The sequence below is a fragment of the Adiantum capillus-veneris genome, chromosome 20 (genome assembly GCF_014529385.1).
Source record: "Adiantum capillus-veneris isolate H3 chromosome 20, ASM1452938v2, whole genome shotgun sequence".
In the NCBI taxonomy this organism is placed as follows: Eukaryota; Viridiplantae; Streptophyta; class Polypodiopsida; order Polypodiales; family Pteridaceae; genus Adiantum; species Adiantum capillus-veneris.
In genome coordinates, this window is record NC_140950.1 from 8,836,829 (window position 1) to 8,981,007 (window position 144,179).

At 44.4% G+C, this 144,179-nt stretch overlaps 1 protein-coding gene and 1 pseudogene across 2 annotated transcripts; both read left to right on the top strand.

Moving 5' to 3' along the window:
- The first annotated feature begins 15,042 nt into the window (after positions 1–15,042).
- LOC147432061 (tail-anchored protein insertion receptor WRB-like protein) lies at positions 15,043–105,621 on the top strand. 2 transcript variants are annotated; one of them, XM_086491877.1, is made up of 6 exons: positions 15,050–15,243; positions 64,578–64,648; positions 64,735–64,805; positions 104,624–104,705; positions 104,797–104,849; positions 104,943–105,621. In XM_086491877.1, exons 1-6 carry the CDS (start codon positions 15,086–15,088, stop codon positions 105,012–105,014), a joined length of 507 nt encoding a protein of 168 aa, XP_086348003.1. In that variant the 5' UTR covers positions 15,050–15,085; the 3' UTR covers positions 105,015–105,621. The 2 variants fall into 2 exon arrangements, with proteins under 2 accessions (XP_086348004.1, XP_086348003.1); XM_086491878.1 differs by lacking the exons at positions 104,624–104,705; positions 104,797–104,849; positions 104,943–105,621 and adding an exon at positions 103,095–103,588 and having other exon boundaries at positions 15,043–15,243.
- On the top strand, positions 25,658–30,836 carry LOC147432062 (uncharacterized; annotated as a pseudogene).
- Positions 105,622–144,179: the final 38,558 nt, after the last annotated feature.

Genomic DNA, 144,179 nt, shown 5'->3' on the forward strand with positions numbered 1-144,179 from the left:
GTGCCTTCTCCTTAGCCATTTTGTCTTTCATTACATCTTTCCTCTTGTATGATGCAAGAAGTCAATGTATCCAATGACCTTTAATAGCTTCAAACACCTACTACTTGAAAGTAGTAGGTGTTTGAAGCTATTAAAAACAACAACCTAAACACACACAGGAAACTTGGCATCCAAAAGTACCACCCTAACTCTTGTACTCATCACAAGCAAGAAGAGAGCAAAAATGCAGCATTATCCTATCAAACTAGCGACCGTTCTTTTTGGCATTTTTGGAGACCATCACCTTCAACCCACATGATCTATGCACCTCTAGGCATCATTAACCCTACCACTCATGCCCCATTAATTTTCATCTATTGTGAAGCTCACCGAGCCTCACTACATATGGCCGCCATGAGAGAGAGAGAGAGAGAGAGAGAGAGAGAGAGAGAGAGAGAGAGAGAGAGAGAGAGAGAGAGAGAGAGAGAGAGAGAGAGAGAGAGAGAGAGTACTCTAGTATGTAGGTTTAGATAGATATTGCTAAATGTGTACTAAAAGCATGCTTTGTTAGAATAGGAATATCAGCCATATTCCACACAAAGTTAAGTGGGAGCACAACCTTGAAGTAAATGTTTGCAACAACCAAAGCGTGAGAGTATTGTAGGGAGAGTATGGCTAGATTTCCCACCTCTAAGTAGGTCCAACGGATAAAGGAATCTACCATTCTCCACCTTAGATAGGGGTTAAGGGTTCTGCGAAAGTTGGAAGGGCGTCCAACATGGCCAAATACAACAATCTCCAACTCTCAAAACTCTTGGCAAAGGTTTCAGGATGTGTTGATGCAATAACCATGCACTTTCCTAGTAATCTCCATAGAGAACTTCCCCTCACAGGTGTGACCATAAGTTGTCCGACAATAGGCCCACATTGGGTTGGTTGCCTCATACCTAATGTTGCTAGCGGTATAGATCTACTTGGGAACCATCCTTTGCACACGTGCTCCCTAGCTCTAGTCCCACATTGAGTGAAAGGGTATTTATGCACTGCAACTAAATGCTAATGCCTAGTTCTACACCTCACATAGGGGTAAAGGGTCTTGTGGAAGTTGGAAGGGCATTCAGCATGGACAAATACAACACCCTCCAAGCCTCAAAATTCTTGGCAAAAGTTTTTGGATGTGTCAATGCAATAAGATTGCACCTTAAGATCATATTAGGTATTTTGGTAGAAATCCCGCATATTTTGTTACCATATACATGTGCTAGTGATGTGTGTGAACACACTAGGACCGCGGGGGCATTTTTTCCCTCTTTAGGAGGTTTTTCCCCCCGAGCATTGTATATACGCCCATCACTCTAGGGCTATCTATCTTTCCATTGCATACTAAGAAACACACTCTCTATTGTGTGCCTTGAGCTTTTTTCATCTTCTCCAAGCTGTGTGCGTTTCTCTGCAACCCTAATTCCAACAATTGGTATCAGACCAGGTTACGTCCTCCCAGGCTTAGTCGCCAGCTGTTCCAGTACACGCCTGCTCACTTTCTCCAATTACAGTGAGGTTTGGCGAGCGTTCGTAGGTCGACAACTATTTTGGGACATCTTGTAGAGCTTAGTCTGCTCATATTTTTTATTTGGGCTCATTTCGGCCTTCGTTTCCACTTCAGGCAGGTCTGCACAGGTTATTTCGTCATTTTGTGCAGAATTTTTGTCAGTGCCATTTTCTGCATAACAGGTGTCTTACAGTCTACTACAATTTGTGCTATATAGCACGTGTTGTTCCCACTTCGTTTCTTTTCTTTTCGGGCAGTTTTCACATCAGATGCAACATTTACCATGGCTGACAACAACATAAATGTGTTCAAGATGTTTGTTGCTGAGGACAGGTTGGATGGGGACAATTACCCTATGTGGGCTTACATGATGCAACATGTTCTTGTGTCAAAGGGCGTCTAGAATATTGTGCAGAGCATTGATGTACGTCCTGGTTCTGAGGATGCAGGCGATGTTGAGGATGTTGCAGGTCTTGCTACAAGGATTGCTGCTACTAGAGTTGTTCTGCCTACAGTAGAACAATCTCGTTGGGATGTAAAGGATGCGCAGGCTCATGCATTGATTGCGTTGTCTGTGAAGTGCACCATTGTTCCTCACATTCGTTCAACAAAATTTGCAAAACAGTCTTGGGATATATTGGTTGGTCTTTATGCAAGTCGCAATGAGGCTAAAATTGCTTTGTTGCGTAAAGAGCTGGAGTCGAAGATTATGCATGAGGAAGATGATATGGACACTTTCCTTGCTAGTGTCAAGGATATCAATGAGCAACTTATTTCTGCAGGTGAAGTCATTTCAGACAGTTCCCTTGTGTAGACTGTTCTTGATGCCTTACCAGATTCTTACCAGACTTTTGCTAGTACTTGGAGACTTATGACCTACGGAAATCCAAAAGTTGTCAAGTTTGATGCATTATGCACATTGTTGTTGCAAGAGTCACTTTCTAGAAAAAACAGGACTAGACAGCGTGCAGTTGAATAGGCTTTTATTGCTTCTCAAAGAAAGGGTGGTAACAGCAATACAGCCACTTCTTATGGTTCTTCTGCGAGTGGCAAAACTTATGTTCCCAATGCTTCTGCTGGCAGCACTTCGTCTGGCATGTATGGTGATAAGGGCAAAAAGAAGACGTGTTGCCATTATTGTAAAGCTAATGATCACTTGATCAAGTCGTGTCCTAAGTTGAAGGCCAAAGAGGCTAAGAAGAAAGAGGGTGGTTCCACTGCAAATGCTGGTTTCACTACAAATGCAACCATTGTTGAGTTTTTTGTGAAAGGAGACTGTGTTGCTGATGTTGATGCAGAATGGGCTTTTAGTGCAGAGTGCACTTACAATCCTGTTGTCCATGATGCATGCTTGTTAGTTGCTACATATTCACATGTGTGGTATTTCCACAGTCGTGCTACAAAGAACATTACCTCACACCGTGAATTGTTTACCTCTCTCGAGTCTGTCCCTCATGGGAATTCAGTCACTTGTGCCAACAATGCGTCTTATCCGGTTCAGGGAGTTGGAAAGATTGTGCTTACTGCTGCAAATGGCAGTTCCTTCACACTTGTTGATGCACTTTATGTACCTGGGATCAAGAAGAATCTCTTGTCTGTATCCGCACTTGCTAGACTTGGACTTGTAGTCAAATTTGTGGATGATAGATGTACAGTTCATGATCTCAGTTTTGGTGATGAAATTGTTGTATCTGGCCTTTTGTGCTGTGGGCTGTATAAGCTCACTTTGTATGACAAGCGTGGAATTTTTTTTGCAAATGCTATTGCAGATTCAAGGGCTATTTCAGATGCAAAACTTTGGCATGCACGTTTTGGTCATCTGAATTTTGCCAGTTTGTTGCGTTTGCAGAAATCTGATATGGTTGCTTCTTTGCCGCCTCTTGAAGCACCTGTCAAAACAAACTCCGTCGTTGGGCAATTACCTTTACTTCGTGACTTTCATTGATGATTACTCCAGGCATGCATGGGTATTTCCACTTAAAGCGAAGTCCGAAGTTTTTATGTGCTTCAAACAATTTCTGGCTATGGCTGAAAATGTCTCGAAATGTACTATGGACACCCTCCGTTCCGATCGAGGGGGGGAGTATATGTCTCATGAATTTAATGCATTTCTGGCTGGTAGTGGGATAAAATACCAATGTACAATGCCTTATACACCTCAGCAAAATGGTGTTGCTGAGAGGAAAAACAGGTCACTGACAGAAATGGCACGATGTATGGTCAAAAGTCAAGCTTTGCCGCATTCTTTTTGGCTTGAGGCCATCATGTGTGCCACTTACGTACTTAACATGTGTCCTACGAAAGCTTTGCAATCTATTACTCTATATGAAGAATGGCATGATAGAAAGCCTTCTATTGAGCACATGCGTGTTTTTGGCTGTTTGGCATATGCTTTGGTGCCACAAACACAGCACAAAAAATTGGATGATAAGGTTGTCAAATGTATTTTTGTGGTCATAGTGCTGAAAGCAAAGGTTACATGTTATATCATCCGCAAACAAAGCATATTCTGGTTTCACGGGATGTAGTGTTTGTGGAAGATTCTGTTCAGCCCTTGCTCTGATGTACTAGAGACAGTAATGTAAGCTCACAGGACATTTATGACACTTTGTTGCCTCTTTTTAGTGGTGGAAATATGATTGTAAGTTCCAATGAGGCAAATGTATAGCCTATGGGTGTTTCTGAAATGTTACAGATCAGCCTATTACTGATGCAGATGTACATGATGTACTTGATGAGGAAAGGGCTAAAAAGCAGGCTAGAGGTATGCCAAAATGGCTGGTGCACACTTTGCGTGACAGTAAATTGGATGCACCTTTGTCTAGTTGTACTCGTTCAGGCTCTCGCCGTGCATCTTATGCATCATATTGTTATCCTGTGGCTGTGTCTAGCTTACATGATGTTGAGGAGCCTCTGTCTTTTGATGAAGCACAAAATTCAAAAAATTGGATGGCTGGCATGCAATCAGAATATGATGCACTTATAGAAAATGACACATGGACTTTATCGCCTCCTAGCAAAAAGGCCATTGGTACAAAGTGGGTTTACAAGTTGAAACGCAAGCCGGATGGTGAGATCGATCTCCATAAGGCTCGACTTGTTGCAAAGGGTTATGCACAGCAAAAAGGCATAGATTATGAAGAGACCTTTGCTCCCACTTGTCGTATGACTACTGTGGGGTTTCTATGTGCATTGGCAGCTCTTTTTAGTTGGGATGTACATCAATCAGACATTGTTACTGCTTTCTTGAATGGTGACATATTTGAGGAAGTTTATGTAACGCAACCTCGCAGTTTTGTCATAAAAGGACAAGAGGACAAAATGTTCAGATGTAAGAAGGCTTTGTATGGGTTGAAGCAATATCCTCGTGCTTGGTATGAGAAAGCTGACACTCATTTGGTTAAACGAAGCTTTCATAACAGTCCAACAGAAAGCACATTGTATGTAAAGCGTGAGGGTGATGTACTTCTCATTGTGGTTCTTTATGTCGATGATTTGCTGATCATTGGACCAAATGAGAGACATATTGCTGAATTTAAGGCTGATTTGAATGCTACTTTCAAGATGAAAGATTTGGGGCTGTTGCATCATTACTTGGGTATACAGTTTAAGCAGTGTGATGGTGGTATTGCCTTGTGTCAGAAAAGTTACATAGAGACATTGCTATGTAAGTTTGGACTTGAGATTGCAAACCTATTGCCACTCCCATGGAAACACGTTTTAAGTTGAGTCTACATGATGCTGGCGGTGCTGCTGATGTCACTCTTTATCAAATTGTTGTTGGCTGCCTCATTTATGTATGCAACATGAGGCTGGATATTCAGTTTGCAATCTCACAGGTCAGCAGATTTATGCATAGCCCAGGGTCTAAGCATTGGCAGGCTGTCAAGAGGATTTTCCGCTACCTTAGTGGAACTTTACATCTTGGCTTGTTTTATCCAAGGGGGGATCATTTCCGCCAGACTTACATGTTTTTTCGGACTGAGACTGGGCTGGTTGTTTTGACACGTGAGTGTCCACAAGTGGTTTTTGTTTCATGCTTGGCAGTTCATGTATATCATGGTTGAGCAAGAAGCAACCTACTGTGGCCAATTCGAGTTGTGAGGCTGAGTACAGGGCAATTTTCACAGCTACGGTTGAGTGTGTATGGCTCAGACGCCTTATGGCTAATTTGGGTGTTGGACAGGACACTGCCAACACTATCTACACTGACAGTCAGAGCGCATTGGAAGTTGCGAGGAACCCAATTTTTCATGCTCGCACAAAGCACATTGAGGTGCATTACCACTATGTCAGGGAGAGGCTCTCTGCAGGAGAGATCAGCTTGGCTTATGCACCAACATAGGACAACCTTGCAGATGTTTTCACAAAGGCATTGTCTCGTGAGAAGCTTGAAGCTTTCCGCAAAGCTTTGGGCTTACTCCCCTTTGTGGACTGATCATGTCCTCAAGGCATGGAACTTCCCTTTACTCATGTGCCAGCTCTCGTTCACCGCATCCCTCCAGGGGGGATTTGTTACCATATACATGTGGTAGTGATGTGTGTGAACACACTAGGACCGCCGGGGCATTTTTTCCCTCTTTAGGAGGTTTTTTCCCCCGAGCATTGTATATACGCCCATCACTCTAGGGCTATCTATCTTTCCATTGCATACTAAGAAACACACTCTCTATTGTGTGCCTTGAGCTTCCTTCGTCTTCTCCAAGCAGTGTGCGTTTCTCTGCAACCCTAATTCCAGCATATTTATGAGAATATCCAAATCAACCAAATTCGTGTAATTTGGGAATTTCCCACTTAAAGTGGGAAAAAAAGAGATAAGCTGTTGATGTATGGTTGGTAAAAGAGTGAAGTCTTATAGGATTGTGGTGTTGATAAACACCCTAAGTCAAGAGTATGCACAACACATGAATTTGAAGAAATACTATTGATTAAATAAAACAAAGAAAGGTACAACTAAAGACCATGTTTCAAAATTGACTATTATAATCACAATAGAAGTTGCACATAATCTAGTGAAAATTTGATACCATATCCAAACTTTGATCCAAGTGTGATTGGTGTGCATGATTGAGGCCTGCTTTGGCTTTTAGAGCATGCCTTTCTGGGATCTTAAGTTTAGAAAATGGTCCTTCTTTGCTGGGTCTCCATGACCAAAAAATTGCATCTATAGTTTTCCACACTTGTGGGTCCTTATAGTTGACAACCCAAAGACCTTTCCAACAGTTAGTGTAAGCTTGAGTATCTGTCATCCCACTCTTTCTCGTGCAAGGTTCCCAATATTGAATCAATTTTTTTTTGTAGTTTGGTGATGTAGGCTCATTATCAATGTTGGATAAAGCCGTTGCAAGCCAAACCGGATAGATTTCTGTGTCACTTGGAACTAGCATGACAAAGTCACCTTGGTGCACATCAGTCAATCATCCCTTGGTCTATCTCGTTGAGGACCACAAAAATGATCATTCAACTCTTCAAGGCCAAGGAATCTTTTTGCTTCTTGTTGTAAATTCATTGTAGTGCTTTGTAGGAGACAAGATTCTTGAGTTTTTAGCCAAAAATGTTCATACAAAACTCAAATGATCATTCAACTCTTCAAGGCCAAGGAATATTTTTGCTTCATGTTGTAAATTCATTGTAGTGCTTTGTAGGAGACAAGATTCTTGAGTTTTTGGAGTGACTCTTAGTGCTTGATCTGTGAGGGCACTTACTCTTTGAGTGTAACTAAGGTCTTAGCTTTAAGACTTAGGGGGTTTGTTTACACAAAAACTTTATGCCTAGTTAATTTTGAAGGGTCATATTGCATGTAGCAATTTTTGGATGTAAATGACATGCAGTTTGGCAATTCCTTGTTGTTCTACTGCTATTTTTTCGTTGTAGTTCGACTGTGATGGTGAATATACAGTGAATGCAACACTTTATTATCTTCATTATGGTGTTTCTCATTCATCTATATGTAGTTATGTGTTTTAATATGCAGTCTCTTGCCTTGTTTATCTATACACTGCATGATTCTTGTATTAATTATCTGTAAGGGTTGTGAGCCCCTAACACTTTGGCGATCCTGCAATTGGTTCGAATTCAACCTGAACCATATGGCAGTCAGGAACAAGGCAATCATTAATTATAGATAAACAAGGTAGTCTCCTGCCTTGTTTATCTATACACTGCATGATTCTTGTATTAATTATCTGTAAGGGCTGTGAGCCCCTAACACTTTGGCGATCTTGCAATTGGTTCGAATTCAACCTGAACCATATGGCAGTCAGGAATATAGAAGGGAACTAATATGCAAGTGGACATAGACCATCTGAGGCAATTCTCCAATTGGGTGACCCCGCAGGAAGAGTCTGAGGAATATGCAACCAAGTTCTTCAAGGATTTCTTCCAGAATTTGCCGACCATGAAAAATCCTAGTTGGATGGTTTTGAAAACCCCTCTTGCAACAAGCATTGACAAATCAGCAAATAGATATCGATTTTTGTTTTCCCCCGCTAGTTGTAGTAGCAAGTTCTCCGGTAGCTTTTGAAATGTTGACCTTAATTCCTCTTGTGAAGTTTCTAATGGTTGCACAATGGGCTCTTTTCCATCATACAAGTTGTGGTAGTCCAACAAAGCTTTCCTTAAGTTCAAAGCATGTAGTAGTGAAACACTGCTCCTTGGAAGTCCATTTGTTACTAGATCACCAAGAGGATGCTTATCTATCCTCTATAGGTTATGCAAACAATTAGAAATTGATCCAATTGTAAGATTTGGATCAACTGGCCACAAACCATTCAAGACAAAGTGTCCGTAATGAACTTCTCCATGTCCATGAGTTATCATACTATCAATGCCACCTGCAAATTGTATCCTGAATCCACACCCTTAGGAACAATACATAATCGAGGAATGGAAGTCTTCTTTTGATCCATCTTATCATGAGTTATACACACATATTTTTGTGGTTGAGTTCCATGCATAATATAAGCTCCTACAACTCTTTTGTTGTGCCATGGAAATTTCTCTCTCTCTAAAGAGAAGAGCTCTCCCTTCAAGAGAAGTTTTAGCTTCTAACCTTGCTTTGACTGAACTACAAATATTGCACTTAGAGAACTCACTTGTCTTTGTTAAAGTGATGTGGGTATTCTTTGTTCCAAATTCTACCGAAAGGAGATTGAGATAACTTCTTCTCACAGCCCATTTGGTCAAGTGTCATGTTGATTTTTCTAATAATATCTACTTGTTTGTACATTGATGGAATCACTAATTGCGTCTCTCTTGAGCCATCTAGAAGTGTTCTACTTCTATGTGGCATATTCTCAGAGTTGTTATCCACAACTCGTTTAGCAATGCTCTTGCTAATAAGGTGGGTGATTACTGCAAAGGCAATGAAGGAAATACCACCTTACCACTTGAGTACAAAGGAGTAAAGACTGTTGCAATATTAGATAGTGGGACAAGAATTGCCATGGCAACCAAGGGAATGTGAGGAAAATAGGGAAAGCTTTTTCTTAGGGAAACTCAAATGAAACTGCAATTAGCAGATGGATACATGAAGAGACCTATAGGAATATTAGAAAAAATCATTGTATCCTCGTGTGGCATTGAGTATGAGCACACCTTTGCCATAATCAATTTTGACAAAAGCAGCAACTTTGATATCATATTGGGCGGACCATTCATGCGTCAGCTCAAAATGGTACAAGACTAAGGCTGTGAATATATCTACTTAAGACACAAAGAGGTCACAACAAAAATCAATGTCAAGGATCATAGTTATAGAGATGTAGAATGAACCCCGGGGGAAGAATTACACTCCACAACTGCACAAGAAAACGAGATACTTTCTTGGTTGCAAAGCAAAGCGCATATTTGGATGTGCGGAGCTTCGGAGTGTGGAAGTCTTAGAAAGAAAGATTGCATCCTAGAGTGTTCAGTAGAAGATGAAGCTTACATTAAGGAACGATTTTCAGAGGATTTGTTTGAACCCTTTGGATGTGATCAAATATTGGTGACTTTTGATGTGTGTGTAAATGAGGAAACCATTGCCAAATTTTGCGACAAAGATGGCTATGACATAACTCCCTTATTTACAATAAAGGTGTTGAAGGAAGCTAATGAGGTTTGTGAGTGTGAAAGCAAAAAAGGTAAGATGGATGGCTACATCATTGAGCATGATTCCAAAGTGCAAACAAAGGAAGCAAAGCAACCACAAGAATATGTTATCATTGACATACCTGAGGAGTCAACAAAAACTGTTTCAAAGAAGTCAACTCCAAAAAAAGCACAAATGAAAGCAGGTGAAGGACAAAGTTTCTAAGTTCAACTTCAAATGTTCAACAAATGCAAGATTAAGAGAAGAACAAGAATAAAGAAGAAGATTGATTGTCTCCTACAAAAATCAAATTCAGCATATATGGAGAAACAAGACTCAACATCACATATTTAGCTGTGATAGATCCAAAAGTGACAAAGAATCTAATGGCTTATGGAATGTGAATCATGATGGGAAAGCCACCAATCAAGGAGCTAGAGGAAACAGTGTACAAAAGTTCAAATTTTTGATTCCTAGCTTCGGCGTGGAAGAAGCCGTACTCAAGCTGAGTACTGGGGAGTACAAGGATACTTTCCACGTAATCAACTCCCATCACATCAAAGAGAGTCTTGTCCTCACAAAAAGCTGGAGAAATATTTTCTTTTGACAACACCCAAAAGCTTCGACAACAACAATGGTAAGACTCCATGAAGCTTCTCAAATCCATGTGGAGAAGAAATCGCCAGCCATGGTGCAAAAAGGTAAAGCAAAGGTAAACACTGAAGTATATCAACCTCTCAAGTCGACTTTACCCTCAACGAGATTGCAACAAACTTCCTGTGAAGCCTCTACATCAGGAGCCAAACCATCGACAATGCAATGGAAACCGAAACAAAAAGTCTATCAACCAAAGTTTCCATCACATCAAAGCATTAGGAAGAAGTTGAAGAGAATCAGCCAAGTGTTAGTATCCAAAGAGAAAATCCAAGTCAAAGATCCAGTTTGGATACATGAAGCATAAGTTCAACCTCAACAACAGAAAGTGACAGGGTGGGTAGCATCAAATGAGTCAATCGCTGCTCACAGCTACTTCCAAGGAAATACTAATGTTTGGGCCAAAAAGCCTAAAGTAACAGCTTGAATGTACTCACCTCAAGAAATAAATTGTACAAGGAGTGAGCCAAGCTATCAACAGAATACAAACAACTCACGCAAGCGAAAGAACAACAACAAAAGGCAGAAGAAAAGACATTCCAAGCGAGCAACGCAAAAAGTATGGGTTTCGAAGACTTCAATGAAGCTACCCAACACAAACAGGTAAAGCGGCGGATGATTCCAGTTAAGCTACTTGAAGCACAAGGATTTTATGAAGGTAACACTCAAATATGGTTACCAAAAGTTGTAGCTCAATCTAGAACAACTAAGAGAAATCATGCAGCACAAGCTTCTGCCAAAAAGCAAGCAAAGACAACCAACAGACTCAAAAGCCAATTGCAACCAAGGCTGCTACAATCTCTAGATGGATACCTCGTCATCTACTCCAAAATCAAGGCTTCTACAATGGAAATTAGTAGGTCTGGCTACCGAAGCCTAGTGTCCATCAAATCATCAAGCAAAAGGAGCAAATGCAAAAGACGCTCACACAAGGACCAAAGACAAGGTGGGTTCCAAAATCACTCGTTGAAAATCAATCACAAAGAACCCACACCAATCGATAATTGATCTATATCAGTCCCTACTGGAGTTGAAGGACTTGTTTCACAAATCAATGTGAACATACGACAAGCAAGTCAAGAGGAGCCAAAGTATGCCAAGCTAATCGACAAAATGGTGGCGTCAATAGACCAACACAAGGAGAGAGGCCTAAATCTCCAAAACTTATGGAATTGGGTTTCTGGCTTTGAATAGGTAAGTCCAAGTCGCCATTAAACATACATGGCATAAAATTAAGAGTCGGACAGCTAAGCCACGAAATGAGCGAGACGTTAGTCCCAAATCTTCAAGTAATATTTTTTGTGATTTAAGTGTTTTAGCTATTCTAGGTACTGCTCAAGCTGAAAGAGTTGAGCAAAATTATGTTGTGTTGCTCATGTTGGTATAGGTGCCCATAAGAGTCAAAGTCTATGTAAATTATGTGTGGTGAAATGGAGGAGGAAGTCCAAAAGACACTCACACACTAAGCACAGTGAGGTATGAGTGGAGAAGCTTCTACAACGGAAACCCTTCTTGGAAACGTGGAAGCTATCGCGACGTCCTTTGATGTCACATGTGCTACATTTTTTCCTTGAAGCACCCATCACTCCATCTCTTTCACTGCATGCTTTTGTTTGAAAAATTTATCGTATGCATATAGAGTGTCCCATAATTGGCACTTGCATTAGACACTCTTCCTTTGTTTCTCACAAGCACTTACCTTTCATGATAGGTACTTCACGTTCCAATGCTCAATTCCAATAAGAGCGTATACCAAAGATACTTTTTTCCCACCGGCCTTTTCCCCTTTGGTCATCTAGGTTTTCAGGCCCTAATCTAGAGACACCCATTATCACACTCTAGTATATATTCCTCCTACATCAACAATAAGGAAATGGCTACCCAAGCCATTCGTCAAAGAGAGCAACAGCTGCAGGTCTCCATATGCTTATCAAGAGCATCTTTTATCTTCAAGGGCGACAACAAAGCTCCATAAAAAAATGGCAAGTTAAAGAATGGCCTACAATGATAAGCAATGACGACATCAACAAGAGATCTCTCAACAACAAAACATAAAGAAATCAACAGTGTTGAAGCTAGTTAAGTATTTCAAGTCACCCACAAAGGCAGACACATCAAGGGAGATTTTCATGGCCAAAAGTGGCACCAAAAAGAAGAATGAGCAACATATGCAAAATTCCCTCAACAATTGAAGTCCAACACACGCATAAAAAAGAACACAACAAATATGAAGAACTCAAGGAAGGGGGGAGCGTAATCCACGACAAAATACTACCAAGGTAAAGACCAACCTTCAAGAAAAATTTGAAGACAACCCTATGACAAGACTGCACATGGTCGTGTCAAGGGACGACACGAGTTAGGAAGGGGGGAATGTTAGCAGATTGACTGAAATGGGCGTCCACCTAGCCGAACATCACATTTGTATTCTATTAGTTTTTCGAGCTAGTGTAGTGATACTTTGTGTAAATCGTGATTCCAGAGTAGCAAGTCAATTCCCTGACTTGTAATTCTATCATGACATTTGTAAAGGTCCATGTGAACCGGCCAATGCCCATTTAGAATGCCCTAGATATAAAGGTCAATAACTATAATGCAAAAGGAGGCTTATCTTTGAGAAGAAGAAGGAGCTCTACAAAACGTACGCTCAAGCTACGATGCTGCTCCAACTTGTAATCAACTTTTCTAATGATTGGGTAATTAATTTTATTCTGAAACTTGCATTGTGTTCCTCTCTCTATGCTCTTTCGTTCAAGTGTAAGCATTGTTAGTTTTGTTGTGGTTCGCGACTACGCTTTTGTGAGCCTTAATTGCAGATTTGAGTGCTTAAATCACTGTTTTATGACGTTTTGACCATAAGAGAGTGTTCTTAGACCATAGGGCAAAGTTTCATGATAGTTTTGTTGCAGTTTTCAGGACCTTTTTCATGATGGATCGTTATTTTGGTACCTTGTCAAATTGTGACCAGAGTTTGTAGGATAGTGCCTCTAGGTGTCCTAGACCTCCTCCTAAAGTTTCATTGCATTTCGAGTCCGTTCGAGTGCCCAAATGGCGTGATGACCTAGAACCGTGAGAAAGGACATAGGCAGATTTCCCTGAGCCTTGAGTGATTGATTTGCTTGTAGAGTTGTTGCGTTAGTTTGTTAGGTTCACTTCTTGAGATTGACAACCTCAAAGAGTCTCCGTGCCCCATCCGAGTCACTTCCATGAGTATTGACATTATGTCAGTGCCAAATTGGTATCCTACAGACATCCATCGCGGCGATCCGCTAACAATACCTAAGGTTCCTTGGCAAGACTGTTGTAGATCTAAAGAAGTTGGAGGGATGGGCATTCTCAACATCCAACATCTTTCCATCAAATTGGCAAGTAAATGCATCTTGAGGGCTGCCTCTTCCACAGACTTTTGGGCAATTCTGATAAGGAAAAACATTCATCAATTCCATCTCAAGGATTACAAAGCCTGGACAGGGCTCTCTTTGGAAGAACTGCTGATTTCTAATGCTAATTTTACCCCAAAGGGGTCTGGACTTGTTTGTAGGTCCTGGAAAGCTTGGAACAATAGGAAATCCGGATGGTCTCCTCCAAAAGTTTGGGCAAACACTCTCTCCTTTTGGTTGCACAACTCCATTTGGTTTGGCTGGATGTCTAAAGCTAATAACTTACAGTTGTCTAGAAGGGCTCGTAAGTGCTTTAAAGCAGGACTGAGAAGGTGGAAGGACATTTACAAAGATGGGGTGTGGCTCTCAAAAGAGCAACTATTACTACATTTTTCAACTCTCAAGGATGTGTTGATTTGGTGTTGCTCAGAGAGTGCATACTAGGTAGGTTCAGTTGCAGAGTTGTTTTAAGGGACATCCTACTTCCCTTCTCAAAGTAAGCACTAACATTTATGTTCACAAAGGAGTAGCTAAGCTGATGGAGTCCACCTTGGTGGACAAGCTTAGCAGGAAGTGGAGACTAGCTTGGAATGAGAAGTAGTGGTCTTAGACCTTTTTTTTGTGTGTGGTATGTGGGCATACCCTGTGTCTATAAAGTAGAGCTGTGTCAGATGTGGCTTATTTCACACTAAGGGTTGTGGACAGGTGCCAAAGCTAAGCAAATTGGTATTTCTGATGGTATTTGCTAAAGGTGTAAAGTGCATGAAGAATCCTTGTTCCACTTGTTCATCAATTGTAAACACAACATTTTTTGCAAAGCTGAACCCCTCAAAACGTGTTCTATACACCCTTCTACGCTTACTTGGAGAGCTATTTTTTTGGGAGAATGCAATTTCATTGATGTCCTATTTGAAAGGGACTTTCTTATGGCATATTTGACTATAGAAAGAAACAAGGCAGTCTTTGGGTTTCCCATTTCTCTTCTTCTGCTATCCCCCTATCTCAAAGTTTTAGGAATGTCATGTCAAAGATTGAAAATTTGGTTCATGGTGCATCTTCAACTGATGTCAAGCTAATGCAAAATGTTTACAAGCCATTGTCAATTATTTCCACTGCTGTAACTCCCCTTGATGCAAGCTAATGCAAAAATGTTTGAGGTGGCAAAGATGGAGGCCTGCTATTTTGTCCTTCTATGCACCTTGGAGATTACAAGCCATTGTTATTATCTTTACTGTTGTAACTCCCCTTGATGTCCCCTTTTTGTTTTTATTTGGGCCATTCCTCTCATGGCCAGGAAAGCCATTGCCCCCAAGGGCAGGGGCTTTTTGTACTGTTTCATTTTATCTAATTTACTCTTCACTGTTCGATTTTTTTGTTTTGGTATAAAAGGTTGGCCCGGCCAAAACCGAGAACAACTTTTTTTCTTTTTTTAAAGTTAACAGCAGGAAGTTGATGGCTCCGATTGTGAGCTTGCTGTTGCTGTTGCTGGCTCATCTGGCTTCCCGTATGCTCGCTCTGTGCCTGCGAACGAAGAGGAAGCTCAGTCCAGCAGAACAACAGCTAGCTTCGGAAATCAAAGATCTGCTGCGTCAAGCAGGCTCACTCACCACGTAAGTATGTTTTGCGGCCTAGTTTTCAAGCTGTCAACGCTCCATGGGCACAAAATGTTGACTGCATGAAACTACGATGCTGACAAGAAAAACCGTTTGTAGCAAGGGATTTGGTAATACGCTTTGATTACAGTAGAAGTTTACTGCAATTCTAGTCTTCTGGTGAACACAATCTCAGAGATTGTGGGTAAAACTTGAAGCGACTCAACTTATGCATGGGCCATTGAAATATGTCATGGAAATGTGATAGGCCCTCTCCTTCCATTTGGGGACTCGTGTACAGTGTCTCCTTCTAGGTCGAGATTGGATAGATGAAATTGCTCAGCCTCCTCACAAGGAGACCAAGAGCCGCAGACCCATACAATTGGCTGTATGTTATTGGGGAACATTTGGTTGTCTATAGACTGATGTTTCTCATGTGGGTGGTCATCTTTCTCAAGGTTAGATGTATGCACATTTGTTGATTATTGATGTGAACATTGCTTTATGGTATACAAATGGGAGGATACTACAAGTGTGGTTGACTTGTTTTGATTAGATATGCAGTTGGAGATGTGGACCTTTTGCTGGTATAAATGCTACATTGTCCTTTGCTCACTTCTCACCCTTTATTCCCTGCTTGTGGAGGATTTGGGTGAAGATGAAAAAGGTCATGTTCTATTGTCTCAGGCAATTCAGGATGTTTGGTTAGTTCGACGAATCCAGCGACTCATTTGGCTGCATGTATTACTGCATCTTCTCAAGCTTGCAGAAAGGTGGCTGGGATGCGGCAGCGAGCTAGAGTGGGCACTCATGATGGGTTTGTGATGTGGGGGCAGTTGCATGGCTTTTGCAATTTCCGGTGTCACTTACTCTTTTCCAGGGTATCCGGTTTTCATGTGTAACATCTTTGGGATATAGATGGGGCATTCCACAAATGATTCAAAACATTGTATATCAGTCCGATTTTCATAAGAGAGATGCAGTTAATATTATGAATTGTAGTATCACATTATGGGCCATGTGGAAGGTTCATTGTGCTCACATTTCGTGCTCACAATCTTCATTGACATAGAATACATCGACAACTATTTGGATTGAGTTGTTGCATACTCTATGTAGCTAGTGGGATACTTTAGGGCAGTGGAGCAGCGTAGATACTCTTTCCTTAGGACATGGGCGAGATCTTGAGTCCTTTTCAGTTTGGATCAACGTAGCATCACATTGCATTAGCACCTCCTCAGGGGTTTACTCTGCATTTCTTCTATATGCCACCTTGATGTATCCATAGCGCATATCTTATACCTCCTGTCTTGTATGTCCTTTGGGTGATAGGCCATTGAACATGCCATTGAACATCCCTAGATTCGTTGACGTCATATTGTGTGCGACCATGGTACATTGGTACATGGTAGAGCGTGTGGATGACTCTAGAGATCAATGACTCTCTAGTTGGTGTGATCTATGCCCCTACTTCAACTCAGGAGAGAACTGAGTTTTGGCAATAGATTGTGAATGTATTGCCTACTGTGGATTCGTGGGTTGTTGGATGTGATTTCAACAATATAGAGACCTCTGAGGATTGGCGAGCCGTTCAACGACCTTCTCCCATTTGTAGCACCATGCAAGAGATGCTTGGGACAGATTCATTTTTGCAAATTTTGGTTGAGATGCCTAGCAGATCGAATCACACTACGCAATCTTTGTAGTTTTCGTGGGGTTTGAGGCGGCAGGTTGGTCATTTGCTAGAGGGACCGGATAAAGTTTACATTGGCGATTGGGCAACATCTCATAGTGGGACATGCATGATTTGGCTTGCTACAATGCTCTCTGATCATGCCCGTGTTTCTTTGTCACAAGTTTGTGACAAGGCATGCCCAATTGGAAGGACTAGCTGAGAGGAAAAGAGGTTAGAGTTAAAAACTCTTAACCCAAAAGATTTGTGGATCAGAAGATTTGGCCAAGAGAGCCTAGGGGGCTAGGGTTTTAAAAACCTAACGCCTACCAACTGGAAGACCACCGGCCAAGGGGCCTAAATCCTAAAAATACAAAAGCGTAAGCTGACTGGAGATTTTTGTAAATTGTGCTGACATGCTTAGGTGGCATGCCGTACGGAATTTCGTTAATTGCGTTAGCATCTTTTGGGCAAATTTGCGTGAAGTTTTTGGGAACAGATGCTTTTGGTGCCAAGTGCTTTTGGACAAAAGCTTTTGGGGCTCCGTGTTATGTGCAACGGAAGTGATTGATGGTGAATGCTCAGGATATGCGCTCAGTGCGTACTCAAGGTTCCTTTTACTTCATGAGAGAGATGGGCAATAGACTAGAGAGATAAGAGAATGATCATGTGAGTAAAGATTCTGTGAGTGAAAGTGAGAGAAGAAGACTTTAACACCATTTTCTTTAGATTGCACAAATGTTGATACAATGGATCTAGATGTTGAGATGCTCATGGGAACTTACAGTAGATGCTTGGATTTGTGAGGCTAAGGGTTGAAGCCTGGCACCGCTAGGGCTGATTTGGCTTGGATTTGCAAACTGACGATGAGGCTATACTGAAATCTGCAATCGATGATGAGGGATGGCTGAAAACCCAAAACGTTGGGCTGATCTGCTCTTGCAAGGAAGATCTGCAAGCATTAGTGGTGCTGGTGTAAAAAGGTTGAAGGGCTGAATCGAAGATGAAAAAACACAAAGGTCCTTATGGCAGAAACACCAGGGAATGCTTGTGTTGTTGATACTTGTAATGTAGGTATTGCTCCTCTGCTTGGAGAGGAGACCCTAGCTAATCAAGCTTGGGTCGAGCAATGTTAGACATCGAAACTACGAAACGCGTTTCGGCCGGGTGAAACGCAAAACGCTTGAAACGCCCAAAATGTTTTTAGCATGCAGGTAGCATGCAAGTGAAACGCCTAAAAAATTTGGGGGATTTTAACACTAGCCATAAGTGATGACAAGTGTGACCCCTTGCGACGTCGTAAATATTGTGGACGCACCCAATTTGGGGCTCAGTCTTGACTAGGCAGTTTTTCATTGCACGGGGTGCTGGCAGCTGCTAACGGGTATGTCCATTGTCAAGTGTTCTCTCTCTCTCTCTCTCTCTCTCAACACATAGTAGACAATCAATTGTGTGGAGAGAGAGAGAGAGAGAGAGAGAGAGAGAGAGAGAGAGAGCAACATTTTATTTTGATTCTTGAAATTAATGGTTTGAAAATTGAAAATTGACCATTAATGATTATAGTGGCGTTGCCAATTTGCAATTTTGCTGCATCATACATGTGTGTATGGTTTATCTGCACACAATGCACATTAGTACATCATACATGACAATTTCTCACATGTGTTATGTGTATCGCGATTCGCAGGGTTGAGACTCTTCATTTCCAACTATCATAAAGCTAGCTCTTGCAGGGTTGTATGTAAGCTCTGTGGGGATGTGCTTATAGGAGGTCTGACCCGCTTGAAAACCCATTACGCTTGGATCGAAAGCAAAGGGAGAGATGCGTGCAAATCTGTCACCGAAGAGTTATGGCTTGCTTTTGGGGGTGAGCAAACAAAGTACATTAGTATTGTCATGCCCTCTTTTGAACCCCCAATAGATGAAGAGGCCCTCTTAAAGAAAATTCAAGATAAAAAAGGTAAATTGGTTGCTCTTCATAATCCCAGGCGGCTGCTACTTCTAGTACTTCAGGAGCCTGGACTCCAAATATCCCTGCTACATCTAGTACTCCACGACCCTCAACTCCAAATGAAGTGGGACAACTTGGAGTAGGTACGTATATAAGAAGAGGGCTCGCACATCAGCACACTCTTCTACATTGCATGATGTTTGGGCTCCTGTAACAAACTTGGACACTCCAAGTCAAGAATCAACCGCGACAGCACCAAATAACCACTTCAAAACAATTCACAGATCACAATAGATTTGCACTGGCCCGGCGGAGTTCCGTGCCTAGAGATATTGGCCCCAAAGACTGGCGCCCCTTTCGGTATTTCTTTTTATATTAATCTATCATCAAAGTACAAAAGAGTGGTTAGGGTTTCACTCTCAGACTCTGCGTCCAGATGCTCTGTGAAGTGAGGCCCTCACCACTAATTTAAAGGTTACAAGGGATGCCCAAAAGCAGAGCCCCAAAAGCTTTTAAAATCAAAAGCATCAGTTCTCTCTCTCTCTTGAGAGTCTTTTCTCTTTTTTTTATAAAAAAAAAGCAAAAGCAAAATTCGCGTCGCTCATCATTTTCCAAAAAAAAAAATAAATTTTTTTAAAAAAAAATAAAATAAAAAAATAATCCGCCTCCGCGATTTCCGGAATTTAGGGTTTTTGGCAAAAATTAGGGTTTGCAGGAATTTTAGGGTTTCTGACAGAAATTAGGGTTTCTGTTGTCCGCCACGTCATCACTTTGTGACATACCCCCCTCTTGAAAGCATTGTAATCGACCGCGATTACGCCTGCAAAACCGACAAAGGCCATAAACCGTCTTAGCAGACACTGACTGTTAGTACCTACGTACTAGGAACACACATCTAGCACATGTACAAAATCGACAGTCACATCACACGACATCACAGGACATCACCAGACATCACAGGACATCACATGACATTCAACATTCATTCGGATCTTAGACCATGATTTATCGGCAATGTAGCTAGCAATCACATCTAGGTCCAATCGGGACCTCATCGATGTCCGATTGACTAACCCCTATTGCAACCATGTCTATTCGAGATCAATCAGACCAAAATGCTGCAGTCATTTCGTCTATCAGTTCCTGTACTCACAAGAAGTCAAGAACAAATCAGTATCATAATCAGGAATTCCATTTCATAAAGTCATCCAGCAGAATACTGTCAGCTCTCAATATCCCTGAAGCTCAAAGAGACATCAGTGACTTTAGTATCAAAATCGAGGCATCTGTTGACAAAGGAGTGGAGCGACTCCCCTCTTGTGCATCCCACTGCACCAGATCTTCGGCCAAGCTGAGTTTCTGGGTTCCGTTTGGAGTAGACTATGCTAAACCAAAACATCGAGGTAAAGTTTCACAATCCGAGGAGTATCTGCTAGGTCCTCCTCCTCCATCCACTTCGCATCAAATGCAGGAAAGTTCTTGAACTTAACCAAGAACCGCCTTCGGACTTTACCTTTCTTCGTATCATTATGTGCCAAAATCTGTTCAGGAACAAGGATCTCCTCGTTTTCTTCCACTTCGGGTTGCTCATCAGGCTCCCCATCATCAGGCACATCACCCTTAACAGGGTTCAAGAGACTCACATGCAATGCATTATGAATCCTCCAAGTATTTGGCAGGTCCAATCGGAAGGAGACATCATTTATCTTGTCAGTAATCTGGAAAGGTCCGTAGTATCACATACTAAGCTTTGGAAAAAGCCTCTCCTTTCCCTTTTTTTTTTCTTAGGCGTGCCTTCTCAAAAGTAAGAGCACCCAATCATCCTCCTTCAGTTTCCAGTCGCGACGATGGCGATCCGCTGCCTTTTTCTGTCGTTCTTGAGACTTCTGTAAAGTCTCGTGAACCTTGGCAAAAGCCGTATCCAAATCTCGCGAATATTCATCCGCTTCAAATTTCTAATCTTTCGTGCTCAGGAAGGATGGAACCTTCGCAGCAGTTTCAACAATCTCTCATGGCGTCTTCCCTGTCGAAGAGTGTATCGTGTTATTGTAGGCAAATTCCACCAAAGGTAAGTTCTTTTCCCATTGAGTCTTCTGATGCGAGATACAAGACTTCAATAAATCTAAAATCACTGAATTGGCAATCTCAAATTGCCCGTCAGTCTGCAAGTGGAACGATGACGAGAACTGCAACCGCGTCCCAATGTTCTCCCAAATTGCCTTCCAAAACAAACTCATAAATCTGGGGTCTCTGTCGGAGACAATCGTCTCAGGCGTGCCATGTATTCGGAAAATCATCGTGATCATTCTGTATTCTCGGGAGATAAAAAAAAATGAAATCCATTTCAATATTTTCCCAGGGGCGGGTGGGTGGGTATGGGTAAAGGCTGTAACAATCCCTGTGCCTTATGCCTGTCAAACTTGACCTTCTAGCATACCAAGCAACTGCGCACAAACTCTTCCACATCCTTCTTCAGTCTCCGCCAAAAGAAATCTCTCTCTACCCCTTTCATGGTGGTAGCAATGCTGCGGTGACCCGTAAAAGGTGGACAGTGGCAATCAGTCATAACCTTTTCCCTCAACGGCTGTGTAACGCACAACATAGTCTTTTTCATCAAGTAGCCTTCCCGAAGGGAGTATCCAGCTACTGTCTCCCCATCCCGTATCCGTGTGAAAATATCTGCAAAATCTGTATCTGTGGCACACTGATCGACCATATCCTCGAAGCTCCTATGATGTATCGCGGAAATAGCCAGAACCAACGGTTTCCGAGACAAAGCATCTGCCACCACATTCTTCTGTCCCTGCACATGGACAATCTGGAAGTGAAACTGTGACAAGATGTTCGCCCACCGCATCTGCTTTTCCGAAAGCTGCTTCTGTGACAAGAAGTAGCGCAAACTCTGATGGTCTGTAAAGACAATAAAATCCGCTCCGAGTAGGTAATGCCGCCACTGAGTAAGAGCATGGATAACCGCCAAAAGCTCTTTCTCATAAATCTGTGCTGTCATCTCCGGCCTAGAGAACAAACGGCTCTCGTAAGCTATGACATGGCCTTCTTGCATCAAGACCGCACCCAGACTACGACCACAAGCATCACAATATACTTCGAATGACTTCTGCAAGTCCGGCAAAGTCAAAATAGGTCCCGTAGTCAATTTCTCTTTCAATGTCTGAAAGGCAGTCACCTCTGTGGGTCCCCACGAAAAAGGTACTCCTTTCTGTGTCAAGATATGCGAAGGGGAAGCAACCTCTGCAAACTTTCGTATGAACCGCCTGTAGTACGAACATAGTCCCAAGAAGCTTCTAACTTCATGGACATTCTTCAAGTCGGGCCAATCACGGATAGTCTCTATCTTGACCGGATCCATTTGCACTCCTGCTGCTGACACAATGTGCCCCAAAAAGTGTATCTCTGGTAGGAAAAATTCACTTTTCTTTGCATTGATCACTAACTTGTGATCTCGTAATGCCTGAAAGACTTGAAGCAGATGATCTCTGTGTTCTGCCTCATTCTTGGAGAAAACAATGATGTCGTCAAAGAAAGTGCCAACAAATAGCCTGTACTCTCGAAAAATCCTGTCCATCATCCGGTTAAATGTCGCAGGAGCATTGGTTAAGCCAAAAGGCATCACCAAAAACTCAAATAACCCAAAAGTCGTCCGAAAAGCTGTCTTGTAGACATCTCCTGGCGCTATCCTGATCTGATGATATCCACTCTTCAAGTCAATCCTGCTAAAGCACGAGGATCCCTGTAACCTGTCGAGTATATCATCGATCCTAGGAATCGGAAATCTGTTCTTGATGGTGATTTCGTTGAGAGTGCTATAATCGATGCACATTCTCCAAGATCTGTCTTTCTTCAAAATCAACAACACTGGAGAGCAATACGGTGAAGTACTAAGCTGGACAAGACCCTTTTCCAAGAGGTCTTTCACTGAGTTCATAATCTTTTCATTCTGTACTCGGCTCACACAATAAGGTGGCCGATTCGGTGGTGTGCTTCCAGATATCAGATCAATGGTATGATCTTCAGGCCCTCTCAAAAGCAATCGGCATGAGCGTGGAGAAAAAAAAATCTTGGCGTTCTTTTCTTCAGGTCAAAACATATTCAATCTTTATCCATCGTTCAGTTCTCCCAAAAGAATGAGTAAGAAAACTGAAGTTCATCAAGTACAATCTCTAAGCCCTTCATTTATCAAAGTCGCTTTCTCGGCCCGGTAGTCAACCACGGCGTAGTTCTTGTGGTACCAAGGGATCCCGAGTAGAACGTCACTCGCGTGCCCTGAACACCCCTGTCATTGCAAACAAAGTTTGCCAATGCTCGGTGTAATGGCAACATCCCATCCGGGTGCCAGTCGAACTACCACCGCCAGTGGCGTCAGTCTGTCGGGCGCAGTTCCAAATCGAGCCGCCAATTCCAAGTGAAAAGAAGTTGGCCTTGGCTCCTTCAAAAGAGCTTCTTGATCCTTCACTTTGCCCCAAAAAAAAAACGGCAAAGTTTGTACTTTCATTCATTTGATTCGGTGCAAGTCCCACGCCATGTGGTACCAGTTCTGCTTTTCTATCTGCCTTTTCTGCCACATTCCTCAGCTGCTCTCTAACTCTCAGACCTGTCGTCGTCTTTATCATTCTGTTCTTTCTGTGCCTTATCAGGGCACTTTGCGGAAATATGTCCATGTTTCCCGCATCCAAAGCACTTCCCCTCTCTGATGAAGCGAGCTCTCTCCTCAGGAGTAAGCTTGGGTCGTGCATCCTTTTTTTTTCTCTGGGTTGCTCTTTTTCATTCTACTTTCATTCCCAGAAGTCTGTTTGGCTCGTTGTGTCATGGCCTCATCTGTGGGGTAGGTCAGACTGCCAGAGTGAATGGCAAAGCCCCGCTTCGCATGACTCATCAACTCCTGAATAGAAGCTGACTTCTGTTCCAAGCAGTGATCTCGGATCTCTGTAGGTAGACCCAAGGTAAACCGCTCAATTTGTTCTCTGAACGAGATCTTCTTGAATGAAGAGGCGGGTAGAAAAGAGCTCCATAATCTTTCACAATAAGAATTCACTGTATCGCTCTTGGTCATCCGGAGATGGTTCCAAGCAGCTCGTATATCTCGCTCAAACTCTTGAGTCAACCAAGAAGAAATAAAAAGCCTCTTGAATTTCAGCCATGTAACTGGCACAGTCTTGCTTAATAGAAGCGTGGACCACCAAGTACGAGCATTCCCCTCAGAGTAAGAGGCAGCTCTCCGAATCTTGGAGTGCTCTGAATAGCGTCCTCCCGCGAAAGCGATGTCAAACTGCTGTATAAGAGACAAAGCCTTCGAAGCATCTGAGTATCCTGAAAAGTATCAAACTTGATCGAGTGGCCACCTTCCTTAAACTCTCGGACTTTCTTGCTGTTATCTTCGAGAAAGTCATACTGGTTGGCTTTGTAAAAATTCTTCTTGTTCGCATAAAACTTTCCGTCATCGGAATCTGAGCTGTCTGTAGACGAGTCCTCAGTAGAACTGTCAGTCTTTGGGCGAGATGTAGCCTTCTTTGCCTTTTTCTTGCCCGTTCCGAAGCTTTGTGTCTTGCTTCGCTTTTTGCTTTTTTTCTGTCTTCTTCGCTCTAATCCGAGGAGCTAGAAGAACTGTCAGAAGAAGAAGAAGAAGAACTGGGTACTCCTTCAAATCGAACACACTTCTTCCGTTTCTTTGCTTTGTCGAATGTCGACTGACGACCCAAATATCCCGGGAAGTCAGTACCTTTGTTCTGCTTTTTGCCGTGCTTTTTGCCTTTCTTTTGCACGTCGAAAAGCTGAGCAATCCGTGCATCAACCACGTTCTCCAGTTCCTTCTCCGTATATTTCTTGGAGGTAGAAGGTTTCTTGAGAGCGGGTTTCGGGAGTGGTGTTGTGGTTCTCTGCCACTCCATCTGTACCTCTTTCAAAGAGGTCTGGTTCATATATTTTACCATCTTCGGGTCCTTGGCAAAATTGAGCATCATCTTTGTTGCATCGCCAATCAATTGACGACGCTCCATCTCTGTTTGCTCCGCCTGAGTAGGCCGAGGCGGGCCATACTCTCCGTCTGAATCTTCGTTGTGATCCCAGCCCGCATCTCCAGATGCAGAGGGAGTCGACTGATCATTGCCTGAAGCCATAGGTGCCACGGAAAAAAAATTCGGGGATCGGATTTCCCGTAGAAGAGAAATCGGCCGTGCTCTGATACCACTGTAACAAACTTGGACACTCCAAGTCAAGAATCAACCGCGACAGCACCAAATAACCACTTCAAAACAATTCACAGATCACAATAGATTTGCACTGGCCCGGCGGAGTTCCGTGCCTAGAGATATTGGCCCCAAAGACTGGCGCCCCTTTCGGTATTTCTTTTTATATTAATCTATCATCAAAGTACAAAAGAGTGGTTAGGGTTTCACTCTCAGACTCTGCGTCCAGATGCTCTGTGAAGTGAGGCCCTCACCACTAATTTAAAGGTTACAAGGGATGCCCAAAAGCAGAGCCCCAAAAGCTTTTAAAATCAAAAGCATCAGTTCTCTCTCTCTCTTGAGAGTCTTTTCTCTTTTTTTTATAAAAAAAAAAGCAAAAGCAAAATTCGCGTCGCTCATCATTTTCCAAAAAAAAAAATAAAATAAAAAAATAATCCGCCTCCGCGATTTCCGGAATTTAGGGTTTTTGGCAAAAATTAGGGTTTGCAGGAATTTTAGGGTTTCTGACAGAAATTAGGGTTTCTGTTGTCCGCCACGTCATTACTTTGTGACAGCTCCTAGCTTAAAGAAGGCGGTGGAGATTGCGGAGGAGCATTTTTTTTAACAATGCAACATTGCATTCCACGCTGCAACACAGGGGACTACAAAAGATTTGTGAATGTTGTCTCAGCCGCTGTAGCTGCGGGAGCGCCAATTACACCTGTCGGATCTGAGGCACTTCGCACTAGTAGATTGATACGTCAAGTAGACATGGTACATGAGTAATTACAGGGTCATAGAGAGTCTTAAGTAGTATATGGATGTACTATCATATCAGATGGTTGGAAAGATGTGCGAAAGCGTCACTTACTCAACATCCTCGTCTCTTGTTGTACCAGCACAACATTTTTGAGAGCCATTGATGTGTCAGGAGCTGGCATACGCATTACTGGTATGTTCCTTATTTTTATTTCTTGTCACTTTCGAAAATCAAAGCATAGAGCATCATAGTTCAAAGTGAAGTGCTTCTTACAAGATATGAATCCCAAATGTGCAGGAGAGCTTATTTTTCAACACATTCGAGATGCTATCGAGGAGGTTTGGCCACAACATGTAGTGCAAGTGGTAACAAACAATGCAAGCAATTGCAAGCTTATGGGTGAAATGGTCGAAGCAACATACCCACACATAGAATGGAGTCCGTGTGCAACACACTCCATTAATCTTATGATAGAAGATATTGGTGCACTACCATGGGTGACGACACTAGTTGATAAAGCTCTGAAGCTTATCAACTTCATTCATCAAAAATCATTTGCTCTAGGGTGGTTCACTGCCCATTGCAAATGGGCTCTCAAGAAGCCGACAAAGACCCGATTTTACCTTGTCTTGTGCCGGTGTGCTTCTCAGATGTTTCAAAATTAAGACTTATGTGAAGCTCAAATATTCATTGTTTTATGTATAGCCTGATGAATTGCAAAGATGACTTGCGCCGTATAATGGTAGATGAAAGGTGGTTAAATTAGCGAGAATCTACCACTCCTATTGCTATGGCGATCCTTGTTGGGGTGATTTGCGACAACACATTTTGGAGAGAGATTGATGGCCTTCAAGCTTCTCTCTAGCCGATAGTTAGCGTTTTATGCTTATGTGATAGTGAGGGATCCATCCTTGGTCTCCTCTACGAGTTTGACAAAGTTGAGGATAGCCATACGTGATTGCACATCATTGAGCTTAGACAGGTAAGGTTTTTGAAATATTTATCTTTCTTTCAAGTCTTAACTCTTATGACATTATGCATATCGTAGTTCACATGTGATTATGCGAACTTGTGACATGTAGGGTGAGCATTATGCTTCACATATTTGATGCAAGATGGAATTGGTTTCGTCGTCCTATACATTGTGTAGCCCACATATTACATCATGCTTGGAGAAGTGAGGCTCAAAGATCCGATCGTGTGCTCGACTGGATGGAATGAATACGTGGAGTGAATCTATCAAGACAATGGTCATGCACAGAATCGACTAGAAGAGGATCTTTTGGAGTATAGAGGTAAAGATTTGTAAAGTCTATAGGTATTGGGAAATTGCCAAAGATGTTGAAAACCAAGCACTTCTAGTTTCATGGTGGGAAAAATTTGGGGGTCTTACACCCGTGTAGTAGTCTTTGGCTTTGCGGGTCCTCTCCCAAGAGCTGAGCTCATCCGGTGCGGAGAGGCTATGGAGCATAATGGGGACATACACACAAAAGATTGAAAAAGGTGAGCTTCTCAATTAGAATTTAGCTTTGGTTATACGCTCTATGGTTCACAACTGTCTATGCATTTTGCCTAACTTGGTGTGTTTTAACTTTTCCGTAGGCTCAATACTCCCCAGCTTGATAGGTTGACATCTGTTAATGCCAATCTCCGGGTATTGGAGAAGGCGGGTGGATTGGATAGCGCAGGCCCTGTCAGTTGGCTACCAAAGCCCGTGGATCATCGACAAATTGTAGTTGAGGCAATTGATAGCTCACATCTTCAGCCTCATACACCTGAGGATGATGTGTATGATTTTATCCTTGAGGACATGATGAGGTTCTCACGACAGACTTGTTCGAACTTCGACTATGCGTCGCCTATGTGGGGAGCCCACGGTTGCTACTAGTGCTCAGCTTGAGAGAGCTACCCTAGCATGTAGGCCTAGACGCAGTGTTGTAGAGCTTACTTCTACACTAGGCGACTTACTCCGACTCCTTCAGAGTGTGAGAGTGATGAGGGGAGTCCTTCCGATGGTTCTCAGTAGTCTCTTTTTGAGTCTGGAGGAGCAACTCACTAGGGCTCAGATTTGCGTATTTTATCACGCTACTTTATCATTTTGTCATAGGACATCTTTTTTTGTGTATGCCGTATGGGCTTTGACTCCATCACTCCACATCTTTACTCTTTACTGTCTTGTGCTATGTAATCTGGCAAGTCTCGACAAGATTATGGTTTGGATTTCATCTTATTTACACGGAGATTTGACATATGTTCTCGTCATTCTATGTGCATTATGTTCACTATTCAGTCCATTGTTTTGTTTAGTTCTACTAGTACTGTTTGATGAATCTTAAGACTTGAATGTGCAAGTAGTTGTAAGTTGTAACTCCTTGTCACTTTGAAATTTGAATTTTGCTCACTTTTGAGTCTGTTCCACTAAATTATACAAATGTTTGATATCTTAGAAAGTAGAGTTAATGTCATTGATATTGGTCACATTACCATATATGATGATCTCTCTCTCTCTCTCTCTCACACACACACACACACACACACACACCACACACACACACAATCTCTCTCAAGAGTCTAGATTTGGCACAAATGTGTGCAAATGTGTATTGCACGGTGCACACCTATCATGTATATATGTAATACTATATAGCTCAAAATTGGCGTTTTGGTCATACATTTCACCAAAGCTCCTCTCTTTTCGGGGTGAAATGCCCTTGTGTCGGGGTGAAAGGTTTCGCGGTTACGCTGGTCTCAGATTGAGCCCCCATGACTTCATAAAAATGATGCTAATATGTGATTTTTTAATAAGTTGATGAACTACTAATAAGAGATGCTTCACATGCAATTATTACCTAGGCTTGGTACTAATGGTGCTATATGAGAACGCTCCCCAGTGTCTACACCTAGAGGACATTGGTTGTGCTCATGTGCAATCAGAGGGTATGCAGCTACTCTAAAGTGCCTAGACATGCACGTCCAACGTAAAGGCTTACAAGGGTGCCATAACACTTGCTAGGCTGTCCTAAACCCTAGAGAGAGGAGTTACAGCTTGTCCACATGCACATAGGGTTAGATATGCACGTGACACTCTGCTTTTGGGCATCCCTTGTACAATTTAAAAGAATCCAGATTGCCACTCTTCAAAGAACATCTGGATGCAGAGTCTCCAAGATAGACCCTTGGGGGGTTGTATCTTTGTGAAGCAATAATAAAGAAATACCGGAAGGGATGCAAGTCTCTTGGGCCAGTGCATCTAGGGACGAAACTGCGCCGTTTTGTGTGGACTCTTCTCTCTCTCTCTCTTATCTCTTTCTCTCTCTATTCTAGTTCAGTTCAGTTATTTGCAGCTCCTGTTCGTGTGTTGCTATTGATTTCTCACTTGGAGTGTCCAACATAGTTACAAGGAATGGCCATTTTCAAGTCCCCGTTCCCCGTTCCATCCCATTTTCCTGTTCCGGATCCTCGTAGCGTGTTTCAAACGTGAGTATTCGAAACAAGGAATGGCATTTCATGCATGCTGCAGTTCCCCGTTCCCTGTTCCCTGTTCCGATTTCCCGTTTCGGGTAACTATGGTGTCCAAGCTTGTAACAATGGTATCAGAGCTCAAACAATTCTTCTTCTATGGAGGATCCGATCCTTTCTGCAGCATATATGGGTTCTCATAGAGAATCCGATAGAGATGGCACTTCTCCGACTGTTAGTCTGCAGGGAACAAAGAAAATCGACGGAGATTCCAATGGGATTAAGACTTTTTTCGAGGAGTCAAGAGACTTTGGCAAATTTCCGTCAGGGAATCTTGATAGAGCAGGGTACAAACGTCAACTGCAGGTTGACGCGTGCATGAAAAGATTGATCAAGTACTCCAAGGACCTGAAATATGTGAATCTCTTGAACTTGACGCGTGCATGAAAAGATTGATGAAAAACTCCAAGGACCCAAAATATGTGAATCACTTGAAGAATTACCCGTTTGATGAGGTTCACTCCTAATGGCAAGAGGCTGTCCATTCTCCTCTCAAGTTGGTAATGAATCAGAAAGCAAAGCTGAGTGCAAAAATCAGAAACTATACTCGCTGAAAGAATTTGAGGAAGCTCTCAAAAAGAAGACAAATAGTTGATGAAAAGCCTAAAGCACTCTCGGAAGAAAAGAACATCAACAAATTTCTTTGGCTATCTGGGAAAAAAATCGACTTTCGAGGTGGCTTGAAGATTCAAGAAGCGTGTTCGTTTCGTAGAAGACCCAAATTTTTCTTCGTCTTCAGATAGTTCTACCACTTTGTCTTCCTCTAGTTCTAGTGAGGAGGAGAAGTGGAGGAAAAGCAAGAAAAGTAGATCCTTGCAAAAGTCTAGAAAGCACGAGAAGCAATCTAGTAGTTCAGAGAAGGAGATCTTGTCCTCTTTTGATAGTTCAGACAATGAGAAAAAGAACAAGAAGACCAAGGAGTTCAAGGATGGGGGTCAACGAGTCAAGTTTAACACGGTTTTAGGCTATCAAGACACCCATTGAGCCCTTGAATTCATACAGCAGTTTGACATCACCTTCTTGGGAGGTTGTTTCTTGGAACTCTCCAAGGTACGAAGGGATCTTATTTGAAAGGAAATGCACATATATGGTGGTCTACCCTGTTGTTGCACAATGAAGCACCTAGAAAGTGGCTAAAATTTAAAAGAGTTTTTACTTCACACCGAAGAATACGAAGAAGATGTCATCACGGCTTGGCATCATGTGAGAATGACACTTTGCATGACTATTGTCCTTGTTTCGGAGGATCACTTTGAAAGACCAGATTGAGCGGTTTTGTTGCGGACTACAGAAAGAGATTCGACGGTATTGCTTGAGGCAAAAGTCAAATCCATTCAAAAGCTTATGGAGCAAGCTAAGCAGGGTTTTGCTATGCATGTCAGCTCATTGACCTATTCTACGGAAAAGCCTATGTCCATCTCAAGTCTTCCAAAGGAAGCAGAATCAGAAGAAACCAGAGAACTAGGGGAATCAACTAATAGTTCATCAGAGAATTCCGAAGATTCAGATAGAGGTGCTAGTGGATAGGGGAGGCCAAAGGGGCTACCAACAGGTCACAGGGCACAAGAAAAGAACAGAGAGGTAAGCTATAATTTGGTCAAGGGCACTTCTTGGCTCTCGATGTGAAGTGCATGGGGGAGAAGAAAGTCACATATTTTCTTCAGTTTTGAGCTGGACCTTGAGGCTTTTGGATTATTACCAATGTTTATTACGAAAGTTACCAATGAATCTGCAGGTTGAATCTGGTGCGGTGTGGACTGCACAAGAGGGGAGCCACTCGACTACTTTGTCACATTACCTAGATTGAATGAAGTCACTAATTTCTCCTTGAGATTTTAGGATACTGATGGGGTGAATATATTATGCGGAATGACTTTACGAAAATTTATACATTGAATCGGAAATTTTCTAGATTGAATATGCTCTTTCATGTGTGTATTGTTAGATATGTGTTGGAAAGATGAAATGTCTGCAACAATTTGTCTGATGAAGGATTTGAACTTACTGCATCTAGACCATAGTTACCCGGAACGCGGAATGGGAACTGCGACGAGCCTCCCCGCAGAACGAGGGAACGGCAAGGGGTCCGGAACGGGAATGGCGCGGAACGGGAGGCATAAAAAACACCCAAATAATGCAATTTTTAGCGTTATGTGTTTGAATACAAGTAGTAGAGTCCTTTGACTCTAATACTCACAAAAAACATGATTTGAAGACCATTCCACCTTATTATGGCTTGATTGCATCGTGTGGTGATGGGCAGTTACAGTACATTCACAACAGACACAGTGCATGCTTGAGATAGAGAGCTTGAGAGAGGCTTCACTTCTTGAGACCAAGGGAGAGAGCTTGAAGCCTTGAAAGTTGAGGGCAAGCCCAAGAGAGAGAGCTTGAGAGCTTGAGGCCCGAGCGCGAGGGTAGAGCTTGAGAGCAAGGAAGAGAGAGAGAGAGCCTTGAGGCTTGTTGCATTTGTGAAGGAAAGGGGTATAAGGAAACACACACACCCAAAATCTGCCCCTTTATGCTTTCTTACCAATGTTGCCGTTACGGGACGTTCCGGCCCCGTTTCCCCCTGCCGTTCGAGTGATGCCTTGTCTGTCGGAACGCTGGGCCATTCCGGGCATTTGCAGCCGGTCGGAACGCCGTTCCGGCGTTCCAGGCCCTGGCAGGGGCGTTCCTCGGTAACTCTGATCTAGACATCTGTTAGAGATCATCAAGATCTGGGCGTGATGGCTAAGTGAATGAGAAGTGAATGTGATTCTAGTGCTGCAAGATTTCTATCGGGATGAGATGATTGGTTACCGTCGTGAGTGCATCAAGAGTTCCGAAAGGATGAGATGGCTACACAGCGATCTAGGTGCATCAAGAGTTTTGGACTAGATGAGATGGCTACATTGAATGATTGGATCACGGTGTTCAATGTGATGAACTAAGTGTATGATTTGTGAAATGCATGCTCTGTGAATGTACTATCTCGTGGAGATGGTCAGGGGCATGGTCTACTTGAAATGTGAAAAGAAAGGATATGAATATGATAGTATGAGATTTAGTAGATCAAGACATCCGTGAAAAGATCAACGTGGTCTGGATGTGATTGCTGAATAGCTCCAACGATCATTATTGTATTTTGGACCCTCGACAAGAATGAGACCTGATCGGTGGACTGATGTCTTTGTAGAAGTGCTATATTTGTGGAGTCTAGTGCGTGGGTACATTGAGTCAGTGTCTACTGAAAAAAGTTTTTGTCCTTTGATTGTTTTGCAGGCGTAATTGAGGGCGATTACAATTTTTTCAGGAAGGGGGAATTCCACACATTTGTGACGTGGTATACCCAATTGGAAGGACTTGCCGAGAGGGCCTAGGGGGTTAGGGTCTTAAAAACGTAACCCCTGCCAACTTGAAGACCACCAACCGAGGGGCCTAAACCATTAAAATACAAAAGTGTAAGCTGGCTGCAGATTTTCGTAAATTACGCTGACATGGTACATGGCAGGCTGTACGGAATTTTGCAAATTATGCTGGCAGCTTTTTTGATAGATTTGCGTGAAGTTTTTTGGGGGAAGATGCTTTTGGTGCCAAGTGCTTTTGGACCAGAGCTTTTGGGGCTCTGCTTTTGGGTATCCCTTGTACAATTTAAAAGAGTCGTGAGGGCCTCTCTTCAGGAACATCTGGACGTAGAGTCTTGGAGAGAGCTGGACTCTCGGGGAGTTGAACCTTTGTGAAGCAATAATAAAGAAATACTAGAAGAGGTGTAGTCTTTGGGGCAAGTGCATTTGGGGATGGAACTCCGCCGTTCTGAGTCGATTCTCCTCTTCTCTCTCTATTCAAGTTCAATTTAGTTATTTTTTCACATGTTGCTATTGATTGATTGCTCGGAGTGTCGAAGCCTTTGAGATTCGAGATTTCTCTATGTCTAGACGAGGACCGCGTATACCTGACTTGGTGTTACAGGATGCTTCATTGTCTCAGCCGATTCAGGATTTTGGGACACGCACTGGCTCTGCAGATTCCGCATCCCATTTGGCTACATGCATCACTGTCTCTTCCTAGGCTTGCAGACAAGCAATTGTAGAGAGGCGTCGAGGGCTGTTCCGTAGGCAACGTGAGTCACAAGACCGTTTAGGTTGCATACTATGGTAGCTCGAGGAGTTTCGAGGAGATGAGTTTTTGGGAGAACCCGAGGTTGACACCATAGACACTCTTAGTCTCTTTCAGACTAAGAAAACTGAATTCACCACCTATCATGCTTCGGTATCGACATGGATATCCAAAGCGGGTAGGATGAATAAGGGTTTCCCCATGGGACTTCTGTTAAGGCTTTACAAGATTCTACAAACAGGTTGCACACACATCGTGATGAGGTCCTTGACATAACTTTATATCATTTGTCTACTGCAGATCATCTGATTAATGATATTTTGCATGCCAAAGGAAAGGTTTTGTCTCATGTTCAACCTGTTGTAGCGCAGATAATGTGTCGTGCTCTCTACAGTGGGTGGTCCTCAGTGCAATGTGCGTGACAATCTCACTCAAACAAACTGAACAGAAAGGAAACATTAGACATCAACAGAGCTCACAAAGACACAATAGCAGACCAGAACATATGATTCGACTATCTGAAAGAGTGATACAGACTCTGGCGTGGCAGCACCCTCAGCTCCAGCCCAGGACTCACAGGTACAATGGGGGTATCGAGGCTCCGATGTGCAGGGATGGTGAAGATGTGCTCTGTGAATAGACTCACTCTAGACGACTACGTACAAGATAATCCAACTGGCCCAAACGACTACTCATATGTACAACCATAAAGAGCCACCAACGGCTCATAAATGTCCAGTCAGCTAAGTCTATCTCCAAACTGAGTGGTGGTGGTGACCTCGCCACGATGTCCACCAAACTGAGTGGTGGTGGTGACCTGGCCACGATGTCCACTAGACCACCGTCGGTACCTTGCCACGTGTCACTCCCCAGCGCAGAGGGTCCGTCCAGTGTGAACCAGACCAATTGTAACTAACTGTCCAACTGTCTGTCCGTCCTGTGAAGTGACACTGTAGCCTTGCTACAGGTTGCCCGCCACAAGACTGGTCACCGTCTCGGTGAGCCAAACACCTAAAAACTGCAAAAAGTAACCATATGTACAATGAAAGGAGTAGCAAGTAGTGCGGTCCTATCATCCAAGAGAAAGTGTCGTCGCCACTGCGGCACCAGAAGCCTCGACGTTTGGGGGAGCCATCAAATCGATCGTGTAACGCTACGGCTGCTGGACTATGTTCTGAACAAACTGGCTCCCTGTGGTTGGAGCAACCACCTGCTCCACAACGGATGGAAGCACCTATCCTGAAGTGTACTCAGGACGCCTAGTGACACAACCATGGCGGTGTGCACCAGCAACACCGTCACAACAAGGAATGCTCTGTGGTATTTGACCTTGAGACCCTGGTGAAGTATAGTACTGGACTGGGGGCTGCGTATACGATCCCAAGAATTGCTGAGAGGGACCTGCTGATGCTCCTGCATACCCTGTAGGTGTCTGGACCTGTGTCCCTGGCTGTGTGTACGATCCCAAGAATTGCTGAGTGAGACCTGCTGCTCCTGCATATGCTGCTCCTACATACCCATACCCTGCAGGAGTCTGTACCTGAGTCTGGACCTGTGTCCCTGGCCCAGTCCATCTGTATCCCACAAGAACCTGTGTGGATGTATTACCATACAAAAGCGTCTCTTGAAATCTTGATAGCTGTGCTCTTAGGTCGTCAATAATCTTTGACTTAATCTTCAATGCTTGTTGTAATGCGAAAATCGTAGCATCTCTATCCGAGAGGACTAGACCAGTTGGACCAGGCGAGAGGGGAACAATTGGACCAGGCTATAGGAGAACAGTGCAAGGCAAGGTCGGCGAAGCTCGACAAGGTAGGCGAAGCTAGATAAACCTAACTAGCTTCAAGATTTGCACCTCAAAGAGTGAGATTTCAGTTGAGATCCCATCGTGGTCGCCAAAATGAGAGCACCTGTAGCGCGGATAATGTGTCGTGCTCTCTACAGTGGTTGGTCTTCAGTGCAATGTGCGTGACAATCTCACTCAAACAAACTGAACAGAAAGGAAACAATAGACATCAACAGAGGTCACAAAGACACAACAGCAGACCAGAACATATGACTCGACTATCTCAAAGACTGATACAGACTCTGGCGTGGCAGCACCCTCAGCTCCAGCCCAGGACTCACAGGTACAATGGGGGTGTCGAGGCTCAGATGTGCAGGGATGGTGAAGATGTGCTCTGTGAATAGACTCACTCTAGACGACTACGTACAAGATAATCCAACTGGCCCAAACGACTACTCATATGTACAACCATAAAGAGCCACCAACGGCTCATAAATGTCCAGTCAGCTAAGTCTATCTCCAAACTGAGTGGTGGTGGTGACCTGGCCACAATGTCCACTAGACCACTGTCGGTACCGTGCCACGTCACTCCCCAGCGCAGAGGGTCCGTCCAGTGTGAACCAGACCAATTGTAACTAACTGTCCAACTGTCTGTCTGTCCTGTGAAGTGACACTGTAGCCCTGCTACACCTGTGGTTACAGAGGTTATCTACCACACTTTACTGGCCCCATTCTCTATTCAAGAGATGCATGGTGAGTGGTGGCCTCGATGGTGCATCTCGTCTTGGAGAGGATGCGTTGACTAGAGTGTTTTTCTTGCAGCTTTGGGATGTACTCACGCTTGTTATGCTTTCTGGCTTGTAGCACATATTTGACACATGTGTGATGCATGCCTCTATGTGTTCGGGACTCATTTCTCTTATATCGATAGGTGGAGATGCATCGTCCATTCGACAATGGAGACCAATCACTCTCATGTCTTCCGTGTATAAGATCTTTGCTCGCATGATTAGTCTGCTCTTGAAAATCTTTATGCTCGATCTCATCTATACTTCATAGACAGGTTTTGTACATGATCAATGTATTTTGGATAACATCTTCACATTCTAGGAGGTAGTTGAGTGGGCTTGTCAAAAAGACCAACCGATAGCTTTCATGCTTCTCGATTTTTTTGAGAAGGCTTATTGGAATGAGCTGGACACTTGATAGTTATTCTAGAGTTAGGCTCAGAATCAGATCTCAAATATTAGATCAGATGAAACCAACAAAATCAGACTTCACATGACTTAGTATCAAACTTCAGACATACAATTGGATTGAAATGAAAAGACTTTAGATTATGAGACATTGAATAAGACAACTGAGAATGTATTCAGATTCAGAGTGTAGTTCATGGTACAACTGATTGAGATTCAGATTGAGAACTCTGGAATCATTGACTAGAAAGTGAAAATGATACAAAGATCAACACTTAGTGCTCCTAAGCTCTCCAAGATACAAGAAGTCAAGAGTTTAGAGACAAGAACTAAGAGCTACGAGACAAGCAACTAAGAGACTCAAAATGAGATTAATGGGTCCTATTTATAGGCGTTGGTATTGGCTTCTGAATGGTTGGCACGGTGCGACAGTCTAGAACTGCGGCCTCCTAGTGTCCTCTGGTTATTGGCAGTGGCTTCGGAAAGCCTTAACTTGTAGATAGAGAGCCTCAACCTATAGAGGATTGGTCCCACTATAATTACTTATGATAGAGTAGATTGGGGTTTCTTGAAGTGAACTATAAAGAGGATGGGTTTCCGCTTGCAGTGGATCAGAGGGTATTTGCCTTACACCGTACTGCTTCCAACATTGTCACGATTAGAGGCCACATTGGACGACATTTTTTGTCACAAAGTGATGATGTGGCATGGCCAACTGGAAGAAAAATGGCCGAGTGGACAAGAAACACTAAGCGGACCACCTTAGAGAACTTATGGAGCACCGGCCAAGAGGCCTAAAACCCTAAAGACCAAAAACTTGAACTTTGGGAGAAAATTCTGTAAAATGCGCTAACATGCTGACGTGGTAGATCGTACGGATGCTGACGTCGCAGGACCGTACGGAAATTTTGCAATTTGCGCTGCAGGCTGGACGAATTTCCGTGATTTGCACTAGGTTGCTAATGTGGCAGTTTTTACGTGAGCTTTTGGATGAGTTGCTTTGGGGTTTAGTGCTTTTGAACCTGCTTGCTTTTGGGGCTTTGCTTTTGGGCATCCCTTGTACTGTTTATAAGAGCCCCTAGGACCTCACTCTACAAAGCATTTGGACGTAGAGTCTGAGAGTAGAGATCCCCCAGGAGTTGTACTTTGCAATGATCAATGATAAAGAAATATTGAAAGAAGCGCGAGTCTTTGGGGGCTCCTCGGCGCGGAACTTTGCCGTGCCGTGCCGTGTCGACTCTCTCTCTCTCTCTCTCTCTCTCTCTCTCTCTACTAAAGTTTAGTGATTTTGAAGTTTTTGTTTGTGTGTTGCTATTGATTTCTCGCTTGGAGTGGCCAAGTGTGTTACAGTGGTATCAGAGCTCAGAAAGATTCTTCTTCTACGGAGGATCCGATCTCTTTTGCAGCGCACAGGTTTTTGTGAAAGAATCCTCGTGTCCCGACCACGGACTTATTAGCCACTCCCACCCTTCGTCCGTTGCGCATCGGGCGCGCTCCCGTCTTCATCGCTTTGTCTTAAAGTGCATAAGACATAAAGAACCCAAGATTACACATGGGTTTTCGTGGAGAATCTGACAGATAACACCTCTCGATGGGCAGACAAAGAAAAGTTGCAATTCGGCGGGGGAATTGAAGAAAGGAATCAAGAATCGGGTAAATTTTTGGTAGGGAAGTTTGCTAGAGCGAAGTACAAACGTCAACTGTAGTTTGACACATGTGTGAAAAGATTGATGAAGTATTCCAGAGACCCGAGATTTGTGAAACACCTGAAGAATTACCCAACTAATGAGATTCACTCGAGATGGCGTCAGGCCATTGATTCTACTCTCAGGTCGGGAAGAAAGCTGAGAGGACAGACGAGTGCAAAAAACCGGAAGTGCTACTCACAAAAAGAGCTAGTCAGAGCTCTTGAAAGGCTTGAAGCACTCTCGGAAGAAGAGGAAATCGGTGGGTTTCCCTTTCCCCGGTTATTTGGGCCGGAAGTCGAGTTTCGAGGTGGCAAGCAGATCCAAGAAGCGTGCTCTGTTCGAGGATGACTCAAATTTTTCTTCGTCTTTAGAGAGTTCTGACAATTCGTCGTCCTCTAGCTCCAGAGAGGATGAGAAAAGACGGCAGAAACAGAGAAAAAGCAAGAACAACAAGAAAAGCAAATTTCTGAAAAAGTTTAGAAGGCATGACGGGCCATCTAGCAGTTTGGAGGAGGAGAGCTCGTCCTCTTCTGACAGTGAGCAGATGAGCAAGAAGGCCAAGGAGTTTCAAGGAAGGGGGTCACCTCGTCAGGTTTGAGATGTTTTCAAGCTACCAAGTCATCCTTCGAACTCTTGAGCTTGAGTTTGTACAACAAACTGGACATCGCCTTCTCAAGAGTTGGTTCACGGAACACTCCAAGGTGCGCAGGGCGCATTTTACTTGAAAGAAATTGCACAGACATGGTGGTCTACTGTGTTACGCAGAGAAACACCTGCGACGTGGGTAGACTTCAAGAGAATTTTCACGTCAACTTGGATATCAGACGAATATGAAAGAGATGTCATCTCAACTTGGCATCATTTGGTATCCCAAAACCTCTAGCAGTGGTCATCCAATAAGAAAGATATATTGGATGACCACTGCTAGAGGTTTTGGGATACTTATTTGCTAGTGTCTTCGTTTCAGAAGATTACTTTAAGAGACCAGATTGAGCGGTTTTTTTGTGGTTTGCCAAAAGAGATCCGAGAGCATTGTTTGTAACAGAAGTCTCACTCTATTCAGAGACTTATGGGACATGCTAAATAACGATTTTGGGATGCATGCCGGCTCATTGACTTATCCTATGGACCCAGACAATATCCATCTCATCAGGGCAAGAGTCTTCCAATAAAGAGAATAAATCAAAGGGGCCGGATGACTAATCATCACAGGATTCTGGAGCAGTACGAGTATCAAATGAAAGCGCATCCAAGGGTTCCGACGAACCAAGAGAACCTGATACAAGGTCATCAGAGGAGAACAAGGAAAATTATGAACCCAATGAAAGAGCTTCTAGGGAAGGGTCTCATTCCGCCCAATACATCACCTTATTGTTTGCCAGTGCTGTCGACTCTAAAGAAAGATGGATCTTGGAGAATGCGCATTGACTTTAGAGCTCTCGACAAAATCACCATCAAGAACAGATTCCCTATTCGAGGATCGATGATATACTAGACAGACTCATGATTCTACTTGCTTTAGCAGAATTGATATAAAGAGTGGTTATCGCTAGATCCGAATTGCTCCTGGGGAAGTCTATAAGACAACATCTAGGACGTCTTTTGGCTTGTACGAGTATTTAGTGATGCCTTTCGATCTCATGAATACTTCGACAATGTTTAACAGGATGATGGACAGGATTTTTAGAGAGTATAGGTCATTTGTGGGTACCTTTTTCGACTGCATCATTGTCTTCTCCAAGAGTGAGGTAGAGCAGAGACACCATGTGTTACAGGTTTTTCCAGGCACTGAGGCAACATCGGTTGATGGTGTATGGGTAGAAGAGCAAGTTTTTCTTAACCGAGATCCGCTTTTTGGGACACATTGTCTCTGCGGAGGGTGTCAGAATGGACCCGGCCTAGATGGAGACCATCAGAGATTGGCCCGATTTGAAAAATATCCAAAGCTTTTTTTGCTTTTACTACCGACGGTTCATTCGAAGATTTGTGGAGATTGCTTCTCCTTTACATGCTTTGACACAAAAAGGGGTTCCTTTCGCACAGGGGACCATCTAAGATTGCAACCTTCAAGAGTCTCAAGGAGAAGTTAACGATTGGCCCAGTATTGGCTTTGCCAGTCTTGCAAAAGCCATTTGAGGTACATTGGGGTCGCAGTCTGAGCTTATAAGAGCTGAACGTTTTCAGACCAGAACGTGTTGCACAGATTTATGAGAAGGAGCTTTTGGCAGTCATCCTCAGTGGCGACACTTTCTACTTGCAGCCAATTTGGCAGTGTTCACCGATCATTAGAGTTTGCGCTATTTCTTGTCTCCGAAACAGCTTTTGGACAAGCAGATGTGGTGGGAAAACACTTGGTCACAATTTCACTTTCAGATTGTGCATGATCAGGGACAGAAGAGTTTGGTGGCGGATGCACTGTCTCGTAAGCCTTGGGTTTTGGCTATTTCAGCAGTTCATCACCACAGCTTCAACGATATGATAGAGTAGTACGCAACAGATTTAGATTTTGGCGACATCTTTGTTCGACGACAGAGCGGGGAAGTAGCAAACGCAAGATGTAGGAAGAGGGGGCGATCAGCCCCCCATGACTACCATGAGCAGAAGACCCAATACACAATGATTAGATGATCTCTGTGAGATGAGAGATGTGGAAGTGGGTACCCCTTGGCTCCATAAATAGGTGCCCAAGGGGAGGTAGGGCAAGGCCTGATAAAAGTCCCCACGACCCAACAGAAAAATGATATATGGAAATATATGTGGGTGCCGGGACAAAATGAGCGGCCGGCCCCAAACTCGGGCGGCCGGACTAGGTACAACCTAGACTATGCGTGGCAGACATACTAGTTGTACATGTATGCCCTAGACCTGTGAAGCAGCAGAGTGGTGTAAGTCTAACACCCCCTTTCAACACCGGATGCTGAACAAACCGCATGAAGCCGAAGATGTGAGGCAAATGATGAACATGTCTGCTGCAATGTCCACTGAAGGACAAGACTCCGCGAGTGTAGCAGCAGTCTGGGGTGTCCCAACCTCCGAGAGATCTCCGTGGAAAGATGCCGTCACGAGCAGTGTAGCAAACTGCTGTACTCCGTCAATAATGTGTGAAGATACTGCGTGAAGGTCCCGAACTGAGTGTGAAAACAACTCCTTGTCGTAAAAGATGTCACAAGACAGGCACCACGTGCCAATAGAAAAGAACATTTCAAATAACAACTGAACTGAGAGAGAGAGAGAGAGAGAGAGAGAGAGAGAGAGAGAGAGAGAGAGAGAGAGAGACGACACGCCACGGAGTGGCGGAATTCCACCCTAGAGAGTATTGGCCCCAAACCTTGGCGCCCCTTTTGGTGTTCTTTATATTGCATCAACACAATACAAGCCGGTACTCCATACTCTGCACCTTCTCAAGGAAGCATGCCAAAGAATGAGCCATAGCCTCATATTTAAAGGCCCTTGGCCTAAAAAGCAGTTGCAGTGAAAAGCCTTCAAAAGTCAAAAGCTTCTGGTCCAAAAGCAATGCCGAAAAGTTGCCAGCGTAACTCACGGAAATCCGTATAGTTCTGCCACGTCAGCAGTTAGCGGAATTTCCGGAGGCTCCGTACAGCTGCCACACCATTAGTTTTTGGCGCAAGCCTTCGTGTGTGTGTGTGTGTGGGTCTTGCTTTATTTTAATTCCTTGATGTCTCTTGGGGCCCCATCGGATGGGGTCCCCATAAGCTGGTAGAACTTCTTCTTCTGTTACTTGTTCTTCTTAGGGTTTAGGCTCCTCGGCCGACATCTGTAAGTTGGCCCCATTCTTCAAGGCTTTGACACGTCAGCAGTTTGTGACGAGCCAATAGACCTGCAAGTGTCCTGCCCAATAGGATATGTGGTCTCTGTAATCAAACCGTCTGGAGAAAATGGAGAAGCCCAGGAACCATCTTGAGAATGCACGGAAGCCTGTCAATGCATGAACCTGCAACCCAATGTGGCTAGGTGGCTAAGCTGTGTAAAACTCCAGGAAGGCCAGATGTAGCAATCTGCACCGTAAACTCCTCCAAAACAAGGAAAGCCATACTAAACAGTCTGCACTGAAGAATCTACCATAAGCTACAACAATCACCGACAGACTGCATGGACCACCACTCGATGGTGTCCTGTCAGTAGGTAGGGTAATCCAAGGTGAGAGGAAAGCCAGACTTAGAAGTCTGCGCTATGAAGATCCTCTAAGACGAGGTAAGGCGAGACCAATCTGTCTGCACTATCTTGCCTATATCTCCTGCCTCCAATCCGTCGGTGTCAACCAAAACAGAATCCGCGCCAACAATGCCACCATACCGCAAGTCAGCGTGGTTCTCGATGTGAATGAGCTAGGAGTGGCCTACTGCCCAGGTGGAGGGATGAGTTTGCTGTAAGGTAACCGAGGGTGAGTGTAAGCAACTCTAAAGGTAGCAATCCAAATGTCAGGAGTGTAGAAGAGCAATTGCACTACCTGTCACAAACTGCTGACGTGTCAAAGCCTTGAAGAATGGAGCCAACTTACAAATGCCGGCCGAGGGGCCTAAACCCTAAGAAGAACAAGTAATAGAAAAAGAAGTCCTACCAACTTATGGGGACCCCGTCCGATGGGGCCCCAATTGACATAAAGGATTAAAATAAAGCAGGACCCACGTAGCAGTTGATGACGTGGCAATTTTTGAAAATTACGCTGACAGTGTTGACGTGGCAGGTTGTACGGATTTCCGCGTTTTTGCGTTGACTGTTGACGTGGTAGTTGTACGGATTTTCGTAAATTATGCTGGCAGCTTTTTGGTATTGCTTTTGGACCAGAAGCTTTTGAGTTTGAAGGCTTTTCATGTAAAACTGCTTTTGGGGCCTAGGGCCTTTAAATATGAGGCTAGGGCTCATTCTCTAGCATGCTTCCTGGAGAAGGTGCAGAGCGTGGAGTTTTGGCTTGTACTATGTTGATGCAATATAAAGAAATACCAAAAAGGGCGCCAAGGTTTGGGGCCAATACTCTTTGGGGTGGAATTCCGCCACTCCATGCCGCGTGTCGTCTCTCTCTTTCAGTTCAGTTGTTATTGAAGTGCTAAAAGTCTGTTCAGTTTGTTCTTTTCTATTGACACGTGGTGTCCGTCTTGTGACAGTGGTATCAGAGCATCAGTTGTGTGCTTTTTTGAAAGCATATCGGTCCTACCAAAGAGCAGACAAAGCAAACTTCGGGATTAATGGAATTTTATTTGAAGTATCTTCGAGGCCCGACCCTCGACTTATTAGCCACTCCCACCCTTCATACATCGCGCATCGGGCGCACTCCCGTCTTCACCGCTCTTGTCTTACAGGGCATAAGCCAAAAAGATCACTTGCAAAGAAGGATCCAAGATTTGTTTCGAGTCACTGTTTTTCTCAAAAACAGTGCCATGCACATGTTGATGTCTACAGCTACCAGTGTGATTGCTATCTCTTGGGACTACCATCGCCTCCAGAGGAACACTATCTGTCCAAGAGCTGATGGACGATACTGTGGTCGGCCACGACCTTATGGAAGGAATCTAACCCTAATTTTGGGTGCAAGTTTCAGGATGGAAAGTCAGTCGACTTTTCGAGCTCGATCGATGTCGAGATTGCTTTTAAGTTTGAATTTTGTTTGAGTTCTGTTTGAAAACTTGTTTGGTGATCCTGTTTGAAATTTGTTTGAAATGAATGGTTTTTGTTTTGAACCTGACTTGGTGCCGATTTGAAATGTTTGACTTTGGTTTTAATACTTTTTCATTGATTGGTGATTTAACTCCCGGGTGGAGAAGTGAGAAATCCTGTTTTGGTATTGTTTGAACCTCGAAACGACGCAGGCCGATGCCTGGGGAGCGTTCCGTTGTATGCTAGGAAACCTCCGGACGACACAGGCCGATGCCTGGGGAGCGTTTGGTTGTATGCTTGAATCTCCAAGCGACGCAGACTGCGGTCTGGGAAGCGTTTGGTTGTACAGTCTTCTGAGCTCATGGCCCGGAACTTTTTAGGTTATTTGCAGGGAGAGTGACGAGGCAGTGGTTGAGTAGCTTCATATCGCAGACCGTTTGTCTCGGGGGAGGGCTCAGCGGCATTGTTTGTTGTGTCTTGTAACATGCATATGTAAGCATTTGTGTTGCATTGTGATGTGCCAACCACTGGATATTCCTAATTGGATGAGATTGCCTGGGTATGTAATTTTAGTGCATCAAGACACTCGTGGAAGATCAACGTGGTCTAGGTGTGATGGCTAATTTTACCACGCCGGAATATCAAGAGTTCTGATCTGGACGAAAGGAGAAGCCAACTCCTTGATCAAAAGAACCGAAAGGAGAAGCTAACTCCTTAACAAAAAGAGCAAACTGATTGTCCCTCGGAAATTTTTGAGCTAACTTGAGTTGTTTTGCAGATATGCTGTAATCGCGGACAATTACTCTCTTTCAAGAAGGGGAGATGTCACAAACTGTTGACGTGTCAAAGCCCTGAAGAATGGAGCCAACTTACAGATGCCGGTCGAGGGGCCTAAACCCTAAGAAGAACAAGTAACAGAAGAAGTCCTACCAACTTATGGGGACCCCGTCCGATGGGGCCCCAAGTGACATAAGGATTAAAATAAAGCAGGACCCGCGTAAGCAGTTGATGACGTGGGAGTTTTTGAAAATTACGTTGATAGTGTTGACGTGGCAGGTTGTACGGATTTCCGCGTTTTGCGTTGATTGTTGACGTGGTAGCTTTACGGATTTCCGTAAATTACGCTGACAGCTTTTTGGCATTGCTTTTGGACTAGAAGCTTTTGAGTTTGAAGTCTTTTCATGTAAAACTGCTTTTGGGGCCTAGGGCCTTTAAATATGAGGCTAGGGCTCATTCTCTGGCATGCTTCCTGGAGAAGGTGCATAGCATGGAGTTCCGGCTTGTACTGTGTTGATGCAATATAAAGAAATACCGAAAGGAGCGCCAAGGTTTGGGGCCAATACTCTCTGGGGTGGAATTCCGCCACTCCGTGTTGCGTGTTGTCTCTCTTTTAGTTCAATTGTTATTGAAGTGCTAAAAGTCTGTTCAGTTTGTTCTTTTCTATTGGCACGTGGTGCCCGTCTTGTGACACTACCATCCAAGCCAAGCTCCGGGTGACTCTGGATGTAGTCGCGTAAGATGCTTGATCTCCCGCATCTTGCGGGTAAACTCTCCAAGAGAGTCCAAAGCACTGAAATCCCACTCCAGTCTATAGATCCAAGCAATGAACCTTTCCAAGAAAAGATCTAAGATCCTCTCCCTGAAGTCCATGTAGATGCTCCTGTGTAAGCAAATGATTTGACATGTCGAGGTCAAGTGGTAAGTGTGTGTCCACCCAAAATGGTGGTGTCTTCTCTGGGAATGTCGTGATCCCATATGCCGTGAGCATGGCCATATCTCGTGTAAACTCCTTCGATGAGTACATAGGTGTGTCCAAAGCAAACCACAAGACCAACCCCTTTGGAGTGTGCAACTTCCTAATGATGGCTGGAATGAATGGATGTCCCAAGGATCGTACGCTTGTAGATGATCAAGCCGATGTCGAAACTACTGTGTACTGCAGCCGTCACTGAGAGACCACACGGAACACCACCGGATGGTGTCCTGGCAGGTGGTAACTTCATCCTTTGTGAAAAACACAAGCCAAGAGGCTGCTGTCCACCCAAAAACGCAACTGCGAGGTGAAGAAAACGCTCCTGTCGAGCGATTTTCAGCATGCTCGTACGCTCCTTGCAGGGTCCGGAGCGGTGCAGAGGGTGTAGGGAAGGGTGGTGAATCACTATCACTGCCCCAGATGGGCTGAAAACAGAAAAAACATCAAGGGGTAATGGCTGAAATCTGATGAAGACGGAGAGGATACTCGCCGGCAATGCACCAGATGCAAAGCCGGGTAGGTGGTGGCGAGATCCGGGATTAAAAAAAAACTGAGCGCTGCCCTCCTGTTGCAAAAACGCAGGTCAATTTGCAGTCCAATTTTGCTGCACTTGTTGGCACCAAAAACCTTCTGTTTGCTGAAAAAACAAAGGCTTGATGGGTACCCTAGGTGCCCAACAACTTGTGGAAGGTGTCAATGACACAAAATGACCAATAAAACCGCCCAAAATGGGCTGAAAACCCAAAAACGCAGATGAAGGTAAAAAAGGCAAATGGATTTGGAGGGTTTTCCGCGACAAAGATGTCCAGAAATGGTAGCACTGGCAGCCAGCAGGTGATTGCAGATGGAGAAAGCAAAAACGCAGGTGAAAATTGGGGATTCCCGCAACAGAAACTGCTCCAGATGCCATCGCTTGCCTGGCTTTTGTTGATTGTTGGCTGATGTGATCCCGCCCTTGGGAGGAGAACCTGATGCGGAGATGCGCCCTCAATGCTGGCGACCGATACCATGTGAGTGCACGTGTGCAGAAGCGTGAGAGAGAGAGAGAGAGAGAGAGAGAGAGAGAGAGAGAGAGAGAGAGAGAGAGAGAGAAACGCAAGCTGTAGGAAGAGGGGGCGATCAACCCCCCATGACTACCATGAGCAGAAGACCCAATACACAATGATCAGATGATCTCTGTGAGATGAGAGATGTGGAAGTGGGTACCCCTGGCTCCATAAATAGGTGCCCAAGGGGAGGTAGGGCAAGGCCTGATAAAAATCCCCACGACCCAACAAAAAAATGATATATGGAAATATATGTGGGCGCCGGACAAAATGGGCGGCCAGCCCCATACTCGGGCGGCGGGACCAGGTACAACCTAGACTATGGGTGGCCAACCCAGAGACATACTAGCTGTACATGTATACCCTAGACCTGTGAAGCAGCAGCGTGGTGTATGTCTAACATTGCGGGCTATCCGCTCATGGAAGGCTATTTGACACAAGCGTTGATAAATAAGGTTTTGACAGAGTGCCAATGTCCATCTTTTCGGGTCATCGTGGCATAGAAACCACTAGTGACAGGTGTGCAACGGCTCTTCTATGGACCGAGGATCAAAAAGGATGTGGACGAGTTTGTTTGATTTGCCAACAGGTCAAGATTAACAGGCATAAGGCACCAGGTCTTTTGCAACCTTTACCGGTCACTAGCCAACCATGGGAAAGTATAGCAACGGATTTCATTTTTGATCTTCCCAAGACTCCAAGTGGGCATCATGACGTTTGAACTGTCAAAAACACAGTTAAGCCCGATCATTTGGCTAAATTGTTTGTTTCACAGATTTTCCAATTACATTGTAGGCCTGAGTCCATTGTTTCGGATAGCGATCCTCGATTCACTTGTTTGTTTTGGAGGGCAATTTGAGAGAAAATTGGCACGCGGTTACAGATCTCGATAGACGGGCAATCTGAGGTAGCCAATTCAGTAGTTTGGGAGTTGTTGAAGTCCTATATTTTGGATCAAAAGGCTCAGTGAGAAAAGTATTTGCGCGTGGTGCAGTTTGCCTACAACAAGACAGTGCATACAGGGAAGGCGGCATTTGAGATCATCGAGGGTGCTGAGAAGGTATTCTACTCACCCAGGATAAGATTTTTGAAGTAGATCAGTATGATCTAGATCTGGATAGTGCTTCGTGAGGCTCTTGAGAAGTCTCAAGCAAGGCATAAGAAGGCAGCGAACAAGCATCGACGCGACTTGCAGCTGAAGGAGAATGATTGGGTGCTTTTATGGTTTGTGAAGGTACACCTATGGAAACAGAAGGGTAAGAAGCGTCTTTTTCCAAAGCTAAGTATGCGATACTATGGCCCTTTCCAGATTCAAGAGAACATCAATGATTTCTCATTCAGATTGAAGTTACTGGTTACTTGGAAGATTCACACTGCATTTCACGTGAGTCTATTGAAAACCTTTTAAAGGTGAGGTGTCAGTGGATAGGGAGCCTGAAGAGCAACCTCAAGTGGAAAAGAACGAGGAGATTCTCGTTCCGGAATAGATATTGGCTCACAAAGAAAGGAAAGTGAAAGATAAAGTGAACGACGGTTTTTAGTCAAGAACTATCCGGCATTGGATGCGAAGTGGATGGAGGAGGACCTAGCAGATACTCCTCAGATACTAAAACTTTACCTTCAGGTTTTTGGTCTAGCTTCGACTATTCCAAGAGTTCCCGATGATCAGCGGGTTGAAACTTGAATCTGGTGCAACCGGGAACTGCACAAGAGGGGAGTTACTCCGCGTCTTTGTCACAGATTACCTAGATGGAATAAAGTCACCGACTTCCTTTGGATTTCAGGGATACCGATGGGGCTGATAGTATTCTGCTTGATGACTTTATGAAAGAAGTACTTTGAACTGGGAATTCCCTAAATGAATCTGTTACATGTGCTCTTTCATGTGAGTAGTGTTTGAGTGCATGTTTGAAAGACGAAATGACTGCAGCATTTTCGGTCTTGTTTTCCGGAGAGATGAGTGGAAGTGATAGTAACAAAATTTAGTCAATTGAGACATCTGGGAAGATCAATGACAGATCTAGATGTGATTGCTAAATACGTTGCCGATTGATCATGATTCTCATCCAAGATCTCGATGGAAGTAGTGATGTGAATGTGATTTGAATGTTTAGTGATTGTCGTCTTTGTGCGAGTGCTGGATATGTGTTGTCTAGTGCGTCAGTACTTAGAGTCAGTGTCTAATGAACTAGTTTCTGGCTTATGTCGGTTTTGCAAGTGTAATCGAGGGTGATGACAATTCTTTCAAGAGGGGGAAATGTCACAAAGTGATGACATGGCATGGCCAGCTGGAAGAGAAATGGCCGAGTGGATGAGAAACACTAACTGGACGAACTTAAAGAACTTACGGAGCACCGGCCGAGAGGCCTAAAATCCTAGAGGCCAAAAACTTGAACTTTGGGAGAAAATTCCATAAAATGCGTTGACATGTTGACATGGCATATCGTACAGATGCTGACGTGGTAGGGCTGTACGGAATTTCCGCAATTCGCATTGCAGGTGCTATGTGGCAGGCTGTACGGATTTTCGTGATTTGCGCTGGGTTGTTGATGTGGCAGTTTTTACGTGAGCTTTTGGATTAGTTGCTTTTGGGTTTAGTGCTTTTGAACCTGCTTGCTTTTGGGCATCCCTTGTACTATTTATAAGAGCCCTGGGACCTCACTTTGCAAAGCATTTGGACGCAGAGTCTGAGAGCAGAGGTCCCTTGGGAGTTGTACTTTGCAATGATCAATGATAAAGAAATATCGAAAGAAGCGCCAGTCTTTGGGGGCTCTTGGGCACGGAACTCTACCGTGCCGTGCCGTCTCTCTCTCTCTCTCTCTCCCCCTCCCCTAAAGTTCAGTGATTTTGAAGTTTTTGTTTGTGTGTTGCTATTGATTTCTCACTTGGAGTGTCCAAGCCTGTTACATGTCTTCATGATTATTCTATAGATAGCCTCTTGCTCGAGTTGCTCCCTGCTTTCTATCAGCATCTCCAATTTGTAGGGTATCAACGAGTGCCATTTCTTTGTGTCTGGGTCATACAGAGTCTTCTTTCCCTTTGTCATTCTTGCCCTGGCCAGCTTGTGGCATATCAAAGTGGTTTGTTTCAGCTGGGTCTGGCTGAGTGTTCTTGATTCGAGCTTCAAAGAGCGCTTCGGACATCTCCTTGAACTGAGGCTCATGACTGGCTATATTGGCCACTTCTTTCTTTGGAATCTTTGACACCTCGATAGACTGCCTTTATTTCTCCGTGTCAATACTTGCTATTGTTGAGTTTGATCAGTCTGCTGGACTAGGGTCTAGTTTGGCTGATGTTTGATGGCCGTCTCATCAGGCTGTTGCTGGGATTGATCAAGTGTCTGGTTCCTGACCATGATCTGGGGCGTCTCGATTCTCATCATCATCATTCTTCTTTGAAGAAGAGTCTGGATTGACCTCTGTACTGTCATATTCCTTGTCTTCATCCTCATCATCCTATTCATCTTGACTTCCTTGGAGGTGGTCCAGAAGTGCCTGATTAACCAAAGCACTTGTATATCTGCTGTGAATGACGTGTCGCGCATGTATTGGTCCATCCTTGTAATGATCATGATTTGATTTCCCAAAAAGATTTGATCATTAATGTACCGCTATTGACCGTGTCACTTCAGATGCCAGCTAGATGTCAGATTGGCTATTCAGATTGTCTGCTTTCTTAGACACATGTTTGATGGGTTCAGATAAAGAGTTATCTGGTTGGGATTTCAGATCGTTTGGCTTCTGAAAGGGGGTGCTTGATTGACTCTAGACGATATGGAGTCTGAAAACTTTCATTGTCCAGAAACAGGTTCACTGTGTTATCTTCAGAATCAAATGTGTGTGATAATTTAGTAGGTTGTGTTGGAGATTCCTTTGGTGTTGAATAGTAAAACTTTATCTCAGCCCCATTATACACACCATGTAGCATCAATCCATATAAATAATTTAGCTTAATTGTTCCATTGTAAAAAACTCAATCCACTTCATAGGGTCGAGACCATGCTATGTTCAGGTTGGGTTTCTTTGGCCCTAACTTAAACTGGTATAATAGAACTAGATCTCCTTTCTAGAACTCTCGAACCTTGATCTTACTGTAGTGCCAATATATTTTTTGTTGTTGAACCATCACCTGTTTTAACATTGCTCTCGGCCTGATCTCATGTAGCTTCAACAGATCTTCCAATCTCTTTCCAAATTCACATTATAATCCATGTCGTGTTCAGCTGCAAATCTGAGACTGAGAACAACAATTTCCAGTGGTACGACAGTCTCTGTGCTGTATACCATTCTGAAAGGTATTATCCCAATGGTAACCTTTTATGATGTTCGATATGCCCATAGAGCTGATTGAAGCTTTGCATCCCAATGGTGGGGTTCCTTCTAAACTTTTGTGGTAAGGATAGTCTTTATGGTTTTGTTGCTACTTTCAGCCCGTCCATTGCATCTGGAATAATAAGTAGTTGATTTCCGATGCTTGATGGAAAATATTTTATTCAGGATTTGATAGGATGGTTCATAAAATGAGTTTCGTCATCTGAAACTATTTCCAAAGAGTATCCATATGGACATATGATATCCTTGTAGATGAACCAGTTAGCGTTATTTGATAGTACCTTGGCTGCCACCCACTTACTAACATAGCACTATGTACTTTTTTCGGGGTGTGACCTTCTTAAAGGTCCCATAAAATCAAGACACCCATTTCATGAATATTTTCATGGGCTGAATAGTGGTCAGAGGTGTCATATCTGCTGCAGTCGGCCTATCCATTTTTTGGTAAATATCACATATTTTGCAGTAAGCTCGAACATCTCATATTGTGCTTTGCCACCATAAACTAGTTTGAAGAATTTTCTTGTAAGTGACGTCCATGGAGAAATGTCCTCGTGAACTTTCAATGTGTGCCTCAGTAATTACTTGCATCCTTTCTTGCGTTGGTACACACCTTAGAACTCCCTCAATACCCAGTCGATACAAGGATCCTGCTATGATAGTAAACTTCTGACTCCTAAGAACAAGAGCCTTCTTACTGGACTGCGATCAGTCTTCAAGTAATTCGCCATATTGCAAAAAATTGTAGACTTCCTCCCACTCTGGATCCTGTTCTTCGACGGTTGTAGCCTGAAACAAGTCAGAATCCATTGGCTCATCTCTCAATGAATCTGCTGAGACACCTTCAGTGCTTCTGGACAGAGAGTCTGCGCCACAACGAGTCTTGCCCGCCTTACGAAATATCTTAAAATCAAATTTCAGTAAAAACATCATCCATTTGATTAGTTTTCCTTGGGATGATGACCTTGTTATTCAGATATAATAGAGTGTGATGATCTATGAAATGTCGATAGAGCATTACAGAAACCGAATGGCATTACTAGATACATGAATGCTCTCCATTTAATGATGAACGTCGTTTTTACTTTGTTCTTATGCTCTATTTTCAGTTAGTTGTATCCAGTGTAACCATTCAGAAAGCTTTACATGTTATGTCCAACTATCTTATCAAGCATCACGTCTTTATGGCAAAGGAAAAGGACCTTTGATGGTCTGAGCGTTTAGCTTTCTGTAATCCACACACACTCTGAGTTTGGCATTTTTCTTTGGGACCACCACTATTGGAAATAACCAATCATCCCTGCCCACCACTTTTGTAATGAAACCAGCTTTTAGAAGGTTGTCTATCTTCTCCTTGACCTTCTTAGCATAGTTTAGGTTCATTCTGTATCTTTGCAATCGAACCGGTTTAGCATCAGGCCTAAGTGATATTCTGTGTTGACAAACCTAAGGGTTGACTCCTTTCAGATTTGTATGCTCCTAGGCAAAGACATCTCAATATTTATGAAAAATCTGTCTTGTCTTTTCTCTAATCTCTGGCCTCAGGTGTTTGTTAATCTTTATCATTTTTGGATCTGCCTTTGAGTGCGGCTTCCATTCTTCTACTTCTTGATCATCTGGTAATAACCAATTCGGCATCCCGCCTCCTTTTCATTTGGTTAAGGATTTAACTTCCTTCTCATTCGAATCCCTGTTGCATATTCATTGTCAGGTGTATCTGAACTGCTCAGAGCCTGTTCTCCTTGAGATATTGTCTGACCTAGGCCTTCTGGTGTTTTTGCACTCTGATTCTTGAACTTAGTGTTATGCCTTTTAACCTGTCGATACCAGGTGTCTGATCTGCTCCCTCACCCGAAACTCTGCCGTACAAACTAATTGGTCTCTCCCCTTGATTTAACGTAGTAAAATTTTCAAGGTACCGTAGTGGTTGTTCCTTCGCTTTCTTTGGATCTAGCAATATTGCATTCCAAGTTGATTTTAACAATGGGAAAGATAGTTATTCAGGCTAACATTCTTTCTATCTTTTTGGTCGTATGTTTCTTGCATAATTCCTCTGGTTGCATCGCTCTTTTCCAGCTTCTGGTGTTGTTCGTTCTCACCTGGATTCTGTGGTGTTGGCCGTGTATGGTTAAGTTCTGGCCAGTGTTATCATGTATAGCCTCTGTTCTCTTGAGTCAAGGTTTGCTTAGCAGCATGTTGTAGGCACCTTGCACGTCCATCACTAGAAAGCTGATTTTAATCTTCTTAGAACCCACTTTGATTCGTAAATTCTCTTCTAAGCTGCTAGCTTGTACAATCCTCTGATATGCCATCCCTATTAAAAAAGGTGCAGATTTCATTTCAATTATCTTGAGTTTCGGTATGATGTGCTTGCCCAGTATGTTAACTCCGCCCCCTCCATCCAGAATAACTTCAAATAATGGTTCTCGTTGTTTCCGCACTTTGTAGTCTATCTGGATTATTGGCACTTCATCAATATTAGACCATGCATCTGCCATCACTTCAAAGTCCTTCTGTCTCTGCTTCCTTATGAAGTTAGCAGCTTCTGGTAGAGTTCTTTAGAAGTCATCGAGCTCACTAGTCAGCTTCTGGATCCTTTCACATACTTTGACATATATCTTGTCTTGCTCATTTAGAGAACTATTATCTGACCTTCCCTCTGGAAAGCTTTCCTCACAGTGCAATGCCTCTGCTTGCTTTCTGTGTCTTCTAGCCGATGGATCCGTCAATGGAAATTGAGATTGTTCCTTTTGAACATTTTCTGAACCGAGATCCTCTCTAGCCAAGTAAGCCTTTTCTTGCCGTATGGATCCGTCAATGGAAATTGAGATTGTTCCTTTTGAACATTTTCTGAACCGAGATCCTCTCTAGCCAAGTAAGCCTTTTCTTGCCGTACCTCTTTTTCATGTTTCTCATCAGACCCTTTCGCTCCACGCTCAGCATTCTCCTTACCAAATCCAGAAGATGGGATTTTTCACTCTCTGAGCTTCTAAAGCTACCTGCGAGAGCCTTTGAATGGATCGTTCTTCTGAGCACTCTAGTCTCTCTGGCTTCCTCCACTCTAGATCGTCCAGCACCCTCTGCTCTTGCCAGTCATCCACTTCCTTGGCCTTCCCCTTAGCCTCTAGAGAGCCCTTTACTTTTCCCACTTTTGAGCCTCTTCGCTTTGCTTCATTTGACTGGTTGGCTCATCTGGTATCTCCTCGATGACAATACCAACACTGTTAGTGATCACCTGCATTGGTACTGGCTCTTCTACCTTTCCTTCGGCCACTTCAACTTTTAAATTGTTTGGACATTGCGCTCCAAAGTGTCCGTACTTTCCAATGTGTAACAACTGAAATTACGCCTGGTAAAGTGAGTCCTGTCACATCCTCAATTGAAAAAATTTGGTACCTCCCTCTTCCAGCCGTACCACTGGTATTAGCTCCATTCTTGGCATTTTCAGGTACCTTCTCTTGCTCCACATTGGTCAATGCTATCATGGAAACATCCTTCTCTTCTTTGAAATGATGTATTCTAATCTTACAGTTATTTCACTGGCACACAAAAACTTTGCAATACGTACATTGACAATACTCATTAGACCGATGATCTTTGGATTTGCATTTTGTACACCAAGTTTCTACTTTCCCAATCTAAGATCTGGTCCTTGAGATCCCAGAAATCTGTCTGGACAACTCCACTCTTCCTAATCCAAGCTCCCTTCTTCTTGCTCTTGGGTGTGTCTTCTGACTCTTTGTGTCTGCTGACGTGTAAAGCCACTGAAGACCTGATCTAACTTATAGATCTCGGGGGAGGGGCCTAAACCCAGTGAAGAAGCAGTAGAAGAAGAAGAAGAAGCAAAAGTTTTTACCAACTTACTAATCCTCGTAGAAAGGGGGTAAAACGTTAGAAAAAGTCTTTACCAACTTATGGGACCCCGTCTGATGGGGCCCTCCAAAACCCAGTGTATGAACGTGATGATGTGGCAACTGTACGAACGCCTGCGAATTGCTTGATGATGTGATAGGCTGTATGGACTCCCCCGAATTGCACTGCAGCCTGATGACATGGTAGAACCGTACAGAAGCTCTTAGATTTGCCTTTGCTGCTTTTGGGAGGCTAGATGCTTTTATAGTTGAATTCTTTTATGTACTGCTTTTGGAAAGGCCCAAGGCCTTTAAATATGCGCCATGGGCTTAGTTTCTGGCACGACTCTGCGTTGGAGTGCAGAGGACAGAGTACCGGCTTGTACAATGTTGCAACAATATAAAGAAATACCGAAAGGGGCGCCAAGGTTTGGGGCCAATGCTCTCTTGGGGTGGAACTCCTCCACTCCCCGTCTTGTGTGTCGTGCACTCTCTCTCTCAATTCAGTTGTTTTGAAGTGTTAAAAGTTGTCTCGTCTGTTCTTTTTCGTTAGCACATGGTGCCTTCCCATTGTAGTGGTATCAAAGCTTCAGGTGTGTGTTTTTTTGAAAGCATACCGGTCCTTCAAGAGCAAACAGAGCAAGTTATCAAAGAATTTTCGTGTCCCTGCCTCATACTTACTAGCCACTTCCACCCTAATTCCATCGCGCATCGGGCATGCTCCCGGGAGTCTTCATCGCTTTGTCTTAAGGGGCATAAGCCATGAAGAACCCAAGACCACATGCCGTTTATGGATTCGGCAGAGTACTTGCAATTTCTCCTCGACGAGCTTCGTGACATTCTTTCACAACACCCACAACAAAATCTCTCGATGCCGCAAGTGTCACGTGACACATCTAACCCTATGTGTACGTGGACAAGCTACTTCATGACATGGGTTCAGTTTAGTTAGATTAGGAAGTGATCTGACACTTTTGTGAGTTTGTTCGCAGACTGTGCATGTCCAGACACTTATATTAGATGCATATCCTCTGGTTGCACGCAGCATGATCATCAGATTTCCATCAGAACCCATCAGGAGCATTTTTACAATGCATAGACCTATTTTCCCTATTTTAGCCAATGTTTACTTATTATTTTTAAGTGACTTTTGTTGGGAACTGGGTAGAGCAATTTAGCCATGCATGTATATAAGAAAAGCTAGCGCTAGCACTTTCTGGCAGAAGAGCCCGCAGGAACTTCGGTTCAATAGGCAACTTCTCAGCAGGAACCCCCCCCCCCCCCCCCCCCCCCCCCCCCCCCCCCCCCCCCCCACCCAGCAGACCTAGCGTTTTTGCACCAGCTGCAAGGCCTAGTGTTTTTGCACCAAGACCAAGATCAGCCCAGCGTTTTTGCATTACAACAGCCTGGTGACAGCAAGATAGCAGATCAACCCTAGCGTTAGCAGATTCCACAGCAGCACCGCAGATTAGCCCTAGCGTTAGCAGATCTCTCCAGCAGAACAAAACCAGCCCTAGCGTTTTGGGTTTGCAGATCAGCCTCGGCGTTTTGCAGATTCATCGCGACGGAACGTCAGTAAGCACAAGCGTTTTCAGTTTTCAGCAGTCAGACACCGCAGTAGAAGTCCCAAACCTCGCAGATCTCACCATCTCGCAGCAGATCCTCGCCGCACGGTCAGATCCAGCGTAGTTTGTAGATTCAGCCCGGAAAAACACAGATTTCAACATCTGCGTCAGCGCGTTGTCGTTGCATCGTTGTCATCGACATCGTCTCCGACATAGAGTCAGAATTCAGCAGATAAAGATTTGCAGATTTCAGCCTCAGCATTTTTAGATTTCAGCCCGTCTCGTCGTCGTCGACTTCGTCGGCAAGTCCAAAGCATTGTAGAGATTTGTGCTATCAATAGTAGACTGCTCTCGTCATAGAGAGTGGGGCCTTCGGAGAAGGGTTTGACAACATTCTGGTGTCGTATTCTTCTCTCTCTATCTCTCAGTCTCAGTATTTTCATTCACAGTGTTCACCACTTTGTTTGTGTCCATTGCACTCTCTTACTAAAGGAACGGAAGGCTCTCCCTTCCGTAAATAAAAGGACAGTTCGGAGCACTCATCTTGAGCAAAGTTCAAGCTCTCCATTTTCTCCATGTGTTCATTCTCCTTATTCTATTGATTCATCTGTCACTGGAGGTAAAGGTGTCACTGTGGAGGAACCTGTTCACAATCATGTGCTTTCTCCACAAGTTGATGGACAATTGATGGTAATCGCAAGTGAAATTAGCAATTGGATTAAATCCCAGCATATTTTTTCATCTCATCATGCTTAATTTTTGCATCATTTTAGCTTTCATTTTAACCATCTGTTGACCACTGGGTCATGATGGCAAGATAGTCAAATTTTTCACCTTTTCCAAGGTGAAAGATCGGAAGCTTTGGGGAACTATACAGAAGAATCGAAGATTTCGGGAGCATTGGGATTTCTTAAAGATAATGCTACGCAGTGGTGGAGTTCAATCGTGACACAACCGCATGCTCCAAGGACCTGGCAAGCTTTTGAGACAATATTTGCACGCAGTTATATGACTTCTCTCTTTGAAGGCCAGATCTTGTCAGAATGGGGCAACTTGAAATTGCTTGCCATAGAGACCATGGACGACTATAACCAAAGGTTTCTCGACGTCTACCTTTCGCTGAACCTCGAGACGACGCAGATGGGATGCTTGGGGAGCGTTTCGTTGTATGCTTGAAAACCTCGGAATAACGTAGACGGGATGTCTAGGGAGCGTTTCTTTGTACGCTCGAACCTCTGAACGACGTGTGGTATGAGTGATGTGGGAGCCAAAACATAATCCACAGTGCTAGCACCATGTCTATGAGGGAAGCAAGTGAAGCTGTTTGAAGAAGAGTATCTATCAAGGCCATTCAAAATGGCCAATCCCTTTGTTGTGCCCATCTCAATCAAGTATCTCCCATACTTTGTAAACTCCTTAGCATCCTCTAAGGTCCTGGAGAGCCCCATCTCTCTCTCTCTCTCTCTCTCTCTCTCTCTCTCTCTCTCTCTCTCAACGTCTCTTCGGAAGTGTCAAAGAAGAATGCCTAACGACATGTTGTGCTAGCATTGAAAGTTCAAGTAGGATGACATTTCCATCTCTCAAAAACTCCCAAATATCCTTATCTTGTATCATGTATGGTGACTGTTCCTTAGACGAAGCATAATGAGATGTGCTAGGAGGGAAGTAACATATGGCAATGTAGAGAGCTCTACCATCCTCCGCTCTAACTGTGACCCACGTATAGTGGGCACTCTCATCTCTATGAACCACATGAATGAGAGGGTGTAACTCCTCCCTAAATAACTCGTGCTCCTCTGCTTCTTTGCTTGTTATGAGCCAATTGTTTGCATGTGCTCTCCAATCTGTATCCATCCAGTCACCCTTGGAAGTGTGCTCTTTGGGCTTTAATGCGTCTCTGAATAGAAAGTGATGTCTCTTCCTCTGAAGGAATCTTCGGATGCTCCGACATTCAATCGTAATGAGCCATTGCAATACCATACGGCAAGCTTTAGGTTGGTCCCATAGGTCTCGTACCATCATGCGGTGTGTTGGTCAAGTACTACCACTTTGCCTTCTCTATAGAAAGCAAGTTTCCCCTTCTCTTTGGCAGCTATAATCTCGGGCATGCATTCTTTAGTTGAGACATTGTAAGATCATCTCCCAAGAAAATCATTGTTTGCTTTATCGTAGGCCTCTTTTTGAGGAAGTCCTTTTTCTCTTCCATGGTAGAGAAACGAATGATCAGAGCACGTTCCTTGGAGGTTCCCCCATCACCTCCTCCTTTCTTGCCCACTCTCCGTACTCCAGTGTGTTTTGGCTCCATGTTTCCCATATGTGTATAGAGGCTTTTCATTTCCTCTTCCACATTGTCGGTGTCCTTGACACCGACACTCGTACATGTAGAGCGCGTGCCTTCCTCCTTCGCTCTTCCTCAATTGTCATGTTGATGATAGAGGGGGTTTTATGTTTACGTTTTTTGGCTACTCAGATCCATTGGTCTGCTTCCTCTACTTGCTTCTTGGTGCGGGTGAGCACCTCTACCCATAAAGAAGTCTTCTGTGCCTATTTCTTTTCCGCTTGAGAGAGAGAAATGAAATGAAATGAAATGTTATATTAACGTCTTCAAAAGGCCAAAGTGACCTATGAGACCAGAAAGTTACAATGTGGTGGATCTGATACAAAGTCAGAGTAACAAGATGACAAAATGACAAAATGAAATACGATGGAATCCTGAACTGCTAGGTGTGAACTAAGCAGCTAAACAGCTAGCCGGGATAGCTAGATCACAGGAGATCCAGCATCGGTCGTTGGCGGATCTCATCAATCTCCTCCATGGTCAGTAGTCTGACCAAGCGTCGTGCATGTCGAGCCAAAGTGATCCGAATCCTCTGATGCAGCTTCCGTCGATGCTGTGTAGTCCTCCTCAGTCGTGGGCGTCTGGGTCTCCCCAGCTCAGTCGCTCGGTCGATCAGTGTGCCTCTGGTGTGAGGTGACGAGCTCTGTTGCGGTGGTAACTCCTCCGGGTATCCAGTGGCAGCTCTAAAGAAGTCTGTGATCTGTCTCTGAGACTGGTTGGCCTCTCCTCTCATCAGGCTCTCTCTTTGTCTGCGCAGCTCGAGCAAAAACAAACCCAGGCATCTCTGATCCTCGTACCGCATGACTCTAGAGAATGGTCCAAAGCCCTCTCTGAAGAGAGAGAGAGAGAGAGAGAGAGAGAGAGAGAGAGAGAGAGAGAGAGAGAGAGAGAGAGAGAGAGAGAGAGAGAGAGAAATGAAATGATATACTAACGTCTACAAGAGGCCAAAATGACCTATGAGACCAACTGATTACAATGATGAGTCTAGTACCAAGTCTGGGTACAAACAAGAAAACTACAAACAAAGAACTGATAGGAGTGCTACCGACTCCTATGGGTGGCTGGTAGGCTGAGCAATGGTATCATGCCATAAAGGTACAAAGTGGGGATAAGTGTCACCATGATACAATATAGCAATAGCATGAAGCCTATCCCGATCGACATTCTGGGTGGCGTGCTAGAATCCTGTGGATCCTCTGCCGCAATCTCCGCCGGTGCTGCGTGGCTCCCCTTCTCAGTCGCGGTCGTCTCGATCTCCCTAACTCTATAGCTCGATCAATGAGAGTACCGCTGATGTGTGTATGGGTGGGAACCGAGCTCTCTGGTGGTGGTGTCCCCTCTGACTCTGTGGTACTCAGACTGAAGAAATCTGAGATGCGTCTCTGGGACTGTCTCTGTCTTTGCCCATTCAATAGAGCGTCTCTATGTCTCTGAATCTCAAGTAGGAATAATCCGAGACATCTTTGATCCTGATATCTCATGACTCTGTCTAACGAGTCAAAACCATCTCTGAATAGACAATGAAAGCGTCCCCGTATCTCATAGTAGACTGTGCAGCGACATATGTAGTGAAACTCTGTCTCTGGCTCTACATGGCATAACTGACATATCCTACTGTCTGCTGGTATGCCTCTGAATCTACCTGTCTCAATCCCAAGCTGGTGTGAAATCAAACGAAATGAAATGTTATATTAACGTCTTCCAAAGGCCAAAGTGACCTATGAGACCAAAAGTTACAATTGGTGAATCTGATACAGTGTCTGAGTACAAAAAGTACCAAGAACTGAGAAACTGAAACTGAGACGAAATAGGTGGGGAGGGGTGATGGGGTGAGGGTTGATATAATCGGTTAGCTTAAGTGTATGCATCTATGTACTCCACTGTCTCCTAGCCATATGTAAATGTGGGCGCTGACCTCCTCACCCATTGTGATGTGGTGTTGAACACCATAACCTTGGTTTTCCCAAGGTTGACAAACAATCCACTATCATGAGCAAATGTATGCAAAGCATCCAAATGGCGTTGCATCCCCTTGGAGAGTCAGAAATCAATACTATATCATCAACGTATAACAACATTGGAATCCATGTCCCTGCTAGCTGAGCACCTCTGTCTCCCTTTCGTTCTATATAGTCTGAAAACTCATCCATATACATCCCAAAAAGAGTAGGAGATAGGGGGCATCCCTGCTTCACCCCAATTGTGGAGTGGACCATGTCAGATATACTCTCAGTAGTGCGTACCCGCCCTACCAGTGTCCTGTATAAAGCCAAGATCCCCCAAATCATCTATGTGGGCACACCAATGTGTTGTAGTTTGCGTATAAGTCTGGCTCTCGGTACTATGTCAAAAGCTTTGCGGAAATCCACAAAGCTACAATAGATCCTCCTACCCTCCTCAATCATAGCTCTGAGTGTCAGAATCTGGTCGAGAGTGGAGAAGCCTCTCTTGAATCGTGCTTGCCTTGATGCTCTTATGCCCTTTCTCTCTGCCCATTTACTTGGCATCCTCTCAAGAATAGATGCATACAGCCTAGCCAATGTGTGACCAAACATGATGGTGGGATAATCTCCGGGAATCATGGGATCTCCTGATTTGAAAATAGGTACAATCGTGGACATACTCCAAGTCTCAAGAAAACCCTCATACATGGCTCGATTAAACATCATAGCAAGAGGCTCTGCAAGAATATCTCTGGCATGGATGAAGTGCTTTGCTACCAGACCATCATGGTCATGTGCTCTCCGTGTCTTCAGCCTGTCATCAATGGATTTCCTTACCCTCTCAACCGTAAAGAAAGTACATGTCTCAAGGCATGTCTCCGGTGGGTCCGGCAAAGGTGGCTGCCCTGATGCTGTTTAGAGAGATGTGCCCCCATGTCTTTGTGGAGGTGATGGCTGGTGGAATAGTCTCCTTGCCTTGCCTGAATCCTGGCTCATAAACAGCTTATACAGATCCCGCTCTAGCTGAGATATATAAGCCCTCTTCTTTTGTCGCACTAGTCGACGAAAGACAATCCATGATTGTCTATGTGTTGTAGTACCATGATCACCTCCCTCTGCAATCTGATCCTCGTCTCTCTACACTCCTCATCATACCAGTTGTTTTGGGGCATGCTCCTCAATCGTCTCTGTGTTGGCTGATTGTGGGGGTATGCCTCTGATGCTGCCTCATGGAGCGTCTCTGTTAGTATCTGAGTGATCTCATCTAGTGGCCGTCCTGGCTCCTGAGTGCATAGCTGCCTGTATATCTCATACATGTACACGGAATCCATCTCCCTCGTTCAGGTATACCGAGTGTGTGGAAACCTCTTCTAGTGGAGCTGTAGTATAGAACTGAAATGTGAGAGTGAAAGACAAGATAGCATGATGAACTGCTACTCCAACTAGCCTAGTGCCCACCATGAAATCCTGAAAGGATTGAATGAGACATGGCTGGGCCATAACATAATCCACTATGCTAGCCCCATGTCGGTGTGGAAAACATGTGAAACCTCCCAATGTAGGAAATCTCTGTAGGCCATTCAAAATGGCCAATCCATGTGCAGTCCCCATATCTATTAAGTATCTGCCATACTCAGTGTGCTCTTCATCCTGTGATAGTCTGGATAAGCCCATCTTTGTAACATCAAGCTCCCTAAGCATCTCCTTTAAAGTATCATAGAATACTGTCTGATGATGGACAGTCCTAGCATTGAAATCCCCCAGTATGGGTGTCACCATCCCTGGAAAACTCCCATGTGTCATCATCCAAGATAGAAAAGGGGGACTGTCCTCTAGGTGGTGCATATATTGACATACTAGGAGGGAAGTAACAAATAGCAATGTAGAGATATATTTTTGTCTCTGCCTTCAGTCTCATCCACATGTACCTAGCCTGCTCATCCTTGCCTGCTATATGTATCAAATACTGCAACTCCTCCCTGAATAAAACTGCCACTCCCTCCCCATCCCCGATGCTCTGATCGGGTCTTCTGTCTACAAGTTGTCTCCCATCTATATTTGCTCACCTGTGGCATGGACTGCCCAGGAGCCTGATGTGTCTCGGAATAGAAAATGATGTCCCTCCCAATGAAACTATCCTCAAAGGCACCTACATAAAGGCGTAGAGATCCATTACAGTTCTAGGCGGCCACCTTTAATTTAGTCCCATAGGTCACACACCGTCATGTGGGGCGTCGCTCCATTATCACGACCCTCCCATCTTTATAAAAAGCAGTCTTCCCTTTTTCTCTTGCCTCTTTAATCCCTAGCATTACCTCCTCATATGAGCAATTTGTGAGAGTGTGAGGTCGTCCCCAAGAAAAATACCCGTCTTCTTAAGAGTGAGTCTTTTCTTCAAAAAATCCTTCTTTGCTTTCAGAGAGGGGAAGTGGAGGATAAGCGCTCTTTCCTTGGAAGTTTCCCCGTTTCTTTCACTTTTCTTGTTACCTACTCGCCAAGCCTTTGTATACGCTGGCGCAGTAACCCCCATCATAAACATGAGTTCGTTGACCTCTTCCTCAACATTATCTTGGTCTTTGAGGCTGGTAATCCTCACATGTAAGGAACGCACACGTCTCCTTTGCTCCTCTACTAGTGTCAAATTAATGATGGTGGTTGTGGGTGGGGGTTGATTCTTTGCCTTTGCCTTTTTTGGTGACCTCAATCCATTTCTCGGCCTCATCCGCTTTCTTTTGAGTTTTTGTAATTATGTCCACCCAAGAAGTCGTCATTTCTTTATTTTGCTCCTCCCCTTTTGATGACCCGCACTTGCTCTTTTATGGTGTTGAGCTCTTCCAGTACCGATGGTTGGAGTTCCCCTTCTTCGGGTGCACTTTGTGAGAGCACCTCTTCAAGCTCCTTGAGTCGTGCAATCTCCTCATCCTCAGCTGTCACCCAATCCTCAAGTATCTTTATCGTGCCTAGGAGGCTGTAGTTGATTTTATTGATGGCCTCTTGCATTTCCTCTTTGCATTTTTGGATGGCATCTTCGAGGGGGTCGCCCTTGTCGTTTTGCTTCCTCATGTCCGCTTGTTCTATTTGTGCATGCGAAAGGAGGAGCAAAGCCAACACTCGTAACAAGCTGATCAATGGTAGTGGCGGGATTTACAGAAGTGGCCAACAGGTGCACAATGTAGGCTACAGCAACAGGGACAGTGCTCGAACACCTGAGTACTTCCCTGTAGGCAGCAAGACAGCTTGGCACAGACGGACAGGGCAGCAGCACACGGACGGGCAGGACAGCAGTGCACAGGCGGGCAGCTATGGCACGCTAAACAGGTGCAGGTCGTCACTGATCAGCAGGTCTGTGTGCGCGCAGATGGTTGCAGGCGGCCAGTTAGGGTTTACAGAGGCAGAACGCGACGTGTGCAGGCTTGAAGGAGGTGACATCAGCGGCAGAAAACCCTAGCATAACAGGTCACGACACGCCATAACCTGTGGGCTTTGCGTTAGGGTTCGCGACACACCATAACCTATGCGCTTTGCGAGAGAGAGAGAGAGAGAGAGAGAGAGAGAGAGAGAGAGAGAGAGAGAGAGAGAGAGAGAGAGAGAGAGAGAGAGAGGAACCCTATGGTATCGATGGAGTCCTCTACTTGGTTTGTGGAGTCCCATGGTCCTATGTGCCAAAGCTACTTACTTTCTTTTGATCGTTGACAATCATTCTGGCACTATGTTTCCTTGAGAGAGCAACTTATTATCAAAATTATGTTTGATAACGATATACATCTCCTGCTACAGTGTTGAAGATGTTTACTGCAGTGTTGGACAATGTTTTTGGTTATCTGATACCTGGATGACCAGTTACAGCTTTTTTTATGATTAGAATGCTTTTCGTGCCTGGTAAAAAAACTGGAGTTCAGTTAGAGTTCTGTTTTTTAGCAGATTTTACCGTCCTTGGTTCCAAGAGTTCTGGAAATTTAAGTAAAAAAGAGTGGTTGGGTAGAGTCTTTTGATGTTTTGCAGACTATGGATGCGATTCTTCTGCTACTTTTCTATCTTTCAGAATCTGATTTAACTGCAGGCCTTCAACATTTGCAAAGGCAGCCAAATTAAAACGAATTGCTGTTGCCAAGGAAAGAGAGCTGGTTCAACGTAGGTTTATGGTTTGCCGCACATTATATTATAGCTTAAGTTTGCGTTATTTATTGTTGCTTAGTGGTTGAATTGTGAATGAGTAGTGAGGCACAGCCATGGAAAAGAGCAGGATTGGCCTTTTTTGTGGCATATCTTAAATCCGAATGTATTGCAGGTAAACCCTTTTACTTTTGATTGAATGGTTTGGGTTTGGTTTGTTTTGGGGTTGTTGCTGAATTAGTGCACTTGAAGTCTCAATTGGTGTTGGGACTTGTTATGGATTGCATCAGTTTAAAAGGATAGGCATGCTTGATTCTCTCTAATAGTGAGCTGATTCCAAAACTTGGCTGAAGCTGAACCTTAATGAGATGGTGGTAGTAAGCTTGTTTGCTGAAAAAACAGTACCTAAAACCTGATGAGTCCCTTGACAGTCTTATCACGTTTTTCAGTGAACCTTGAGATGGATAGGAGTGGCTTCCATAGGGAACAAAGTATGTGCAAATGAGAGCCTTTCATTCAGTGCAAAAGGACTTCTTGCAAAGACTATGGGATTTAAAGAGACCACTTAATATCATGTTGTTTTTGTGGATGTTTTCACTCACGGATGGCCACGTTGTGATGATAGGAAACTGCCTCGGATGCCATATTTCATAGACTCATGGCACTGTTGTTGGGGCAGCGAGGCTTGTGCTGTTTGTCTGGCGAAGACTTAGGAGTCATCAGGACCCTTTACTGCTCGTGCACTCCTAGCCTCACGGGCTAACCACTAGCACTCTGCCAGTGGGGGTCGATAACTACAAATGAGGCCTTGGCCTCCCTTTTATAAAAGTGGCCTCCCACACTGGCCGGGTTCACACTATGTCCGCTGGGACACCGTACACCCATCCCGACGGTGTCTTAGACTAGATCCCCTCTCCTGTAAGCGGGACATAACATACTTCCCCCCTTAAGAACCATTGATGTCCTCATCAAGGAAGTGGGGATATCCCAAGTAGCAAACCTTTCAGATTGACCCTTCCATTTAATTAAATACTCATCATAAGTACTTCGGCGTGAATGACATGTACAATGATCTAGAACAGTCTCTGGTTCTCGAGGAATATACTTAGTTTGCATATCTTGCGATACATTTAGTGTTGGCTTCACCTAATTTTTCTTTAAGGCGGCTGACATGAAACACCGGATGTACACTAACATCCGAAGGAAGAGCTAGTTTATAGACAACTTGGCCAATTTTCTTTGTGATCAAGAATGGACCACAAAATCTAGTTGAAAGCTTATAATATTTTCCAATTCGCACGAATCTTTGGGTATCTTTAGATAGGCCCATTGTCCCACATTTAGAGTCCTTGGAAATCTCTTTTGATTAGCATAAGTGGTAACTCGATCACGAGTTGTCCTTATACTATCCTTAGCCAATCCGAGCATTTCTTGCATATCATACAAGAAATCACGAGCTTGGCGATCTTTGACTTTCTCTAAGCCAATAGCAATAGTGGATTTTGGCTCAAATCCATACATCAGCATGAATGGAATAAATCCAGTATCAGAATGCTTGCTACTATTATATGCAAGTTCCAATTGTGGAAGGTACCTTTCCCAAACAGATTGCCTATGAGTAACATAGGCCCTCAACATGTCTTCCAATGTCTAATTCATCCTTTCAGTTTGTTCGTCGGACTCAGGATGATCAGAGGACGACATACTCAACTTCGTCCGAAGGTGAGCGAACACATCTCGCCAAAATCGCCCAATGAGATTAGTATGTCGATCACTAATGATATCTTCTGGCAGAGACCATACAGCTTATAAAGCTGATCGGCAAATAAAACCGCCAACTCATGGCTTTTTACTGTCGACTTTGTTGTTATAAACTTTGCCACTTTTGTGAGTCGATCGACCATAACCCAAATGGCATCATTGCCACGACTAGTATTTGGCAAACCAACAACAAAATCCATAGAATAACTCTGCCACTTGGCATCAAGGATTTCCAATGGATGTAGCAGGCCAGCTTTCCTAAGGCGCTCTGCCTTGTTGACTTGACACTGAGTGCATCTCTTCACATAGCTCTCTATGTAAGAGCACATCCTTGGCCAATAGAAATATCGTTTGACCAATGCTAAAGTTCTCTGGATGCCTGGGTGTTCAACGCTAAGTACATCATGGCATTCGAACAAAACCTTTTACGAAGCTCATCAATTTCCGGCAAACAGACCTTTCCATTTTCAAACAATGGATAATTTTCGTTGTCTTACCTCTCAAGCACGACTCACTTGGGTCTCAGGATCACCCAAGCATGTATACGAGTCACGCCTCACTTCGACCTCGTTCCATATCTTAACAATAACTATGGGAACGACATAGCCCTCGGAGAGAGATAGAAATCCGTTGAGATTTCTGCCATAGACAAGGCATTAACCTCAAGAATAGGGGGATTACCTTTACGGTATTATGGTGCGGTCCCAAAGTCTTCGGTCCTTTCACCTCTCCTTTTAAAAGTTGTGTAAGCGGAGCAGAAACTTTGGAGTAATCCTTGATACAAAAAAATCCAGTAAAGCCTAGAAAGGGCTTTTTTTTTTTTCCGAGAAAAAGATCCTTCTATTAGTTAATGAAAACTGCCCATAGGGCTACATCCACCTCTGCAAGAGAGGGCTACAACAAGCATGATGGGGAGACTCTCCCAATGAAAAAACAGCATATATACAATGGGGCTAAATCAAGAGATGGGAGGAGGGAAGAGCCACACAGGTGGACAGTAGTGCCATCTGAGCACCCCCTGGACCATGGTGTAGAAAGGCCCAGGGCGCCAGAGTCGAAGGAAAGCCTCGCGGCGCTCCCGCATGCAGTCGGAGCTGCCCTGTAGTCCCTCAAGCTATTCTATGAGAGTATGGATCAGCTCTAGCCAAAAGTCACGAACAGTCTCTGCTGGTGGCACAGGGCGAGCCTCAAAGATGCGGAAACAACGGGCCCGCCAGATGAACCAGAGAGCTAGGCCGTTGATGAGCTCCCAACACTCCTCTCTCTCACTGCACCACTCCTGTGGAGTAAGGTCTGTAGCAGGCTGGAGTGTAGGTCGCCCCCCCTGTATCACTATCATCTTGCTGGTGGAAGATAGCTCAAACTGAAGTGCCAGGCCCGTGAGGGTGGACCAAGCCGCTGCCCCCCAAGTGTACGGTCGAGCCGTGGAGAGGGCAGGCATCAGGCGAAGAACTCGTAGCCACACCTGCTGGGCCGAGGGGCAGTCCCAAAGACAGTGTCGCTGACTCTCCACCAATTGACCACTATGCACAAGCCAGCTCCCTACTGCTGTGGCTCTGTGTGCAACCAACCACTGGAACAAAGTGACGCGCCTCGGCTATCTGGAGTCCCATAGCCTCTGCCAAAAAGCTGCCAAGAACTCAACTGTGAGGCCCTCCTCCTGCCAATGACGTGCTGCAGCGGGGCGGGCCTCTCTCTGTGCTGCAAGTATATGACGTCCAAGCCGAACAGTGTACTGAAAGAAAGGGACTCCTGGGCGGTCTGCAGAAGAGAAGGGGTCCCTCCAAAGCCACTCACCAGGATCCCACTGTACTCGTGCCAGTGGACAGCACTCCCAAGCCCATAGCCTCCCGTGTCCTGTCTCAAGAGCTGCTGGGTCATGGTCTATGACGCAAGTCCTCCCACAGATGCCCACAACTCGGATCCTCTGGAAACAGCACTCTGCTACCTGCGGGGCCTCTACCGCAACTCGCTGTAATCGTCCCCCACCCTGAAGCTCAAAGAACAGGGCAGGGACAGTCTCTGAGCAAGCCCTGACTGAAATGAGAACCTCCAGTCGTGTGAAGGCTCCCATCCACCGGGGTGCTACTGGCTCGAGAGGCGTGAGCCACTCAGCTGGAACTGACTCTGAGATGTCCTGACACATGCTCTGAATCCCTCTCATGCCCTGTAGCTGGACAGCCTGCACCTCCTCTGACAAACCTGTGAACTCTAGCCAGTCACCTAGAGAGCGCGCTGGACCTGTTGCCATGGGACCCCAAGAAACATGAGGCCTACTCCCAACCAAGTGGCCTCTCTGAGTGCTAACCATGGGGTTCCAGACGAGGGGCTTCCGTAGGCGTTCCTCCGTGCACGTCGGCTGTCTCTGCTCTAGGCCACGCCGTAATAGCTCCCAAGAACGCAGCAAACTCACAGCGAATCGGTCCTCCAGTCTCCTGCTCAAACCAACTCGGCGCAACTCTGTAAAGATCCATCTGGTCGAAGGTTGCCAAGGGCCTCCTGACTGAGGCACCCTGGCACGAAGCCTCTGCAGCAAGAACTCCTTCCAGGGCTCCTCGCCTGGAAGAAGTCCTCCGACAACGAACTTCCCAAGAAGGGCTCTGCTCTGCTGTGCTGGATCAATGATCCCAAGCCCTCCTTGCGAACAAGGAAGTGTGATGACCGACCAAGCCACCTTGGCTCAGGCAATCTGAGTGTCGCGACCTGACCAAAGGAAGTTCCTGATCAGCTTCTCTACCTGGCTGATGCAAGAACTCGAGAAGATCCAGCAAGAAGTGATGTACCACATAGTCGTCAACAACACCTGGTTGGCAACTACTACTCTACCAACCAGCGAAAGTCGTGCTGAGCTCCAATGTAACAGCTTTCTCCTGATGGACAGGAGAAGAGGAGCAATCTGCTGCTCGGGGGACAAGTTCAAACCAACGTGACAACCCAAGTGCCGAACTGCAGTCCCTGGAGGAATCCACCTGAAACCCTCTCCTGGCATCCAATCTGGCACAGGAGCACTACCAACCGAGAAAGCCACTGTCTTTCTCCAGTTGATCAGTGCGCCCGATGCACAGCAGAAGGTCTCCAAAGCTTGCCCACATTTGTGTAAATTGGCCTCCTGGCCCTCTTAAGTACAAGGCTGAGTCGTCTGCAAACTCAACGTCCAGAAGCTCATCTCCCCGTATAGGGAGTGCTAAGCCCCTCAAACCAACCTGCTGTGACACCAAAAATCTGCTCATCGCCTCCGCATAGAACAGAAAGAGAAAGGGGGCAAGAGGACAACCCTGTCTGACCGATCGTGTGAGCATGAAGCGCTCACCTCTACCTCCTGCCAAAAGCACCTGACTGTGAGCCTGTCTGTATAAAGCTGACACCCCTCTGATCCAAGCATCTGAGAAGCCCATCCTGCGAAGCGTGCCCTCTAGAAAGTCCCAATCAACTCTGTCGTATGCCTTCTCAAAATCGAGAAGAAGAATCACAAGGTCCTCCCCACGGAGTCATGCCAGGGCAGAAGCCTCCCAGAAAGTGAAGATGTTGTCAAGGATACTGCGTTCCTTGACAAAACCTGTCTGAGTCCCATGTATAAGGCTCTCCAAAAGTGGCTGAATCCTCAAACTCAGAGCCTTGGCAAGAATTTTGTAGGCTGAGTTGAGGATGGTGATGGGGCGCCACTGTCGAATCTCATCCAAGGAGCCACCCTCCTTCGGAATGAGGTAAATCAGGCCCTCACTCTTGCTATCCGGCATCACTCCTGTGTGCAGAATGTACTGAAACGCACTACAAAGATCTAGGCCAAGCAGGTCCCAGTACTCCAAGAAGAAGCTGGGAGTCAGCCCATCCTCACCTGGACAGCTACCACGAGGGAGGGCCCTAAGAGCCGTGTGCAGCTCCTCAAGCTGAAGAGGTATCTCTAGCCTTTGGCGCATCTCCTCAGTCACAAGACAAGGCATCTGCGCCCAAACCTGCTCCCTGCATGCATCCTGTCTCTCTGACTGGGGCTTAGTCGACAGTAGCTCATGGTAAAAGTCAGTAGCAACTGCACACATATCCTCAGGATCACAAACAACTGACCCATCGGGTCTCCTCAGCTGATTGACCTTGGCATGCGAGTGCCGAGGTCCCACTGTCTCAAAAAAAGCACCTGTCACTCTGTCACCCACCTGAGTCCACTGAGATGCCTGTTGGTGAAAGGCAAACTCATGGCGCCTCTCCTCTGTGCAAGCAAGCTCCTGTCGAGCCTGCTGTAACTGCTCCTCCAACCATGGACTGTCTGGATGCTGCTCCTACATCCCTGTAGTGAAGCAATGCCTCGTCTGAGACGCTGTTCCTCCTCTCTCGCTGCAGCCCGTCGAGCCAAAGACTCCTGGAGAAAAAAGTGGCTAAGCTGAGCTAGGCCTAAGGCCACTCTGTCTGCAGGTAGAGCCTGGCTGTCCATGCCCTCTGTCCAGAGAGCCTCTACCCTCTCTCTGAGTGCTGAGTCCAACAAGACCCGCTCTGGGATGCGAAGCATCGTGCTCCCACTCCTCTGCCTGTCTGCCACTATGAGGATCACTAGAGCATGGTCCGAGAAGGATGTTCCTGCCAGGATGCCCATTGATCCCCCCAAGTCACTGAAGTGGTCACTAGTGTAGAAGCGATCTATCCGCTATAGATTCACTCCTCCCACTCAGCGGTCCGATCTAGAGAAGGCAAGACTCTTTGGAGGCCTCACAAAGCCAGAATGCTGCCATGTATCCGAGACCCTCAAAGTCATACACAACCTCTCCCAAGCTGCTAACTCGACTCCATGTACAGTAGCATGGCTGCCTCCAATCCTGTCAGAGGGGTCCTCCAACATGTTGAAGTCCCCTCCTACACACCAATGGTGAACCTGTGGCAAAGACTCAACAATCTGTGACCAAAACTCTGCACGAGCACTCGCCACATTGGGCGCATAGATGTTCAGGAAGCCCACAAGGCCACCCTGAACCTGCAAAGTAATCCATTGAGCCCTGCCTGGCACAATAATCCCTCTGCCCACAATGGCCTGCTGCAATGAGTCCGCAATAGTCATACATACCCCACCCTGGATGCCTCCAGGTCCAAAAGCAGCTGACCAAAAGGTATCATAACGTCCCCGCAAAATCTGACCACATCGCCGAATGCGGCTCTCAGACAAATGGTGCTCCTGAAGCATAAGGAGATCAATCTCTCCTCCCACAAAGCAACGCTGAAGCTCTTGACGCAATCGGCCCCGCTGTCGCTGAAACTGGGGCCCACCTAATCCTTGCACATTCCACGAGACGATCCTCATGGGGAGCGAGAGAGAACAGATGCTGCCGTAGCAGCAAGACGGGCTATCTTCGAGGCAGGCTTGGATGGGGAGTAATCCGCATCCGAGCGTCCTCTAGATAGGCGAGCCTGTAGTGAGTGCCTGGCCCAAGCCCAAGCAGAGCGAGCTGTGCGCAAAGCAACCTCCTTTGTCCAGGAGTCCTCATGAATGTATACATAGCAAGGCAAACACTGCGTATCAGCAAAAAAGTACACCACAATGTGCCTACATCCTGTTGAGTCTGGGGTTGTCACCGTAAACTTGGCCAATGGCCACAAAGTCTGCAGCAAATCTGTAACTCCAAGTTCTCCCATGTGGTGAGAGAACTCGAGAACCTGTGTATGCAACCATCCCACCACTGAGTCTAGGGACCACTCTGTCTCGGTCCGACCACAGAGGGGAAAGGAGAAACCAACTGCTGAGTCCAAGGCCTCTGTCCCCCTAGCGGCGAGGAACAGAGCGTGGACCTTGAAGCAGGCTGCCTCGTGGTCTGCTGCGGAATCGCCGAGAAAGCGAGTGAATCCGTAATCGAAGAAATCTCAGCGGCGTCGGAGGTCAATGCTCGTCAGACCACGAGGGATAGCTGCAAGGGAAGATGTCTGAATCTGCAGAGGGGGCCGCAAGAAGGGCTGACCCTCTCTCGCTATGCGACTCGTGGCAAAGGCACTGCCAAGAGATCTCCTAGTCGCCGGCGAGGGACCATTCTCCTGAGTCGACTGTGGTACTGAAGCAGGAGGAGGGGGAGAAGGAGCTGGGGGGGGGGGCGGAGGAGAAGAGAAGCGGGGTGGGGCGACAAAGACAGGGGGGCGAGGTGGGGAGTGGGCGGGAGCAGAGGGCGGGGGAGGGGATGAGGAGGAAGAGGGGAAATCTGAAGGTGGGGTGGTTGGCGAGGGTGAAGCGGAAGTGGAGGCTGGCGTAGGGGGCTCCTCCTGCTCAAGAGGACCAAAGCGGTTCCCCGTGGGAACCCACTGCTGCTGAGTAGGCACCTGAGGGCCACTCTGAGTGCCAGGCTGCCGGTGTGGCCCCTGGCGTCGACGGCCACGGGCCTGCTGCCATCCCTCCTCCGCTGGAGCCCCAGGCTCGGAGGGTGGCTCAGAATCTGTGCGCTGTGCCACTGGCTGTGGCTGCGGCCCAGCCTTGGCAGGCTGGGGCTGAGGCTGAGGTGCAAGTCGTGGCCTCCTCCGTGGACATGCCTTCGCTAGATGGCCCATCTGTCTGCAAATGAAGCACTGGTTCGGGAGACCCGAGTACTCCACACTCTATCTAAACCAACCCCCACTCACCCGAGGCAGAAGGATGACCTTCGGGAGCGTGTGGGTATCTCTGACCAAAACTCGAACTGAAGGGATGCCGGCCGCCTTGGCAGCTACTGATGCTGCCGTACGAGGTGTCTCCAGGACAGTCCCGATGGCGGAGCCAATCCTGGAGAGAAGTGGAAGGTACTCCCTCCGTAAACCCGAAAAGCAGACTGAGATGGGGATGTCTGCCTCCTCTACTAGCACATACGAAGTCGGGTCAAAACCATGTCGCCACTGTCGAAAGTGGGCGCGTGATGCTCGGATGGCCAGTGGACTCATAGCTATGACCTTGGAGGCCATCTCGGAAGTCTCGAACTCGATCTGGTAGTACCCCCGTCCGAGGATCTGGACATCCAAAATCTTGCCCACCTCTGCGAGAAGGCGGGCTTGGAGAAGGTCTCGCAGCTCTCCTCTGTTAGGACGGGTGCCGAGAACCTTGCAGATGACAGAAGTCGCCTGTAAGTGCTCTACCTCTGCGGCAAGGCTCGCTTGCTCTGTCGGCGAAAGAGCAAGTCGAATGGTGGGCTCAGCGGGGTCGGGCGAGGGGGCTTCAGGCGAGTCCCTCTGTGGCGGAGCTGGAGCCTCCATCTGTGTCTACCGTTGAGTCGAAGAAGCGGATGGTGAAGAAGATCTGCAACCGAGTACGCCGAACACTAGTCCGAAGAAAAAGCGATGCAGAGCCAGGTACAGAAAACCTTCAAGGGCAATGCGGACAGGGGGGGGGATGGAGGGAAGGATACAGTGGCGAGCGAAGGAACAAAAGGCTCTGGGGGGGGGGGGGGGGGGGGGGGGGGGGGGGGGGGGGGGGGGGGGGGGGGGGGGGGGGGGGGGGGGGGGGGGGGGGGGGGGGGTGGCGGGCTGGGCTGGGCGAGGGAGACAGTGCGAGGGCGAGAGGGGGGGGGGCAGGGGAGGCAGCGCGAGGGCGAGGGGGGCAGCGCGGCGGTGGGCTGGAGGCAGCGCGAGGGCGAGAGAGAGAGGGGGGTGAGGGGCAACGATGGCGTAGGGGGGGGAGCGTGCAGCAGCAGCGAGCGTTCCTGGTCGAGACACCCAGGCGATCACCAATCTTTCGCTGTAGATCTTTTGAGATAACAATTAGAAAGGGCTTTTCTTGGCGTACTCTTTAGAATGGGTCAATTTTGCACTTTATCTAGCTTTTCGGGGTCAATGCGAATTCCATTGCGAGTAATAATATAACTCAAATATAGAAGCTCTTTCTTAAAGAATTTGCACTTACAGGCTTTAGCGTAAAGCTTCTCAGCTCTCAGTAACTCGAGAGCAGCGCGTATATGCGCCAAATGCTCAAACAAACTTCAACTGTAAATCAAGATGTCATCGAGAAATACAATAATGAAGTTGCCTAAAAACAGTCTTAGTAGATCATTCATCATCTGTTGAAATGTAGCTGGAGCATTGGTCAAACCAAAGGTAAGACCAAATATTCATAGTGACCATAACGCGTATGGAAACCCGTTTTAGGAACATCCTCCAGTTTGATTCGTGTTTGATGATAGCTTGATCGTAGGTCTATCTTCATAAAGTATAGCGCTCCATGGATCCGATCTATCAGATCATCCATACACGGGAGCGGGTACTTATTCTTGACGGTGAGTTTATTCAACCCGTTGTAATCCACCTACATGACTTGGGAGTCCCACAGGAGCTTGTATGGGGTATCATGGCATTGTATGAGACAGTTATAGGGAGAATACAGACAGCAGAGGGTCTTTTAAACCTTGTTCACTCTACTAATTGGGTGAAGCAGAGATGCCCACTTTCTTTGACATTGTTTATTGATGAGATTTTTGACTATATTGAGATTACAGGGGATAAGAGGGCACATTTTTCAGGTACATGGATACCTCTATTGGTTTATGCCAATGATATTGTGCTTATTTCAGTCTTTCTAGAGGGTATGCAGAGACATCTAGATGCTTTAAATGCTTATGCACATGACGGTGGGCTGTTTATAAATCTTGGCAAAACCAAGGTGATGGTATTCAATACTACAACATAGTGGGTCATGAGATCATCACCTATTTTTGCATATAGACAGGAGATAGTGGAGTATGTAAACTCTCATGCATATCTTGGTGTGTATTCAATCTCTATTCAATGGACCTACTTCTCTATGAGAGGTGCTGCATAGGCAAGATTGACGAGGGGATACGCATCATTCGGAAGGCTAGAGAGGATATGTTCACAGGTGCAGTTTTAGGAGCCATGCATTGAGTTGTGGCTGTCTCACTCTTTGGCCACTTTTACCATGCTTTATGGAGTGCAGATATGGGGGCCTGTTACCATATACATGTGGTAGTGATGTGTGTGAATACACTCAGGACTGCCAAGGCAATTTTTCCCTCGCTAGGAGGTTTTTTCCCCCGTGCATTGTATATACCCCCATTACTCTAGGGCTATCTTATCTTTCCATTACACACTAAGTAATACACTCTTTGTTGTGTGCCTTGAGCTTCCTTTGTCTTCTTCAACCTGTGTGTGTTTTCTTGCAACCCTAATTCCAACAATTGGTATCAGAGCAAGGTGTGTCCTCTCGGGCTTAGTCGCCAGCAGCTTCAGCACACGCCTGCTCACTTTCTCTGATTTCTCTGAGCTTTGGCAAGTGTTTGCAAGTCTGCTTAGATTTCTGATTCGGGCTCATTTCGGCCTCTGTTTCCACTATAGGCAGTATTGCGCAGGCTATTTCGTCATTTTGTGTAAAAATTCTATCAGTGTCGTTTTCTGCATAACAAGTCCCTAACAGTCTTCTACGGTTTATGCTATATAGCTATTAGCACATCTTGTTCCCGCTTTCTTTCTCCTCTTCTCGGACAGTTTTCACATCAGGTGCAACATTTACCATGGCTGGCAACAACACAGATGTGTTCAAGATGTTTGCTATTGAGGACAGATTGGATGGGAACGATTACCATATGTGGACTTATATGATGCAACATGTTCTTGTATCGAAGGGCATTTGGAACATTGATAAACGTCTTAGTTCTGAGGATACATGGGATGTTGAGGACGTTGCAGGTCTTGCTGCAAAAATTGCTGCTGTTAGAGCTGTTTTGCCTACGGTTGAGCAAGCTCATTGGGATGTAAAAGATGCGTAGGCTCATGCATTGATTGCGTCATTTGTGAAACGCACTATTACTCCCCACATTTGTTAAGCGAAATCTGCAAAACAGGCTTAGGATATTCTGGTCGGTCTTTATGTAAGTCGCCATGAGGCAAAAATTGTATTGCTGCGTAAAGAGCTAGAGTCGAAGATTATGTATGAGGAAGATGACATCGACACTTACCTTGCTGGTGTCAAGGATATCAATGAGCAACTTATTTTTGCAGGTAAAGTCATTTCTGACAGTTCCCTTATGCAGATTGTTCTTGATGCTTTGCCAGATTCTTACGAGATGTTTGCTAGTACTTCGAGACTTATGACCCAAGGAAATCGTGAAGTTGTCAAGTTTGATGCATTTTGCACATTGCTGTTGCAAGAGTCACTTTCCAGAAAATACAGGACTAGGCAACGTGGCAGTTGCAAAGGCCTTTATTACTGCTCAAAGAAAAGGTGGTAACAACAATGTAGCCACTTCTCATGGTTCTTCTGTGAGTGGTAAATCACATGTTCCTAATGCTTCTGCTGGCAGCAATTCGTCTGGGAATTCTGGTGATAAGGATAAAAAGAAGATGCGTTGCCATTATTGTAAAGCTAATGATCACTTGATCAAGCAGTGTCCTAAGTTGAAGGCCAAAGAGGCTAAGAAGAAAGAGGTTGAGTCCATTGCAAACGTTGGTTCCACTACAAATGCAACTCTTGTTTATTCTTCTGTGAAAGGTGACTATGATGCTAATGTCAATGCAGAATGGGCTTTTAGTGCAGAGTGCACTTATGATCCTAATGTCCATGATACATGTTTGTCAGTTGCTGCAGATGCTCAGTGTGGTACTTTGATACTTTGATAGTGGTGCTACAAAGCACATTACCTCTCATCGTGACTTGTTTACCTCTCTTAAGGATGTCCCTCATGGGAATTCAGTCACTTGTGCTAACAATGCCACTTATCCGGTCAAGGGAGTTGGAAAGATTGTCCTTACTGCTACAAATGGCAGTTCTTTCACACTTGTTGATGCATTGTATGTATCTGAAATCAAGAAGAATCCTTTGTCTGTATTTTCACTTGCTAGACTTGGTCTTGTAGTCAAATTTGTGGATGACAGATGTATAATACATGATCTTAGTTTCGGTCATGAAATTGTTGCATCTGGCATTTTATGCCATGGGCTGTATAAGCTCACTTTATATGACAAGTGTAGGCAGAATTTTGCAAATGCAGTTGTGGATTCTAAGGCTATTTCAGATGCAAAACTTTGGCATGCACGTTTTGGGCACCTGAATTTTGCCAGATTGTTGCGTTTGCAGAAATCTGATATGGTTCCTTCTTTGCCGCCTCTTGAAACACCTATCAAACATGTTTGTGAAGGTTGTATTTTGGGTAAGATGCAGCGTGCGAAGTTTCCAAAGGATGGTTCAGTTAGGGCCACGTGCAGGTTGCAGCTGGTGCATAGTGATGTTTGTGGACCCATGCAAACTCCGTCCTTCGGCAATTACCTTTACTTTGTGACTTCCATTGATGATTACTCCAGGTATGCACGGGTATATCCGCTTAAAGCGAAGTTCGAAGTTTTTATGTGCTTCAAATAATTTTTGGCTATGGTTGAAAATGTCTCGAAATGTACTATGGGCACCCTCCATTCCGATCGAGGGGGGGAGTATATGTCTCATGAATTTTATGCATTTTTGGCTAGTCATGGGATAAAACACCAATGTACAGTGCCTTATACGCCTCAGCAAAATGGTATTGCTGAGAAGAAAAATAGGTCACTTACGGAAATGGCACGATGTATAGTCAAGAGTCAAGCTTTGCTGCATCTGTTTTGGCTTGAGGCCATCATGTGTGCCACTGATGTAATGGAAATGGCCTATGAACTTTGAGAATAGCGGAATCAAGAGAATTAGAGTGAACATTTTTGTGAGACTACTTTGAGAATATAGAGGGCCAACTTAATTAGCGGTAGCAACATAACCATAATAGTTAATATACTTGACATGAACAATACTTTTGCAAGAGAGAGAGTTAGAGGACTTGACAACAATTGAGGACCGGATTTATGTGCAGCTGGTCCCCCCTCCAATGGACTTTTGTATTATAGATTCTCCCATCAAGAGAGACTTGTTTTAATACAATCTTTGTGTTCCTTGTGACCTAGGTGATGCAATGAAGATGGAAAGTTTCATGCATCACGAGCATAACATAGACTTTGTAAAAAGCATTAACCATCCCCGGCCTCAGTCCCAAGGCCTCAAACACCTTCAAAGGTGGAGAGAGCTAGCGGGGTATGAGGGTAGGGAAGAGGAAGAAGAAACATTCATAGGAGAAAGAAATAGTTTCTCACTTATCATCACTCTTCTTGCTTAGCATACATAATAGCATAGTAATGACGATGGAGAAGATGGCAAGCTTAAGCATTGGAGCATGGCTCTTGGTTGGATTTGCATTCCATAGCTAAGAGTGTTGGTGTAGGCTCTCAACTTCACAATAAGCTTGGAGGAGGAGATGAAGCTCTTGCACTTTGCACTTCACACAATGAGAAAGAGTGTGTGTGTGTGTGGGAGAGTGTACCCTGCAAGCAAGCCCCTAGCTTCCTTGGTTGACCCCCTCTTCTAGCTCATGATGGAAGCTCATTGGACGCCTTCAAGCCTGACCAATCACATGCAAAGTGCATATCAAGCAAGCATTCTAGCCTCGGGACAAGTGTCCCCCTTTCCCCTTTGAGAGAGAGAACTTAAAAAATGCGTACACAATTAATCAAATTAGCTAATTTATCATTGGACCCCTTGAGAGGCCAACCAATAGGCTTTAGGCACCTTATGGGGGTAGCATGGAGAGGAACATGTGTCCCTGCTGCTCCATTAGCTAAGCAAGGCTTGACTTGTGTGAGGGTGTGTGTGTTCTCTCTCTAGCTCCTACGATGAGGGCTTGCCCCCCCTTGTGTAGGGATGTGCTTTGACTTTGTGGAACACCTCAAGCCCCTCAAGCACCTTAATCATGGAGCATCTCTCATTGGACCCTTTTACCTTGGCCCCGTGTTGAGATAGATCTATAAGCACATGCCTATATCCTAACCCTTGTTCCCATTTATTCTCTCACATTAAATGATCAGTTTAATATGAGGAAATCATTTGGTTTGGTTAGATATTAGATTTTATGACAACTGATGTACTAAACATGTGGCCTGTCACCAGCGTGTGACTACTATCTATCCTTTTTGTTGATTTCTTTCTTATTATCTATTTACTTTCACTTTTTGGAAACACCCCTCGGGAAATCTAACTGCCCTGCATTGCATAGCTAGTGTGGAACTGTCCAGAGGGAGTCCAGGCCTGAGGGCAAGAGAGCACTAAGGTTGGACAAGGACTATGGTTAGCCAAGTGGGGTCATTGACTAGCCAAAGTGGAATCCTTTGCTACAGAGGCTACATTTCAGTTTTGGATGTGGCCACAGTGTACAAAGAGGGTCGGATGACCTAGAAAGATATAATGGCAGCATCTCCTAAAATTTAGGGAACTGCTATTTTGGGACCTGAAAATGTCTTCGCGTCATTACGTGCAGTTTGACATGGGGATCATTTTGTTACTCTGTGGCCAAGTCAACAGAGGCTGCAGGTGAGATATTTTTAGACCCGAGGGTCTAAAGCGGGAAAATGCACAAATGAGTGACACTTGGCACTCTGAGGCCAGTTTACTACTTATAGAGAAGGCAAAAACGTGATTTATAGCTGGGAGGCTCATTTTGCAAGTCTCTGTCACAGGTTAAGAGCTATGGAGTGCTTGCTTTCCCTCTTATGCACAGTGCGGTGCCAGGAGTGATGCCCTGCACGCTACGCACTGCCCTCTCTCTCCCCTTTGGCAGTATGTTATGCCCCTCTAGTGGGCTTTTCATTTGACCAATGTACAGTTGTGTGGGTTCATGCGCGATTGCCGAGGCAAGAGCCTCTTGCACAGGTACTGGATTAGCTAGCGGCTAATCCCCCCGCAGGTACAGGTGAATTCGGAGAGGTTTCACGCCACAAATCTCGTCCGATTCAAAGGGCAAGTAGCCCTACAGGTGCGGGAGCTCGAGGACTTGCTAGGGATGCGACCGGCACGCGGAACGGAGCCCGAAACAGTGAATTACAGCCTGCTGTGTATTTTTGCAGGTTTAGGGTTTTGGCCCTAAACGGACCCTAATACCCCCAGGAGGTTCGGGGACGCAAGGGGACCGCTGTACAGGCGATCTGGCGCATTTTCAGGGCTGAAAACAGAGAATTCAGCGTGCTGCAGATTCTCGCCAGGTTTTGCAAAGTGCCCGTAGGCGTCGGGAAAGTCAGTCAATGCGTGGGAATACTGACCGTGAAGGGTTCTAGTACAGTTATGCTGCCGAAATCAGGCTGGAACAGTGGAAATTCAGCCGAGTTTGTGCGGGGCAGCTTGTAGGGAACCACAGCGTTTATTCCCTCTTTTGAACAATAAAGAAATACCGAAAGGGGCGCCTAAGTTAGGGGCCAATCTGGTGTCCGTCTACTCATACAGGTGCAATCTAGCAGCCTGTATCCCTCTCCCCTTTGTTGTGTCTTGAAAGTACAGGTAAAATAGACGACTAATAATGGGTGAAAGCTAAATCAAGGTTTAAAGTAAAGTCTACCGCCCTTTTTGGATTGAACAGGCCGGTTTCATGGTTCCATCGACGGGATTAAATCACTTTTTCCCATAGAAGTGAGCCTTGGGCAGTTTTGGGCTTGAAGACACAGGGGATCATAGACGAGACACAGGGAATTGTAATTATGGCTGACAGACCAGATGATGTGACTGAAGAGGTTTCCTCTTCACAGGGTCAACAGACACATGAAGTGGGTGAGTCCTCAAGACCACCACAGACTGATGATGATATATTCAGGACCCAGTTGGCTACTGCTGTGGCTATGTTCACACAAGTAATGCAGAACCCAAGGTTTTTAGCCTTTCTGCAACCTCCTGTTCCGTCTCAGCAAGTTGGGTCACTGGATCATATTCAAAAGCCTGTTAAGGCTCGAGCACAGGTGATTCATACCGCACAGTCAATGGAAACACCTGTACACTTGACGGAGAACATGCAGTCTCCACAACCTGTGCCTAAGGTGCAAGAACAGGTGGCTGAGATGCCAGTTTTTCAAGCTGTACCAATTCAGCCCGCCACCTTTCAGCAGCCTATAGCTGGTTCTAATGGGCAGGGAAGCAACTTACAGGCTATGCAACAGGTCTTCCCACCACCTTCAGTACACCCTGGCTATTTTGGAGGTGGATCGGTATTTCAGAGCATGGCTGGTCATGCACCTGGAAATCAGTTTTATACGCCAGGAACAGTGTTTGGGGGTGCTCAAACGATGATGCCTAACCCCATGTACAGTGTCATGGGTATGCAACCAGGGTTTCAAAGCACTCAGGGACAATTTGGGATGCCACAAGCAAATTTTGGTATGGCTGGAATTACAAATCAGCAGCCAAATATGGCATTTCCAGGTCAAGTTAATAGCGGCCAAGGAACACAGATGAACCTTAATAGTGTTCCCATGTTTCAGTCACTTCCATATGACAATTTAACGCCGCTGGAGAGGCCAACTCCGTACAAAGAAGGTGGCAAAGGAGTGTCATTCACGACCTTTACAGGGTTTGATGACAGGAAGAAGGCTCTTTCATTCCTCCAGCAGTTTGACAAGGCCTATGCAGGGGGAAACTTTACAGAGGCTTCAAAGGTCCGCAAGGCAGCCACTTTCTTGACAGGGAATGCGGGACAATGGTGGACAACTTTATTGCTTCAAGGGCAAGCTCCGTCCACATGGATTTACTTCAAGCAGATTTTTGCAGCAGCATGGTTATCTGATGATTTCGAAGCAGATGTCATGACAGAATGGCACCAGCTTAATGCTGCCACTTGCAGAAATCTGGATGATTACAATCGGAAGTTTTGGAAAGCTCTACTTCCAGTAACTTCCTATAGGTTTGTGCCATTGACAGAACAGATTGAAAAATACTGTTGTGGCCTACCCAAAGGATTGAGAAAATACTGCACAAAGACCAAAGTCACTACTTTGACGCAGCTCATCGAGGTAGCAAACACTGGCAATGGTTTGCTCAAGGGAGAAGATTGTGAATTTAACACTGGCGTCAAGGCAGGATCAGGCAAGAAAAATTCAGCCAAGAAGCACGTTCCCAATGAGGCTCCTAAAGGGACTCAGGAGTCAGCCAACGCAGGGAAAGACAAAGCTACGGCTGAATCAGAAAAAGGACCAGCAAAGAAATGGAAAAGACGTTTTCCTCGCAAGTCAGAAGAGCAAAAGAAGGTCCTGAGGACAGAGAACAAATGCTTTATATGTGAGCAACCTGGCCACATTGCTTACAACTGTCCTACAAAGAAAAGGCCAGCTGATTCTGAAGACAAGGAAGACAGGAAAGGAAAGAAGCCCATGGCTGGTCTAGTGCCAGATATGGTGGGCGACAAGCCAAATTCAGATGCAAGTGAGCTTTGCAGAGCATGGGGAAAGGTCAGGGATCAAACAGTGCTTATCTTCTTTGATCCAGGTGCCAAAGCCAACTTTATTTCCCCAGAATTGGCTTCAAAGTTGGGAATCAGACCTGAAGAGATGGGGTATACAGCAGAGGCAGGTTTGGCATGTCCTGGCCATACAGAGGCTGTGACACCCATCATTGGAAAGTTGCGTCTACATATCCAGTCCTATGTAGATGCTGAAGAATTTTACATCATGCCACTGGACGGATGTGATGTGTTGTTAGGTATTCCTTGGTTATTTCGTGTACAGGGAATTATGGATGCCTACAACAAAAAGATCACTGTACAGAGCAGGGGAAAGACTCACATTCTGGATGTAAAGCTTAAAGGGGAGTCTATTCCTACTGTATCAGCTTCTGCTATTACTTCTGTAATGAAAAAGCATCTTTCTGCGTACTTGGTTTTTGCACGTGAAGTGTCAGATTGTGATGAATCAAATTTATCTGTGCTAGATAAAGAAAGGTCAATGTTTTTACAACAGTATAGTGACTGTTTTTCCGATTCATTACCGTCTCAATTACCGCCAGAGAGACCCGAGGACCATGCGATAGATTTGGTGCCAGGCTGTAGCCCACCAAATAAGCCTCCGTACAGGGTTAGTGCGGCTCAGCAGAAAGAGATAATGGGCCAAGTACAGGAGCTGTTAGAAAAGGGGCTGATTCAGCCCAGTTCATCTCCATTCTGTTCTCCAGTGTTGTTGGTGCAGAAAAAGGATGGCTCATGGCGTATGTGCATCGACTACCGTGCACTGAACAAGAATACCATCAAGAATAGGTTCCCTATACCTAGAATTGATGATATTATGGACAAATTAGAAGGAGCAGCTATGTTTAGCAGGATAGATCTAAAGAGTGGGTATCATCAGATCCGCATTAGATCAGAGGATGTGCACAAGACTGCTTTTAGAACAACGTTTGGCCTTTACGAATTTTTAGTGATGCCCTTTGGTCTCACAAATGCTCCTGCTACGTTCAATAGGATGATGGACAGAATTTTCCGTCCGCACCAGCAGTTTGTTGGTACATTCTTTGATGACATGATAGTCTACTCAAAGAATGAAGAGGAGCATAGGCATCACTTGGCCATTGTGTTCAAAGAGTTACGCAGTCATAGGTTGCTCATCAATGCAAAGAAAAGTGAATTTTTTCTGCAAGAGATCCACTTTCTAGGACACATTGTCTCAAAGGACGGTGTCAGAATGGATCCTGCAAAAGTCGAAGCGATCAAGTCATGGCCAAATTTGAAGACGGTGCATGATGTCCGAAGCTTTTTGGGACTATGCTCCTATTACAGAAGGTTTATCCGAAATTTCGCTGAGATTGCTTCACCTTTACATGCTCTTCAAAAGAAGGCAGTCACCTTTAGATGGACACAAAAAGAGATTTCAGCTTTTAATCTCTTAAAGGAAAAGATGACTTCGGATCCAGTCATTGTGTTGCCAGATCTTAGGAAGTCATTTGTGGTCCAATGTGATGCCTGCGGTAGTAGCATTGGTGCTGTGCTAATGCAAGATGGCAGGGTAGTAGCCTATGAGAGCAGAATTTTGCAAGGGCCAGAGATGACCATGCAGGTCTATGAGAAAGAGTTACTGGCTGTGATTCATGCGCTCTTAAGTTGGAAACACTACCTGCTAGGTGCAGATTTCGTTGTCCAAACGGATCATCAGACCTTGCGATACTTCTTGACACAGACAAAGTTATCTGAGAAGCATATGCGATGGGCAAATATCTTGTCCATGTTCCATTTTCAGATTGTGCATGTGGAAGGCAAGAAGAACGTTGTGGCCGATGCCTTGTCAAGGAAGCCACAAATTTCAGCTGTGTCGATTCCTTATCATCATGAACTTGATGATATGAGAGAACAGTATGCAAATGATGAAGATTTTGCAAGGGTCTTCGAGCAACTAATGGATGGACAACGTCATGAACACTATCTTCTTAAAGACGGGTTCATGATGATGCATGGCAGATTGTGTGTCACAAAGCCATTGCGACGCAAAGTTATGGAAGAGAGTCATGTCCCACCGTATGCAGGGCATCGTGGTATCGATGCTACAGTTAAAGCGGTTGAGACATTCTTCTATTGGCCTACATTGAGAAGGGATGTGGATGCCTTTGTGCGAGAATGCCTAATATGCCAAAAGGTCAAGTTTGACAGGCAAAAGGCACCAGGGTTATTGCAACCACTACCTATTCCAGATAAACCATGGGAAAGTATTGCTATGGATTTTATCTTTGATCTTCCGAGAACGCAGACAGGAAATGATGGTATTTGGACCATTATTTGCAGATTCAGCAAACAGGCTCATTTTATTCCTGTCAGGAAGAAGATAAAGCCAGATCAGATGGCACGCTTGTTTATGAGCAATATTTTCAAGTATCATGGCATACCACAGTCGATTATTAGCGACCGTGATCCACGCATGACTAGTTTGTTCTGGAAAGGCTTGTTTGAGAATATGGGTACCACGCTCAAATTCTCTTCGTCATTTCATCCTCAAACAGATGGGCAGTCAGAAGAGGCAAATTCTACTGTCCTAGATCTGCTGAAGTGTTATGTGTCAGAGCATAAAGGAAAGTGGGAGCAGTATTTGCCATTGGTGGAGTATGCATACAATAATACAGTGCATTCATCAACTGGCAAGGCACCCTTTGAGATAGTTGAAGGTGGCAAGAAAGTTCCTCCCATACTGCATACAAAGGACAAGATATTTGAAGCAGATAAGTATGTTCAAGACATGGATGAAATGTACAAGAAGGTCAAAGTGGCCTTAGAAAGAACTCAGGCAAAGCAAAAGAAAGCAGCTGATCGTCACCGTCGTGAAGTGGTATATTCACTTGGTGATTGGGTGCTTCTACGGTTTGAAAAGGCAAGGTTAAAGAAGATGAAGGGCAAGGAAAGAGTGTTTCCAAAGCTCAGCATGCGTTACTATGGGCCTTTTCAAGTGTGCGACATAATCAGTGATGTTGCATATAGGCTGAAATTGCCTGACAGTTGGAAGATTCACAATGCGTTTCATGTGAGTCTTCTCAGACCCTATGTGGGTGATGTGCCAGAAGATATGCCAGCTGAAGATCAGCCGGAAGTCGAGGAACTTGACGAGATCTTGGTCCCGGAACAGATTTTGGCACACAAAGAAAGGAAAGTGAAAGGCAAGGTTTTTAGGCGTTACTTGGTAAAGTTCAGAAACTATCCACCAATGGATGCTAAGTGGATGGAAGAAGGTGAACTTGCAGAGTCACCAACTGTGTTATCACTTTACCTGGAAGCCTTCGATTTGCAACCTACCTTGACCCCTTGAGTTTCAAAGCTAAATGGATTGTTAGTGTGACAATGGCTTCTGAAACAAATGATGTACATGGTATTTAAAGTGAGCTCAAATCAAATACCTGTTACATGAATGTTAGAGCTGTACAGATTGTCAGTTTGGCAATTGCTCTTACGGAATGTCCAAAAGTTTGATTAGTGCTATAGAAGTGAGTATTTCTTGTCAGTTTGTCAAGGATACAGTGATTGCTTCTATTGAAGAGTACATGTGTAACTGCATTCTTAAACTGTCGGTTTGGGTATGCTCGAAAGTGTTATGGGATCCAACGTGTACTATAAGACAGTGGCAAAATGTGCAACTACCATTTTGTCATTGGAAAGTTAGTGACTCAAAGCAATGGCACAGTGCGAAGCTACCACTATGTCATTGGGACAGGGTTCACACGCAGGCAATACATGAGTCGACGAGGTGTTGAATACACCAGGGTTGACAATGAGCATGTATGTGTCGTATATGTGTCGACAGGTGTTGAATACATCAGTGTTGACTAGGAGCATGTACGACATAGATGCAAACGAGGACGTTTGAGATTTCAAGAGGGGGGTATGTCACCAGCGTGTGACTACTATCTATCCTTTTTGTTGATTTCTTTCTTATTATCTATTTACTTTCACTTTTTGGAAACACCCCTCGGGAAATCTAACTGCCCTGCATTGCATAGCTAGTGTGGAACTGTCCAGAGGGAGTCCAGGCCTGAGGGCAAGAGAGCACTAAGGTTGGACAAGGACTATGGTTAGCCAAGTGGGGTCATTGACTAGCCAAAGTGGAATCCTTTGCTACAGAGGCTACATTTCAGTTTTGGATGTGGCCACAGTGTACAAAGAGGGTCGGATGACCTAGAAAGATATAATGGCAGCATCTCCTAAAATTTAGGGAACTGCTATTTTGGGACCTGAAAATGTCTTCGCGTCATTACGTGCAGTTTGACATGGGGATCATTTTGTTACTCTGTGGCCAAGTCAACAGAGGCTGCAGGTGAGATATTTTTAGACCCGAGGGTCTAAAGCGGGAAAATGCACAAATGAGTGACACTTGGCACTCTGAGGCCAGTTTACTACTTATAGAGAAGGCAAAAACGTGATTTATAGCTGGGAGGCTCATTTTGCAAGTCTCTGTCACAGGTTAAGAGCTATGGAGTGCTTGCTTTCCCTCTTATGCACAGTGCGGTGCCAGGAGTGATGCCCTGCACGCTACGCACTGCCCTCTCTCTCCCCTTTGGCAGTATGTTATGCCCCTCTAGTGGGCTTTTCATTTGACCAATGTACAGTTGTGTGGGTTCATGCGCGATTGCCGAGGCAAGAGCCTCTTGCACAGGTACTGGATTAGCTAGCGGCTAATCCCCCCGCAGGTACAGGTGAATTCGGAGAGGTTTCACGCCACAAATCTCGTCCGATTCAAAGGGCAAGTAGCCCTACAGGTGCGGGAGCTCGAGGACTTGCTAGGGATGCGACCGGCACGTGGAACGGAGCCCGAAACAGTGAATTACAGCCTGCTGTGTATTTTTGCAGGTTTAGGGTTTTGGCCCTAAACGGACCCTAATACCCCCAGGAGGTTCGGGGACGCAAGGGGACCGCTGTACAGGCGATCTGGCGCATTTTCAGGGCTGAAAACAGAGAATTCAGCGTGCTGCAGATTCTCGCCAGGTTTTGCAAAGTGCCCGTAGGCGTCGGGAAAGTCAGTCAATGCGTGGGAATACTGACCGTGAAGGGTTCTAGTACAGTTATGCTGCCGAAATCAGGCTGGAACAGTGGAAATTCAGCCGAGTTTGTGCGGGGCAGCTTGTAGGGAACCACAGCGTTTATTCCCTCTTTTGAACAATAAAGAAATACCGAAAGGGGCGCCTAAGTTAGGGGCCAATCTGGTGTCCGTCTACTCATACAGGTGCAATCTAGCAGCCTGTATCCCTCTCCCCTTTGTTGTGTCTTGAAAGTACAGGTAAAATAGACGACTAATAATGGGTGAAAGCTAAATCAAGGTTTAAAGTAAAGTCTACCGCCCTTTTTGGATTGAACAGGCCGGTTTCAGGCCTACGAAAGCTTTGCAGTCTATGACTCCATATGAAGCATGGCATGATAGAAAGCCTTCTATTGAGCACATTTGTGTTTTTGGTTGTTTGGCATATGCTTTGGTGCCACAAAGACAACGTAGGAAATTGAATGATAAGGCTATCAAATGTTTTTTTGTTGGTTATAGCGCTGAAAGCAAAGGTTACACGTTGTATCATCTGCAAATAAAGTGTATCTTGGTCTCACGGGATGTTGTGTTTGTAGAAGATTTTGTTCATCCCTTGTTGTCATGTACTAGAGACAGTAATGTAAGCTCATTGGACATTTATGACACTTTGTTGCCTCTTTTCAGTGGTGGAAGTTCGAATGTAAATTCCAATGAGGCAAATGTATAGCCTATGGGGGTTACTGAAAATGTTACAGATCTGCGTATTACTGATGCAGATATACATGATGTACTTGATGAGGAAAGGACTGAGAATGAGCAGGCTAGAGGTATGCCTAAATGGCTGGTGCTTACTTTGCGTGATAGTAAATTGGATGCACCTTTGTCTAGTTGTACTCGTTCAGGTTCTCGCCATGCATCTTATGCATCAGATTGTTATGCTTTGGCTGTGTCTAGCTTATATGATGTTGAGGAACTTCTGTCTTTCGATGAAGCACAGAATTCAGAAAATTGGATGGCTGCCATGCAATTAGAATATGATACACTCATAGAAAATCACACATGGACTTTATGGATTTGCCTCCTTGCAAAAAGGCCATTGGTACGAAGTGGGTTTACAAGTTGAAACACAAGCCGGATGGTGAGATTGATCGCTATAGGCTCGACTTGTTGCTAAGGGTTATGCACAATAAAAAGGCATAGATTATCAAGAGACTTTTGCTCCCACTTGTCGTGTGACTACTGTGCGTTTTCTTAGTGCATTGGCAGCTCATTTTGGTTGGGATGTGCATCAGTTAGATGTTAGTACTGCTTTCTTGAATGGTGACATATTTGAGGAAGTTTATGTAAAGCAGCCTCGCGCTTTTGTCAAGAAAGGACAAGAAAATAACGTGTGCCAATGTAAGAAAGCTTTGTATGGGTTGAAGCAATCTCCTCGTGCTTGGTATCAGAAGGCCGACACGCATTTTGTCAAACGAGGCTTTCGTAACAGTTTAGCAAAAAGCACATTGTATGTAAAGTGTGAGGGTGATGTACTTCTCATTGTGGTTCTCTATGTAGATGATTTACTGATCACTCGACCAAATGAAAGACACATTGCTGAATTTAAGGGTGATTTGGATGCTACTTTCAAGATGAAAGATTTGGGGTTGTTGCATCATTACTTGGGTATACAATTTAAGTAATGTGATGGTGGTATTGCCTTGTGTCAGAAAAGTTACATAGAGACATTGCTATGTAAGTTTGGACTTGAGGATTGCAAACCTATTGCCACTCCCATGGAAACAGGCTTGAAATTGAGTCTTCATGATGCTGGAGGAGCTGATGTCACTCTTTACCAAACTACTATTGGCTGTCTCATGTATGTATGCAACACGAGGCCGGATATTCAGTTTGCAGTCTCATAGGTCAGCAGATTCATGCATAGCCCAACGTTTAAGCATTGGTAGGCTATCAAGAGGATTTTTCGCTACTTGAGTGACACTTTACATCTTGGCTTGTTTTATTCCAAGGGGAAATCATTTCCGCTAGATTTACATGCTTTTTCGGACTCAGATTGAACTGGTTGTTTTGACACATGAGTGTCCACAAGTGGTTTTTGTTTCATGCTTAGGAGCTCATGCATATCATGGTTGAGCAAGAAGCAACCTATTGTGGCCACTTCCAGCTGTGAGGCTGAGTACAGGACAGTCTTCACAGCTATGGTTGAGTGTGTATGGCTTAGACGCCTTATGGCTGATTTGGGTATTGAACAAGACACTGCCAACACTATCTACATTGACAGTGAGAGCACATTGGCAGTTGCGAGGAACCTAGTTCTTCATGCTCGCACAAAGCACATTGAGGTGCGTTACCACTGTGTCAGGGAGAGGCTCTCAGCAGGAGAGATCAGCTTGGCTTATGTGCAAACACAGGACAACCTTTTAGATCTTTTCACAAAGGCATTGTCTCGTGAGAAGTTTGAAGCTTTCTGCAAAGCTTTGGGCTTACTCTCCTTTGTGGATTAATCATGTCCTCAGAGCATGGCACTTCCCTATACTCTATGTGCAAGCTCTCGTTCACCGCATCACTTCCGGGGGAGGATTTATTACCATATACATGTGGTAATCATGTATGTAAACACACTTAGGACCGTCGGGGCATCCCGTGCATTGTATATATGCCGATCACTCTAGGGCTATCTTATCTTTTGTTGCACACTAAGTAATACACTCTCGATTGTGTGCCTTGAGCTTCCTTTGTCTTCTCCAAGCTGAGTGTGTTTTCCTGCAACCCTAATTCCAACAGGGCCTAGCCTGGATCATCATAGTAGATCAGGGCGCACATATGATGGATGGAGATCCATAGAGAGACCACTTGTATCCATGATCTCCAAGCTGATTCGGGTGAAAGCCTCAATGCCTCATTGAAAGCGCGAAGCAGAAGGTACCTGTAGGTACGCGTCGCGATGTAGTGCAGGATTGGGGCAAGAAGCAGGAGGCGGAGTGCAGCAGAGAGGAAGTGCCAGGGATCAAAGCAAGAAGGGAGAGAGAGCTCGTACGTTTTTGGCAAAACTCAGTAATATTGAGTTGTGGGTTTTCCACTTTTATTATAAGTGACCTTCTAAAAATACCCAACAACCTCCCACTTAAAGGCATAAATGATGCCTTCAAATTAACCAACTCCCACCAGCTATATACAATGCAATGCTGATGTTGAGCCTTAGCAAGACTCTTGGTGAGAACATCTGCAGGGTTATCATGTGCATGGATCTTAGTCAAGGCGACTAGACCATCCTCCAATACCTAACGTATGAAGTGGTACCGCACATTTATGTGTTTGGTACGCGCACGCTAAGTAGACAGCACTGTGGCTATCACAACCCAACACGGGTGTATGAGCAGGCATGCCAAGTTCTTTTGCAAGTCTGCCACACCAAATAGCTTCCTTTGAAGCTTCTGTGGCTGAAATGTATTCAGCCTCAGTAATACTCAATGCCACAATTTTCTGCAACGTGGAACACCAAGAGACTGCACCACCAGCAATAGCAAATACATATGCACTGGTAGATTTCCCGGTATCCATGTCACCTTCCATGTCGGCATCACAATATCCCTGCAACTTTAAGTCACTTTTTGCCATAACAAATACACTTTGATTGTGTACCTTTCAAATATCTCAGAATGCATTTGACAGCTTCCGCCAAGATTCGACATGTATCGACTAACAACTCCCACTTCATAAGCAATGTCGAGACGAGCGGCAACCATAGCATACATAAGAGAACCACAAGTTGATGCATAAGGGATTCCCTTCATTGCTTTCAATGCCACCTCATCCTTTGGGCAATCTGCTTTGCTAAGCTTAGTGTATGGAGGTAAAGGTACTCCAAGAGGCTTAGCATCAGCCATATTAAATCCGTCAAGTACTTTTGCAATGTACCTTTCTTGAGATAGAAACAACAATTTCAGCTTTCTATCTCTTTTAATACGCATGCCCAAAATATGCTCTGCATCACCCAAATCCTTCATAGCAAATGCTGAATTTAGCGTACGTTTCAGAGCATCAAGACTAGTCTTATGTTTCCCGGCAAGCAGCATGTCATCAACATAGAGAACAAGTATGATGGGACTACCATCTTCATCCCTTTTCGTATACAAACAATGATCTGCATGGCTGCGTTTAAAGCCTTGAGACGGTATAAAAGGATTGTCTCAAACCATACAGAGCCCTTTTCAGTTTGCATACAAGTTCCTCACGTATAGGAACTACAAAACCTTCAGGTGTTTCATATATATGTCCTCTTCAATGTCACCATGCAAAAACACTGTCTTTACATCCATTTGATTCAATTCCAAATCAAGCACTGCAACGAGAGCAAAAAGGACACGTAAAGTTGTAAGCTTTACAACAGGGGAAAAGATTTCTTGAAAATCAATTCTTTCTTTCTGTGCACATCCTTTTGCAACCAATCTTGCTTTGTACTTGGGTTTTTCATCCACAATCTTAATCTTATATACCCATTTGTTAAGAAGAGCCTTTCTCCCTTTAGGCAATGGAACAAGATCCCAAGTATCATTTGCATACAAGGATTTCATTTCCTCTTGCATTGCAAGCTCCCACTTACTGCTTGACTCACATAATTTGGCCTCTTTATATGTAAGAGGTTCACCCTCATCTGTCAACATTACATGATCCAAAGAGGGGTTAAATCTCTGCGGTTGCCTTCTCAAACGAGTTGACCTACATACCCAATGATCTACATTCTCAGGCAACAGTTCTACATCATAAGGCAACTCATTTTCAGCTCTATCATGCTGCTGAAAATCATTTTCAGCCAATCTAGGTGACTGTCCATCCTCATTAGGAGCATCAATATCATGTCCTACCTCTTCAGGCTCCAAGGTTAACCGGCTGATTATCAATTTCAACTTGCGGTAATGCATCATGAGGCTCTTTTTCAACATCAATGGGTGGCATGGAAGGCTTAAATCTAACTGTTTTCTTGTCAGCATCAGGTTTTGTAGCATTCTTAAGCAATTTTGCCTCATTGAACACTACATCTCAGCTGCGTATTACCTTTCTAAATTGTGGTAACCACACTCTATAGCCCATTTCACCTTCTTCCACATAACCTAGAAAGACTCCCTTAATGGACTTCATATCAAGCTTTGTTCTCGAGTCATTGCGTACATGAACAAAAGCTTCGCAACCAAATACTCTCAAATGATCGTAAGAGGCAGGTTTGCCGGACCAAACCTCCTCTGGAATGTCATTTTTCAGCGTACTATTAGGAGATCGCTTGCAAATATAAACTGCAGTTTTCAATGCCTCCCCCCAAAACTCTTGGGAAAGATAAGCAGTGGACAACATGCAACACACTCTCACATAAAGTACGGTTGTACCTCTCAACCACAAGGGGCTGTCAACTCCTTTTTAATCCCATTATCATCACGAAAACGCTGAAATTCAGCAGATACATATTCTCCTCCATTATCAGATCTGAGACATTTAAGCTTAGTATCCTTTTGTCTAGTGACAAAAGCATGGAACTTCTTAAAAGCATTAGAAGTCTCACTCTTACTTTTCAACAAATGCACCCATCCTCCTAGTACAGTCATCAATGAATGTAACAAAATACAATGCATCACCAAAAGACTTAACATGCATAGTGTATGTTGCTAAAATGGCTTTATCTGACAACAAAATGATCCTAAATGAATTATTGGATTTATAAGTGAGGGTTTTCTCACTTGGAACACCAAGGAAAAATAATTATAAATGAATTATTGGAATTTTAAGTGAGGGTTTTTCTCACTAGAGACATCCGGGTACATATATTTCTAGTGCATCATTCAGAGTAATGACTAGAGCACTATGAAAAGCGAATATATGTAAGGCCACCAAGAACGGGTACTTCTGATGTGTCACATCGGATGGGTGACAGGGAGCATCGTGAAGAAGTATCAGACCATCCGGGAACGGACATCTCTAATGCGTCATAGGATGGGTGACATAGAGCATCACGAAGGAGATTGTACTATAAGTTCAGTAGGAAAGGACTAGGTGATGGATATTCCTGATGCGTCACAAGGTGGGTGACGAGTGCATCGGAAAGGGAATATCTATAGTCAAGAGGAAATTCCAAACTATGTTGGAATTGTGCACAAGGAAAAGCAAGCACTTGAATGAAGACGGGTTCAGAGGAAACTTTGAGGAAAAACAGATGCTTTCTGAGAAAGCGGGATTGCTTTTCAAGAAAGCAGATGCTTCCCGCGAGGAAGTCTATGTCTACATTGCAACTGTGTACGTGATTGCATCTAGGGACGCCTGGGAAGTGCTGTGAAAGCATTGTTTTTTATTTATAAGGTTTTATTGAGTTTCTGGGCAGATTCATAGCATTTTTAAAGGTGACCGGCCGCCCACTTCATAAGTGGGCAGCCTATAATTAGATAAAGCAGTAAAAACCAGCCAGCGATTTTTCTCGCTCTTCTTCTGGCAGAACAGTGCACAAAAAAAAAAAAAACCAAAAAAACGGCCGCGATCTCTACGCAAACAGCCAATGCTCTGCTATCTTTGCCGTGGCCAGGGAGCTATAAAAGCATCACACCCTCTCCCAGAGGGAAGACCAGGTTTTGCAAGGAGGAGATGCTGCTGCAGATTTCAGCCGGAGAGAAGACATTGCCGGTGATGCCCATGGCTGCCCCAAGTGTAGCAGATGTCGCCAAGACCCAGTGCGCGAGTTCCCTCGCGAAGAAGTGCCTACGGACCGTGTTTCCATCGCGACAAGTTGTTGTTTTTCTCTGTTTTCAACCCATAAACGTCGTAGACGTGGCTGGTTTACGAGAAGGAACCCGAGAACACACCTCTTTTGTGTGTAGGATTGGAAGGGAGGATTTTCTATGTAGAGATCTCTTCCGAGGAATTGCTTTTCGAGAATTGAGTTGCGTTTCCAGCATTGAGGCTTTGAAGGTAACAATTTTCATGTTATGATCTCTAAGTATTTGTTTGCAGGTGTACTTCCTCTCAGTGAGGGAGTAGGAGCAGAGGAAGGCATGAGCCTCTGCAAGAGAAAGCGCTCTGAGGAACTAGAGCCAGATCAGCCCAAGGGTTTTGTACCCGAGTTTGGGACGTAGATCCACGGATCCGAGAGTGGTAGACTCTCGAGTTGGGGATTCGGAAGTTGAGATTCTCAAGGAAGGACTTCGCGTCCGAGAAAGCAGAGTTGTTCTGCGGGAAGAGGACTCTGGAAACAGAGGCGGAAAGGAGTTGCAGGGATGCCATGCCCCGAGTCTGGAAGGTGAGATCCAGAGGCGAGAACCTTGATTCTCGAGGATTTGGAATAAGGAATGGAAGTTCCTTGGAATAGGGTTTTGCCCTAGGAATAGGAAGCTAAGGCTTCCGGGAACCATCAAGTCTTATTCTAGAACGAACGTGGTAATACGTTCAGTTCAAGTGCTTGTATAGACTTCTCCTCAGTAATAGAGATACTATTACAAGGGGTGACCATCCCATCTTATGGTCCCCATTACTGTGTCGATCTTCTCACTCTCTCTCTCTCTCTCTATCTATCTATTTCTCTCTATATCCTCTGGCTTCAATATTAAATGATAAATTTTATTTATCCGAGTATATTTTATATTGCTATGCGCTCCCGTATGTGACTTTGGTATCAAAGCATGGTCGCCTCTCTTTCTCTGTAAAGGAGGACGACTCTGGGAAGATACGGGAAGAAGCCATAAGCCAAGAGAGAAGTTAGCAGGCGGAACCCTAAGCCCTGCAGGAAAAGCTCGCAAAGTCGGGAAAAATTTTCTCTCTGCAAAAAGTCGATACAAGACTTGGAATTCTCTGAGAAGGCGACAAGAGCATGATGCTCAAGAACCTAGAGAATCCGAGGAGTGGAATGCTGAAGATCCTTTAGAACCCAGGATATATCCATGAACATCGATACACCAAGAAATTCCGTTATTTTGGAAAAATATAAAGGAGGTCTCTAGACCTAGGAACACTCCTGTCAAGTTTGATTACTTGTGACGGAAGAGAAGATGTCCCGAAAGCTACCGCTTCAATTCGACAGTTTGAAGTTGCCTTTGCAAATGGCAATTTCTCAAAGCGTCGAAGGTGAGGCATGTGACTAAACATCTCAAGGGGGATTGCAAGTACTTGGTGGTATACCAAAGCTCTGCAAGGAACTTACAACAAGACTTGGATTCAATTCAAGGCTGAATTTTCCGACAAATTTTTTTCCTCTACGCTTTGAGGAAGGCATCCAAGAGGATTGGGATCGGTTTGCCCAATAGGAACACGAGTGAGTCAAAGCAAGTAGTGGTTCACTCTTGCCAAGGTAGCTCCACTCTTGATCCTCTCTGAGGAAAGAAAGATAAAGAAATTCAACGAAGGACTTTTGCCCGAAATTTGTAGACGCATCTGCAAGATACTTTGCAGCGGATGGTGGAGTCAACAATACAAGTTGAAAGTGTACACCTTAGTGTACATAGAATCTAATCCCCACAGTGGGCGGGAACCATTGAATACAGAAACATCAATTTTTTGTTATCCCTCCTCAACGGATATGTGGCTATCCGAAGAACGTATTGGAGTAAGGGCATTCAAATTGACTCCTGAGATTTTGAACAGAAGACCCTCGAACTTTAAGTGAGAGAGGAGGTCTTTGATCAAAGTTAAATCGAATCTTCGGATTGGAACCATCCGCCTACGCTGAGCGACGGCCCAGAACAAGAACCTTCTTTAATGTGATCGCAGACTCTGTTTGTGAAAGAAAGACATCAAGATTAATGCTCTATGACTTGGGCATTTCCTATGTGGGAGGACACAAGAGGTTTAATACCCTCTGGACCAACAGTGCACAATTATGAGCAAGGACAGATACCTAGATTGATTTCTCGGAAGATTATTCTTCTCGAATTTGAGAAGACGGAATTGAGTTAACAGAATCTCAGGTGAGGAAACTTTCGATCCGTGGGAAAAACTCGAATGACGAGTTCTTACATGGCTCGTAAGTTTGATAATTGGTGAAGGATATCTTCAAGGTACAGATTCATACCATTTTTAAAGGTGACCGGCCGCCCACTTAATAAGTGGGTAGCATATGATTAAATAAAGCAGTAAAAACCAGCCAGCGATTTTTCTCTCTTTTTCTCGCAGAACAGCGCAAAAAAAAAAATAAAAAAAATGAAAAAACGGCCATGATCTCTACGCAAGCAGCCAATGCTCTGCTACCTTTGTCGTGGCCAGGGAGTTATAAAAGCATCACACACCCTCTCCCAGAGGGAAGACCAATTTTCGCAAGGAGGAGATGCTGCTACAGATTTCAGCCGCAAAGAAGACGTTGCCGGTGATGCCTATGGCTGCCCCAAGTGTAGCAAATGTCGCCAAGACCCAGTGCACGAGTTCCCTCACGAAGAAGTGCCTACGGAGCGTGTTTCCATCGCGACAAGTTGTTGTTATTCTCTGTTTTCAGCCCATAAACGTCGTAGACGTGGCTGGTTTACGAGAAGGAACCCGAGAACACACCTCTTTTGTGTGTAGGATTGGAAGGGAGGATTTTCTATGTAGAGATCTCTTCCGAGGAATTGCTTTTCGAGAATTGAGTTGCGTTTCGAGCATTGAGGCTTTGAAGGTAACGATTTTCATGTTATGATCTCAAAGTATTTGTTTGCAAGTGTACTTCCTCTCAGTGAGGGAGTAGGAGCAAAGGAAGGCATGAGCCTCTGCAAGAGAAAGCACTCTAAGGAACTAGAGCCAGATCAGCCCAAGGGTTTTGTACCCGAGTTTGGGACGTAGATCCACGGATCAGAGAGTGGTAGACTCTCGAGTTGGGTATCCGGAAGTTGAGATTCTCAAGGAAGGACTTCGCGTCCGGGAAAGCAGAGTTGTTCTGCGGGAATAGGACTCTGGAAACAGAGGCAGAAAAGAGTTGCAGGGATGCCATGCCTTGAGTCTGGAAGGTGAGATCCAGAGGCGAGAACCTTGATTCTCGAGGATTTGGAATAAGGAATGGAAGTTCCTTGGAATAGGGTTTTGCCCGAGGCTTCCGGGAACCATCAAGTCGTATTCTAGAACGAACGTGGTAATATGTTCGGTTCAAGTGCTTGTATAGACTTCTCCTTAGTAATAAAGATACTATTACGGGGGGGGACCAGCCCATCTTCTGGTCCCCAGTATTGTGTCGATCTTCTCACTCTATCTATTTCTCTCTATATCCTCTGGCTTCAATATTAAGTGATAAATTTTATTTATCCGAGTATATTTTATATTGCTATGCGCTCCCGTTTGTGACAGTGCATACATCGGAGTGAATAAGATCAAGAGGATCAGCTTTGCGAGAGACACTAAAGTAATAAGAAGATTTCTTTTGCTTTCCATAAAGACAATCGTTACAAAAATCCAAGTTTTTGCCTTTTACATCAACCCTCTTCAGAGAGGAAAAAACATCAATACCCTTTTGGCTCATATGGCCAGTCTCTTATGGCACAATTCCGTGTGTGAAGCAACTTCAGCAACAACAAGAAACTTAATAGCTGACTTCCAGTCATCAAGCTGAATATTCACCCACTTTCGCATCCAATGCACTTGGTTCACAGGCGTTGTGTTCTCATAATTGGCCTTTAGCTTTTGCCATATTGCATAAGCAGAGTCCAAACGCTTGATGTCCGTCAAAATGTCATCGTTGATAGCCATTTTGATGTAGGCCATACCTTCTTATTTAACTTGGCCGACTCTTCATCACACAAACCTGGTGGCTTATTCTGTTCCAATGCATCTTCACAATCCTTTAAGAAAAGGATACCTTGCGTGCGTTCTTGCCAAGATCGAAGCCTTGACCATCGAACCGTTTGATTTCCATCAAACTTTTAGTGTCAGATGCAGAAAAAGAAGAAGCCATCTTAATTCAACCACAAGTGTGTATACAAGGGAGATGCAATAGGCTGAAAATTTCAGCAAATAGTAGCAACCACAAGACTTTGCATACAAAGAGCCACAGTTTCTTTACATGAAACAGTCCAAATCTGAAATTTCAATTAAAATGTGCAATTTCGAGCACCTGTACTCAGCTTTTCACTCAATTTGTCACGACAAACATCAATACTTGTGATCCCACAACTTTGGTACACTTGCGTATTGTTGTTTTGACCTGTAATAACCTGTAAATCACCTATTTTGACCTAAAAACAACTTGTTTTGGGCTGTTTTGACAGTTTTGGTGACCTTTTCGACCCCGGAAGCAAGGGGCTTCGTGATGGAAGCAAAATTGATCGCGGGAGAGCAATTTGTACTTGTTGTCCAGCAGACTGCGTAGGGCTGTTTTGAAACCCTAGGGCTCTGATACCAGTTGAAAGCGCGAAGCAAAAGGTACCGGTAGGTGCACATCGCGATGCAGTGCAGGATTGGGGCAAGAAGCAAGAGGCGGAGTGCAGCAGAGAGGAAGCGCTAGGGATCGAAGCAGGAAGGGAGAGAGAGCTCGTAAGTTTCTGGAAAACTCAGTAATGTTGAGTTGTGGGTTTTCCACTTTTATTATAAGTGACCTTTTTAAAATGTGTCCAGGTTCAATGTGAACTTGGCAAAGTTAAAAAATGTACATAAAGTGTACATAAGGGGTTATTTAAAGCCTTTAACCCAACACTCATGAGATTATCAGAGCTGAGATGAGTGCACCACCGATTGTAGCCGAGGCTCTTGCTAGATCAACGTCTTTCATTCATAGCGCATGGGAGCTACCACACGCGATAGATATCCACGCTTCACATAGTAGCTACCACACAATAAATATGCACGGCTTTTTATCGAGAGAATCTTCTCTGCATGATAGATGATGGGTTTATCATCTTCTCTACACGATAGATGCCCCAAGAATATGGACACCCCAAGAATATAGATGATTGGTTTATCTATGCCCCAAGAATATGGACGCCCACTTATCTCATGGCATTAGATGTGTTATGGTCAGCTACGCACCTCATCTCACCAGTTTGAGATAGAGATAGGCCAGTACAAAGGTATGCCCACAGAAGAGAGATTATGTTAGGTTTTCCAGAGAGAGCTAGAGACAGAGGAGCACTATATCTACCAATGCACAGCGTACTAGGAGATCCACGAGCGTTTTCATTGCTTATTGAGAGAGGGCTTTGGCCCCTTATCCTGCATTATGGATTACTATGATTAGAGGTGCCTAGGTCTCTTCTTGCTAGAGATCCTTAGATTAGAGAGACTACCTTCAGGAGCAGAGGACCTAAACATAAAGGATGCATACAAAGGCAGATCACTACTTTTTACAGAGGGACTACTCAAGCTCGCTCACCATAGGTTACTCAGTCACACCCTTGTTGGGGCAAGGATCTTCACACTGTAGACGAGATCTACAATGGAGGTCAGGGAGCGTCATTGAGGAACATCGAGCACGCCCCTCTCGAGAGATGACCATGGAGGACATTGAGAAAATATTATAGAGACCCATGAGAGAGTTCATGGGATGCTACTTTCTCCATTGTGCACCTCATTAGCGCTCATATGATTGTGCCCCTCCCCATATGTTTTGAGTTGATGTATTATGTGATGAGGATGTTGATGATGATGAGGATGTAGGTGAGGGTTACATGCCTACCCACTCTCGCTGACTTGATTTATTTTTATCCTTATGTTCCCGAGATACTGTACTAGAGTCACACGGATGTAACCTTTGGTCTCATAGGTCATTTTGGCCTTTTGAAGATGTTAATATAACATTTGTAACGGGACGACACCACGTGCCAATGGAAAAGAACAGACTGAACAGGCTTTTTGGCACTTCAAAACACTTGAAGTGAAAGAAAGACTTTGCACGAGACACGGGTGGCGTAGTTCCACCCCCAGAGTGCATTGGCCCCAAACTGTGGTGCCCCTTCAGGTTTTCCTTTATATTGCTTCAACGAGCTACAACACTTGCGGCTCTACTCTGCATCTCCCGTAGGTAGAATGCCAGAGGGTGAGCTGTTAGTTCATATTTTTAGGCCCTTGGCCATCCAAAAGCGGCTACATGAAAAGTAGTAGGTTCTAAAAGCTAAGCGCCCTCATGGGCTGTCAGTCTGGCAGCGCTACGTCATCAGCTTTCTGTAAAACGCGGGAGTCCGTACAGCGTGCCATGTCATAAGCCTTTACGCAAATTGGAGTGTGAGTGTGTAATTGCTTTATTTTAGGCCCCATCCGCCAGAGTTCCATAAGTTGTTGGGGGATTAGGATTAAAAAAATCCTAACCCCATTGGTTATTTGGGCCACTTGGCGAGAATTGGTAAGCTGGTAAATCCTTTCGCTTCTTTTGCTTCTGCTAGGGTTTAGGGCCCTCGGCCAGGATCTGCAAGTGAGGTAGGGTTAGGGCTAGGGAGTCCTAACCCTGTGGTCTTCAATGGTTTGACACGTCAATAGTTTGTGACATCCCCCCTTCTTAAAACAACTCAAGTTAGCTCAGAAAATATGCGAGGGTCAATCAGTTTTCTCATTCTATATTAGAGCTCTTGGTATTCTGGCGTAGCAAAATTAGCCATCACACCCAGACCGGTGTCTTGATGCACTAAAGTTACATACCCAAGCAATCTCACCCAATTAGGACAGTTTAGTGGATGGCACATCACAATGCAACACAGATGCTTACATATGCATGTTACAAGACATAGAAACATACAATCGTCGATGAACACCTCCCTCGCAAGTAACCATCCAGGTCTGGGCCATGATCTATTCAACAACTTCCTCATCACTCCACCCACAAATAACCTAAAAAGGTCCCGACAATGAGATATAGAGGCTTTTACAACCAAACGCTCCCTAGACCGCAACCTGCGTTGTTTGGAGGTTTCAAGAGTAAACGCTTCTCAGATTTTATCCAATTTTTTTGTTCATGACTCCTTCCGCAAATAACCAACAACAGAGGCATACCCACACACTGAGCCTGGGCAGCGACAAAATTTTGGGAGCATACCCCATAATCGTTGGTATGATGAGAGTGCAGAGAGATGAGAGCACGACTTCAAAGGGAGGTACTTCTAGGAGTCATCACTCACAAGCAGTCACGGATTGCTTCCGAGCGTTTAGTGCGATGGAAGACGAGGGCGTTTTTAGCAGAGCAGGATTTATACGAGCCGTTTTTGAGCCAGGATTCAGGCTAGGCATGCCTACTCTTCCATGGGCATTCTCCCCCACCAGTCATCACTCTTACAGAGGTATGGGTCAGTATGCATCATCTCTCTACACAGTCTCCGGGCAGCCACCTCTTCTGGATCCGCTAGAGCCATGCCCACACACATGTGCTTTCTCTTTACCCGCGAGATGGTAAAGAAGACCATTGACAGGATGAGGACCAGGAGAGCATATGATCATGATGGTCTAGTAGTAGAGCATTTTATACATGCCAGAGATTTTCTTACAGAGCTTCTAGCAGTGATGTTCAACCGTGCCATGTGTGAGCGCCTACATGATACTTGGAGTTTGTCTACTATCGTACCTATCTTCAAGTCAGGGGGGCCCTATGGAGCCTGGGAACCACCGCACTATCATGATTGGAGGCATTGGCACGGTTGTACGCATCCATCCTTGAGTAGCAGTTGAGTAGATGTGCAGAGAGAGAGGTGTACGGGTAGTAAGACAGGCGAGTTTCGGGAGAGGTTTCTCTACTCTTGATCATATTCTGACACTCAGAGCCATTATTGAGGAGGGGAGATCACATGGGAGATATTGTTGCTTCGTGGATTTCCGTAAAGCCTTCGATACAGCGCCCAGAGCTAGATTGATGCGCAAACTGCAAGATGGGGGTACCCACGGATTGATTTGGGGGATCATGGCTCTATACAAGTCAGTAGTGGGGCATGCACGCACTCCAAAGGGGATTCTTGATTTGGTTCACTCCACTATTGGGGTGAAACAGGGCTGCCCGCTATCTCCTACACTATGTGGCATATATATGGATGATGTTTCTGCCTACATTGAGAGGGATGGTGATAGAGGAGCACAGTTATCAGGGACATGGATCCCACTATTGTTATATGCTGAGCGCTGATGATATTGTCTTGATTTGTGACTCCTCGGAGGGGATGCAGCGTCACTTGGATGCTTTGTACACATTTGCTCATGAAAATGGATATTCTGTTAACCTGGGGAAAACCAAGGTTATGGTATGCCTAAATGGATGGTGCATACTTTGTGTGACAGTAAATTGGATGCACCTTTGTCTAGTTGTACTCGTTCAGGTTCTCGCCATGCATCTTATGCATCAGATTGTTATGCTTGGCTGCGTCTAGCTTACATGATATTGAGGAGTCCTGATCCTCTGATGGCTGCATGTCCATCGCAGAATGTGCGCTACACCTTGTATTTTTGCTTTTTTTTTTTGTGTGTGTGTGTGTGTGTGTTGGGGGGGGGGGGGGGGGGACTAACCTTACACTGCTTTGAGTTTGTCGCAAAGAACTCTTGAGGACTTTCCTTTTTCAGCTGGTAGATGTTGGAGCAGTGCTGCTGTTTTTCAGCAAGGAGTTGGATGAGATTGGGGCTGCATTCTGAAGGCAAGAGGAAACCATTGTGCGACGATCTTTTGTGGATTTTCAGCCAGCCAGCAGGCAAGTTTTTCCGGCAGGGAGGGCTGATTGTGATCAATTTTAGCTGGTGTACCTGCCCTTGCTGAGGAGTTTGGAGAGACCCTTTCCACGGGAGGTTGCTTGTAGCCTTGAAGCATGTTAAGGAGGATTTTCTTCTGAACCAACAGGACAATGGGAAATACGGCACCTTAAGCCCAAGTCTATCACTGTAGAAATATATGTTGAGTCAAAGCGTCAAAAGCACATCTGGATAAGAGATCTATTGCATTGATCCCTTCAGATATCTACTGCATTCCATAAACTCATTGAGAAACACCAACATGACAAAGTGTTAGAAAGGGCTATCACGGTGTATGTCTTGCTTGTGTACAAATAGGTGTTAAATGCCCTTTTTAGAGCGGTTTGGCTATTTTGTGTCTGGTATAAAATTTCAGATTTTAGGATAGGCTCAATATTTGCAAACTTGCAAACCAATTTTCTGGCAATTCTACTTCTGACCACGCAAGTTTGATCACAATTGAGCAATTGGGAATGATTATGAGAATGTGTGATGATCTATTCTTTATGATTTTTTCTTATCATTGCTAGTACTTTTCCTTCATAAATTGCTGATACTCCAAAATTTACTGCCCTCCTAAAAATTGGGAGTCCAAAACCTTAAATCACATCTAACAAATTGTGTTGTAAGCATAAGAGCTTTACCAAAATAAGGGTAATCTAAAAATATATTAAACTTTAGGCAAACTTGCAAACAGACGTCCATCAATGTGATTGTTGCCTACTCCTTCAAGGAATTGCTCATGCCAAAAAATTAATTTTATGTCAAGAATTGAGTTTTAAGCATGGATAATATAGACCCTTCTAAATATGTAATTATGTTCAAGAAGCCAATTGCATCCTATGATATGCATACATCTCGTACCAAACCTAGAGCACTCTATATCAAGACCGTCTGAAATCAACCAATGGGACCCTCAAAGGGGTGGCCACCACTTCACAGAAGAGTGAAAGAGAGAGGAAAAGAGGAAAATGACACTAGATTGGTCCCCCCTTCTGGTAATTCTCTATTGTTATCAGTACTGCATCGAGAAACCGCCAAATTAGAGGATGATTTGGAGTTGTGCCAAAGAGTCTCGGCAATTCCCTTAGAGAATCGGTGAGCTGGCTATCACATCGCAACTTAACATCGATCTTGTAGGAGATGTAGTGGCCGTTATACCACCATGACTCCTCCCCCTATCTTGTTCTCGTTACCACCAAACGCTAAAAGCACAGTAGAGAATCGGCCCCCGGGGTCTACAAGATGGAGGGTTTAATTAAGTTGTGGTGATATTGTTATCATCCACAATGAGTAATGGACAAGAAGCCAGTGAAAGTAAGGATAATTTCCCAGATATGTAGTGACAAACAGCTGCTTTTGTTGTTTTCTCAGGTGTTGGTGTATGCTATTTTGGTTTACCGGTACTGGGGGTCTCCTTTACTGACTATTCCCTCACAAAGTATTTATCCGCTTGGTATGATGTGCTTCTATCGTGCTATTTTTCTGGTGACTTATTCGTGTGGTGAATTGTCTGTTTAACATGAGCTTTGATGCTTCGTTGGTAGATAGTACAATTTCATGGAGAACTGCTGCCCTTCAAAACAACGGTGCAGTGAAGGTGAGCTGTTGTTTTCTCGTTAGTTCTTGTAAGAAGAGTGCCTGTTCTGATGTTATTATTTCTGTGTTTTTGCCTTGTCCAAATCTTTTGCAGATAGGAATACTTCCTTGGCTGCTTGTTTGTTCAAGAGTGTGCATATTTCTTGCAAAGAAAGCTATCTCCTAGCAAGCATCCATGTGATGCACATAAGTAATTGATTTATCTTCGCTTGTAAACTATCAAGGCCACGGCCAGCTTCACATCTGGAATTATTGAGACCATATTATAATTATGAATGATTCATGAAAGGCTTTTGTACAACTAGCAAGCTGATGCTATGCGATACATCAGAAAGTTTTACCCATGGGGCAGGCTCAATGTTATTAGGTAGCCCATGTCATATAGTGGACCAGGGAGTTGGGGCTAGTCCTAGTCTTGGACCAGTCTGAGTCGAGTAGATCCAACTACTACTACAGACAAGCACTATGGCGGGAGATGGTTGAGTGGTAGCCAGGCCATCACCTACCTAGACTATTCTCCACCACTGTAGTCTATTGAGCTTATCCCTTCCAGTAGAGATTTTGCTTTGTATATATTTTGGATATGAATCGTCTGTTTTATCATCAACTACTTGGTCTAGAGTTTTGAGTCGGTTACATAATCTCACAACAAACTTCATGCACTATTGAGCCTCTACACCCCATTGTATCTCGTTGGCTGGAATTGAGAGCTTTTCCAGCCGCTCTTATAGGTGATACATTGTGAGTTCATGAGTTCAGTAGAGCTTTGAGGACCATTGTGTTGTGTCTTCATTTTATTTTATTTTTTTGGGGGGGGGGGGGGGGGGGGGGGCGCACTATATAGAGAGCTTGTATAGCACGTGCGTTTGAGAGGTATTTTTAAAACCCCTTATTATACATTTTTTAAGGTATATAGAGACTCCTTATGTACCACTTTTCTCAATAAAAAAACTTCTTATGTACCAAATTTTTACTTTCTCAATTTAAAACATCCTTATATATGTATAGTTTGTTTAAGTTCATAAGAGAAATAACCCCTTCTCCCGAGCCTTCAAGGGGCTCTCTTCTAAGGTTGAAGTCTAAACCGCGAAGATGCATATGTTTTGATCCTTCCTCGGCATTGGATAGCCTAGCTCACAAGTGTATAGTTAGTTCACAGGGAACCACTTTGCAAGCCACTTTGTTGATTTGGCTATACTATAGAAGAGTTTAGCGATGCTTTTCAACCAGGTTACCATCAACAAAAGGTTCTAGATGAGCTAGAGAACCTTGTGCTTTGTAGAGCTCATAACGAGGATGAGGACCCTAGTCACTAAGCTTCCCTAGCAGCCAGGGACTTCATGGTAAGGAAGTGGGTTGAGAAGGCTCTCACTAAGGTCTCCCAACAGAAGACACGGGAGCCAGATGCTACACTAGATGAGTATGGTGGTGCAGCTATTAGAATTGAAGGAGCAAGACAACTAATCAGGGACCCTTCTGGAGTCATGCTAGCCTCTTTTCTTTTGGAAAATGCATTCGAATCTCTGGTTTCTTTACACAGGTAGCCTGAAGCACTCAAATTACAATATGCTCTACAAGAGGTAAAGCTCTCTTTGACATGACAAGTCATGTCATCATGAAGCATTGGAACAGGGAGGAGGTTAAAAGCACAACATGAGTCTAAAGCACTCATATGGAGCGATATATGTTGTATTCACTCTAGGAATGTCCTCTCCGTGCTTAATGCCACTCTATGAGAAGAGTGGTTGTGAACATAAAGATTGTTGAGTATCCCAAGCAATGTGCTTCTACCACAAGGAGACGTTTCAGCTTAATTGCCTTCAACTCCACCCCTCAAACCCCACCTTCCACTCATGCAATGTTTTTGCAAGAACCACCTCCATCACTCCTCCACCACAAGAGCACCATGGTGTCCTAACAAGCGCTCAATGTGTGACGCTAGGCGTTTCTCTTATAGACAACGCAAATGGCTAGCTCCAGACGTAGATGACACCCACCTAGAGGCAGTTTCAGATCTTCAAAACTTCACAAATATACAAGGAGGGTTTGGCCACCACCATGACTCATATTGTGTGCTAAATACATTCTTCAAGGTACATTTTAGCAGGCCTCACTTTATTGATTTGCTTCGTCTGAATCCCACTTTTGGTAGTGAGACAAGTGCTATAATTCAATTCTTCTGCCCCGAAGCTGGTCCTAGTGACGGGTATTTGCCTCTACAACCAGTTGAGTCTTATATGATCGCTTACCCCTTTCCTTGCCTCCTCTCATCGACCCTTGCCTCAAAGTCTAGCTCAATAAAAGCATCTTACAGGACTTGATGTTCATGCATTAATCTCATGCTTGAGTTCACCATGGTGGCTCTAGAGAGAAAGAGAGAGACTCATAACGAAGAAGTAAACCTTGCAAACTCTATGGGGGTTATCGTGTTAGGTTTATGGGCTTTATCCTATGCTTTGGTATGTATCACCCCTCGTCTATTGGAGGCAACACTCATGTGGTAGCATGTGGAAAAGAGTCTGTAAGTGTGTAGGTACGTGTGGGGCATTTCTAGATGGTGTGGAGTCACCTAAACGTAGTAGTAAGAGGGTGCATAAAAGGACCTAAGAGAGTACCCACAATTTCTCTAGTGGATTTGGGGTGATTTGGAGCCTCTTATGCTGTCATGTATTATGCCAGATGAGATGCTTACTCCTAGCTCTAGAAAATGAGTCTCTTTGTACTCACTTTCAATCAATCTAGTTATCATATTATGTCTACACTCTAATCTTCATTGTGTGATTCAGCTTGTGGTTAGCATATCAATACCTTGAATGGTTCTCTCTTTTTATCCTCCCCAATCCGCACAAATGGTATTAGAGTCATTAGGTGATTACCATCTCCCAATCATCAAATTAAGATCCCCATATGGCACCTCTTTTCTACTGCCATTATGGTTGATTCATACCTCATTTTCATATAGGTTGCATTTTTCAATTTCATTTTGCTTATTGCCCCTTTTGATGGGATACGTACACATTGTGTGCCACTATCCAAATTAGGGTGCAAGTTAGAGAAGGAAAGTACATAGGTTTCCATTTGCTTAGCATTACTTCACTATTTTGCACTCAAACTCCTCTGCACCTGCTTTCATTTGAGCTATCAAGCTCAAAAATTTGGATTCATTGGCCCCTTAATTACTTCATTAAGAGAGAGAGAGAGAGAGAGAGAGAGAGAGAGAGAGAGTGTGTGCACCTTTGCCAAACCGACGTTGAAAGTCACTATTTTGAGAGCCCCTCACAAGGAGTTCACATGGGCAACATGGTGTAGCTCACCAAAAATAATACGTTGAGCACAAGAGGTCATGGGCTCAAGGCAATGACACCATGCATAATTTCAAGGTGGTTCAAGAATGGTTTGCACCTCTCCATATTTTTGTGGCATGTTTCAAATCTATGGATTTACAAAGGACGATGACTATGTGACTGAGTAGAAGATTGTCACCAAATGAAGTGGACACAATACTTGGAGAGGATTGGAGCTTAAGAGACTTTTCACGTTGGTGACATTATTAGGTTTTGTTTTATCTAGTTTTGTTTAGTAGCACATAAAACGATTTAGTTTTTTTTCTCTTTTTCTTGTTTTCTTGTGTTTAGAAGTTATGAATGTATATATGTTTATATATTGGTGACATTATCAGGTGTAAGGTAAGCTCAAATTCTATGTGTATATCCTACCAAATTTCTCGTAAGTCCTTAGTTTTAAGCTATGATTATAGAAGATGGAGAAAAAGGCTAGGCAATTCGGTTCCCTTTGATTCTGAGGAGAACTGCCGAGAGGTTGAATTAAAAATCAAGGTACATCCATTCAATGAGCTTACCCCATTTTGGGAGCATGGGCAAACTCCATCAAGGCGTCGAAGCAGATTTGAGTGAAAATTGTCGGTCTGTTTGGACGTGTCTCAAAAGCTTCTTTTTTTTTTGCAGTTTCAGGTGCACAAGGCCCGACTCTCGTAGATAGCTTGCTTTACCAAAGCTTCCCTTCTCCAAGGGTCTCATTCCCATGTTAACAAGAACTTGTCAAGGCCTTAAGGTACCCACTCCTCCAAAGAGGAGCTTCCCATGGGCAAGCCTGCCTTGCTAATCCTCTTAGAGCTCATTCTCACCTTCCATTAAGGTGCTATCCTCTATTAAGAGGTACTTCCTCCAAGCAACAAAATCTCAAAGGGGTGTCCCCAAAGCCATCTCTCTCACTCATCCTACAATTAATTTCAAGTTTTTTTGCAATTAAGCACAATATTGCAATGTATGTCATCATATGCATCTACGAAGATGATTTGATCTTGGTCATGCTATTATAAAGAGGATAGACGTTGATCATAGAAGAGTCTCCTTGATCAAAACCCCTTTGTGGCACAATGGGAGAGAAGGAGAAACCCTCTGAAGAGAAGAAACAGAGGAAGAACTCAATTGTAAGGAGAGGAACATTTTTGGTACTTTGAGCAATAAAACTTGTTTCAAGTGTGGCAAAGCGGGACGTGTAGACAAAGATTGGCTAACATCGAAGGCCAAAACTTGTTGTTCTCAGTAACATTGGGACCATCATCCTTCTAAGTGCTTCAAGAAAGACGAAGGCAGTACCATTCGCAATTCAAAGCCTAGAAGATCGATTTGTCTGGCACAAGAAGAAGAGGAAGAAGCTAGCAATGGTCTTCTTGTTTCTTGACACTACAACCATGAAGACATTCTCTAGCTTTCTGGTTTTTGCCTTTACCTCTCAGTGTATTTTGTTGGAGATATCTTGGATTAGCTTTGCCTCAGTCTTTATACATATGTTTGAGGGGAGGGTGCAGTGTTTCTTGGATTAGAGATGTTTTGTCTCTTGGATTGGGGTTGGTCTCCTCAATTGGAAGTGTTCTTTTAGCTCTTGGATTGGAGTGTGCTAGAGTTGTCAGATATTGTAGTCTAAACCCCAAGGGGAGGGTTGTTAGGTTTATGGGCTTTATCCTATGCTTTGGCATGTATCACCCCTAGTCTATTGGATGCCTAGGTGGTTGGAATCATGTGGTAGCATGTGGAAAAGAGACCTTAAGGATGTAGGTACCTATGAGAGGCATTCCAAATGGTGTGGACTCACCTAGACTTAGTAAACGGGTGCATAAAAGGGCTTAAAAGAGTACCGACGAGTTATTTAGTGGATTTCGGTTGGTTTGGAGCCTCTTATGATGTCATGTATGTTGCCCAATGAGATGCTTACACTAGCTTTGTATATTGAGCTATGCTGTCATGTGTGATGCCCAATGAGATGCTTACACTAGCTATGTACACTGATGTCATGTATGATGCCCAATGAGATGCTTACACTAGCTCTGTATATTGGGCCACTTGGTACTCACTTTCAATCGAATTAGTTATCTTTTTGTGTCTATGCTTTAATCTCCATTCTGTGAATAAGCTATCGTGAATGGTTCTCTCTTTTATCCTCCCTTATTTCCACATCTCTCCCACACACTTTGTTGGTATGTCGTCCACGTCGTTCATCCGATTGCCTCCAGCGCATTGGCGGGTGGTTGTTGCTAGCACCTGACTTATTCCCCCTCGGCTAGCGCTGCATCTCTTCCCCTTGTGTCTGTAAGCCTCCGACATTTTCTTTCTTTTCTCTTTTGTGTCTTTGTATGTGATGCATGTGCTATGTGTTGTGCATGTGTGTCTGTGTGCTATGTGTGTGGGGTGTGCACATGCTTGTTTGATTTGTATGTTTCCTTCCTTGTTGCTTCTGTTTTTTCCCGTGTTTGGTGGGCACTTGGGGGTTTGATGGGTTAGGTGGGTGGTTTGGATGGGTACAGGTGGATAAGGCTCATCTTCAGATTGCTCTTTTTTGTGGGTTGAAGAAGTTCATAGCCCCGTTGATGGCTGCTAGGGATGGCTTGAGGGTTGTCTCTCGCCCGGAGTTTGTGTAGTGGGATAGAAGCATGTTAACGTGTCACTCAATTTGTTGTCTCAACAATGTTAACTAGCACATTTGACATATGCTAACTAGTACAATAACATGGGCTACTTCTCCAAGATATATGACATCTGATATATCAATAGAAAGCTCTTGTAACAAGGAATCCAAGTGTACAACCTCTCATAAATTTTGATATTATTCGTAAAAAAATTACCGGACGCCCAAATATTTTAAGATATGCTAATTTGAAAATGCTAATTAGCACAAAAAGCATGTCATGTTAACATGCTTTCACCCAGTCTACATGGTGATGCTTATTCTCACCATCCGGCTTGCGTTTCAACTTGTAAACCCACTTCGTACCAATGGCCTTTTTGCCAAGAGGCAAATCACATAAAGTCCATGTGTCATTTTCTCTACGTGCATCATATTCTGATTGCATGGCAGCCATCCAATTTTCTGAATTCTGTGCTTCAGCAAAAAGACAGAGGCTCCTCAACATCATGTAAGCTAGACACAGCCAAAGCATAACAATCTGATGCATAAGATGCATGGCGAGAGCCTGAACGAGTACGACTAGACAAAGGTGCATCCAATTTACTGTCACGCAAAGTGTGCACCAGCCATTTTGGCATACCTCTAGCCTGCTCATTTTCAGCCCTTTCCTCATCAAGTACATCATGTACATCTGCATCAGTAATAGGCTGATCTGTAACATTTTCAGAAACCCCCATAGGCTATACATTTGCCTCATTGGAAATTACATTCATATTTCCACCACTGAAAAGAGGCAACAAAGTGTCATAAATGTCCTGTGAGCTTACATTACTGTCTCTAGTACATGATAGCAAGGGCTGAACAGAATCTTCCACAAACACTACATCCCGTGAAACCAGAATACGCTTTGTTTGCGGATAATATAACCTGTAACCTTTGCTTTCAGCACTATAACCGAAAATACATTTGACAACCTTATTATCCAATTTTATGCGTTGTGTTTGTGGCACCAAAGCATATGCCAAACATCCAAAAACACGCATGTGCTCAATAGAAGGCTTTCTATCATGCCATGCTTCATATAGAGTAATAGACTGCAAAGCTTTCATAGGACACCTGTTAAGTACATAAGTGGAATACATAATGGCCTCGAGCCAAAAAGAATGCGGCAAAGCTTGACTTTTGACCATACATCGTACCATTTCCATCAGTGACCTGTTTTTCCTCTCAGCAACACCATTTTGTTGAGGTGTATAAGGCACTGTACATTGGTGTTTTATCCCACGACTAGCCAAAAATGCATTAAATTGATGAGACATATACTCCCCCCCTCGATCGGAACGGAGGGTGCCCATAGTACATTTCGAGACATTTTCAGCCATAGCCAGAAATTGTTTGAAGCACATAAAAACTTCGGACTTCGCTTTAAGAGGAAATAGCCATGCATGCCTGGAGTAATCATCAATGAAAGTCACGAAGTAAAGGTAATTGCCCAAGGACGGAGTTTGCATGGGCACACAAACATCACTATGCACAAGCTGCAACCTGCATGTGACCCGAACTGAACCATCCTTTGGAAACTTCGAACGCTGCATCTTACCGAAAATACAGCCTTCACAAACATGTTTGACAGGTGCTTCAAGAGGCGGCAAAGAAGAACCATACTAGATTTCTACAAACGCAGCAAACTGGCAAAATTCAGATGACGAAAACGTGCATGCCAAAGTTTTGCATCTAAAATAGCCCTTGAATCTGTAAAGCATTTGCAAAATTTTGTCCACACTTGTCCTACAAAGTGAGCTTATACAGCTCACGGCACAAAAGGCCAAATGCAACAATTTCATCACCAAAACTGAGATCATGAACTGTACATCTGTCATCCACAGATTTGACTACAAGTCCAAGTCTAGCAAGTGCGGATACAGACAAGAGATTCTTCTTGATCCCAGGTACATAAAGTGCATCAACAAGTGTGAAGGAACTGCCATTTGCAGCAATAAGCACAATCTTTCCAACTCCCTGAACCGGATAAGACGCATTGTTGGCACAAGTGACTGAATTCCCATGAGGGACAGACTCGAGAGAGGTAAACAATTCACGATGTGAGGTAATGTGCTTTGTAGCACCACCATCGAAATACCACACATGTGAATATGCAGCAACTAACAAGCATGCATCATGGACAACACGATTGTAAGTGCACTCTGCACTAAAAGCCCATTCTGCATCAACATCAGCAACACAGTCTCCTTTCACAGAAGACTCAACAATGGCTGCATTTGTAGTGAAACCAACATTTGCAGTGGAACCACCCTCTTTCTTCTTAGCCTCTTTGGCCTTCAACTTAGGACACGATTTGATCAAGTGATCATTAGCTTTACAATAATGGCAACGCATCTTCTTTTTGCCCTTATCACCAGAATTGCCAGACGAAGTGCTGCCAGCAGCAGAAGCATTGGGAACAAAAGTTTTGCCACTCGTAGCAGAACCATAAGAAGTGGCTACATTGATGTTACCACCCTTTCTTTGAGAAGCAATAAAAGCATGTTCAATTGCACGCAGTCTAGTCCTGTTTTTCCTAGAAAGTGACTCTTGCAACAGCAATGTGCATAATGCATCAAACTTGACAACTTCTGGATTTCCTTGGGTCACAAGTCTCCGAGTACTAGCAAAAGTCTAGTAAGAATCTGGTAAGGCCTCAAGAACAGTCTGCACAAGGGAAGTGTCTGAAATGACTTCACCTGTAGAAATAAGTTGCTCATTGATATCCTTGACACCAGCAAGGAAAGTGTCCATATCATCTTCCTCATGCATAATCTTCGACTCCAACTCTTTACACAGCAAAGCAATTTTAGCCTTATTGCGACTTGCATAAATACAAGCCAAAATATCCCAAGCCTGTTTTGCAGATTTTGTTGAACGAATGTGAGGAACAATGGTGCACTTCACAGACAACGTAATCAATGCATGAGCCTGCGCATCCTTTACATCCCAACGAGCTTGTTCTGTCGTAGGCAAAACAACTCTAATAGCAGCAATCCTTGCAGCAAGACCTACAACATCCTCAACATCGTCTGCATCCTCAGAACCAGGACGTACATCAATGCCCTGCACAATATTCCAAACGCCCTTTGACACAAGAACATGTTGCATCATGTAAGCCCACATAGGGTAATTGTCGCCATCCAACCTGTCCTCAGCAGCAAACATCTTGCAGCAAACATCTTGAACACATCTGTGTTATTGTCAGCCATGGTAAATGCTGCACCTGATGTGAAAACTGTCCGAAAATAGGAGAAACGGAGCGGGAACAACACATGCTATATAGCACAAACCGTAGTAGACTGTATACAAGGCTCCTGTATACAAGGCACCTGTTATGTAGAAAATGGCATTGACAAAAATTCTGCACAAAATGACGAAATAGCCTATGCAGAACTACCTGTAGTGGAAAGGGAGGCCGAAATGAGCCCAAATCAAAAATCTGAGCAGACTAAGCTCTACGAGTGTTCCCGAAATATTTGTCGACCTACGAACACTCGCCAAACCTCACTGCAATCGGAGAAAGTGAGCACGTGTGTGCTGGAGCAGCTGGCGACTAAGCCCGGGAGGACGTAACCTGCTCTGATACCAATTGTTGGAATTAGGGTTGCAGAGAAACACACACAACTTGGAGAAGACGAAGGAAGCTCAAGGCACACAATAGAGAGTGTGTTACTTAGTGTGCAATGGAAAGATAGATAGCCCTAGAGTGATGGGCGTATATACAATGCTCGAGGGAAAAAACCTCCTAAAGAGGGAAAAAATGCCCCGGCGGTCCTAGTGTGGTCACACACATCACTACCACATGTATATGGTAACACCTCGAACTAGCTCACCTTTTATTTTCCTTGTGTGCTAGGACCTATTTTCGTATAAGAATCTCTTTTGTTTCTTCTACCTCTAGTTGTTCTTCTACCTCTGGTTGCTCTTCTGGCTCCCTGTCCTCTGGCATGTTAGCCTTGAAAGGTCTCAATAGACCTACATGGAAAGCATTGTGAAGCCTCCAAGTATCTTGGAAATTCAATATGAAGGATACATCAACTATCTTTTCCTTTTGTCTCGAAGGGTCCATAGTATTGCGTATTAAGCTTTGGGAAAAGTCTCTTTTGATCCTTCCTCTTTCGTAGTTGTGCCTTTTCAAACCGGAGAATCACCCAATCATTCTCTTTCAACTGCAAGTCACGTCAATGCTTGTGTACTGCCTTATTGTGCCTTGCTTGAGACGTCTTCAAAGCTTCCTTCATCTTGGCAAAAGCAATCGCCAGATCTTGCATTTACTAATGTGCTTCAAAAATTGTGTCCATGGTGCACAAAATAGATGGAACTTTTCTAACACCCCTCAACGATCTCAAATGGCACCTTTCTCGTGGATGTACGAACATTGTTGGTGTAAGCAAACTCCATGAATGGGAAATATTCTTGCCACTGAGTCTTATTGTCAAAATATAAGACTTCGACAAATCCAAAACCATTGAATTGGCCAATTTTGATGGTTGTGGATCAAAAGACAAAGATAATTTAAGCACAGTACCTATATTCTCCTACTTTGCTCTCCCAAACAAGCTCACAAATTTGCGGTCTCTATCTGACACAACAAATTTAGGCATTCCATTTAATATGAAGATATGTGAGCCAAACAGTTTAGCTAAGTGATCGGCCTTCAATGTTCTTTTTTTTTGTACAAAGTGAGTCTACTTGCTAATTTGTCAATTATGGTCCAAATCCCATCATGCCCATCCAATTCTGGAAATTACAACCCTTTCGTAGGGTTCTAGCCCTGCACATGCATGGCACTTTGAGCTTTGTGGTGGTAGGAGTTGTCATGCTTAGTTTTGTCTTCTTATCATTGGACATGTTGGGGTAGGGTTGCAAGCATCCCGATGTGGTGGCATCCATTGCTGGAGATCTTTGACCGAATAAGTTTTTTGTAAAAGCCTCGTCTTTATGGTGTTTATGCTCCCTGTGGCATGTGATGTGCATAGGGTTATCATGGTTTGTAATGGTGGGTTGTTGATCCTTGTAAAAGCCAAGACATTTGTAGTGTTTCTCTTCTTTAATATAAATAGCTCCTATTAAGCATTGCTTATAAATTAGAAAAAAAAACAAAGCCTAAGTTCTAAGGTGGTAAAATATAAGTATATATTCTTTAAATTTGAGTCCCACCTCCTAAAACAAAGAAAAGATAACACTTTTAATGTGTTATTTTTAAGGAAGACCTTCAAAAAAACAAAATGTGATAGGACTCGAGAGTTGCAGCTCGCTTGTTGTGCTATTTCTACAAAATGTAGACACTTAGCAATGCAAAGTTTTATGCAACCACTCTTCTGATGCTTGCCACATGCTTGTTGCTTGTAGAATCTAGCGGCCTCTAAGCTCTTCCTCTAATGTCCTAGCCTCTAGAGCATGTGTGACTACGAGCTATAGAGTGTGAGCAATCAACAAGCAATTGAGTTTGGGTAAGAATCTCTTAAAGGGAATGAGGAGATAGTGTTGAGCCTCAAGGAAACAAGTCACAACAATGAATGGAGTTGGAGCAAGGATTGGATATTGCTTGAGGATTCAAGAGACAATACCCACTGGTATTTAAAGGTTCATTGAATCCAAGGATACCCCATGCCTTATTGGTCGTGTAACATTTTGAGTTGTGGATCTAAACCTCTGCATGGCTTCACATGAGAGACGAACACTTTCTATGTACACTTCTTTCTCTCTTTGTCCACCCACTGCCCATCTCTCCTACTTGCAACAACTACAGCATACGTGTTGAAGGGCCAATATATATGCCAAGAAAATCTCAAACTGCATCTTGGCCCCTCTACCCTTGCACAAACTCCTAGGTCATGTCGTCCCTCCCTTTGTTGCAATAGGCATTCACAAAGACACCTTCCTCTTCCTTCCTCTCTGAGGGCCTCACCTCACTGAATTGCCTCTCTCCTCTTCCTTTTCTCAAAGGACCTGACATCACAAAAATTCCTCCAAATTGCACACGGTTCTTGTGGCACATGTTGGCTAGAGTGAGTGCTCTCAAGATGAGAGAATGAGAGAGAGAGAGAGAGAGAGAGAGAGAGAGCGGGGCGGGGGGGGGGGGGGGGGGGGGGGGGGGGGGGGGAGCTAAGGTATAATAAACCAATATTCTAAGAATTCGCTAACGGTCAAATTTTATTAAAGAATACCTAGTATGTTTGCTAACATGCTCGCTCCTCTTAAGTATGGAACAAGGAAGGGTACACCAAAAGGAAGTGAATATTTCATAGGAGTGAAAAAAATAAGTGGTGACAGGCGAAGTGTATGATGGCCCTTACTCTCCGAAGGCCAACTAAGGGAATTTCCCTTCCCTAGGAAGGACAAGGGCACCCTTCAATTTACAGGTTTGTGCCCATCCTTAGTCCTCTGAAGATCAAAGGTAAAATGCCCATCAAATTATACTTATGACCATACCAAACAAGTACGCACAAACTCATCCATATCCTTCTTGAACTGAGACCAATAGAAGTACTCTTGAACACCTTTCAATGTTGTGTGCCCCAGAGGATTGTGACTATCAACAACTTTGCCTCAAACCACACCTCAGACACCATGGTTTTTTGCATTGGATAACCTTCCTTGATAGAGTATCATGCAATTGTCTCCCCATTTTGTACTCTATCAAAGTTGTTTGCAAAATCTAAATTTGTAGTATATTGCTTGAGCATCTCTTCAAAATTATGGTGATGTACTACAGTGATAGCAAATATTTGTGGTGTGCAAGACAACGCATCTGCCATTGTATTTTTCTTTACCGTAAGAGATACAGTCTGACAGTATATTCACCCATCTCATCTACATCTTTGAAAGCTGTTTTTGGGACAAGAAATAGTTCAAACTTTGATGATCTGTGAACACTGTAAAATCTACTCCAAGGAAGTAGTGGATCCATTAAGTTATAACATGGCTCCTTTTATAAATTTGTGTGACCCTCTTAGGTCTAGAAAACATTCGACTCTCATAGTTACAACATGGACCTTCTGCATTAAGACTGCTTCCACAAGTATCGCAATACACGTCAAAAGGCTTCTGCAAATCCGGCAAAATCAAAATAGGACTAGTCCTCAACTTCTGATTTGAGTCTCTCAAAGCTGCAATCTATGAAGGCCCCCAAGTGAATGGAACACCCTTCTGAGTAAAGGTATGCAATGGCGAAGCAATCTTTGTAAATTGTTGAATGAATTGTTGTTAATATGAGCACAAATCCAAAAAGCTATGTTCATTTTCAATTCTGACCAATCTTTAATCGTAGAGGTCTTCATAATCACTTTGTAATTCCTATGGGCATGCAACTTGGTTACGTAATACAAAAGGGTCAAGCCCTCCTTTTCTTGTGCACGCACGCACGCACATACAAAGCAATGGAATCACAACACACACCAATGCGTAGGAGACTCCTAATCATACGCATATAGTTATCTTGAAATGTTAATCATACATTACAACACTTATGGTCTGGGATGGATGGTGTTGTTTACAAACCTTTATTATTGTTGTGCCACTTGTATGGAGATATAGAAAATATTGCTCTCGATTCAATTTGTGCTGAATATTTTAGTTGAAACAATCAACATTAGTAGAAGGCAATAGAGAAAGTTCTTAGGAGATGCTAATGGAATATATCATTAACTAGCATCTACAACTTATATTTGAAGATGCCATACATTATTGACATCATGGAACATGTACAATGGCTCATTTTATGACAGAGTAGATGTGGAAGACATCTAGCTTCTTGCTACTAGTGCATTCTATGACTTAAATAAGTAGGACTTGTAGATTGTGTTTAAAGAATCTTAGGGAGAGGAAGGCATGTTTCTTATAAGAGCACATTTGCATTGAGCAAATGGAACAAGCATTGTAGCGACATCCACTTCAAGAGGCCTTTGGCATAGTGGTTTTTATATAAATCTTGCACAGTTAAGCAAAGGGAGAGAGATACATGTAAATAATCATGACTGCCAAGTCGTTAGGTGTAATTAAATTGGGAACTTACTCCTATGGATCATCCGAGTAAAGAAGGCAACTAAAGATCTTTCCATCCATTATTAAGTTTATGTAATTTAAAGTATATCTTTAAAGTCTCCAACAGTGTTTAGCTATTTGTTTGGATTCTCTTCAGCACTTTAGTTTTTAATAAAATACTTTCAATTGTTGCATCAATGCTACTTGTATGGATTTTGCTTCTTGCACCTTGTGTTATTCCTCCTTTTTAACAAGCTCACATACTTCTTGCTCTATTTGGAAATACTTCCTCCAAGATTTGGAGCTCAATTTACCAAAATTTGGAGCTCAAGCCATTAATTATTTGGAAGATTTTGTCTTGTACAAGGTCAATGCTTCCACTTCTGTTTGGATCTCCTCTATTATGCATTCCTCCACTTTTGGGTGACATTTGCATGAGGGGTTTCAAAGTTGGTTCCATCTACTTTCATTAGTGTGCGGGAGCATCAAAAAATTCAGCACTAGATTTTTCCTTCAAGCATTGCTAGATTAAATCCATAATTTTCACACACGCGGGAGACCTGGAGAAACCTTGTGTATTTCACATGACCATTGTATGTAACTGCTTCGAAAGTTTTGTTGGTTGATAAAAAATCAACGGAAGGCTATATAGCTCAGGAAATCGGGATTGCAAATATGGCTGAAGCTTTAGACTCACATGTTTTTTTACCGTAAAACCATGGTGCTTCCTTTACCTTCAAAGAGATAAAAGCTCATTCAATTACTGCCAGCAAGCCAAAACAGTTGAGGAGTCCTTACTCTAAATGCGTACTCTGAGGTTTTGTTATAGGCTTACTGTGTTGGACAGAATTTCTCAAGGTCTTTTGGCTTGGCCTCTTTACTGAGCTGATGACCTTTTCAACTTGTTGCTAGAGTTTTGTTATAGGCTTTGCTGATCTTTTTTGGTTCTAAGGATGGAAATAATGGGGTAGTTCATGTTGTTCTCTGAACCTCCAGGTCTCACTTTTTGTCCGGGGTTTATTGATTGAAGCTCTCTTGGCCCAGAACATGCCTTCCCGCTTTGGTAGCGCAATTTTGACCTGACCATAGTGTTTGGATTTGAACCTAGCAGTCATACATATTTCATGCTGTATATTGCTACCCTAGCAGCCTGACTGCACTGAATATCTCTGAAGCTACTGATCCTTATCCTTTCTTTGGACTTACTTCAGATGAAAGGGTTTTTTGATACTTCTCTCTAAGCTTGCTCTCCATAATTTTTTGAGTGTCATTTCTTTTTTTTTGGCAGTACTTGCTGCCTTGTTTACTTTACCCTTCAGACTCTTGGATATGGTTTATGGTTAATATAGATGTATATTTGTTACCCTTTCCTTGGTTTTGAGCTTCTAGCTATGGCATACTTGTTGAGCTTTAAGTTGCTCCTTGGCCTTCTATTGAACCTTCTTATTTTATCTGAATGTCTTACATCTTCATTGTAATGCACATTCATTTTGCTTAACAGATGATTGCATTGCAATCCCTTACCCATTGTGTACCCTTTGTTATTTGCATTCCTTGGAAGAACGGGAATTCCTTGAAATGCTTACTTTTTGATTGAATGTCTTCTACCTGAATCTTGGTGTTGTTTTTCTCTCATATTGTTCTTCTGAAGGTTGCATAAAGGAACATGCATACTAGGGTTTTGGGGTCATCTGCACCAAGTCTGAAGCTTGTGGTGTTTAGTTTCTTAAAAACTACTTCGTCCAAAGCCCATGGGTGTTTGGAACTAGGATGTTCTATTTAGAGATTACTCACTTTATATGGTCCATCATTGTAGCAACATTAGCATCCCCCATCAAAGCCCTAACGGAAGGCCAGTGAGGAGAATTTAAGAACCGGTAGCACTACAAGTCCACAAAACCAAGGTGATCGACAAACAAAACTCAAATTCAAAACCAAAAACCCACAAAATTTACCCTTCATGGCCATAACCAAAGGTCTAGGTCAGGGAGCTGTAAGTTCTTTTTATGCAAAAGAGTTACATCATCCTTTTCTTCTTATTTAACAGAATAATCCAGACACGAGCATCCATTTAAGTTCTTGCCCTTCAAAGTTTAAGCTCTTTAAACACCAAATCCTAACAAGGTTTAACCGTACAAACAGTAACCAAAGAGCATTAGGAAATAGTCATCAACCATGATCGAGGCCCCACATTAGGCTGCTCCAATTTTATTTGTTTTTTAAGAAGCAAAAGATAAAGGCAAAGACCAATATAAGTTAGGTACAGGGGTAAATATCTGAAAAATCCCCATTTTTTAAGGAAGCAAGAACCAGCCCTATAAGGTTTGACCAGCACCCATACAAAACAAGTTGACAACCCTTGAGATGAATCAAGTTCCCATGACCATATCTCAAAGCTCTGGCCAGCAATCAAAAGAGAGTCAATACCCATCATGCAACTGCTAAAACCAAGGCAGCTAAATGAAAGTCCCATCATGAAAGAAAAACAGAGCCAAGCAGCCCAGTCTCAACTCCAATAACTTTCAAAAGATAACAAAAAAAGCCATTAATAGAAATTATGTCATAGACCACCTAAGTTTTTTTTCTCTCTCTAAATATCCATAAGCAATCAAAGCCAAGTACAGTTTAACCAAACCATTCAAACTTACTCAAAGTGAAGAGCGTTGATTTTACTCAACAAGAAATACCAAATATAGTGTAGTTCAAAAGCCATTGACCTATAAGGAGGAGGCTTCATCAACATTCTCCATATTGCAGAAACATCAGCATTCTCTTCTTCAGGTGCAGGTGCAAGTGCAAGAGGAAAATGTTATAACCTTTCTATCACCCAAGTGTGGTAGATTGGTTATGTCATTTCCCTCTTGAATAACAGGTCTTGAGTTCAACTCTCCTCATCAGATAGATCTTTAAGGTCTCTTGGGATAGTTTCCTACGACGTAAAAATACTCTTCTTCTCAGGTGTGTTTGTGGATGTGTGTGTGGGTGTGGGTGTGTGTGTGCGCTAATAAGAAGAGGAAAATGGTATAACCGTTCTATCACCCAAGTGTGGTTATGCCATTTCCCTCTTGAATAATAGGTCTTGAGTTCAACCCTCCTCGTCGGATAGAGATATCTTTAAGGTCTCTTGCGATAGTTTCCTACGACGTTAAAATTCTCTTCTTCTTCTTCTTCTTCTTCTTCTTCTTCTCTCTCTCAAGTGCAAGTGCAAGTGCAAGTGTTGAATGGTACTCAGTGAAACAAACCAAGGCAGGTATCCAAAGCCAAGCAAGGGAGAGAGTCCCTCACCTCATCATAAACAGGTCGTGGGCAGTAGATCAGGGAAAACCTCCAGCTCTCTATGCTCAGCCTAGCATTCCCTACAGCTGCCAAATCTCCCTTACTTCATGTCAGAAAGTAGCTACAACAAGTCCTCCAAGGTGCCCATGTGTATGCCATACATAATCATCTGTTAAACCAATAAGAGGGAAGGAAAACCAAGTCAGAGTAATCGAGGGGAGGGGAGAAGGTTAGTAGCATACCCCTTGAAGTAAGTGGCATGGATGGCAGAGGAGAATAGCATCCAAGCCTGATGTCATCTTCATGCAGACGACAAAGAGAGGAAAAGCCCAAAAATTGTGACTAAGGCAATGCACAGCAGAGCAAACCCAGGCGGATGTTCGTGGGGAGGGAGGAGCCAGTTATTGCCCCTCCAATCCCAAGTCAAAAGAGTAGCTACACCCACCAAAGCAATTCACCAAATTGGGAACCTCTTACAAAAATTCCAAGGATACAAGGAGAAGGAACTACAAGTCAAGGCAATAGATAGTTTAATCAGTTCCCTATCCAAAGGAAGGACAAGTTTAATGCTTAGTTTATAGATAACATGATTGAATAGTAAGTTTCACATAATTTTAATTAGAAAAGAAGGTACCAATCTAGTGAAGTTAGTTTTAAGTTAAATTGAGAGGGAACTAGACCACAAGTCTGCCAAGGTTACAGAATCCCACACAGAAAACTGGCTAGGAAGAGGGTTTTTCTCAGGAAGAAGAGGAGAGAACTAGCTCAAGTACTCTCTGTGCGTGCGTGCGTGCGTGTGTGTGCGTGTGTGTGTGTGTGTGTGTGTGTGTGTGTGTGGAAATGAAATGAAATGTTATATTAACGTCTTCAAAAGGCCAAAGTGACCTATGAGACCAGAAAGTTACAATGTGGTGGATCTGATACAAAGTCAGAGTAACAAAAATGACAAAATAAATTACTATGGAATCCTAAACTGCTAGGTGTGAGCTAAGCAGCTAGGTGGGATAGCTAAATCACAAAAGATCCACCATCGATCGCTGGCGGATCTCATCAATCTCCTCCATGGTCAATAGCCTGACCGGGCCTCATGCATGTCGGGCCAAAGTGATCCGAATCCTCTGATGCAGCCTCTGTCGATGCTGTGTAGTCCTCCGCAGTCGTGGGCATCTTGATCTCCCTAGCTCGATCGCTCGGTCAATCAGTGTGCCTCTAGTGTGAGGCGACGAGCTCTCCTGTGGTAGTAGCTCCTCTGGGTGTCCAGTGTCTGCTCTTAAAAAGTATGTGATCCGTCTCTCAGACTGGCTAGCCTCTCCCCTCATCAGGCTCTCTCTGTGTCTGCGCAGCTCGAGCAAAAACAGACCCAAGCATCTCTGATCCTTGTACCGCATGACTTTGGAGAGTGGTCCGAAGCCCTCTCTAAACTAGCAGTGGAAGCGGCTACGTATCTCGTAGTAGACGGGGCAGTGGCATGTGTAGTGCAACTCTGTCTCAGGCTCCATGTCCCACGAGAGGCATGTCCTCGCCTCTACCGGTACTCCACTGTATCTCCCAGTCTCGATCCGCAGCCGGTGTGAAGATTTTGCGTATCTGGCCAATAGCACATCGTATCCCATGAGACAAGTGGGTGTCCATGTATCTGGGCCTCGTCACAAAACCGTCCTCCGTAAGCTGGAGGAGAGCATCGTAAGCTGGAGAGGATGCTCTCTGTAGAAAGCCATCTTCGTGCCCAACTCCTATGCTCGCTGTATCCATGTCCTCCTTGTGTCTAGCTGAGTCAGGTATTGGCGGATGAGCCTGGTTGTCACGTGACACATCCAACCCTATGTGTCCGTGGACAAGCTACAGCATGACAAGGGTTCAATTCAGTCAAGTCAGTCTAGCTTAGGAAGTGATCTGGCACTTTTGTGAGTCCGTTCGCAGACCGTGCATGTCCAGACACTTCGATTAGATGCATATCCTCTGGTTGCACATAGCATGATCATCAGATTACAGTCAGAACCCATCAGGAGCATTTTTACAGTGCATAGACCTATTTGTTGGGTTAAAGGCCTAAATAACACCTTTTTGTACAATTTTATACTTTGTCCATGTTCAATATGAACCTGGACACATTTTTTAAAGGTCACTTATAATAAAAGTGGGAAAACCCAAAACTCACTTATTGAGTTTTCCCCAAAAACGTGAGCTCTCTCTCTCTCCCTCATCGTTCTACTAGCGCTTCCTCTCCTGCTGGCTTTCGCCACCCCTCTCTGCACACACTGCACTTCCTCGCGTGCTCTTTCACTTGCACACACCGCCGTGCACTCAACAACTGGTATCAGAGCCAGATTAGGGTTTCAGAAGCTTTGCGCAGGCGGCTGGACAGTAGGCGAAAGGCTTCTCTCGCGTCAAATTTCCGCTTTCATCGCGAAGCCCCTTGCTTCCAGTGTCACCTAGGGTGATTAGGGTTCCCAAAACAGCCTAAAACATGCTGAAATTAGGTCAAAACAGGTAAAAACCAAAAAATTACAGGTCAAAACAGCAAAACGCAGGTGTTCTAAATCAATTCCCGTGAATGCCCCTTGCTTTTCCCACTCAAAACAGGTCCATTTGATGCAAATTGATGCGCCAAAACAGTAAATTTGCAGAAAATTCAGCATTGGACTGTTTTTATGTACACAAATTGAGGTTTATGTACGCCTTTTGTGGGTTTATGCAAGTACGCATTGGGGATACTTGTTAATTGCTGAAATTTTCAGCACATTGTATGCAACGTGCGGTACATTGTGATCACTGAAAATTTTCAGATTTTGTGTAGACACTTTTGCTGCATTTTTATCCGTGCAAATGGCCTCTACTTCCTCGTCGTCTGATGCCAAGAGCTTGATGGAAATCAAGCGATTTGGCGGTACAGGTTTCGACCTATGGCAAGACAAGATGCAGGGGATTTTGTTCCTCAAGGATTGTGAGGACGTCCTTTTGGCTGTAAAGCCTGTAGATATGCCGGATGAGGATTGGGCCAAGCTCAACAATAGGGCAAAGGCCTATATCAAAATGGCTGTGACCGATGACATTCTGGTGGACATAAAGGGCTTGGACACTGCACATGCAATTTGGCATAAGTTGAAGGCCACTTATGAGAATGCCACCCCTGTGAATCAGGTGAATTTTATGCGCAAACTAGTGAACATGATGCTTAACGAAGCCAAGTCGGCTTCTGAGCACTTAAGTGCTTTCACCAGTGTTATGAGTCAGCTTCTACAGGATACTGGGCTTCAACCTTTTGATGACAAGTTGAAAGCCATATTTTTGTTGATAACTTTGCCAGACTCTTGGGAAACGTTGTGGTTTCTTTGAGTAATAGTCCCAACCTCACATATGATGGAGTGCGAGGCTCCATCTTAAATGAGGAAATTAGACGTAAGTCTAGTGGTGGGGAAGGTGGCAATTCTGCTTACAATGCGAGAGGCAAAAATCAGAAGCAAAATACAGGTACCAAGACTCAAAACAAGAGCAAAAGCAAGTCTAGGGATAAGGATGTGACTTGTTACCAGTGTGACAGAAAAGGCCATAAGAAGCCAGATTGCAGGTATTTCAAGAAAGAGCAGGAAAGAAAGAAGGAATCACAGGAGAAGAAGAAGACAGAGGATAAGAAAGGGGAAAAATCAGTAGGTACCTCCTCCAAGGATTCGGAGACTGTCAATGTATCCTATAGTGTGGTTATCACAGAGTTATCCGACGGTGAGGAGATCTTGGTTGCAGCTTCATGCCCCTCAGATTTTGTTGTAGCAAATGCAGAAGACATGCTTATCTCACGTAGAGATGTCATTGATGCATTGCTAAGTGCAAATGATGGCCTTACACAGTCTTGGATAGTAGACTCGGGTGCCTCATTTCATGTGACTCCATCTGTGGAGTGTTTTGCTTCTTATTATGCAGGCAAGTATGGCAAGGTTTACCTTGGGGATAACCATGCTTGTGACATTGAAGGAATGGGCACTGTGCGCTTGGCATTAAACAATGGCCAAGAGTTTATGCTTAAAGATGTAAGGTATGTACCAGGCATCAAGAAGAGTCTATTGTCTGTTGGCCAGATGGATGCACAGGGTTATACAACCATTTTTGCTGGGGGTTCATGGAAGTTGCTTAAGGGATCAATGCTCATTGTCAAGGGATGCAAGAGTGGTACATTGTACTATTTACATGGCAAAGCTTTGCCTGGCAAGTTTCTTGCAGTGGCCGAAGTTGCTTCTCATTTGGAGTTGTGGCACAAAAGACTTCGCCATATGAGCCAGAAGGGACTTGATGTGCTCTCCTCTTTGAAGAGGGTTGATGTAAAGGGCACCAAGTTAGATTTTTGTAATGACTGTTTGTATGGTAAACAGAAGAAGTCTTCTTATTATTCTGGTGTCTCGCGCAAAGCTAATGCTCTTGATTTAATTCACTCCGATGTATGTTCAATGCCTGTTAAGTCTTTTGGTGGTGCATCATACTTTGTTACATTCATTGATGATTGCACTAGGAAAGGCTAGGCATATTTGTTAAAGAATAAGAATGAGACATTTAATGCATTTAAGAGGTTTCATGCTTTTGTGACCACGCAAAAGGGTAGTAAGCTTAAATGTTTGAGATCTGACAATGGGGGGGAGTACACATCTGCTTAATTTCAGCGTTATTGCGAAGAATATGGGATTAAAAGGGAGTTGACAGCCCCTTATAATCCATCTTCTAATGGTGTGGCTGAGAGGTATAACCGTACTTTATGTGAGAGAGTACGTTGCATGTTGTCCACGGCTAATCTCCCACACGGGTTTTTGAGGAGAGGCTTTGAAAACTGCAATTCATGTATGCAATCGCTCTCCTAACAGTACACTAAAAAATGACATTCCAGAGGAAGTTTGGTCTGGCAAACCTGCCTCTTATGATCATTTGAGAGTGTTTGGCTGCGAGGCTTTTGTCCATGTTCGTAAATTGTAATGACTTGAGGACAAATCTAGATGCCAAGTCCATCCAAGGACACTTCCTAGGTTATGGGGAAGAGGGTGAAATGGGCTACAGGATATGGTTGCCTCAGTTTAAGAGGGTAGTACGCAGCCGAGATGTAGTGTTCAATGAGGCTAAATTGCTGAAAAATGCTACATCTTCTGAAATTGACAAGAAATCGGTCAAATTTCAGCCTCTCTTGCCACCTATTGATGTTGAAAAAGAGCCTCAGGATGCATTACCGCAAGCTGAAATTGATAATCAGCCGGTTAACCTTGAGCCAGAAGAGGTAGGACATGATTTAGATGCTCCAAATGAGGATGGACAGCCACCTGTCATGGCTGAAAATGATTTTCAGCAGCATGAGCATGCTGAAAATGAGTTGCCTTCTGATGTAGAACCTGTGCCTGAGAATGTAGATCATTGGGTACGCAGGTCTACTCGTGTCAGAAGGTTGATATAGCCCTCTTTGCATCATGTTATGTTGACAGATGAGGGAGAGCCTCTTACATATAAAAGGCAAAATCATGTGAGTTTAGCAGTAAGTGGGAGCTTGCGATGCAAGAGGAAATCAAATCTTTGCATGCAAACAATACTTGGGATCTTGTGACATTGCCTAAAGGAAGAAAGGCTCTTCCTAACAAATGGGTTTACAAGGTCAAATGTGTTGATGGAAAGCCCAAGTATAAAGCAAGGTTAGTTGCCAAAGGGTATGCACAGAAAGAGGGGATTGACTTTCAAGAGATCTTTTCTCCTGTTGTAAAGCTTACGACATTGCGTGTCCTTTTTGCTCTCGCTACAATGCTTGACTTAGAATTGAATCAAATGGATGTAAAAACCGCTTTTCTTCATGGTGACATCGATAAAGATATCTACATGAAGCAACCTGAGGGTTTTGTAGTTCCTGATAGAAAGGAACTTGTATGCAAACTAAGAAGGGCACTGTATGGTTTGAGGCAGTCATCACGTCACTGGTACAAAAAGTTTGATACTTTTATGTTGTCTCAAGGCTTTAAACGCAGCCATTCAGACCATTGTTTGTATACAAAAAAGGATAATGATGGAAGTCCTATAATCCTTGTGCTATATGTAGATGATATGTTGATTGTTGGGAAGCATAAGTCTACCATTGATGCTCTTAAACGTCAGCTGAATTCAGCTTTTGCAATGAAGGATTTAGGTGATGCTGAGCACATCTTGGGCATGAGAATCAAGAGAGATAGAAAGTTTGCTCTTCTTATCTCAAGAAAAGTACATTGCTAAAGTACTTGACAGGTTTAACATGGCTGAAGCTAAGTCACTTGGAGTACCTTTACCTCCACACACAAAACTTAGCAAAGCCGATTGCCCAAAGGATGACATGGCAATGAATGCTATGAAGGGAATCCCTTATGCATCAGCTTGTGGTTCTCTTATGTATGCTATGGTTGCCACTCGTCCTGACATTGCCCATGCGGTGGGAGTTGTTAGTAGATACATGTCCAATCCCGGCAAAGCACATTGGGAAGATGTGGAATGCATTCTGAGATACTTGTCAGGTACACAATCTAGGTGTATATGCTATGGCAAAAGTGACCTGAAGTTGCAGGGCTATTGTGATGCAGATATGGCAGGTGACTTGGATACCAGGAAGTCCACTAGTGGCTATGTGTTTGCTATTGCTGGTGGTGCTGTCTCTTGGTATTCACGACTGCAAAAAATTGTGGCATTGAGTACTACTGAGGCTGAATATATTTCAGCCACTGAGGCTTCTAAAGAGGCCATATGGTTGGGTAGACTTGTCAAAGAGCTTGGTATGCCTGCTAGTACTCCTGACTTGGGATGTGATGGCCAAAGTGCTGTCTATTTGGCCAAGAATGCCATGTTTCATGCACGGACAAAGCACATTGATGTGCGATACCACTTCATACGACAGGTATTGGAGGATGGTCTAGTCACCTTGACTAAGATTCACACATAGGATAACCCTGCAAATGTTCTCACCAAGAGTCTTGCTAAGGCTCAACATGAGCATTGCATACAGCTGGTGGGAGTTGGTTAACTTAAAGGCGTCATTTATGCCTTTAAGTGGGAGGTTGTTTGGTTAAAGGCCTAAATAACCACATTTTTATACTTTGAACCTGGAACCTGGACACATTTTTTAAAGGTCACTTATAATAAAAGTGGGAAAACCCAAAACTAGCTTATTGAGTTTTCCCCAAAAACATGAGCTCTCTCTCTCCCCCTCATCGTTCTGCTAGCGCTTCCTCTCCTGCTGGCTTTCGCCACCCCTCTCTGCACACACATTGCACTTCCTCGCGTGCTCTTTCACTTGCACACACCGCCGCGCGCTCAACACTATTTTTCCTATTTTTGACATTTTTCACTTATTATTTTTAAGTGACTTTTGTTGGAAAGTAGGTAGGGTAATTTTGCTAAGTTGTATAAATAGAAACCTAGCGCTAGCACTTTCGAGCAGAAGAGGCAGCAGGAGCATTGCTCACAGGCAACTTCTCAACAAGACCCCAAGTTCTCTAGCATTTTTGCATTACAGCAGAAGAGCTAGCGTTTTTGGACAAGAACCAAGATCAGCCAGCGTTTTTGCAATTGCAGATTCTTGGCAACAGCAAGACCAGCAGATCCTCTAGCGTTAGCAGATTCCCTCGCAGGACAAAATTCAGCCTAGCGTTTTTGGAGCAGAATACGGATTCAGCCCAGCGTTTTTGCATCAGCCTGATCCTTCGCGTTTTTGCAGGTCTTCGCGACAAGACCATCAAGAACATTAGCGTTTTCAGTTTTCAGCAGTTAGAACCCGCAGCACAAGTCCCAAACATCGCAAATCTCACCTTCCAGCAGCAGATCCTCCCCGCAAGGTCAAATCCCGCAAAGTTTACAGTTTCAGCCCGGAAAACGCAGATTTCAGCATCTGAGTTTTCAGCGTGTCGTCGTCGCATCGTCACCATCGACATCGTCATCGACATAGAGTCACAATTCAGCAGATACAAGATTTGCAGATTTCAGCCCTTGGCGTTTTCAGATTTCAGTGTCGTCCTCATCGTCGGCAAGTCCAAGCATTGTAGAGATTGTGTAATCATAAGTAGACCGCTCTCGCCATAGAAAGTGGGGCCTTTGGAGGAGGGTTTGACAACTTTTCTGGCGTCGTATTCTTCTCTCTCTGTCTCTCAGTCTCAGCACCTTCATTCACAGTGTTCACCACTTTGTTTGTGTCCATTGCACTCTCTCACTAAAGGAACGGAAGGCTCTCCCTTCCGTAAGTAAAAGGAATCCTTGAGCAATTCGGAGCACTCATCTTGAGCAACGTTCAACATTCACTTCCGCTACACCTTACATTGGTATCAGAGCTTTGGCAGTGTTCTGTATCACTCAAGGAAAGAACCACAAGAAACACGTAATTTTTATTTTTTTTTGCTTGTTGCGGTCGCACTTACCCCAAGACCTCTTGGCATGTCGATCCCTAATCGTGTTTTTGAAGAGTGACAGGAAACCAAAGAAAGAAGGGCTTGTCCAACCTCCCCTTGTCTCTCTTTTCACTCATTGAGAGCGGACCGTGCACTTAGCGGCCGGCCAATCGACGTAAGGTGGGAAAAAGCAACCTTGGTGTGAGCACAAGGCCACCAAGGGGTGCGCTCGCGGAAAAGAGCAGAGCTCGGGTAAAGAGAAGATCCTTCTCTAACACACATTGCAAGCAAAAGAAGAACCTCAAGAACTCAAGAACTCAAGAACCTCAAGAACCCCAAGACCCGCAAGAACTCAAGAACCAAGACCCCCAAGAACCCAAGTTCCTTGTAAACTTAAGAACCAAAGACCACACGAACCCACAAGAACCCACGACTTCAATGGATGGTCATCACTCGAAGCGGAATGGATACTTCGCTTGGAGGTGATGAGCATGAGAGAGGCAAAGAAGAATTTTCCCCACCAGGAGGTTTCTCTGACCCTCCCCCTTCCCCATCTACGCCAAGGATTGCACTAACTCCTATGGAGGAGTTGAAGCAGTTGTTTATGGACAGAAAGTTAGAACGCGAAGAAAGCAGCGCAGAAAGAAAAGCAGAAATGGAGCGCGAACACCAAGAAAGAAGAGCCGAAATGGAGCGCGAACACCAAGAAAGAAATGCAAAAATAGCCCGGGAACATAAAGACAGAATGGCAGCCATAGCCCGTGAAAACGAAGAAAGAATGGCAGCCATAGAGCGTGAGCACAACGAAAGGAAAGCCGCCTTGTTGTGACTCTTTTCTCAAGTGCAGGCACAGATGCAAGAGATTCGGGAAAAGGAGACTCTCTCAGTCTCTTCTTCTCCAAAGCATGACACACAGGATTTGCATGATAATAATTTGCATGATAAGGTTAAGCATGATGATTTGCAGGATCAAGATGTGATGTCTCACAAGTATGATGATTTGCATGATGATCAAGATGTGATGTCTCACAAGCATGATGATTTGCATGAAGAAGATGTGATTGTTCACAAGGATGATGTGTTAGTTGATACTTTCTCTAGTGAAGCTAACCTATTGCAGATTCGATCAATCACGAAGCACCGATCTTGGCTCTCGAGTCAAGGTCTAAAGAACCCCCTCAGGAAGAACCCCCTTAGAAAGAACCCTCTCAGGAAGAATCGATCTTGGCTCTCGCGCCTAGGTCTAAAGAACCCTCACGGGAAGTATTATGTGTTCGAATGATTAGTCAGCACGCATTGTTCGAGTGTTTCATTCGTGATCGTTTCCTGTATTTTAGTCAGCGCCTTTATGTGATCCCTTTTCATAGGCATGGCATATTGTACGTTGAGCACGTTTCAGTCATGGATGAGCACGGATGTATGCGGATTTCTCATGAAAAGATGAAATGTTCAAGGAAGTCACATTCCATGTCTCTTCCTTGACATGACACATTCGTAGAAAGAGCACAAGAAAGTATGAGCACCAAGCATGGGCATTTCCGTTGTGAATTGCCACAGTTGATTGATTTAGATCAGAAAGACAAGATTTGATCTCATTGTTTGCGTGTGTGTGGTGACCGATTTGGCACTCCGTCTATTTGTTCATCTACATTGCATGCACAGTCTTTTAGGAAGACGATATTTTTTCCAGTCACTTTACATGGAATGAGTATGTTCATGTTTTTGTGTTGGAAGTGATTTCATGAATTTTCATCCTCAGAGATTCTTGAAGAAGGTAGACGCGTGACTATCGACGAAGTTGAAACATTGAAGGAGCCACAGAAGACTTTGTGTCGCTTTCGGCGCGGCCCAAAGAAGCAAGCATTGCAGACCTTTATGAAGTTCAAGTGTCGCATGACCTGATGCGTGGACCGGCGAAGAGTCCTTTCGAGGATTCCGGATAAAGTTGGCGATCTCCCTCGACGCCATATAGTTCAGTACCAGTACCTCACTTTGAAAAGGCGGGGATGTCACGTGACACATCCAACTCTATGTGTCCATGGACAAGCTATAGCATGACAAGGGTTCAATTTAGTCAAGTTAGTCTAGCTTAGGAAGTGATCTGGCACTTTTGTGAGTCTGCTCACAGACCGTGCATGTCCAGACACTTAGATTAGATGCATATCCTCTGGTTGCACACAGCATGATCATCAGTTTACAGTCAGAAGCCGTCAAGGGCATTTTTACAGTGCATAGACCTATTTTCCCTATTTTTGACATTTTTAACTTATTATTTTTAAGTGACTTTTGTTGGAGAGTAGGTAGGGCAATTTTGCTAAGTTGTATAAATAGAAACCTAGCGCTAGCACTTTCTGGCACAAGAGGCAGGAGGAGCATTGCTCACAAGCAACTTCTCAGCAGGACCCCAAGTTCTCTAGCATTTTTGCATTACAGCAGAAGAGCTAGCGTTTTTGGACAAGAACCCAGATCAGCCAACGTTTTTGCAATTGCAGATTCTTGGCGACAACAAGACCAGCAGATCCTCTAGCGTTAGCAGATTCCCTCGTAGGACAAAATTCAGCCTAGCGTTTTTGATGCAAAAAACAGACTCAGCCCAACGTTTTTGCATCAGCCTGATCCTCAGCGTTTTTGCAGTCTTCGCGACAAGACCATCAAGAACATTAGCGTTTTCGGTTTTCAGCCGTTAGAACCCGCAGCACAAGTCCCAAACATCGCAGACCTCACCTTCCTACAAGCAGATCCTCGCCGCACGGTCAGATCCAGCGCAGTTTACGGTTTCAGCCCGGAAAACGCAGATTTCAGCATCTGAGTTTTCAGCGTGTCATCGTTGCATCGTCGCCATCGACATCGTCATCGACAAAGAGTCAGAATTCAGCAGATACAAGATTTGCAGATTTCAGCCCTTAGCGTTTTCAGATTTCAGCCCGTCTCATCGTCGTCCTCATCGTGGTCGACATTGTCCGCAAGTCCAAGCATTGTAGAGATTGTGCAATCATAAGTAGACCGCTCTCGCCATAGAGAGTGGGGCCTTTGGAGGAGGGTTTGACAACTTTTCTGGTGTCGTATTCTTCTCTCAATGTCTCTCAGTCTCAGCACCTTCATTCACAGTGTTCACCACTTTCTTTGTGTCCATTGCACTCTCTCACTAAAAGAACGGAAGGCTCTCCCTTCCGTAAGTAAAAGGAACCCTTGAGCACAGTTCAGAGCACTCATCTTGAGCAAAGTTCAACATTCACTTCCACTGCACCTTACATTGGTGATCTCGGACTGTGTAAGAGTCAGAGAGGGTGCATTCAGTGAGTATTGGAAGGGGGCAATCTCTCTATGCTGAACCCATGCGCCTAAAACCATGATGTCATCTCCCCATACCAGCATGTTGTATCTCCCTGCATGGCTAACTGTCGAGAGGACTCAAGTGCAAGGAGGGCATATCTGTCTCTGGGAAGTTCCCGCACGCCGTGTATGAAGGAGACAGATCTAGTGAGCATCTCCACCACTAGTGAGGGGGCAGCTAGCTCTGCCCGCATAATGGCACGTGGTACTGAAGCCTTGGCTCTAATGAGCCGCGAGTTCATAGACTAGTGGCTTCTCCATGTCCCCCCATCCATCAGTGCGACATGTCCTCTCGTGATGGTCTAATGAAGGTCCCCAAACCTCAGCTCCATAGAGCAATGCAGAAGCCACCAAAGTGTCAAAGAGCCAGAGCTTCGTCCGAGGCTCCTGAAACTGAACATGTGAACACATCCTCTCCAATCTACCCAATGTTGCATGGGCTCTGGTCAATCTAGTCTCTGCTACTGTCCTCAATGAAAATGTTGGTCCACTGAAAACCACTCCAAGGTAAGTGTAAGCATCTGTATACTCCACTGTCTCCTGGCCGTATGTGAATGTGGGCGCTGACCTCCTGATCCACTGTGGGGTGGTATTACATACCATGACCTTGGTTTTACCAAGGTTGACAGAAAAACCACTTTCATGGGTGAACCTATGCAAAGCATCCAAGTGACATTGCATCCCCTCCGAAGAGTCGGAGATCAACACAATATCATCAGCATATAACAATAGTAGAATCCATGTCCCTACCATCTGTGCACCTCCATCACCACCTCTCTCAATGTAGTCGGAAACCTCATCCACATACATACCAAATAGAGTAGGAGAGAGCGGGCAACCCTGCTTCACCCTAATAGTGGAGTGAACCGCTGTAGATACTAGATAGGTCCTCTGAGGTGCATACATGCCCCACTACTGACTTGATAATGCCATGACCCCCAAATGAGCTCTGTGGGTACTCCCATCTCCTGTAATCTACGCATCAATCTAGCTATGGGTACTGTGTCAAATGCTTTGCGGAAGTCCACATAGCTACAATAGATCCGTCTCCTATGTGATCTTCCCTCCTCAATGATGGCTCTGAGTGTCAAGATATGGTCAAGAGTAGAAAAACCTCTCCTAAACCCTGTCTGCCCAGCTGCACGTATCCTCTCTCTCTCTCTAGAGGCCCATTTGCTCAGTTGCTACTCAAGAATGGATGCGTACAACCATGTCAATGTGTGTCCAATCATGATAGTGCAATAATTCCCAGGCTCCATAGGGTCTCCTGACTTGAAGATAGGTACAATAGTAGATAGGCTCCAAGTATCAGGCAAGCCCTCACACATGGCACGCTTAAACATAACTGCTAGAAGCTCTACTAGTAGATCTCTGGCATGCATGAAGTGCTCGGCCACTAAGCCATCATGATTATATGCTCTCCTAGTCCTCATCCTGTCAATGGCCTTCCTCACCATCTCAGCGGGGTGAAAAGAGCACATGTGTGGGGGCATGGATCAGGGGGGTCGGGAAGGGGCGGCTATACAGGAACTATGTACAGAGATGACGCGTACTCGCCCCATGCCTCTGTAGAGGTAATGGCAGTGTAAGGTGCAGCGGAAGTGAATGTTGAACTTTGCTTAAGATGAGTGCTCCGAACTGTGCGTAAGGTTTCTTTTACTTATGGAAGGGAGAGCCTTCCATTCTTAATGAGAGAGTGCAATGGACACAAACAAAGTGAATGGACACTATGAATGGACGTGCATGAGACTCAGAGATAGAGAGAGAAGAATACGACACCGGAATGTTGTCGAACCCTCCTCCAAGGGCCCCACTCTCTATGGAGACAGCGCTCTACTTATGATTGCACAAATCTCTACAATGCTTGGACTTGCCGACAATGTCGACGACGGTGAGGACGACGACGAGACGGGCTGAATCTAAAACTGCTAATGGCTGAAATATGCAAATCTTCTATCTGCTGAATTCTGACTCTATGTCGATGACGACGATGCGACGACGACGCGCTGAAAACACAGATGCTGAAATCTGCGTTTTCTGGGCTGAATCTGTAAACTTCGCTGATTTCACCGTGCGGCGAGGATCTGCTGCGGGAAGGTGAGATCTGCGCGGTTCGTGACTTGTTCTACGATGTCTAAGTGCTGAAAATTGAAAATGTTGGTGCTTGTGTTGGTTCCATTGCGGTAGATCTGCAAAATGTTGAAATGCCTGGTAGATGCAAAAACGCTAGGGCTGAAAATCTGACTTGCGATGGAAATCTGCTAACGCTAGGGCTGATCTGCTGTCGTTGTGCAAATCTGCTAACGCTAGGAGTCTTCTGCTTCTTGCCGTCGCCAGGAATCTGTAAGATCAAATACGCTGGCTGATCTGGTCCAAAAACGCTAGGTTGATGCCGAGTTGCAAAAACGCTAGGCCTGCTGTTGGGGGTCCTGTTGAGAAGGTGCATGTTGAGCGTGTGCTCCTGCTGCCTCTTCTGCCAGAAAGTGCTAGCGCTAGGTTTGCTTATATACAAACTTAGCAAAATTGCCCTACCTACTTTCCAACAAAAGTCACTTAATAAATAAGTGGAAAATGCCAAAAATAGTGAAAATAGGTTTAATGCACTGGAAAATTCCCCTGATGGATTCCAATGAATTCTGATGGGAATGCTGATGATCATGCTCTGTGCAACCGGAGGATATGCATCTACTCTACGTGACTGGTCATGCACGGTCTGCGAACAGACTCACAAAAGTGCCAGATCAATTCCTATTCTAGACTGACTTGACTGAATTGAACCCTGGACGTGCTGTAGCTTGTCCACGGACACATAGGGTGAGGTACTAGTACCGTGGCGTCGAGGGAGATCGCCAATAGCATCCGGAATCCTGGAAAGGACTCTTCGTCGGCCCACTCGGGTCATGCGATACTGAACTTCATAAAGGTCTGCAACGCTTGCTTCTTTGGGCCGCGCCAAAAGCGACACAAAGTCATCTAAATCTCCTTCCATGCTTTCACTTCTTCTATGGACGTAGCTCCACCTTCTTCAAGAATCTCCGAGGCTGAAAATTCCTGAAACCACTTTCAACACAAAAACATGAACACACCCATTCCATGTAAAGTGACTGGAAAAATTATATTCCTTCGAAAAAAAATGTGCATGCAATGCAGATGAACAAAGTGACGGAGTGCCAAACCGTTCATCAAACATACGCAAACAATGGGATCGAATCTTGACTTTCTGATCTAAATCAATCAACTGTGGCAAAACACAATGGAAAACCCTTAATGCTCAATCCTTCTTGTGCTCTTTCTGAAACTGTGTCATGCCAAGGAAGAGACATGGGATGTGAATTCCTTGAATGCAAACATTTCTTCTTTTCATGAATCATCCGCATACATCCGTGCTCATTCATGAGTGAATCGTGCTCAACGTACAATATGGCATGCCTATGAAAGGGATCACATAAAGACGCTGACTAAAATACACGAAACGATCACGAAGATCACGAATGAAACACTCGAACAATGCGTGTTGACTAATCATTCGAACACATAATACTTCCTATGGGGGTTCTTTGGACCTAGGCTCAAGAGCCAAGATCGGTTCTTCCTGAGGGGGTTCTTTGGACCTCGACTCGAGAGCCAAGATTGGTTCTTCATGATTGATCGAATCTATAATGAGGTTAGCTTCACTAGAGAAAGTATCAACTACCACATCATCCTTGTGAACAATCACATCATCTTCATGCAAATCATCATGCTTGTGAGAAATCGGATCTTGATCATCATGCTTGTCATTGTCATACAATTCTTCATGCTTATCCTTATCATCCAAATCATCATGCTCATCATTATCATTAAAATCATCATGCTTATCATCATGCAAATCCTGTGTGTCTTGCATTAGAGAAGAAGAGACTGAGAGAGTCTCCTTTTCCTGAATCTCTTGCATCTGTGCCTGCACTTGAGAAAAGAATCGAAACAAAGCGGCTTTCCTTTCGTTGTGCTCATGCTCTATAGCTTTCATTCTTTCTTCGTGTTCACGCTCTGTTCTGCTTTTTTCTGCGGCTTCCAAGCGTGCTTGCTCGCGCTCATGCTCAAAGTCTGCCCGTCTTTCTGCATTTCTTGCTTCTCGTTCTAACTTCCTGTCCATAAACATCTGGTCCAACTCCTCCATAGGAGTTAGTGCAATGCTTGGCGTAGATGGGGAAGAGGGAGGGTCGGAAAAACCTCCTGGTGGGAAAAATTCTTCTTCGCCTCTCTCATGCTCATCACCTCCAAAAGAAGTATCCATTCCGCTTCGAGTGATGACCATCCACTGAAGTCGTGGGTTCTTGTGGTCTTGGGTTCTTAAGTTCACAAGGAACTTGGGGTCTTTTGGGTCTTGGGTTCTTGGGTTCTTAAGGTTCCTGAGTACTTGAGGTTCTTGAGGTTCTTCTTTCGCTTGCAATCTGTGTTAGAGAAGGATCTTCTCTTCACCCAAGTTCTTCTCTTTTCCGCGGGCGCACCCCTTGGTGGCCTTGCGCTCACACCAAGGTTGCTTTTTCCCACCTCACGTCGATTTGGCCGGCCGCTAAGTGCACAGTCCGCTCTCAATGAGTGAAAAGAGGCACAAGGGGAGGCTGGACAAACCCTTCTTTCTTGGGTTTCCTGTCACTCTTCAAAAACACGATTAGGAATCGACACGCCCAAGAGGCTTGGGTTACGTGCGACCACAACAAGCAAAAAAAAATTGTGGTTCTTTTGGTTCTTTCCTTGAGTGACATAGAACACTGCCAAAGCTCTAATACCAATGTAAGGTGCAGCGGAAGTGAATGTTGAACTTTGCTCAAGATGAGTGCTCCGAACTGTGCTCAAGGTTCCTTTTACTTATGGAAGGGAGAGCCTTCCGTTCTTAATAAGAGAGCGCAATGGACACGAACAAAGTGAATGGACACTGTGAATGGACGTGCATGAGACTGAGAGATAGAGAGAGAAGAATACGACACCGGAATGTTGTCAAACCCTCCTCCAAGGGCCCCACTCTCTATGGAGAGAGCGGTCTACTTATGATTGCACAAATCTCTACAATGCTTGGACTTGCCGACGATGTCGCCGACGGTGAGGACGACGACGAGACGGGCTGAATCTAAAACTGCTAATGGCTGAAATCTGCAAATCTTCTATCTGCTGAATTCCGACTCTATGTCGATGACGATGTCGATGGCGACGACGATGCGCTGAAAACGCAGATACTGAAATCTGCGTTTTCCGGGCTGAATCTAAAAACTTCATTGATTTCACCGTGCGGCTGCGGGAAGGTGAGATCTGCAAGGTTCGGGACTTGTTCTGCGATGTCTAAGTGCTGAAAACTGAAAACGCTGGTGCTTGTGTTGGTTCCGTTGCGGTAGATCTGCAAAATGCTGAAATGCCTGGCAGATGCAGAAACGCTAGGGCTGAAAATCTGACTTGCGGTGGAAATCTGCTAACGTTAGGGCTGATCTACTGTCGCTGTTCAAATCTGCTAACACTAGGAGTCTTCTGCTTCTTGCTGTCGCCAGAAATCTGCAAGATCAAAAACGCTGGCTGATCTGGTCCAAAAACGCTAGGTTGATGCTGAGTTGCAAAAACGCTAGGCCTGCTGTTGGGGGTCCTGTTGAGAAGGTGCATGTTGAGCGTGTGCTCCTGCTGCCTCTTCTGCCAGAAAGTGCTAGCGCTAGGTTTGCTTATATACAAACTTAGCAAAATTGCCCTACCTACTTTCCAACAAAAGTCGCTTAATAAATAAGTGAAAAATGCCAAAAATAGGGAAAATAGGTTTAATGCACTAGAAATTCCCCTGATGGATTCTGATGAATTCTGATGGGAATGCTGATGATCATGCTGTGTGCAACGGGAGGATATGCATCTACTCTACGTGACTTGTCATGCACGGTCTGCGAATAGACTAACAAAAGTGCCAGATCACTTCCTATTCTAGACTGACTTGATTGAACCGAACCCTGGTCATGCTGTAGCTTGTCCACGGACACATAGGGTTGGATGTGCCACGTGACAAGCGGGGGGGGGGAGTGCTCATGAAAGAGCCGCCATGCCTCACGTGAGTCCTGACTCAAGAATAGCTGGTATAGGTCTTGCTCTAGGCGAGCCAAAAATGCCCTCTTCTTCCGCGGCACTAGGCATCGGAAGTCAATTTGTGACTGTCTGTGAGTGATGTCCCCCAAAAGCACCTCCCTCTGAAGTCTAGCTCTAGTCTCGCGGCATTCCTCATCATACCAGCTGTTCTGGGGCATGCTCCCAGAAGGACATCTCTGCTCAGGCTAGGTGTGTGGGTATGCATGCTGCATCATGTAATGTCTGTGTCAGTATAGTAGTAAGCTCCTCCAGAGGTCGCCGTGGCTCTTCTGTACACAAACGTCCATAGATCCCATCTATGTATACACAGTCTGTCTCCCACGTGAAGGTGTAGCGAGTAGGGGCTGCTGCCTGTGGCCTCTGTGCTACACTAAGCTAGAAAGAGATGGTCAATGACACAAGAGCATGATCCACTGCCACACCAACAAGTCTGGGTCCAATGATCCTGGATACTAGAGATGAGACTCGGTTGTGCCATGACATAATCCACTGTGCTGGCTCCATGTCTGTGTGGAAAGCATATAAAACCCCCCGCATCGGGAAATCTTTGTAGGCCATTCAAGATGGCCAATCCATGTGCAGTCCCCATGTTTATCAAGTGTCGTCCATACTCAGTATGTTCCCCATCCTGCGATAGTCTGGATAGGCCCGTCTCTGCAACATCTAGCTCTCTCAGCATCTCCTCTGAAGTATCGTAAAAAACTATCTGATGATGGGCAGTCCTAGCATTTTAGTCCCCTAGAATGATGATGTCACCATCTCTAGAGAACTCCCAGATGTCATCATCCAAAATAGAAAAGGGAGACTGTCCTCTGGGTGGTCCATACACTGACGTACTCGGGGGAAAGTAGCAAATAGCAATGTAAAGATATCTGTTTGTCTCTGCTCTCAATCTCACCCACATGTACCTAGCTTGCTCATCTCTGCGAGCTATATGTATCAATGGTTGCAACTCCTCCCTGAATAACACTGCTACTCCTCCTGAGCCCCGCCCTCTGTGCTCTGATCGTGTCTCTTGTCTACAGGCGGTCTCCCATCTGTATCCACATGTGAGGCATAGACTGCCCAGGGGCTTGATGTCACAAACCAGTGACGTGGCAGACTTCCGAATTTCACGCTGAGTGCTGACATGGCATGCTGTACGGAATTCCGCGTTTTGCGACGCAAATTGCGACGCTGTACGGACAGCTTTTCTCTACGCAAAAGCTGGGCAGATTTTACGCAATGCTGATTTTTGGCAGTTTTGAAGCTTTTGGGGCTATTTGCTTTATTTAAAAAGGCTTTTAAAAAATATGGCAGCTTTTGGGCCTCTGCTTTTAGCATCCCTTGTAAACTTATAAATAAGTGGACAGGGCTCCCACTCTGCAGAGCGTCTGGACACAGAGTCTGAGAGTGAGACCCCTCCCACCCCTTGTACTTTGAGTTGCAGATTAATACAAAAAGAAATACCAAAAGGGGCGCCAGTCTTTGGGGCCAATATCTCTAGGCACAGAACTCTGTCGGGCTGTGTCGAATCAATTCTGAACTGTGAACTGTTTTGAAGTGAATCTCTGCTGTGTTGCGGTAGAATCTTGACTTGGAGTGTCCAAGTTTGGTACAGTGGTATCATAGAACGGCCGATTTCTCTTCTACCGAAAAATCCGATCCTTCTCTTGGGACACTTATGGATTCAAACAGAGATCAGTCGACTTCCTCTGCATCTGGGGATGCGGGAAGAGATCACGAAGAAGATTCTCACGAGGAATATAGCCCGCCTCGGCCTACTCAGGCGGAGATTGAAGAAATGAAGCTTTGACAATTCGTTGACGATGCGACAAGGATGATGATCAACATTGCAAAGGATCCCAAATTTGCAAAAATTTTGACGCAGACATCCTTCGACGAAGTGCACTCTCAGTGGCGGAAGGCCACAAAGCCACCCCTCAAACCGGCATTCAAGAAACCTCCTACTCCAAGGATATTTACAAAGCAAGAATTAGAAGAGGTGGTTGATACACGGATTACCCAGCTTTTTGACCCAACCAACAAAGCCAAAAAGCACGACAAAAAGCATAAGAAAAGAACTTACTTCCCAGGTTATTTGGGTCGTCAATCTGCTTTTGCCTCGGCAAGAAAGCAGAAAAAAGCATGTCAGATTTGAAGAAGTATCCAGTTCTTCTTCTTCTTCTTTCTCTTCTTTTTCTTCCTCTGACAATTCTTCTAGCTCTTCTAATTCGAAGCGAAGAAGACAGAAAAGGAAAAAAGCGAAGCAAAAAGCAACGCTTCAGAAAGGGCAAGAAAAAGGCAGAGAAGCCTAAGTTTCGCCCAGTTTCTGACAGTTCTACAGAGGACTCGTCTTCAGATAGTTCGGACTCCGATGATCACAGATTTTATGCAAAGAAGAAAATTTTTTATAAAGCCAACCAATATGACTTTCTGAAGGATAAAAGCAAGAAATGTCGAGAATTTAAAGAAGGTGGACAGTGAAATCGGCCCGTGGGGCAGTAGGCTTTAGCTTTCACCCGAAATTCTTTACTTTAGACACACACACAGAGGGAGAGAGTACTTTGCAAAAGGAACCTGCGACGGGAATTAACACTTAAGCACACACACGGCTCGGAAGCTAGAATGCTCCGAGCGGACGCCAACAACCTGTAGGCCCCAAAATTGGCACCCCTTTCGGTATTTCTATATATTTTAAGAGAGGGAATAAAACCTGTGATTTTCTGCGAGCTGTCCCACATAATCCGGGCTGAAATCCACCTGTTCTGGCCTGATTTCGGCAACATAACTATACTAGCACGCTTCACAGACAGTATCCCCACGCAATAGATGACTTTCCCGACGCATACGGACACTTTGCAAAACCTGGCGAGAATCTGCAGCACGCTGATTCTCTGTTTTCTGCCCCGAAAATGCGCCAGATCACCTCTACAACGGTCCCCTCGCGTCCCCAGACCTCCAGGGGGTATTAGGGACCGTTTAGGGCCGAAACCCTAAACCTGCAAAAATATACAGCAGGCTGTAATTCTCTGTTTTGGGCTCCGTTCACGAGCCAGTAGCATCCGTAGCAAGTTCTCGAGCTCCCGCACCTGTAGGGGACTGCTTGCCCTTTGAATCGGACGAGATTTCTCACGTGAAACCTCTCCGAATTCACCTATACCTACGGGGGATTAGCAACTAGCTAATCCAGTACACGTGCAAGAGGCTCTTGCCTCGGCAATCGCACATGAGCCCACACAACTGTAGGTCAGTCAAATGAAGAGCCCTCTTGTGGAGCATCACATAACTGCACGTAGGGGAGAGAGAGAGAGCAATGTGGTGTGCAGGTCATCACTCCTAGCACCACACTGTAAATAAAATGGAAAGGAAGCACTCCATAGATCTTAACCTGTGAGACAGGACTCCCAAATGAGCTCTCCCAGTTTAAAAATCAGTGCTACCCTCTTCTGCATGAGGAAAGCGTATTAAAATGCGCCACTTGGCACGATTACAAGCATTTTCTCGTTTCAGGGTTGCCACCTAAAAATCTCCTGATTGGTTGCCCAGTTGACTTCGCGGCAAAGTTGTAAAATGTTCCCCTTGTCATTCCAAAGGTAATGACGCGAACACATTTCACAGCCCAAAATAGCAGTTCCCTAATTTTTAGGAGATGCTTCCGTTGGGCTCCCACTGGTCTTCTGACCATCTATCCTCACTGGGACTGCATTCAAAAGTGCAATGTGGCCCAACTGTTGGATACTTTCTATTGGTGATCCCACCTTGACTTTAACCTTTATTGAGTTCACTTCCTAGTATTCACCAACTTGCTAAGTGCGATGGGGGGACCTACATAACCTTGGACTGAGCCTAGACATCCTCTTACTATACGAATTCCAATGCCGACCAACTTCCCGTCTGTGGGTGAAACTACCGTTCACATTGGCCTTACAACGTCCGACCATTTGCAACTTCAAAAAGAGGGTCTCAAAATTAAAACAAAAATCATTGGAAAGAAACCAACAACTAAGGTTAGCAGTTGCCAAGTCCTCATGACATAGTTATCAGCTGCCACGTCCTCGTGACATACCCCCCTCTTGAAATCGCAAACGTCCTCGTGACATACCATAAATACACGCCATTGATGATCTTGTGTTGTTAGCACTCTTTTATCATCGCATGTATCCGCAAGAAAGGTCATAACACATAGATACAAATGACTTAATGAGACCTTCATACTTCTATCATTTCCATCTATTACACTGAATTCATATGTACATTTGGTGTGCTAGCCCTATCATTACCCCTCCTTTGCACACGTTGGGTTGGGGCATAGGTAGGTTGTAACCCAA

Coding starts and splice junctions, on each gene's coding strand:
- LOC147432061 (XM_086491877.1), top strand. CDS start 15,086: ATGGCTCCGATTGTGAGCTTGCTGTTGCTGTTGCTGGCTCATCTGGCT. Junction 64,649..64,734: donor GGAAAGAGAGCTGGTTCAAC/GTAGGTTTATGG, acceptor GTGAATGAGTAG/TGAGGCACAGCCATGGAAAA. Junction 64,806..104,623: donor TAAATCCGAATGTATTGCAG/GTAAACCCTTTT, acceptor TTGTTTTCTCAG/GTGTTGGTGTATGCTATTTT.